The sequence below is a fragment of the Chanos chanos genome, chromosome 1, assembly GCF_902362185.1.
Source record: "Chanos chanos chromosome 1, fChaCha1.1, whole genome shotgun sequence".
Classification (NCBI taxonomy): domain Eukaryota; kingdom Metazoa; phylum Chordata; class Actinopteri; order Gonorynchiformes; family Chanidae; genus Chanos; species Chanos chanos.
In genome coordinates, this window is record NC_044495.1 from 51,819,740 (window position 1) to 51,963,918 (window position 144,179).

Genomic DNA, 144,179 nt, shown 5'->3' on the forward strand with positions numbered 1-144,179 from the left:
GGCTTATGTTTTTGCTTTATTTATTGTTTTAAGTTTACCAAATGCAGCTGTTTGAAAACCATTGTGTTTCTTAAGCCTCGCTGAATGAAAGGATGTAGTCTTGGCTTCTCTTTTATATTTATTTAAAGAAGAATGAATGCAAAAGGAGTGGCATCTGTATGCATTAATTTATTGTATTTGTAGTGTATGGCTCCCGTTGTGTATTGTAAGCGCTATTCCCTCTTGCTTTGGCATGGCTGTCAAGTCACAACAAAGCCTCAAAGCTATATCCTGAACAGAATACTGTAACCAAGCAACATACCGCACTGTTGTTCCATAAAGTTTGAACATCTCACTTGATGTTACGTACCTCTGTAACGAACAGTATCTCTCTCCCTCTCCCTCTCTCTCTCTCTCTCTCTCTCTCTCTCTCTCTCTTAGTCTGTCTCTCTCACTCCAGAAATCTGCCAACTAGAACTGCACTACTGCCTTTGTGTCTTTTTCCTGTGTCTTGTTTTCCTGTCAAACAAGAGCTGTTGAACTGCTCCCAGTTGCAGTCTTTTGTTTTCCCTCACAGTCTCTGCTTCCCGGACTATCTAAGCTTTATGGTGTTTGTTTGACTCTTTGAGACTGTCAAAAAGTCTTATTTTACAATTCCTCTCCTACTGGTAATAACTCTACAAGTCAGGGCTCAGCATCGTTGTCTGTACTTTTACTCTTTGCCAGAGTAACTGGGATTAAAGCTTTTTTTTTTTTGTTAGTCAGAGATATTCTTTTCTTTTCATTATTATTTTAATCAATGGTAGGTGCCATTTTCATCACAGTATGGTTCACAGGCAATTTTTTATAGACAATGAAAGCCGGCCATTCAAGTATGCCAAGTGAGTGAGTGCTTAGGCTGTTATCAGCTCGGTGGACTTTCTGGCTCTGATTCAGTTGTATTCATTGAGCAAAGCATTACTGTGTGAAGCGTTGTGCTCTATATTATGATAAGGGCCTTTTGCTTAAATCAAATCCCTCATATGAAATGAGAATGTTTCCTTTAACAGATATTTTTCCCCACTTTTCATCAGAGATATTGTGCATGAAATCAATGGCCATTGATTTGAATGCCTAACACGTAAAAGCGTTCGTGAATGATAAGAACTTCCATTCCTCCCTGTTGTAATAATTCTTCGACTTGTCATTTTGGAGACTTATGCATTGATGATATTCAAATATGCATACTAATATGCATAACAAAAGCTGGAGTCCCAAAATGATAAAAACATTTTTCTGTCAAGGTGGTGAATCAGGGTTCTTCAAATCGGCAGAATAATAGGGTGTATTTTACCAAGGTATAATGTGACTCCTGTCTTGTCACAGCCAAATCTGTAAAAATTTGAAAAGAACCAGCCAGACAAAGAAAAAGACACACACAAATAGAGAGAGAGAGAGAGAGAGAGAGAGAGACATCAATCTGAGATGGCATTCACTCCACCCCAGCTGGATCAACCATCTGTGGAAGATAGGTCTGACATCATATGCCGCCGCTACCCCATCCAAACCATTAGTGGATTCAGCCTTACATGACACCAGTTCAGTCTTATCCAGCTGAGCTGCTGGTTTGAGATAGCTATAGCCATTAAAGCCTAGAGTGTATAGGTGCCATGCCAATGGAGTATCATTGTCTGCTATCAACATCCCAGCTGTCCCTTTTATGCTAGCTTGCTGGTTGGCCATGTGCCTGTACAAAGAGTGAAGGCGCCAGCATTAAAGACTCTGTTGGTTTCACTTACGTTGTAACAGTCCATTTGCATTGTAGGTATTCACGGTTCTTCTGCAGAAGAATGGTGTCATTGTATTATAGTCACTTATTAAACCACAGAACAACTTTGGTCGTCAGTGCAGTCCTGTGTTGGCTTGTTTCATCCAAAATAATAGACTTCAACCTATGTTTTTTTTGGGTTTTTTTTTTTGCTCTTGTGAGTCTCTTGTTGTGTACCTATGACATGCAGTCATAATCAACAGAATGAAGTCAGTGTGGGTGGTCAGGACAATCCTATGGGTGAGGATAGCTGAGTCAACATAATTTAACCCTACCAGAGCTTTGTTGCTGGCTGAGACAAGACAAACTCTTCCATACTCTCCTCTTATTGTTTTCCAGCTTTGGTGTCGATATGGAACAGATTCGCCCCCCCCCCCCCCCCCCCCCCCCCCCCCCCTCTAACAGTAAAGCAAGACTACATGTGTGCATGTGTAAGGATAGGAAAACATTTTTTTTCTGAAAATGTGTACATTGTTCTGTGGTACTGAGAATAAACTTTCTTTTTTTTAAAAAAAAAAAAAAAAAGGCATATTTGTACTATTCACTTTGGAGGAAAATCAGCTGTAACAAATGGACAGCTTTAACAATCAGCACTGTTTTCGAGACCTAAATCTTAAAAGAGCTGTCAAATCTTTCTTAGCCATTGTGGTATACAGATAAACATTGGCTTACAAAGTTGTTTGGGTGTGTGGAGGGGTTAGAAAATTGTTAAAGAAAGCAAACCTTAAAACTCGAGCACTTTGGGTCAAGCAATGAAATATTTACCTCATTATAAAGGATTTAAAAGCCTTACATCATCTGGAAAGCCTATTTAGGTCAATCTTGATTGTTTGACCAACTATGAAATTACTTGAGAGTGGGGGAAGTGGTCCACCTCTAAAGTCGGATAATCAAAAGGACAACACATCTTGTATTTTTTTGCTCGGTCCATGTGTTTTTTCTTTGTCAGATAACAGAAAAATGTGCTGATGTATTTATGTATGTTGGCCTTCAAATAGATATAACATACTGAGGTTTTTGGAGATACTGGAGACTTCAGGTTGCGGAGGATCTGTTTTCCTTCCTCTTTTCACTTTTCCCTATCAACTTACAAAAAGTCAGATATAGCGCAAAAACTCCGATACCGATACAGCGCTGTTTAATGACGATACTGACATTGTTGCTGAACTATAAAAATGCGTCAAGGACGAAAGTGGTTGCGTGTCATTTTAATGATGCATCTTTGGATGACGGATAGCAAAATTTTATCAGTGTAAAAAGTGGGGAACTCCATTCATCCGGAGAACTTCCTTTTAAAAACCATCTGGTATTCCTCCTGGACTGCCTTGTCACTCAGTCCTATTCATCCACCAGTGGGATAGCCTACTGAGTCCACCGAATTCCGGGTATATTATTAGATGTGTGCAAGTTGGGTATAAAGACTGTTATTAATACACACACATTACTTGAGCGGTATCTATGCGCGGGACACAAAATTATCCTCCTCGAGATATGTGCGTAAAGCACGTTCTTCATTTCACTCTCGCTTGTAAACTGGCACCGGATGCTCGTAGAATACTCCAGTTAAACTAGAGCGGACCGTGTGGGATAGGGTTGGAAGTCATAGACGGGTCATGTTACACACAAAAAATCAGGTTGTTAGAAGGGACCCTCTTCACACCCCTCCCCGCCCCTATTTCCAGTGTTCAGCGAAGTAGTTCTCGGGGGGGAGCACGCACGCCTCAAACCATCCAAACTTCTTTCCAACAATTTGAGCTGGGATGGAACCAGCTACAGGACATTATCCCATCTAGTCATTAACGAACGCACAGAGGTTCATTCATCTCACAACTTTTTTGATCCACCGATTTGGTTTTATTACTTTCTAAAATTCTAATTGGAACGCGTTGTTCATGTTTTGGTTGAAATTTTGTGTGAAACAATGATTGGAGTTTATTTTAATCCCTGAAATTTTTTTTAATTAATTTGTATCTGTAAAAAAAAATCTTTGTTTTTTTTCTTCGCCTGACTGACTTGTTTACCTAAATGTGAAGTCCAATGAACTGATGTAAAGATGACTCCGTTCTGGATGAAGTTTGCAGCCTTAGCGCTTCTCATCAGCGGGCACAGTAGCTTTGCCATTCCTCGGTTGGAAGGAAATTTTGACTCCGATGACAGCGCTTCAACCCTGGCCTTTGTCTTCGATGTTACCGGTTCAATGTACGACGACCTCAAACAGGTGATAGACGGGGCATCAAGGATCTTGGAAAAGACCCTGAGCCGGAGGACACGACCCATCAAAAACTTTGTTTTGGTCCCTTTTCATGACCCAGGTAAACATAACAAATTGAATAAATCAGACACCCTCTCTCTCTGTCAAATGAAGTTAATAAGAGATACATTTCACTCGCTTGTGAACCTGAAACCAGTTCAATTTCATTCTCTGTAGATGGTAAAAAAGTAGTTATTGCTGTTCATTGAATATATCATATTATATATTCAACTAACAAGACTATCTGTGAATGACCTTAAACTGAAGCGCATTATCAATTTCGGAACAATACAGCTCCAGGTGTGTTAAATGATTTTGACCGCTAGAGATCGCTGGTATGCAGAAGTCAGGCTCTTTCAAATGAACGCTTTTCATAATCATAATCTATAGTAAGCGCTGATGGAAAAAAGTCATAGAGTTTGGCTGTACTGCACAAACAGAATTGTTTTGTTTTTGTTTTGATGTGTTAATTTTTCATCTTTTCAAACCTCTCTGAGAGGCATTTGGGACCTTTTGTGCCGTTGTCGGCCGTTTCTCTAACGTAGCATTCTGGTGATGAGTGATGATTTTTGTAATTATTGAAAGCAGCCTTTTCTCATGAAATATTACACTAAATTTAATCACCATCAATGTTCATCATATACACAAATGAGGCCAGCAACCCACTATTTGCACTGTTCAGAAATGACTGCTGGTGGGGAGGGAAAAAAAAGCTCCTTTCAAATAGCTTGACGCTCAAAGCAACCCCAGGTGGTCACAGAGCAACCCAGAAGGGTTATTCTGAATAGTAATTTGAAGAATATAGAAATGTTTCTGAAATATCAGTTGTTAACATCATACTTTAACTGATACCCCAAATCACATGAGAATAATTCTGTAATGCCAAAATGCCAATACAATTGTTGAATAAGTGAATTAGATTCAGTTTGCTGAGATCTAATACTTTATCGGAAACACCATACAGTGGAGACACAGGTAAGATTGGGCCCTCATTGGTTCTGGCCCAGTGTCAGAGAGTTGATTGGGGGGAGGGTGCTCTTGAAGCTGATGAGAAGCATATGCTGTCTGCTGGTGTGTAATTACCCCAGTCACCCCCCCCCCCCCCCACCCACCCCCTCAAACTAAACCTCCGGAAGAGCCAGTCCAGCCCCAGTCACCAGCCCCCCTCGGTGGAAAGACGTCAGGCCCGTAGGGGGATGGTGCCAGTCAGTCATTCCTGCACCTTTTAATGTGGTCTTCCCTTGGGGACCTTGTAAACTGTTGGAATCGCAAAGACAGTCAGTGACAGACAAAGAGGCGTAACTGCACCTAAACTTTATGGATCCCTATTGCTCATCTGAGTAAAAAAAAAAAAAAGAAAAGAAAAAAAAAAAAAGAAGAAAAACAAAAAAAGAAAAAGTCAAAGAGGAGTGAAGGAGAGGCAAATGACTTCTCAAAATTTTCGCTGGTTGTAGTTGTAACTTCCATGTTGATGTCTTTTTAGAAGAGAAGAGAAAGTGTATAGTATAAGATTATACTAAAGTCTCCAAGGAGTGAGATGGCTTGCTGTCGGCAGTGTATTGAGTTAATTGTTATAGACATTTGTCCTCAGTTTGTGGATGCAGAGCTGACACTTACTTTCACATGAGGACACTGGCCAAAAAAACACTCTTGAACAAGATAACTGAAAACAACATGAAGATTCTATTGGATGTTTTTAATTGCAAACCAGGTTCAGAGTAAGATTGTTAAGGTTTGATCAGTTCGCCTCTTCTCAAGGGAATCATAGACTCTTTAAGATCTGGATTCCTCTCAAATAGTCATTTGGTTTTTGCTCCAAGTCTATTTCTCCTCACCGCTGCCACGACATATCTGTTTGCTGAGGTCTGAGAACCCACTGCTCTGTATAAGATTGCATGTGAGAAATTAGGGTTAACATGACCTTGATTTTTTCTGTGAAGTTTTCTATTGGAAGCATCTGACCATAATCTAGACCACAAACAATACATCCTTTATGTGCTGGGTCATCTCTGTGCTGCTTAGTCATCCATTCTCATCGATCAGTCCATAAGTAAATCCAAATAAGTGCCAGAACCAAGGGGAGCTCCATCTTTCATCTCAGGAGAGAGGGAGAAATAGAGGAAGAGAGAGAGAGAGAGAGAGAGAGAGAGAATTACACAGGGAGAGTACAAACTGCTGATGACAGCAGCAAACAGTACTAATTATGTAGTCACATACATTGTACTCACGCAAGGAGTTTTGCAACCCGAGTTCACAAGAACAGATGTACACAAGTTTTTCATTTATCACAACTCATATATTTCTATATGGCCATTAGTATAACGGAGAACTGATAAAATACAGTCCAGGGCAAAAGTTCTTCAAGCGCCCGAGAGATGTGGTTCCCTGGTTCATTTGTCAGACTGACTGAGGTTAGACATACAAACAGTTATTTGGAGCAGTTAATTATCTGAAGTGGGATTTGTGTAAACAGGCACTGGTTATGAAATGTTTAAATTCATCCACAGGCCAGGAAAGGTTATACTCTCAAAGTATCCATATGCTCCTTAGGGGTTAATCATTCTATTACAGTGTCAAGGATGTTGTAATAACAAAGACCAAGTTTAATTATCTTGTAATTCTCATAAGTATATTGGTCTAATATACTGGCTAAATTATTGTTCATATTTGAACTCCTCTAAACTCATTTTTTTTCTGAGCCATAGGTCAGAAGCTGTTGGTGGAGAATTTTTAATTATGTTTATCTTTTACAGGTCTCGCTTAGCTTTCCACGGTGATATCTACCATACCACCAACTAACATTCTGCACTCTTCCTCTTTTGAATTGTCGAGGGCCCAAAACCTACAGATTTCAGTTGATGATATTCAGGTTACAGCACTGCTGTGGACAAATGTTCTGAAAGGATTTGTCTTTAACTCTCCTGAAACCTTGTTATCTGATGCTGTTGGAGTCACGCCATTCACTGGTTAACTCTCTGTATATGGCACATGGATGGTTCTTGTTCTTGGTGTTTGTTTAATTATTTTATAAAATTTGCATTCTCAATGTTTACTGTCTGTAAAATATTACAACCATGTTCCTTATTGGTTAACTGATATATAATTCTAACCCATTTATATGATGGGTTAATTGGTACCCAAAAATAAATAAATAAATCATTTAAATCAAAACCGTGCAAAAAATAATAACAGTGGAAGTGATGTAACTGTAACTCTCTCATTATGGAAACACTGCGCTGTTAGAACGTGATTTTTCTCCCTGCGACGAGACAGAAATTACTGGAAAAAAAAGCGTCACAACACATCTTAAGCTGTCTTTAATTAAAGTTACATGAAAGATCTGATATTTCAGATTTAAATGCAGTGCCATACCTCTACAAGTTTTTCCAATAAAATGAAAGCAAGTCACATCTCTGACCCTATGTTTTAATCCGACAGAAGGTATTCTAAATACACACTTATATGAATATAAGTGTTCCAGTTTCTGTTATAAAATAGAAAGCACTGAATCAGCGGTGAACATTATATATCTTTTGCTAATGTTCTGTTTCATGCTACTGATGTTGTGATAAAATGGAGGATGCAGGCAGATAGGCTGTGTAATTGTCTTTTTCAGACATTGGGCCTGTGTCTATAACAACTGACCCAAAGAAGTTCCAGCAGGACCTTCAGGAGCTGTTTGTCCAGGTGGGTACCAGCGGGAGTGTGATTTATTTCTGACCAACTCGGGCTCCAGTGACAGAAAAGATTCATGATAGTCTGTTGGATCCCTTTTTTGATGCATCATTTTGCATAACTTAAACCAGGTCAGTGAATGTATGTTCAGATTTGCAGACATTTGATAATTTTGCAGATTCAGCAGTAAGGTAATTTGATGCGACAGCATTTACGCAACGATGCGTTTTCGTCATTTGTTCCAAAAAAGACTCTGAGAATAGAACTTTGAGATCAGGATCTTTTTGTGAACATGTAGAAACTGTATTCATCATAATTATAAAAGCCTCTTGGCTTGTATCTTATGTAGGAGCTGGGCTAAGACATGTATTAAATCACCATACGAAGAGAGAATCTCCTTCTAAAATGCTATTTTTAGCCCAGGAATCATCTTAATCTGTTTTAACTGATCAATGAACCAGGCTAGTATGTTGTTTTTGCCATGAATTTGAATTAAAAGAGAGGTGTATTCATGCTCTCTCTCTCTCTTTCTCTCTCTCTCTCTCTCTCTTTCTCTCTCAGGGTGGAGGAGACTGTCCGGAGATGAGTATAGGAGCCATAAAGAAAGCTCTAGAGGTTTCTCTGCCTGGATCATTCATCTATGTGTTCACAGATGCCCGGGCCAAAGATTACCGTCTGAAACGAGATGTCCTTCAACTTGTGCAGCTCAAACAATCTCAGGTATGCCACAGATAGGTGATGATTAGTGTTTGATATTTATTACCTAGTTGCTTCTTATGGTAATTGCTACCCTGACAAAATGAGATGAAATTGGATCACTGTGGGTTTTTTTTTATTTCAACATCACCATTGATTGTGCTTTGTAGATTTCGGGCAACGTCCTAATTGTTGCACTCCTAATATGAAATCAGACTCAATTTGGATTACTGACATAAACAGAGCTGCTGATTAAAATCTGCTGCAGCCATAAATAATCCTCAACTATTTCATTTAGCGTGCTCCAAATATTTCAAAGCTCATAATGGAAATGCCATCACACTTCCATCATGAGACTCACATGCACACACATACACCACACACACACACACACACACACACATTCTGTGTGCCGTCTCTCGTGATTGAACTTCAACTACAACACCCCCAAAACTCTCACCTTAGCACTTACATTACCATTACCACTCCAATCTCACACCCAACCCCCTCGCTCAAACACAAACACACTAATTCACACCCTTCCCCCACACTGATCTCTGTGCCCAGGTGGTTTTCGTATTGACCGGAGACTGTGGTGACCGCACTCAACCAGGATACAGGGCATATGAAGAGATTGCTGCCACAAGCTCTGGGCAGATCTTCCACTTGGACAAACAGCAAGTCAATGAGGTCTGGCTAGGATATATACTACACACATAGATGCCTACACAGTTGGTAGAAACTGTATAATTATGTATATTGTGTCTCTCTGAGTGATGTGAGCATGTTATTTATTTATTTTTTTGGCCGCAGTTTTGAATGTGAAATAGAACTAAGTAATGAACGTACAGTAGTTAGGAATGATCCAAGCAGTACGGAATATTTAAAAATAGATTTTATTCACTGACATCAGTTTAACAGGAGTGAGACTGCTCTTTATCACGCATTCTGTATCTCAGCTGTAACTGTATTCTGAGGCACAGAAGCCAAAGTCAGCCAAACTTGGTCAGACATGAAAGGGAGCAGGGCTTCCTCTGAGGGAGACACTGCTATCCTGCATGTCAACACAGGACATGGCTGAGTCTGTGGAGAGCAGAGGAGAGGAGAGGAGAGGAGAGGAGAAGAGAAGTCAGCTTAGAGCAGAGTCAGGCAGGAGGCCTATGGTATCCCAAAAGGGGTTGCATATTGAACCCCACTGCCCCCCCCCCCCCCCCCGCCTTGTGTGTGTGTGGTTTTTGGGGGAGGGGTGTGATGTTACTTAATTTCCAGGCTTATCTTTGCTTATTTGACATTAAGGATATCACATGTCCCATTAATATATTTTTGAGCTTGTCCTTATGTACCTGTTGGTCTGAGAGTGTGATGTCTTTGTGAGTTTGCCCATATGTACTTTCTAGTCTCTTTCTCCCTCTGTCTCTCTCTCTCTCTGCATGTGTTGTGTGTGTGTGTGTGTTTGTGTATGTGTGTATGTGCACGTGTGTGATAGGAACAAGCATCTGTTAACGCTCTCCAACACCTCTCAGCTGTGTGAGAATTGCCTCAGTGTTACAGTCACATAGTTACCGCTCACACCGTAGTAACGATCTGATGGGCTGCCCTGTGTCTCTCTCACCTTCAGTGGGAAATACTGTTTCCTCCATCAATCCTGGCTCTCGGAGTTAGACCCCAACCTTAACCCCATTGAACAAGATTTCAATGGTCTTCCCCTGAGTCAACATCATGTTCAATAGCCCCAGCATCTTAAAAGATGATCAATACTCTGTGTAAAATGCTTCTCAAAGTCTGACGCTTCTAGACCACCACAGACGTGGGTGGCTTATTTAAAATGAATTGACATAAATCCTGAATATCTGGAAAAACCTTATTATTGCTCATGTACCAAACCAGAACTTCTCTTCACTGATAGAATTCTAATAGACTGCAGCCAAATAAAACAGACATGGTGCTGTGTGTTCTCCATCGGGAAGAAGTGGAGAGAAAGTACGGGGCTTATTTTACTAAGTAATCCCGGATATGATCTATCATGGTCTCTTCTCTCACAGCTGCCCATCGTGAGTTTGGCTTTGATTCCACTGACTACAACAGACTGTTCATTGTAAGGGTTAAGGGAGAGACTCTTTAAACAAAGGCACGGACACATCTTTAATCAATTACGTGATTTGCTGATAATCCACGAGGTTTAATGGAAGCTTGTCAAAGTACTTTATAGAGAATAATTCTTTTGTCTCACCTTGTCTTGGCTGAAGTCAATACACAGCAGGAATCATGCGAGATTTTAGAAGTTGTGGCCAAGAGCATGTTAGTGATGTTGAAACTGAGTAAACTTCTTGGAATACCATTGCTATTTACACTTAGGTAAAGCACATAAAATTTTGAAAGTAAATGGAATACTCATAGGAGTTTGACTGTAAAGAATTAATGAAAGTTGGGACATCAGTCGTCACACTATGATTTCAGTGGATTTTGACCTCTAAAACCACTCATTTTATAGACAGATATTTGCACATTGTCTTTCCTTTTGACTGTTTTCTATTTTCCAAACATTTACAAAACCTTTACACAGTACAACAAGTACCTATTTAAGCGTTCATTAACATAGGTATTCCCTCTCACTTAACACACGTACAGAAGGGGGTCAGAGTCATATAACTAAACAAGCAGATGTAGCTTAGCCAGAAGGGATTTTTCATCAGGTAGACTTAGTGTTAAGCTTTAGTGTCTGAGTTGTGTTTAAAGAAAGTGGAACCTGATACACACAGTCTGGTCTGGTACTCCGGACCCACAATAGGTGGACAAAGCTGGTCTGTGTTATGGAGCTATAGGTCTCTGTGAGACACAGATAGATGGTGAAACCTCTTGTCTGGAGTTGAGCAGGTGTTTTGACGTTCCCACAGCAAGGGTGAGGAAGAGAACACATCTGCTTCTGGTTAGTACCTAATGGCTTGGTTCCTGGCACTCTGTGTCTCCTCATGTGGTTGTGCCAGTGTCGGGTTAACCCCTGGTGGCAAGAGGGACATGGTGTGAGGGAACTTTCCATATTTGTCTCCTTGGGAATCCCAGGTATCCCGTACTGGCCGAGTGGTGCGAGAGTTGTGGGTAGCAGGATCATCACTCACTGTCTCCTGTGGACCACAGAGCTGAGAAGAACCTTAAACGTCCTCTCATCCTCAGCTAACCTCTGTCATCATCCTCGACTTCCTTTCACCCGTCATCAAGCACACCCATGACCCCTTCTCTTATTGCACTCAAAGCCTCTCTGAGAAATCCTCTCACACTCCTTTTAAGATCCTGACAGGGTGGGTGAAGTCACAAAACTCAGGAGATCTTTTAAGCATTTCTTCTTTGAGGTTCATTTTGCCTCAAAAGAATATCATGATTGCTTAATTCAGTCAGTTCAAATGACCAATAACGTGTACTTGATTGAATTTAGTGATCTCAGGGAAGTTTATGAACTTTTTCCTTTACTTTTCTTGTCTTTTTTTTTCTTTTTTCTTTTTCTTTTCTCTCTTTCCTTTTTTTTGCTGTCAAAACCATCTATATCTGTGTTATACCTTTTTGTTAGCCAGATCTTGGGAGACTGATCTTCTTGGCTTCCCTGAAGGGAATGCTGAAACAGACTCTGGTTTGAGGCAGATATAGGTCATTCTTCAGCGCTTTCCTTCTCTATGGGGGACGGCTGCACATGTGGCACACATTACAGCTGTTTCCAGTTGTAAACTCCAAGAGGAACCAGCTGCTGTCGGCAGCTAGAGAGAGAGTGAGAGACAGAGAGAGAGAGGGAGAGAGAAAAGAGAGATGGAGAAAGTGGGGGAGAATATGGGTAATGAAATTATCAAAGACTTTGCCCGTTCCAATTTTCTCTGTAATTCCTAAATGTATAAAGATGTGTTAAATTACCCTCATTTCTCCAGAATTTGGCTAAAACAATGTTTTCATTCAGTGTTACTGACATAGTGCAGCAGTAATGTCTGTTCTTAATATGAGAGGGTCAGAAATAATACACACAGCTACTTTATAAGAAGCTAACTGCTTCACTTTTATATTAAGTGCAGAATCTCAGCAGATCTGAATTGATGTTAGTTACTAATTTCTGTTTCTTCTGAAGGGTACATGGACACCCTCTTTGTCTTGAAAAGCTTTTACCTACCTTGTGAACCTTTTACTTTTGCAGGGTTTTTTTATTTTATTTACTTTCATCATCCAAATTTAACTTAGTGATTAAAGGCCTTTAAAATCTAACATCTGTCTTAAAATGCCCACATCAGTGTATAAGCTATTACAGAGTGTAATTAAACTGACTTAGATCATTTAAGTTTTCACAGCCAGACGTTTGGTCATCTTTTGTTCTGTTAGATAATGACGTTCGTTTTAGAGTGGAGCTGCACCAGTCAAACAGCCTGGAGCCTGGTTCTCAAAGCGCATCAGCTATTTTAAGCTCAGGAGTTCTGACAGTTAACACAGTGTGATAGGTTATGCCATCCATGTCCTTAATCGAACCCATGTATTCAATCAGTCTATCATCTGGAATGTTTTATACGATGACTAATGCACCACCTTAACCCCTTCACACTACTGGACAGACAGGAGAGCGGATCTGTTTGATAAAATCCAGTGTGCTGCACGGCTATGCTGACAAGTTGTCGCTTCCACTGGCAGGGTTGCTCCACAGGGAATATGTTGCTTGTGAACATAGCAAAACTGTGCATTCTCTCTTTGACAGTTAATACATTTTTTTCTTTTCCTTTGTTTAACAAAAGAGCCTTTTGTGATATAGCTCTGTCTTGAAAGAGGGGGTTGCATGACATAGAACAGCTTGCAGAGATGGGGAAAATGTCAGTGCGATCCTTCCTGGTCTATCCTTCTTCTTTTGGCCATGTTCTTGTCTGGAGTGATTTTGAGGGCTACCAGATCCCATCCCATCTCTCTTTTTCTTTTGTCCCAAGATTCTTTTGACTCAGATTTTACCTCAGAATACAATAGAATAGAATAGAGCAGAACTTTGAGTTTTGTGTGAATTGCATGAACTCATAGTGATTTCTCTTGAACTGCTCTCACTGTTCTCTTAACAGAATCGGTTGATTTGTAATACGAAATTCATCTCTTGAATGCTAACAACTTTTGGGGGGTTACTTTAAGGAAGAATATTATAGAGGAGAAGATGTTATGTTCAACACTCCACTCTGATCTAGGTTTTGAAATGGGTGGAGGAGACTGTCCAGGCCATGAAGGTCCACCTGCTCTCATCTGACCACGAGAATGCTCAGGAGAGCCAGTGGGAGGTGCCCATTGACCCCAGCCTGAAAGAGGTCACGGTGTCGCTCAGCGGTCCAGCACCTCAGATTGAACTCACAGACCCTTTTGGTAGGATTGTACCCTTGGATTTTTCTCAATGATACCCAAACGCAGTTTAGCTGTGTTGGTTTTTCAGAATAATGGACATAACTATGCGTGTCATTTGGACGTTTAGGTCGCACCGTTGGGGAAAGGCATGGGCTCACAGAACTACTCAATATCCCAAACTCAGCGCGAGTTGTCAATCTTAAGAATCTCCTTCCTGGACCATGGACACTGAAGGTATCAGCTGTGGATCTTTGCTTGATTATGTCATGCTCATTAAAGGTGTATACAGAGAATATGTTCACTGAATGAAATATGTGTGAGTACATGAGATGAACAAACTATCCACATACCCAAACCACTTCGATCTTCATTTCAGGTGAGCTGCAGTGGCCGACACACCCTCAGGATGACTGGGGTTAGCAACTTGGATTTCAGGGCTGGCTTCTCTAGTGTCCCAGTGACTGAGTTCAACCACACCAGAGAGAGGCCTATCAAAGGTACATTATATCATTAACTGCAGTTTGTATATTTGTGTTCTTTCTGCAGTATGTATATGACGTTAAATTTCAGCAAAACAAACAAAAAAGGACTAAAATAATGTGTTTTTTGACAAAAATAAAATTTGAACTAATTTGATGATAAAAGCCTTTAGTTCCTGAAAAATGTGCTGTAATTTATTTAATTGTTTTAAATTTAAACTTTTTTTTTTTTTTTTGCACCTGCTGGACCAGGGCAGCAACATTATTTTACCTGACTAACGTCTTTCTGTTTGTGTGTCTCCATGTGCCTGTCTTCTCTCTCCCCTTAAACAATAAAAGAGTCTGAGAGGAAGTGAAGCATCCAATTATCTCTTAAATCAGTTCAGTAAACTGTCCAAACAACAAAATGATCAATCAAACGCTAATATGCAAAACTGATGAGCAGTGCTACAATGCCCCAGCTGTGAAGAGAGCGTGAGACAGAATCAGAATAGAAGACACAAAATCTTTCAAAGCTGTTTTCCCACTATTTACTGTTTATCAATTTAGAAGTCATAACTTGGATTCTAACACAGCTATCTGAAAAATTCAACATGGAAAGTTTTCTGAATAGTTTTCAAAATCTAAAAAAAAAACTCTGCCAAAACTGAACTATTTCCATATGCCTCTAGGTTAGCATATGTATGTTGTCTGCAAAAATTTGTGGGCAGTGGTGTTTCCCTTCATTGTTCACAACTGACAGTTATTTTGATTGTGACTGATTGTGTAACATTAAGTGATCTTTGTGGTCTCCAGGTGTCCCAGCTCATGTGATGCTGAAGTGCTCGGGTCTGAAACCACCTGGACTGATCAGTCGCATGGAGTTAGTCTCTGCAGGTGGCCGATCTCTGCGCACAATCCCTGTGCCCTTACCTTCAGACAAGGGCTCAAGCGGTATCTGGACCATCCCTGAATTTCGCACCCCATCCCAAAGCTTCTTCCTCAAAGTGTCTGGGAAGGATGGAGATGGGTACAATTTCCAGAGACTTTCTAGTGTCTCCTATACTAACATTGTCCCAGGTGAGAATTCTGTTCTCTTCTCTTCTCTTCTCTTCTCTTCTCTTCTCTTCTCTTCTCTTCTCTTCTCTTCTCTTCTCTTCTCTTCTCTTCTCTTCTCTTCTGCAGCTCATCCCTGTTCTCTTCTCCCTTCACTGGGAAATATGACTTTTATAAACATTATGTTTAGGGTGTGTTGACAGAATGTTTTGATCTCCTCCATTTTGTTGAGATAAACTGACATTGTTAATGTTTTACATTCCCCTACATACCAGTTATTTGATCTATAACTGATGATATTCATATTGTCTCCTGTACAGAACCTCCAGTTGTCAGCATGCCCACTGAGGTGAGGGGCTTTTATATGCTACCTACTGTGATTAGCTGTTCGGTGGAGAGTGACATCCCGTACAGGTTGAGATTCACAAGGGGTGGAACCATGCTTGGAGAGGAGAAATTCTACCAGTAAGTTCCTAACTTCTTTTTTTCTTTCTTCCTCTTTTATGCCTCTGTGTTTCATGCATTTTGTTTTCTTCCTCTCTCTCTCTCTCTCTTTCTCTCTCTCTCTCTCTCTCTCTCTCTATCTCTGAATGCAAACATGTCCAAACAATTTAGCAGGCATTCTCTCCAGTGATACGGTATAAACATTCCAGAACAGCTGTAAAAGTTGACATCTGCAATACCATTTTTCATTCAGTTTGATACAGCGTGCTGACACAGGGCATCATTTTACAGATGGAGCTGTTTTATAGTTGGCCTCAATTACCTCATGTACTACTTCTGTAAAGTATAAGCACTGATAAAAATCTGTGAGCTTTTAAATGACAAAATCAACCTTTGAATGACCATAATTAAGAAGAGTTTGTATACATTACATATTAGCCTGAGTCACTGTATAAAAATAACAGAGCCCTGTTGTTCTTTGTTCACTCGCTCTGGTTTGAATTACATAAATTAGATAATGCTGACTTATTCATTATCCACGGTGCCAAATGGGCTAATCGTTGGTGATGTCAAGTTGCTGTGTTACTTTCTCCCATTTCACCTGCTGTGATTTTTCTGTTTGTGTGTGTGCGTGCTTGTGTGATCAAAGGCTGTCATATATAACTTCTCTCTTACCGACTTGTTTCTATAATTGAAGGTCTAGTGCCAAAGCATCATGGGAAATTCCCCATGCTTCAGGAAAAGATGAGGGACTATATGAGTGTGTGGCTCAGAGCACTGCAGGCATGGGACAAGCCCTCACACAGCTTACTGTCAGGGGTATGTCATTAACACACACTCTCTTCCTCTCTCTCTCTTTCTCTCCAACACACGCACACACACACACACACACACGCTCAGTGACAAATTATAATCTCCTGTCTCAAAGCTGAATATGAGGCTTCTTCATAGCCAAGAGGCTTGTGCTTGATTCACTTATAATCACCTCACTGATAGTTTTACAGTTTTACATTTAATGCGATCCTCTTTGGAGGGTAATTTCATTGAAGCTGCTGAATATGAATGGGTTTTTCTCTCTCCCAGAACCCCCTCCTGTTCTGCGGCCCCCCATGAATGTGACATCATCTACAGGGGCGGTGGCTGTGCTGTCTTGCCACGTACAGGGTTCCATGCGGCACAACATTACATGGCGCCGGATGGGCACTGCTCTGTCATCCCGGTCAGGAAGAGTGAAGGTCCTGGCCAACTCCTCTCTGGAGATTAATGGGATAAAAGCCCAAGATGCTGGACCATACCAGTGTGTGGCCACCAACGCACACGGGGAGAGCCGCAACACCGTGTGGCTCCTGGTTCCAGGTAGAAGACCACTGTACAGCCATCTGTTCAAACGCTTAGCGCTAGGGCCCCATACTTCGTCCCTCGGCTCCCCTGTCATCTGTTTTCCATTTCACCCCGGCGAGATCACAGCCAGTCAGTTAGAGCTAGACATGTTTTGAATCAGGGAAACCCAACATGAGCTGAAATTCATGAAAGTCAATGTTGAAAACTACCAAACAAATTTGAAACATGTCTCTCACCCTGATGGCCTGTCTACCCATAATGTGTCATCAGAGCAGCTTATATGTCTCTCTCTTTTCCAGAGCAGTATAGTTTTCCTCCACGCCGCAGTGCCATAATGGGTTGTCTAATAAATTATTCATGAGAAAAGTGAGACTAACTCCTGAGTCAAATTGGGTTTCTCATGGATGTTACATGCCTCTCTTCAGTGCCTCCATCAGTGGTGGTAACAGCCCACACTCAGAGCTTCTCTCCGGGCATGGAAATTCGACTTTCCTGCTCTGCCTCGGGGTCCCCACCTCCCAAGATCTTCTGGAGTCATGGGAACATCTTTCTCACCAACCACCACCGGTTAGTTATGCATCCTCCCTTCTTTAGGCCCCAGCATGCAGATGTAACCCTAATAGACAAGTTTGCTGGTGTCCCCCAGGGCATCACAATTACTGCTACAACTTTATATATATATATATATATATATATATAAGATTTTTTTAAGGCCAAATTTAAGAGTTTCATACAAACTAAATCAGCCTGTTGGATGAACCATTCTGGAGATTTTATCAGAAATTTCTGCATAGCTCACTTTGACCTGGCCGTGACTTAGTAACACTGAAGGCTTATCTATGATAATTAATAAGCTCAACTAAAACATCCAAGTTATCAGTTTCATTTGCTTAGGTGTGCTAATATTTCAGCTGCTGCAAAAGAGCGCAAGCTAATTGGGAAGATCAGTTCAGCATTTTTATGGAAGCGCAACAAGAATTCAGTCTTGACCTCTGCATATACAACTGTTAAATTATATTATATATCATTAATTAAAGGTACACCAAGTCATTCATTTTCTCCTTGCATTTTACAGAATGACCATATCTGAGTCTGGCACACTGACCATTAGAAATGCTGTTCTTGAAGATGCTGGAAACTACACATGCTTGGCAATGAATGAGGCTGGCACTGCTACTCAGTCAGTGTTTCTCAGTTACACAGGTGGGCAGATGAAATAGAGCCTTGTTTTATTAGGTTGACAGAAGCTGCATGATGTGGAAAGGTGTACATGGTAATAGTAAGAGACATTATGCCCACTGAAATTGATGACCACTCATTTGTTAGTCTGAGTCATATCACGGAGGTTTTATAATATCCGTTGGCACTGTTTTCTTAGACTGTGTGATGATAATTAAAATCGAAGAAAATTGTTTTTTTTTTGTACTATTTGCGGATGTTGTGTTATATCGTAAGGTCATGTCGGGTAATAATTGCTGACAGACCAGGCTATGTTTTCAGGGAGAGCTCAGATTGACTCATGGAGACTTACAGAGAGGTTTTTTTTTTTTACGCTGCGTGGGCAGGACTGCCAATCACCCAAGTCGAATTTGTGCAACCTTACTGCAAGCAAGTTGGGTGATGACCACATTGCAGATTGACCCTGGCAGCTTTGGGACAGGGCAAGCTTGTCCTGGGGTGTCTGAATTTTTCGTGATATCTACCTGACAGGGACAAACCTTCAGTAACGTGTTTTGCTGTCCCAATACCTTGCAGGGTTTAGCTGAACAGTTGCATCAGTAACACAAACAGCAACTTCAGTGAAGGACCTCTACATTGTCATTCGGGGCCTGAAATGTCAGCATAACTTCTATTTTTACTGGACGTGGGGACTGGCAGCCAGTCAATTTACAGAATTAAGCTCACATTACTTAGCTATTCTTATCTGTCTTTGATTAGCAGCATTTCTGTAACTCAGTCCACAATAAGACATAAATAGCAATGATGTGGTGGATTTAAGTGCTTTACCCAGTAATAACTCTATGTCTAAGGTTGTGTTTCTATTTATGATATATTCAGAGCTAGAGCATGGATATCATATACTTTACCATGGCTCCAACTGTGACTATGAGAGGATTACTCTCCTTTCACCATTCCTCCTTTTTTTAAAGAGTAATACCTTCTTACTGAAACTGAGAGTAATTGCTTTATTTATTTTTGCCCTACTGGCTCTCCTCACAGAACCTCCTAGTATATCAGTGGTGCAACAGGTGGTGTTGGTGATGACTGGAGAGGATGCTACACTGCAGTGTAGAGCCACAGGTGTCCCACCCCCACTGGTTGAGTGGCACAAGGGTAAGTCCATGCTCATCATGCATATGCTTCACACATCTGTGTGTTTGTGTGTGTGTGTATTTGTGTGTGTGTGTGTGTGTGTGTGTGTGTAGTGCTTGTATGATCTGTATGAATGTTTTCTGAACTGTATGTTTTTCAGATTACCTACAAATTTCGCTTCTGTTTTTGTTTTGTTTTGTTTTTTTCCCTCTGTTTTTGTATGTGTGGTTATATCCTATATATTTATCTTAATGGGTTTTCTGTTTGTTTGTATGTTTGGTTGTTAGTTTCTGTGTGACTACTTTGTGTGAGAGTTTTTCTTATTTTGACTTTGCATTTCCCGCTCTATCCCAGGGGATCTGGAGATGGGGACAACACCGTTTGCTGAGCAGGATGTTGAACACGGGACCCTGCTGATCCGTGGGGTACAGGAGATAGATGCAGGAGAGTACAGCTGTGTGGCCAGCAGCCCTGCAGGAACTACCTCTGCTATTGTTCTGCTGCAGGTGGGAGGTAAGCAAAGCATGAGGCATTTAGATCCCTGACCTCCGTAGTTGAAGAAACCCTTTTCAATGCAGCACGACTATACCAGATTTCAGTGTGAATTGCTGACTGTTACATAACACATTCAGCAAAAGAATGATGATGAATCATGATTCTTTTGCTTAACCAGTGCCGAGGTTAAGTTATTATAAATGAAATATGTTTTTTAAGGTCAAAAAGTTTGCATACTTTAAAGTCCCTCACCAACATGCAGAAATTGAATAAGTATGTTCCCATGGTTGTTCTGTGTCCATGAAATGTGATTCAGAGGGTTTCATCAAGCATCAGTTTGAAAATACCGTTGCACACCATAAATGCAGCTATTTGAAACATAGCAGTCGTTTTGAGAAACATACCCCTGGCACCGTTCACTGTCTCTTGGTAGCTTTTCTGGCTACTTTTAAAGACCTGGCCTGAGACTCCAAAAGTAATTCATCATGCCTTTCCACTATTTAAATCATAATTATTTCCAAAAGTGAATGTGCTGTTTTTAAATAAAAGAAAGCAGACATGAATATGTCTTGTTCGGATTGGAATCATTTTAGTATTTACTTAAGCAATAATGCCAGCATTAATGTCATTACTAAAATAATAAGAAAACAGGAAATTTTCAGTGGCAGCATGTTTTTCATCAGGCTTTTAACAATATTACGTATGATATGCTGATTAAAAAAAAAATACAATGACCTGTTAAAAAACAATGACCTATTTAATCAACATTTAAGTCTGACTAAGCTATAAAATAAATTCCAGTCTCTCAGAAAATGTGTTAATGCAGTGTCTTGTTTGTTTCATTTATGTGGCTGTTGGACTTTAAAACACTCTTTAAAAAAACTGAAGTAATGCAGATGTAAGGACATATTCATATTTGTAAAAATCTCTCTCTATATATGTAATTATGTCATTCATTAGCATCCCTGCTGTACTCACGGGCCCAGTTACATGGATACAAGGCAGGAACATTCTGTGGTCAACTGTCCCTGTTCCTCATCCTAAACAATCTGCTGCCACCTCCCAATGCTCTGTCATGCTCATTCCGTCATAACTCAATAAATTTATTCTTGTAATAAATTTGTCCTTCTCTTTGTAATATGATGAATGTTGGAAGCCTAATATTGTATGAAAAGCCTTTTGGTAACATTCCAAAATTAGTCACTGTTTGACCTCTTGCCCTTCCCTTTTCAACCCAGCTGCCCCAGTATTCTCAGAATCTCCACGGGACGTCACGGCCGATGTGGGCGAGAACGTTACACTGCCTTGCGCTGCTCGCGGTTTCCCCGTCCCTTCCCTGGCGTGGCGGCGCCAGGACGGACGGCCCATCTTCGCCAAGTCGACTAGTCACGGGGGCGCCCAGCAACTGCCATCCGGCGCTCTACTGATCCAGAGTGAGTCACGTCATTCAACCCTAACTGTTTATATCGGCACACTGAGATCTGCCCCTACAGAGTAAAAAAAAAAAAAAAAATCCCCTAAAATACAGAGGCCCTTTTGACAGACCACCGTATTTGCTTGTGATAACCCTGGATACGCCCTAAACCTTTTTTTTTTTTTTTTTTGTAAAGTGATGACATGTAGAGTAGGCTGCTTTACTCCCAAATGCTCTGATAGAAGAAGGAAAGGACTCAGCTGGAAAAAGAACGCCTCCCCTCTCTCTCTCTCTCTCTCTCTCTCTCTCTCTCTCTCACTCTCTCAGCTACAGAAAGGAATGAGATGATAATGCTTATGAGATCTTCAGGAGAATACTATAGAAAATGAAAGTGTCATTTTGATTACTATTCAGCATCTGTAAATATCTGGTGTCTAGAATTAAGCATATGACTTTTTAATTATGTTTTTTTTTTTAATTGTGAGGGATATCATACCTCAACCTCAGTGCACGACTCAGAAATAGTATCTCTTTAAGCTTTCAATCAAACCCTTCATGTTTTAAATGGTATTGATGCAGGACTCTGTGGGCAGTATCAGTGCTGACATTACTTCTGAACTTTCTTTCAGCATTTGCTTTTCCAACAAATACCTTTTTCAGTTATCTCAGGTAATTCAATTATAGGCCATATGTCAACTTTGTTTTGATCAGGCGAGGTCAGGCGAGTGAAAAGTCAAACAGCAGGCTTTAGATGGATTTTTGGCTTAGACAAGAGCATTTGGCAGGTCAGAGTACAGCTTATAGATAGATCAGTCTTTAATGTTTATAGGCTGTTGTATTTTTACCGGAGAACTCTCTCGCTCTCTCTCTCTGTATGTGAGTGAGTGTGTGTGTGTGTGTGTGTGTGTGTATGCGCGCATGTGATGAGCAATGAGTGTTTAGCGGAGGTCCATCTGCTGTCCACTGACCTGATTTAGCACATACTGAAGCAGATGGGTTTGTCCTTACCTGTAAGGGCAAATAAGAGTCACAATCATGCTCACAAATTTGTGCAGAGGCAATTCTTACATACGTAAGTGCTCATGCATACTTCTGTGCCAAGTAGTACACAGATTAGCGCACATCTCCGAAAGACACAAATCTGTTTGCATGATGTCGAGAGAGACTTCGGCCAAGAAAGTTGCGCACTTCGCGATGACTTGAGAATGAACCGGTCAGAACAGAGACTTGTTTGACCAGAGTTTATTACAAGCTCTATTCATGTGACAAAGAGACTTTGTCAGTCCTCAGTAAAGTTTGCACAAGCAAACAGACCAAACAACATATCTTTCATACCCTGTGTAATGCTTACAGAAGACAGTGAAACATTCCAGATTAACCACGTCATTACCTCCTTGAAGATGGTATACTTTCCAAGCAGGAACCTTATTGACATACTGCCTCTTTAGTTGTGTTGGGAATGGATTATCCATGTAGACATAAATGCAAACGTATGCTTTTCGCATAAATACCCGAACACCTGGTCTATCAATCACAACAAAAAACAGTTACTCTTCTTCCTAGCTGTCTATGTTCATATCAGTATGGTAACACAGAAAGAGTAGTTCAAAATAACCTCTGATTAAAATTGGATGTATTTTCATTATATCACTCACACACATGCATGCCTGTGTACTAAAACACATACACACCTACACCCATACCCGCACACATATATACTCACACTCTGAAGTAGCTATGAGGATCATACTCTGAGGGCTGAGCTCAAAGGAAGTCATATAATGTGGAGAACTTTCCACAAATGTGATCCTCATTCACAGCCAAGCAGTTTATGCTCACTTGATATATGATCTCTTCACTTACGGATGTCAAGCTAGATACATAATATCCAGTCCTCCCACAAACCTTCTATGATTAATCTCTAATGTTCCACCATAGTTTACACACTCACATGTGTTGCATATTTCAGCACCTCTGTTTAATTTAACGTCATACTGTGTGTCAGCAGATCGTCTACACAAAATAAACTTTGTTTGCCCTCATTGACGTCTCTGCTAGATATTCAGAACAGTTAGCTTCGTTATAAATCAGAGTGACAATGTCATGTTCTACGTAATGTATCGCAAAGCGCCCAAACAAAGACATTAAAAAAGAAAAGAAAAAAAAAACAACACTTGAGAGTTCATTTTGTTCTTTCAGCCCATTACAGTCATACTCGCAATGTAACTAACATCTCCTTGCCACATCTTTTCCTGATGGAGCTCGCTTTAGTAAACCCCCACAAACAAGTACAGAACTTTTTAATGCATTTTCAAGTGGTCACTCTACTGTGAATTTGTAGTTTTAGGTACGTCGAGTCCAAGATAATAGCGAGCCTTTATTGGTTAGAAAAGTGCAATTGCTTTTTTGATTAAACTTCACACATGCAGTTCCAGTAATGAAATAATATCAAGGTTAGTTAAGCTTTCTTAAGCATGACTTTGACTGAAAGTCAGAACTGTTATGAATGCGACTACGAATATGCTCAACTGTAAAATAATTTGTGCATTCCTGCAATCTTTGTGCATATTGATTTGGTCTTTGCGAACGAAATAACTCATGGCATACAATGGCAGAGCTAGGATAGATCCCTTTGTTTTCAGCACGCTCTTCCTTCCCCACAGGTGTTTGGCTGGAAGATGAAGGTCTGTATGTGTGTGAAGCCAAGAATCAGTTTGGATCTGTCTCTACAGAAGCCAGGGTCAGAGTAACAGGCCTGCGTAAGTCTGCCCACTGCATATCTACTAGCCATCACCTATTCACTGCACTAAATGCTTACAGTGCTAAAGTATGCCACCTCCTTTCCTGGTACCATCTGAAGTGGCTTCTTCAGATGGCCAGATCTGATATCAGCTGCAGCTTTGTATGTTTAGTCTCAGCCAAAGCATTATATCTCCATGTATCTCTGTTTGCACAGAGCCCCCACTACTGGCTCAAGGTACACCAGTCATCACATCTGTGGTTGGTCAGTCTGTGACCATTCCTTGCATGCTATTGGATGGAATTCCATTACCTGAAAGAGTCTGGGCACACAACGGAAAACAAGTGAGTTCGAATCTTGCTAAGTTTGCTCCTTGTTTCCATTATTTGAATATTTCATGTGTAAATGAACTCTTGACCTTTCCACAGGTGAAACTGGGTGGCAGAGTGTTCATCAGGAGTGATGGAAGTCTGCATATAGACAGAACCAGTCCTGAGGACGGTGGGACGTATGTTTGCACAGCCATCAACGTGGCAGGTTCAGTCAATATAACGACCAGCCTGGAGATTCATGGTGAGAGAAGCTGGTTTGGAACTCTTTGAGTCAAGACACCTGTAGTAGAACTGTGATTAATCCTAATCCTAATCCTTAAAAAACAAACAAACAAACAAACAAAAAAAAACCCCCAAAGAATTTCATTTTATTAAACAGTGATTGCCTCTTGAAGCCTAAATGAGGTAATTGTATATGGGAGATTTAACGCTGTGTTTGTAGTTGGACTGGTTGAGGTAATTAGGGAAAGATTTTCCAGTGATCGCAAGCGTTTGACCTTTTTCCTTACCCGTCTTGGTTTGTTAGTGTACTGAAGCCAGCAACATACAGATAATATCCATTATAGTCACACTTTCTCCACTGTAACATTATAATAGACAAAGACTTTTTGATGGGGCATTTAGCTGTTTAAGCAGCTTTCATCCTTTTGGATATTTTTGTAAACACAGTTCTGACTGTGGATACCGACAGGTTGTTGATGTCAAGTAAACAGCTGTAGTCAGTCATGAGCTGGATGTAAATGAGAATTAGACAGCTGAAGTGTTGACCTACTTTCTCAGTGCCTCCTGAGATCAGTGCCGGACCTTTGCACTACATAGCCAATGAGGGTGTGCCCATCACCCTAACGTGTGAGGCCCGTGGGATTCCGAAACCGACAGTCGTCTGGGCCAAGGTAGGCCATTCCGTCACACTCCGGAGCTAAGAAACATTTTTTGGTGTAAAATCGTTTTTGTCATTACCTCACGCAACACCCTGCCAGGTGATAAATATTTCTTTAATAAATAGAGAGTGAGTGTAATTTAGTGTAATGGGTAATATTAAGGGATGAAACAATGTTGTATATACAAATCCTGCCCGTCCAGAGGAGTTTATTGTTCCACAGAGTTGTTTTAGAGGATGATGTATGCTAGATACTGTCAGCATAGTCCAGCTGTTAATGTCATGTTAATGTCTATTCTGGTCACATGAAAAGTGAGTCTGCTAAAGCTATTGTTTTTTTGAAAGAGGAAGTGTGGGTGGGGAATGCCTGGCAATTCTAGAAGGCATCAGAGGTTTAGCTCAACTAAGCCTTTGGCCTAGATTCATGTTGACTCCCCCAGCCCCCGATTCCAGACTTCAACGAAGCATTTCTGTGACCCCTTAAGTCTTCTACTCTGTACCCTTTCCCAGGGGAGAGCACCTCTTTCCCTGGACAGACTGGCTCCTCCGTCAGACAATGATGGACAGCTTCACATCCTGAACCCCACAGCAGACGATGCAGGGGTCTATGTCTGTACGGCCACCAGCCCTGTGGGGTATGCCAGTCGAGAGATACAACTTAGCGTTAACAGTAAGGACTGTTCATTTATCACCACACCAGACTTAAGCCGTTCATTGTGAGCTCTGATGAGATGGTTCTAGAATATCTCACACAGAAATGTGATCATTAACATGGACTCTCATTATTTCCAAAAAACTTGAGGAAATCTGCTGAATTTTATAGAGAGCCTCTGATTAATTATGTGGAAAACTTCTAGTGAGCACATAAATCAAACATTACAAATAAACTTTCACTGAGTCAGGTTTTTTTTTTTTTCTTCTCTCACCAGCTAAGCCCAGGATTGTTAATGCAGACGATAAGCAGAAGATGGTTAAGATGGCTGCTGAGGTGGGATCAGAGGTCATTTTACCCTGTGAGGTTCAGGGCAGTCCTACACCTCTGGTGACCTGGAACAGAAATGGACAACCCATTCCACCTGTTACAGCCTGGTAAGTGAGAGTTAGGCTGTCATTTTACCTTGCTTTTTTCTGGTTCTTCTTTCATGACTGGTTACCTGAAAGTGCATATGCCAAGGCTACGCCTCATATGGATTAACTGATCTTACTTCTCTGATTCTGTAAGAAGCTAACCATTCTTTATTAGCCTTACCTTCAGCCTTATCTCCTGTGCTTCTTAACCTCACAATTAGAGGTGTACAAAGACATCATTATGTATATCTGTTCAACCAACAAAATTATCTGTCTCTCCATCTGGGTTCAAATAGTAGACTGGAAGTGGGTGTGGTTTATACTGGAGGTCGTGTTAAATTGGACAAATGTATCTTCTAACCTAATGTTCATTGGCAATGCAATTTTTGTGCCTTCAAAGCATCAAATTGATATAATGTTGGCATATAATTAATTATGAAATACCTTTCCACATCCTCATACTGTACTTTTCATCTCTTTCCCTCTCTTTGTTTTTTTATTTTATTTTTAACTAAGTTATATGAACTGTCTGGACCTCACCCCGCCCCCTCCCCCCTCCCCCCCTCCCCCCCTCCCCCTCTAATTGGAGGACATTGAACAATCAGAAACTGAAAATTTTTTATAAATTGTCAGATTCTGTTTTGCATTGGAATACAAACTATTTGCAGTAAAAATATATAGAAAAATATCCTTCAGTTGAATGGAATAATCTTAAATTCCTGCATTCACGATTCTTGATGTGTTAACGTTACTGCAGTTCGCTAGGGAAATGTGATACTATATTACAACAGTAATTTGCGCTGACTCAGTGAGGGCGACTACAGAATGTCGCGATTGCTTTTCAATAACGTGTAGTAAATGAAACGACTTTCGACTGTTTTTCTACTGCTTTGTCTCGCTAGCTCCTGCACCTGACTCGGTGGGGGCAACTACAGAATGTAGTGATCACTTTTCAATAATGTGTAGTAAATGGAACAACTAGTTAATGAAACCAAAGTCCTATGTTGCAAACAGAATGGGGATTTTTATCTTGTGACCATCCACAATGATATGAATTGAAGAAATGTAATGAGTGATGCACAGACATGCCAATCATGTTTTTTTCCCCCTGAATAATAACAAGCAACTTCGGGTAGAAAAAAATGCCTGTTTCCATTGCATTATTTGTGTTTTCCTGAATAATGCATTCGGATTTGGGTACATCCCTGCTAGCAATGATGACATTCTTGATTGTTTTACAGTTTTACTTACTGTACACTTTAGTGGAGAGTCACACATTATAGATTTGCTCCTGTTTCTCATAGATATGGCCGTGTTAGGAGACTATTCTGTTTTCAGTGTCATGTACAGATCTTTTTCTGTGGGTACAGATTAGGGATTTGATTGAAGTATCATAGTCATCATCAGAGTGATTTCATAATTACGTCAAATGTTAGCAGGCATCCATAGTACATTCACCTCTCTTTGCCCCCATCGGATTAGCAGAGTAGGACCACACTGGGTAGGACTCTGATGGCTTTTATTTTGACATGAAATTTTCTTATGCAAGAATGAAGAATGGAGCTCAGAAACCTGTAAGTGAATAGCAGAGATTGTACAATTTAATCTGGAACTGGTACAAGCTCCTGGTAAGGCAGCCTGTCTAGCGTGAGTGTGCCTGTCTTCAAAAGCCTTGTCTTCATCCATCTTCTTTATGTCTGTGTGTGGGTTGGCATGCATGTGTAATGATTATAGTGCTGACTAGAGCTGACTCATCCTCTAGGCTGTCTATTGCTGAAACGCCTCTGCCTTCCACTATTGGACAGGTCAGTTTAGTGCAGGTGGAGCATGACTGGTGGACTGTAGGGAATCGGAAAATGAAAGAGAAAGAGATCTGGAGAGGAAGTTAAAAATGAAGAGATGGAGAATGTAAAGCGTAAGGAGAGATTTCAATAGGACAATGGGGGTTAGTTACAAGATTGAAAAATGTTTGGATGGAGGAGTGTGTCCTTGGGAGGAGATACTGATTAGTTTAAAACAATGATTTGAAGATGGAGATTGTTGATTAGGTAAAGAATCTGGAACACTTGGAGCCGTGTGCTATGGAAGTGGGGGAGGGGGGCACGGGGAGACATAGATTGATAAAAGAGAAAAGGGTCGTGTGTGTGTGTGTCTGTACACATATGTGCGTGTATACGTGTGTGAGTGCCTGTTTGTTCACTGGAGTGGTGCATTACTCACGGAGGAAGAAGTTCAGCCTTCGTGATGATTTGATCTCCTGAGGTTTCCACAACCATAAAGCAGCTTGTCGACGTCTTAGACTTCCATCCTGATGAGGATAACACACCCTTGCAGAAACATCTGCCGCACAGGAAGAGTGTGTGATGAACTAAGACATGGAAGGAGTGGGGAGGAGTGGGGGGCACCAGTACCCTTCTTAAGCGTCGTGCTGTGTGTTATTTTAGTCACGAGTAACTCTCTGCTTAGACAGTTTTAAGAATCGTAGCTTGTTCCTGTCAGGATGGTAGCTTGTTCAGAGCGTCCCTCAACCCCATGTTAAAGAGTTGGGCTGACGAGTGAGCTGCTTGATTCCTGAGGTTGTTCATTTAGTGAACGTCCTCTGAAGTCTGAGCTGAAAGGCTGAAATACAAATGATTTCCACAGAGGCCTTGCTAACACCATTGTGTCTTTGATTAGTCTAATTTTTCACAGTTGGACTGTTAGACAGTGTCTGTCTGCAACCATTTGACTGGGGTTTATTTGTGTGTGTGTGTGTGCGCGAGTGTGTGTGTGTGTGTGTGTGATTGGCCAATTTGTCTAATGAGTCCCAGTGACTGAGGTTGGATGCAGGGAACATGTTGACTCATTTCCCATTCTGGTGTTCAGTCTTGTCTGTGGTGGTCTGGGGTGACCATCCGCTTAGACATGGACCACCGCCCTATCAGCCATTGAGTTCAAATTGTGTGTACCACCACTTCTACAAAGTCTGTTGTGAAATGACAGTGGGGGCTGTGTATTTTAACCACATGTGGATCACTGTGTAAGCAAGAGATAGTCTTTGTGGCCAGACCACAGTTTCTATTTGAATGAGCGTGTTTTTGAGATCATAACAGAGTTGCTAAGCAGATGCTGAACATGTTTTAGAAAAGTTACAGAATAAGTCCAAGTGTACAGCTGGATAGCACATCTGAAAATCAATTACAACAACTCTCTTGTTGCAGTGTCAGCTGATTTTGTTTCCAAAACAAAACATTTTATTCCCATGTTTTTGTTTGTTTTTAATATTTCTGTTAGTCCTACTTGCTTGTAACACACCCAGATCACACAAACAACTCATGCTCACAGGCTATGTCACCTTCACCTAATCTCTGGCCTTTTTCCACTCCAGGTTTACTGTCATGCCATCTGGATCTCTGAAAATTAGTGATGTGAGACTGATTGACAGTAAACTGTACACCTGCTCGGCAGCTAACCCAGCTGGCAATGTGTCCCTCACCTACAATTTACATGTACAAGGTACAGCTCATCACAAACAAGATTTATCTCGTAGGAAGAATTATGTTTTGTTCAGCGTGCTTGGCTGAAATGCTTTGATAGTTGTCCAAGCAGATTTGTTTTGAGAGAAAATTTGGGGAAAAAAGAAAACAGAAAACTGGATCACTGTCAACCAAATGAAATATAAATTGTTTTCACTTGTTAGTGACTTGAACTTCTTCAAGTTCCTGTTTCTTCTTTGTCCAATGCAGACATTCGATTACAAATTATATGACAAATCAACACAAATATTGACATACAACTTCCTTCTTCCAGCTAAGCCGAAAATCATGGCAGCACCCAACTCTCTGAAGGCTCTGATTGGTCAGACAGTGGTTTTGCCATGTGTGGTTCAGGGAGAGCCCACCCCTGAGCTCAGCTGGTTTCACAATGGTCGTCCTGTGGGCCACAACAAAACGTTTAAAATCCAGGCTGTCAATCACTCAGACAGCGGGACTTACAGCTGTGTGGCCAAGAACAGTGCGGGGCAAGATACCATAGAAACAACTCTGCAAGTTTTAGGTGTGACCCTCTTTCAAAAGCTGCTTTTTCATAACAAAAGTGGGCACAGCACTGTGTTTATGTTCAGCTCCAGATTCTGCATACTCCTACACAAAAATATATTTTAAAGTGTAATTAGTCTATGTTGGGTCAAATTTCCCTGTACTACTTGGACAGCCATTTGTAAGATTCATACCACCTCAAAACAACTTGACAACAGTTTTTTCCCCCCATACTTTGATGTATAGTCATTTATTTTCCAAATGAGCCCAGATAACTACATTTTATTCAGCAACTGGTTCACTCTTCTCAATCAATGGAATTAATCAATTTCAAAAGGAAGATAGCACACCCCATCACTTCAGATTTAGCCTGTAAACCTTTCACAGTCTGATCTCTCTGAGTCTTTTAAATGTTGTCAAGAGACCAACTGTCCTTGCGCTCATTCCCTGAACTGAACACCGACCCTAACCTAGTGACCCTTGCCCTAATACTAACCCCAATCTGTTTGAGTCGTTGACCTCTTCTTATCGTTGCAGAGACCCCCTACTTTGAGGAGACCACCGAGGCCATCATGGACAAGGTGGCTAATAGCAGGGTCATCATCCCCTGTTCGGCTAAGGGTAGGTCCAAAGTTAACACATATTGTAGGAGGAGATACATGTGACTAACGAGAGGAAAAGACAGGGATGAAATGAAATACACCTGTTATACAAGGGGATATTTACTCTTAGGTTGGTTATTAGACATGACTTGGGGAAAAATACTATACAAAGTCAAACTTAAAGCCTATAGTTTCTACAGTTTTTGTTCTTTCTAAGAATGAGTAATTTCTTTATTTTCACATCCTGACGTTGCTTTCTACTGGCTGCAGTTTTGGTTTTGAGTTCAAGTAATGGCACATTAGTGCAAATAAGTTTCAAAATGTGTAGCAAAAATGAAAAAAATGTCCTTTGATGTGCCCCCTTTTTTGAGACATCATTCATCAACTTCTTGTTTCCCTTAAAAGGCATATGTGTTGCCTCTCCTCTCATGAAAGCACAGCTTTGTTTCTCCTAGCCTCTTAGGATAAAGGGAGTACTGAAAGCTTTCTGAAACTAACTGCAGTTGTCTACTCTTTAAAACCAATGCCAATGAGACCTAGCTCTATAATTGACTCTTTATCTCTGGGTTAAGCAACTCCTCACATATCTACAAAGGTTAGACCAAAAGGTTGGCGTAGCATTGAAAGATTGGCAGGGTAAAATAAGATGTTAGACACTGTATCCACTCAGATTGGCTGAAGGGAACCTTTGTGTATGTGTGTGTGTGTGCGTGTGTGTGTGTGTTTAAGGCATTTCTTTTTGACTGATTGAGACATTCTATTATTCTGCTCTTCTTTTTTGCGCGTTAACATACACATATGCGCACATGTGGTCACACGCAGGTGTTTATATGTGCGTGAATATTTGTGCGTACGCATTCCATCACCACTAATTTAGCCGTTTCTGCTTCACGTGTTCTCGTACACGGCACGTTAACAGAAACGCGCCATGGCAACCACGCTTGTTTAGCGGAGTTGAGGTGAAAGGGTGCGGGATAGGTATAGAGCAACAGCTAGAACATCACTTGGCCCAGTTTCTCTCTCTCTCTCTCTCTCTCTCTTTCACTCTCTCTGGGGGTCACATCTGCTTTCCTGCATGAGAGGACCCGCTGAGACAGGAATCCTAATTACGGGGCTGCTGCTGCTGCTGGGTAATGGACAGACATATCTAGCAAACAGAGCATGGTAGAAGAAACAGCATATCAAATCTTCTTTGCTGCCCGGAGAAGACCAGGCTTTATTAAAGTAGAGAATGGCGACGTTGTCTTTTTTTTTTTTTTTAGGAATGAGATGTTAGGGCTTTATTTTGTTTCGTCGAGACAGGTGGCTAGTTCCTCTTCTAGCAGGGTGACTGAATCTTTACTGATTGGCTGGCAATAGAAGCATCAATTGCATGATGTAATCCTTAGTATGATGTGGTGTGGTGTCGCTTTGTGACTCATTTTGTCACTTGATCTTTGAATTAATTTGGTAATTTAATGATCAAAAAGTTTATAATTAATTAAAAAAGAGAACCCTCTTCATCATAATGTATACTGTGGTGCCGTAGATGTCTTAAGGAGAGAGTGATTTGATCCTTAATTTATTTAAAATGAAAAAAATATATAGTTTGCACCATATTAATAACACTGTCATACATATATTTACAGTCTGAGATGGAATATTAGGATTATGGAAGTGAGCTAAAATGTCTTCCTCATAAATATTGGGTTTATAAGTATAAATAAAAGAATAAAGCCAAGTTTCTAGGGTTTTCTCAAAGTGCTGAGTTAGCACACAATAGTCTTCACATGAAGTTGCTACTATTAGGTACAGATATGTGGTGGCAAATTAACTGATTTGTTCTGTTGAAAAATTTTTGCCATTAAGGTGGAAACAGTTTCCTGAAGCAATATACTCTTGCACTCACATTTGATCGTAAACCCTAACTTTTCTTGGGGGCAAATGTTGTGAGGCACTTCAGGTTAAACTATGTTTGACATGGCCAAGCCCAACATCTCCATGAAAGACACTCGACACTGCAAAAGTTTGTCACAAACACAATGGTCTATACAAATGAGGACATGAAATGAAGAACTATCACCATTAGCCCCACACGGAAACTGAACAGCTTACAAATAGTGCATGCCCAAATGTCCATTCAACTTCACGTGAAATAAAACATCACATGAGGTAATACGAGAAGTCTTGGTGGAACTAGACAAATAAACTAACTGTTCCCAATTAAAGCTGTTCATTTCTATACGAACCAGCTGTGGAAACTGAACACTGAAACAATAAATCAGATGAAAATTATAACTGTAAACATAAACATCTGCTCGGTGATGGCTCTATCTTTAATTCCCATGTGTCCTCTACAAGGCTTTGATTTTTTTTTCTTCTTTTGTGTAGATCAGTTCTTCTGTTTTCAACCTCCATTTCTCTACCTTTAGTTGTTGGACTAATGTGGAAACACGAGAAGCGTTCAACTACTGCACATCATCTCTTGGTGAAGTAATGAAAATAAACCAGACAGAGAATCTGTAGTCTACAACCCTAATTGTCTGTGGGGAGTTCTCAGGAGTGGGTTGTAAAACTGTAAAAGGTCGCCCTCTGCCCCTTTAACACAAGAGATGTTTACCTCAGTAAAACCTCCTAACACATCTGTTAAAGGATTTTGCAGGCGCCTTGGAAGAACACTTTTAGCTGCTTTTGAACTGCCGGTCTTCCCCGATCCTGGCCTTAACTCCCAAAGCTCTCTCTTCTCTTCTTAGTAGTAAATCTTAGCATCAGGCCCTTACAATAAATCAACCATCTTTGCAGAGACGGTGTCTGACATTTATGCCTTGCAGGTCTTTTTCACCTTGAACTAGCGAGTCACAGTCAACCAACAAAATAACTCCTCTTGGCCCAAAAAAAGAAGTTGGCATCTTCTCCTTATCTTACCCTTTGAGCTGTCTCACTGTCCAAGAGATGTAGGGCCTGCATTTTCATGTCTGGGCTGGCTGCCCGCACGGTCCTCTCGGGGACTGAGATAACTTTTGTGTCTGAGAATTCTGATCGATAGATGTTCATTTAAAGCTTAACTAATTCTCTCTGGGGGTTGATTTCACCAACAGGTTCTCCTCGTCCAAGAGTGCGGTGGTTCAAAAATGGCCTGGAGATCCTCACTGGCCAATCAGAGCATGGAGTTTCAATAGAACAGGATGGCTCTCTTGTGATTGGTTCTGCATCCGCCAGTCACAGCGGGGATTATAAGTGTGTGGCTGCAAATGAGGCTGGTTCTGCTGAGAGAAAGACCAGATTGAAAGTGAATGGTGAGACAAGAACATTGAACTTCTTTTTTTTTTTTTTTCCAAAGCGGTTGTGTTGTTAGGGTCAGTGAACTTTTGTGGCTGTCAGAATCGGAGACCACAGATTACAGACACTACATATCAACAGACACCCTCATCTGTGTGTTGTGTTCAGTTCACTTCAAGGCCCCAAGTCCTCTAACCCGATAAACTTCCTTGTTATTTTTCACAAGTGAAAGAGATAAAGCAATTAATCTGAGTGTAATTTCTAAATGAATTGATTAGTAGTACAGAGTCAACGAGTGCTTGAAAACGCTCCTCAACGGCCAATTAGCAGTCAGGGTGTTACTTCACACTTACATAAACACAGCTGATTCAGCCAAGTAAAGTCTTGTGAAGTATATGACTAGAAGAATCAGCTCTTGTAGATTACGACTGAAACATAATTCATCAAGAATTTGGCTCTCCAACAGGAGAATGAGTTCACACATTTACTTGGGATTCAAATAAAACTAAACAAAAGTCTGCCTTCTCTTTTAATCACCTCTTGGAATAAAAATTACGTCTTAATGGTTTTTTGTATCATGTGTGGCGCTTTGCTAATTATCGAGTCTCTCCCATACCAAATCTATATTAAAATGTACACTAGAATGTAGTGAGTATTATTTAAAGTGATAGCTGGATAAAGTCTGTCCACCCTCTTCACTCCTACAGTTCCTCCAGAGATTCAGGATGATGGGCAGCCTGTAAACCTCACTGTGACCCTGAAGCAGCCTCTCATTTTGGGCTGTGATGCCTTTGGCATCCCCACCCCCACCATCACCTGGACCAAGGACAGCAGACCTGTGGGTTCAATTCCTTCTGAGTCGATAACAGCAAACGTTATGAAATAAAACGTTGATAATACTCTTGTTTGTTTCTCAAAACCAACATGTGATATTTTATGTTGCCAGCTTATCATGTTCAGTCAGCGATGATATATCATACTAAATTATTACCAAATTCTTAGTTTTACAATATTTTCTGCAACAGCACTGTGATTGATGACTGCACACTTTAAGTATGAAATATTTGTGATTATTATTGGTCTATTTGGTAACACTGTCACCTAGTGGCCAGGCAGGGTGTTGCACCCATTCGTGGACACATTGAGAGCAGTGTTTTGTTCATACATGTAGGTACTGGAGACTCCTGGAGTGTACCTACAGAATGGGAAAAGGCTGTTGAGAATCTATCGTGTCCAGAATGAACATGCTGGACAGTTCTCTTGCATTGCCAAGAACTCTGCTGGTGAGGCAAGGAGGGACTATACCATACATGTGCAAGGTGAGCTGTCATATAGTCCTCACATGTAAAAATGTTCAAACATAGCCTAAAGCTGACTTGGAGAATGAACTGAGAACGTGATGTTAATTAGCAGCACAGAGGCCGAGCATGCATCCTAAGGATAGAGGTTGAACTGTTTACAGAAAAACCCTATGAGGGTAGAATAATGACTAGGAAGTCGATGTAAAATCGTTTGCACATGTTTCAGGCAGCTTAAAGCATGGCTCTTATTCCTTTGTTTTTCTATTATTTTCTTTTTCTTCAGTTTTTAACGTAATTTTTACATTGTCCGGTCTGGTTTTCATCTGTTCTTCCATGCCTGCCTGTAACACTCTTTGTCTGTGTCATCTTCTCTGTCTTTTCTATTCTGTCTATCTGTCTGCCCCCCCCCCCCCCGCCTCTCTCGCTCCCCACCCCTTCTCTCTGTCTCTCTCTCTTACTTCCTGTCTCTGTTTGTTTGTGTGTGTGTGTGTGTGTGTGTGTGTGTAGCTCCCCCAGTGATCTCAGGCTCGTCTGGAGTACAGGAGCTGACAGTAGTGACGGGACAGGAAATAGATATGCAGTGTCGAGTGACAGGCCGTCCACTCCCTAAAGTGGAGTGGAGTCGTGACGGAGAGTGAGTCAAGTTAGAAAATCCAAAATCCAATGAAAAAATACATAACGTTCTCTCTCCACAGACAATGTTTTTGCAAAGAGCCTGCTAATGTACTTAATGTGACTATGTGACCTCTCTTTATCTGTCTCTCTCACTCTCTCTCCCTCTATCTGTCACTCTCTCTTTCAGAGTGTTATCTCCAAATGGAGACCCTCATGTTGAGTTTTTGGAGCAAGGCCAGCTGCTGAGGGTGAAGTCAGTGAGACTTAGGGATCAAGGTCTGTACCAGTGTGTGGCCAGTAACAATGCTGGCACTCAAATGCGACAGTTCAGGCTGGTCGTCCAAGGTAACAATCCTTTATCTTTGCCATACATTTCCACCACCATACTTCACTGATATGCTGCTATATTCTTTAACAAATACCCTGCTTGATTCACTTTATTGTTTAAACATAGGTAACAGTAACTATAATGAGTTCAGTCACAGTGTCAAGAGATCAAAAAACTGAAGGGAAGTTTACCCTTGTTGTTTTATTTGCTCATTGTATTTAAATTGTCAACACAATTTTGCTTACTACTGTTTCCCACTGTTAACATTTTTATATTCTGTTTGTAAATTGATGTGTGCGTGGGGGAGTAAGAATAGCTTTACCTCCTGTCTTATAATCCAATGTGATGCAGAAAAAGATTCGGCTCTGTCCCATCTCTTGTGAGAACACATGAGGAAATTTTCACCGCAACTCAGAAACCACACTCAACACTCAGAAAACCTTCAGAGACAAGAAACAAGACAAGAATTTTCTTACCCATCTAATTATGTCTACAACCATCAAAACCACAGTAAATCGGTGTGGTTTTGAGTCAGCGTTAGCGTGTTATGCCAAATGAGCATTGTTGTTGAAAAATTCAAAGCTCTAGATATCAAAACCATCTGAGATGCTGTCAGATACTGGTGTTTGTAACAAGCCTGCCTATCAAAAGTGTTAAAAATAGCTGGTGGAATGATACACTGTTAGAGTAGCAAGCTTACCATAGTCAACACTCTATGATATTCACAATACAATGTGTAGTGATTAATCACTCTGAATTTTCTTTGTCAAAACTGACCAATGACAAGACAAAGCATCCATCACTCCCCTTCCCTTTGCTCTTTTTTCTCTAGTTCCCCCTAACATTAAAGGCCCTGGGGAGAGCGCCAAGTTGGATGTGGTGCTGGGATTCCCTGCTGTGCTCCCATGTGAGGTGGAAGGTGTTCCTCTGCCCAGTATTACATGGCTTAAGGATAACCAGCCCATTGTGTCCAGCCCCCGGCATACATACACACGTGGAGGCCAGGCGTTGCGCATCGGGGCAGTGAGCGGAGATGATGCAGGTGTCTATACCTGCCGTGCCTCAAACCCAGCAGGCACTGTACACAGACACGGCACACTCAGAATTCTGGGTAAGCGAATGTGACGTCATACATCGGTGTAACCGCTGGCTCTTAACTGAATTGATTTTGACAGAAATTAAGAGAGAATGTGGTTGTGATAGATTGTCAGTGCAAGTTGAGCATCCCTAATCTGAAATTCGAAATGCTCCAAAATCCGAAACCTTTTGAGCGCCGACATGACGCCACATGTGGAAAATCCTACTCCTGATCTCACTTGCCCATGTGGCGCTCTGAAGCTCTGTTGGTGCAAGTTTGTAACCAACCATCATCACCGTCAGACCTAAGTGCATTACTCACTGTGTTCTTTGCCTATTCTTTGCTCTGTGGTACAAAGATATTGTTGAAAATGTCAAAGGGCTCTATGAGTGACAGTGGTAAGAAAAAGAGGAAACATTTATGCTTATCTATAGCACAGAAAGTGAAGCATCTATGATGGTAGTCCCATAAGGTTCTAACAGAGCTGAAAAATTCCCATCAGCTAGTGACGTCGTAGCCATCGTAACATCATAGCGCAGTGCATTACTCACGTGTTTGTGGTGATGCTGGTCTAAACAAACCTACTGCACTGCCAGTCGTATAAAGTATGGCACATACAATTATGTTCAGTACGTAATACTTGATAATGATAAAAAACAACTATGTTACTGGTTTATATATTTACTATACTGTACTTTTCATTGTTACTTTAGAGTGTGCTCTTTCTACTTATAAAAAAAAAGTCTACTGTAAAACAATATGCAGTGTTACGGTGGCAGTGGCATCGTACATCTCCTGTTTGCCGCATCTGTACAGGTTTGTGGCCTAGGAGCATTAGGATATACCATATAGCCTAGGTGTATAGTAGGCTATACTATCTAGGTTTGTGTAAGTACACTCTATGATGTTCGTACAATGACGCACGACTATATTCCAAAATCCGAAAAAAAAAAAAAAATCCAAAATCCGGAAAACTTCTGCTCCCCAGGCATTTTGGATAAGGGATACTCAGCCTGTGGTTGGTGTCCTGTCACTATGATTGAGAGGTAGTAGTTCTGATACTCTTAATTTAACAGCTTTCACCATGGGCGTATTTCAAAGTTCGACCTCTGTTCAGTTCCCCCACAGATTGAAGGAGGGGACTCTCCATCCATAAGCTTTGGGAGCAGGGAGGAGAAAGTGAGGATCAATGGGACTTTAACCCTTTCCTGCCAAGCTAAAGGTTTCCCTGAACCTGTCACACAGTGGTTTAAAGATGGACAGGTTGGTTTTATGACTGTGCTGATGATAGTGTGTGTGTGTGTGTGTGTGTTATAGAGAGAGAGAGAGAAAGAGAGACACACAGAGAGAGAGGGAGAGAGTGCGTCTCAATAGCATCACAATCGAATTAACAGAAAGCCAATTTACTCTCTCCCTTCACCTAAGGGGTAACAGTTTAATGGCCTGCAAAATCTCTTTGTTGCAAAAAAAGCTAATTTAATTAGAATGACCACACTTGCATTAAAATGAACTTACCCTGAAGCAAGGTACACAGTCCTTAGCTCAGAGAGCTAATAGGTCTCTTATTTGTGAATTATATCTCGCCTGCAGATTAGCGCTCACATTAGACTAAGCTGATTGTTTCCAAATGGAGAAAATGTTTGTGAGGTATTTTCAGAGAATGCGTCATCTATCTTCTCGGTGGGATAAAATAATCTTGTGTGGTTGTTTCAAGCGTTTCTTTCTCATTTTTACAGTTGTTAAAAGGAAACTTTCATACAGGATTACGTGTGTCTGGTCACTTGCTTCACGTCGAGAACGCCATGTTGTCACATGAAGGCCATTACACCTGTGTGGTGACCAACACAGCCGGGGAGGACAAGAGAGACTTTCACGTCACTGTACAGGGTCAGTGCAGTGATTTTTGCTATAGAGTTTTAACTGCCTTAATTTTAAATGTACTCTAAGACATATGTTCTTAGAGAGACTTTGGAGAGTGCCTTTTGCCACGTTTCGTTTTATGTATCCAGATGTCCTAATGCAGTAACATATGCAACACTTGGTAATTACCAAACATGTACAAGAATCTAGAACAATTACTAGAGCTGTGCTGGTCATATATTTTGATAGACAGACTTTAAGAGAAACTGCATAGGCTGTCAAATTTATATTCTGTTTTGAGAAATGTTATCACTGTGATTTTGTGTTCAACCTTTTCTTTCCTAGTTCCTCCCATTTTTCACCGGGTGCATAACGGCGCGGCAGGCTGGACGCTGAGCGAGAGAGAGGAGGATGATTCAAATGGAGAGAGGGATGATGGAATGACTGAGAAGAGAGAAGTTGTATTGGGTCACCCCATCAGCCTGTCCTGTGAGAGTAATGCCATACCTCCTCCACATCTCAGCTGGTATCATCAAGGTCGTAAGCTCACCAGTACAGATGGAGTCGTGCTTTTGCCAGGCAAGTGGTCAGAGCCTCCCTTTACAGATCTTTTTCGTATTACGTAGAGTGAAAATATTTTTTTTTTGACCTTATTAGGTCTGTGTTTATGGGCCCAAGATAAATGAATGAGGTAAAATGCACAAAATTTGTTTTACATCTGACTGGTTATAAGTAGCAACTTTCCTGCCAGCATCTCGAAGGTCAGGTCTCTATGGGCCATTTCTGCAAGAATAAAACAACAGCAAGGAAAGTATTTCAGTCACAAGACCTGTAAAACCTGAAGTCTGGACTTTTGATGTGGTTTGTTTCCAGGTGGACAGATCCTTCAAATTCCTCGGGTCCAGCTGGAGGATGCTGGGAAATATACGTGCCAAGCGGTGAATGAAGCTGGAGAGGATAAGATGCATTTTGAAGTGGAAGTTTTGGGTAAGGGCACATTATAATGTACCATTAAACATTTAAATTAAATATTAAAATGATGCATTTCTGAAGTAAATTAGCATAGGGAAATTTGAATAGCTGGTAAACAGATCATTTAACAGTAAATTCCACACGTTTACAAAGGAATCAGTAAAAATGCAGTTTTAATATTTTCTTTAGAGGGTACCGACATGCTGTACCTAAAAACAAAATATGATTGACTCCCTCATGTTTATGAAAGGTAGTCTGTAGATGAAAAATGGGGATTTTAAGCCTAATTTGTCCTGCATCTGTCATAGTGCCCCCAGTGATCTCTGGCCAATCAGATGAGTTCATGGAGGAGGTAGGTGCCGTGGTCAATGCCACTGTAGCCCTGAGGTGTGATGTCACTGGAATGCCGACACCAGCTATCTCCTGGCTACGGGACGGCCTTCCTCTGATCAGTGGGCCACGTCATCAGATTCTGGAGGATGGGAGGTTATTGGAGGTTAGACTTTGTCCTTGTATCTCAGTTTTATTGCTGGGCCCTGTTTTTGCAAGCGCTCTTGGGTTTCCTTGTAAAGTTCTTTTGCTTCCAGCATCGTAAAGCGAAACAGCTGAATATCTTCCCACATCTTCAAGGATCTTGCAATAGCATACAAATATAGAGACATCTTTCATCCTTCAGCATGTTAATATTTATTTACTTATCATTGCTAAATAAGCTGATTCTACATATTCTATTCATATTACTCACTACACTAGTTTTTTTAAAGAAGTATCTTCATGATGTCTTTGTATTTGCAATGTATCTGTATAGCTGTTGTATCTCCAACATGAAAATGAGAGGAATTTTTGTGTTTCCTCAGATCCTCAGTGTTCAGGTGTCAGATATGGCTGGTTATCTGTGTGTGGCAGAGAATAAACTGGGAGCTGTAGAGAAACTCTTCAGTCTGACAGTGCAAGGTAAGATCCCATTCATATTCCCACTTAGTGTTTATCTCGTTAGTTCCAGTGTCAAACAATTATTACTGAGATCTGCTAAACGCTAAGTTTTAAAGACTGACTTTATATTTTATAAGGCAAGTGATACGATCTTTTATAATACAGTGATACGATAATACAGAAAATCGTTTCTTATTAAACTCTGATTAATATTTAATTGAACAGGAAATTCATTGACTTTTGTTCTGTATAGTATTTATTATAGATTCTTTGCGAGAAAGGAACAAGCATATTTTTATGTTTATGTTTGACTTGTAATTTTTTTAAATCTTCTCTCAGTGCCACCAAAGATTGTGGGAGAGCATGAGGAAGAGGTGAGTGTAGTGGAAGGGCACATGGTTTCTCTGCTGTGTGACGTGCAGGCATACCCACCCCCAGACATCACGTGGACCAGGGATGGACAGGTGCTGCAGTTTAGCACAGGCATCCACATCCTGCCAGGTAAAGCAGAACAAATCAGCCTGTAACAGCATAAGACACATGACACAATTCAAGCGGATTTGGAATGCACGGCATATGACATCAGTGTAACACGATACTAGATTTCACTTGGTCTCTCACGGATGCATTTCACCTCAGGTCAAACGCCGCGTTTTGTTTTGGATGACAAACATAAGAACTTTTTTTAGCACATTCCTACTTTTTCCTGCTGAACATGAGGAGACTGAACCTATGGTCATTGTTACAAACATTCCTGAATGAGTGTTTGTCTTGTCCACAGGTGGTCAGATGCTGCAGTTGCCTCGGGCACGGCAGCAGGATGCTGGACAATATGTGTGCACGGCCACTAACTCCGCTGGCCAAGACCAAAAGAGTATTCTACTCAATGTCTATGGTTAGTGTGTGTGTGTGTGTGTCTTTGTGTGTATGTGTATGTATATGTATATGGATGCTGGTTGGTCAGTCTGGCCATCAATTATTTGGTCTGGTGATAACTGATGTACTATTGAGCTCCTATCAAATTGTAATTTTTTTTTTTAAAAAAAATCTGTTTGGATACCATATTGAACAACTACTCAGGTTTCAACTTTTTATTAAAACATTGTTTTTAGAAGTATTTTGTATGTTTTTTTGTTCCATAACTTGCTATGCTTGTCTCCTGCTGCCGTCACATTATTGCCTAATTTCTTTTTCAGTCCTGCCCACCCTGCTGCCCCGTTCTGACTCAGAATCTGAGGTCCTGACTCCTCAGGTTGGCTCATCAGTCACGTTACGCTGTGAGGCCCGTGGTGTTCCAGAACCTGAGGTGACGTGGTACCGCAACGGTCTACAGCTGTCCCCTGGCAATGGCGTGAGGATTGAGCACCACCGGTTGGAAATAATGGGCATACAGGTTAGTGGAAACATACTTGATAGAAACACACACAAGTAAACCACAAAACACGACTTCCCCTCAGTTTTCTGGAATTTGGCATCCTTCTGTAGTATTTAAGGGTTACCTCAGCAGTTATTAAACTAGTTAAGTGACTTACTTGTTCACTGATAGCACTGTCATTTTCTGGATGGATCGATGTCATGTAAAGAGTAGACCTTTGAATAATGACAGAATGTCATCTAACAATATATCCTTACCACAGGCCTTCCAGTCAATTTTATCAGAATGCTTGTTGAGAAGTTCATTTAGCTATCTGAGAAACCCAGAAATCACAGTGTACATTTTTCTGAATGATGGAGAGTTTTGTCTTACAGGTAGCTGATGGGGGAATTTACACCTGCAAAGTGTCCAATGTCGCAGGTCAGGTGGACCGCACCTTCAGAATAACAGTCCATGGTAAGAGGTCACCCTCATCTGTTTTCACTATAAGGTAAAAGAATGAAAATTTTTAACTAATGGAGATACTGTGAATGCTACATATGTCAATGGCTATGACCATGACTTTCCATAAACGTCAAGACCATTTAAGAGAGGTAACATGCTTCAGACTAAAGTGTGTAGTTATTAATAATCTGGTTATAATGCCTCATCTTATCATTTATGTATTATTTTATAATACTAAACTACATCAAAATCATATGAAAATATTTACTCGAAATACAAAAACCTGGTGCTAGCTTTTCTGCAGTCAGTAGACTGCGCTATTTCACAACTCTGTCATTTACTGTATCTCTTAGTGCCTCCGTTGCTTGAGGGACCACTTCACGAGACCATTACCCAAAACATGGGCTCTCATGTCACACTCATCTGTGAAACCACCGGAGTCCCTGTTCCCAGCATTTCCTGGCTAAAGGATGGATCACCTATTGGTTAGTGTTGAGACATAGCAATGTTCCATCTTTGGCACTAAAATAAATCAGAAATGTATACTGTGTTTAGAATGGGTGGCAAAGTTTGTGTATGTGTGTGTGTGTGTGTGTGTGTGTGTGTGTGTGTGTGTGTATGCTTATTTTGCAAATGTAATGTGTAATGTAATGTGTAATGTGTTATGTAAATGTAATGTAAAGTAATGCATCAAAGCTTTAACTTGACATATGTGTGATGTGCAGAGAGCAGTCTCCAGTGGCAGTGGTCAGTGCGGGGCGGCCGTCTGGAGTTAGGGCCTCTCCAGCTCTCCCATGCTGGGACTTACACTTGTGTTGCTAAAAACAGTATAGGGCAAGCACAGAAGGACTATTCTCTCATTGTTCAAGGTAATTATAACTCCACAGTGTACAAAAGTATTTGCTAGATTAATAAGGGTGTGACAGAACCTAATTCATTAACCTAATAGCAAATCAACCACTGGCGCATGTGCAAGAGAAAAAGTATGCATGTGAAAGAGAGTGCATGTGAAAAAGAAATAAACTGCATAAACATGTACTGTATGTTTATATAAATCTTTGTTGCTTATTTATTCAGTATCTGTACTGTACTCAAGTGGTCATTTTTTGTTTATATTTGTTTGTCTTGGATTTCATGAATCTTCAAATCTTGTTGTGCATCAGTTTCGCCCACCATCCTGGAATCTGGACACCCCTCTGATGTGAGTGCCCCTATGGGTGAGGAGTTGACCCTGGAGTGTCGAGTGATGGGCACACCCATGCCCCAGCTAAGCTGGCTGAAGAACGGAGAAACTTTAGACAGCTCTACCTCTGAAAATATTGAGTAAGTTTTATTGCCTTTTTCATCTGACAAATAGCAAAACTGCCGTGTTTCGGTTGGCACACAAGAAGTGATAGTGAAATTTTTGACCTAGGCTGTTAAGTAACACATGAAATTATAGTAAGACTTTTTTCTTTATATTTAGAGGAAAATACCATTTATACAAATACTACATTTACAATGTCACAAAAATTATTTGTTTTCGTGAAGGGAAAAAACATATGTCAAATAGCCGGTGTTATTCATAACTGTGAGCGCGGTGGGTATTTGTGCTCCGCCTGTTTGTGCTGACGTGACAGGAAGACAATAGGAGAGTGGAGGGGAGAGAGAGCACAGACTGAAAAGGAGCAGCACAGCCTGATTAAAACATAGGCAAAACGTAGTACTTTTTTTTTTTTTTTTTTTTTTAACCTTAAATGGTTTACTGAGGTAGATTATTATAACATTGCTTGTCTTATTGTCCTGTTGGACCTGTATGACAGAGTATCAGGACCACATTGAGGAAAAAAAATCTGAGATTTCGAAAATAAGGTTCTAATATTACGAGAATAAAGTTGTAACTGAGAAAAAATGTCATAATATTACGGGGATAAAGTCACAATTTAATGAGAATAAAGTCATAATATTTCAAGAAAAAAAGTTGTAATATACGAGAATAAAGTTGTAATTTTATGAGAAAAAATCATGTTACGGGAATAAAATTGTAAAATTTCGAGGAAAAAAACCCATAATTTTCACTATCAGCCGTTTCCTCCTCCACAAATGAGGCAATTCCCTCAAAGTCCGTGTGGTTCTTTCTTCGGAATAGACACAGTTTCTTGTGCAATCTTTTCAAAGTCCTGATACTTATGATAATATAGTGCTGATGTGCCAAAAGATTAAGTATTTCATTATGTGTGAAACTTACTCCAAAGTATAACTTCACAAGATGCTCCACGTTCCTCATTTTAATGCAGGCGGCAGCCTGCTGCTCTGATATTTCCCCTCTAAAATAACACATAGCCTAAAATTATGACTTTATTATCGTAAATTACAGCCTTATTCTCAAAATCTCATAATTTTTTTTTCCCTCAATGTGGCCCTAATACTCCGTCGCAGGACCTGCAATATGTGAAGCGGAGTTTGTTTGACCGGGAGGAGGAGATTAGTCTATGTTAGCTCTGGTAGTGTAGTTGACGGTACTTCAGAGAGAACAGTTTTTATTTGTAATGATTTTTTTAGTTTGTCTATATTATGTCTGTTCAGCGTCCTCCAATTAGGGCGGATGTAGGCAGGTTTCACAATGTCCACACAGGCATTTATTAATTTAGAGTTTAGCTTATTGGTTTAGGTGTGGATGTTAGTTTTAAAATGATTTTCTTTTCAATGATGTATGGTTATACATGTTTAAAGCTGGGTTTATGAAAACCATTAACCAGTAGGCTATTACATTTGTGTTCATAATTATTATAATAGTTTATTGAAGAACACTTATATTAACACTTTAATATCCTAAAATTAGAGGTGTAATAAAAGACAAAAACAGGATTGTTATGCCTATTTCTACTTTTATTCTAATACAAACACAAATACAAATACAAATACAAATACAAATACAAATACAAATAATTTTGCTGCCTCAACAAATACAGGTACAAATACAAATACTGAGCTCTCTTTACATCCGTAATATTTATTAATTTATTATTTATCTATTTTCTTAAGGGATATCAGATACATTACATGAACTGTATTGCTATTCTTGTTGATATACTATATCTTACAATCAAATATTGCACGTTGTGTGTGTTACAGCATTTCTCCTGATGGGAGGACTCTAACACTACTGCACCTTCAGCCAGAGGACTCAGGGACATATACTTGTCTGGCAGTCAGTCCGGCAGGCCAAGAAAGCAAGATCTACACCCTGTTTGTGCTCGGTTAGTTCCTTTTTCTCTCATTACGTCATAGCTACGAAGATACAGTATTTTCTAATATGTATTTTAAAATCCTCGTTCTTCTTTCATGCAGTAAATATCTGAATGCTGCCTGTCTATTCAGTCTCAGTAGCTTATTGTGACTAAACATTTTCCTCTCTTTTCTTTTTTTTTTTTTTTTTTACACAGTTCCACCGTCTATAACAGGGGAGACCAGCACCCCGAGAGAGGTGCAGACCACTCAGGATAGCCTGGTGACCCTGGAGTGTCACGCAACAGGAAACCCCCCTCCACAGATCAGCTGGCTAAGGGATGGCCATCCCCTGCTTCTGTCTCCACGCACGCGTTTATTGTCCTCAGACTCTGTTCTCAGGTCAGTGAAATGTGCACAGTCTGGCAAATCACTGTAGTCACTTTGTGTCTTTTTCCAGAGTTCCAAGGGGCTACGAGTGATTGTCTTTCTCTTAAGCGATTCTGTCCTTCATCATTAATCTTATAGTCCTACTGCTTGGGAGGCACATATGAAGCTGCAGCATATCGTCGCTTGAATAACGCATTGCTGACAGCATGTTGTATTGTGCAGCTCTCATTGGGAAAAAAATAGTGTCACGCTTAATTAAGTTAGAAAAGTTAACAACTTTCTCTGAAAAATGCTTATTGGTTCTCTTTCTGCCTAGAACAGGTGTAGCTGAGTATGTGAGCACACAGTGCCCTGACTTAAACCGATAGTTATTATATGTGTGACAACTCTCAGAGTTGTCTGCGACTGGTCTTAAGGAGTTTTCAGATAATAAGGTTATACGCAGAGATTGTTACCAGCAAGAGCAGTCAGAGGCAGGCATACAGTTCAGACAGGAAGCAGAGACAAAATCCAGGGACAGGCAAAAAATCCAGAAAACAGGTTAAGACAAACAGGCAGGCAGAAGATTCAGAATCCGTAAGGCAAAAACAAGGTCAGAAAAAACAGGCAGAAGTCAAATATGCAAGACAACAACAGAAATCTGGCTAGAACGACTCTCACTGGAACAATGCGGTGGGAACTGACAAACAAGGCTTGAAAGGGTAGGGTTTAAATAGACAGAGTAATACAGACACAATGAGTAAGCAGTAAACCTCCTAATAGAAAAGCCATATGGCTTCATTCTCCTAGCAAAACAAAGCCATAGGGCTCTTCTATTAGGCGGTTTACTACTTAACTAACTCTGACTTTTCACTAAACCCACTTTCTGGAACACCCTCTCCCCCAGTTAAGGGGCGGGGTCAGAGCACACAGAAAACAAAAATAAACAAAAACACATGGCCAAGGAAGAACAGAAAAACAAATAGCAGCCAAAAGCAGATCTGACCAGCAGGGGCATCACAGCAAAAACAAAAGTTGATGCAGGAACCCTGACAAGCCACCTCTCCATACTTTCAGAGGAAGGATGTCTCACCAAAGCTGATATTTTCATTTGCATAAATGAGTGTGAATCTAAAAGACATGAATTGTGAGAGTGAATATGAGTTTTTGCATATCTGTGAGTGCAGGATTTCACCAGTTCAGCTGTCAGACTCTGGAGTCTACACATGCGTGGCACGCAGCAGAGCCGGATTAGCTGAGCTTAGCTTTGACCTCAAAGTTCAAGGTACAGAACATTTCTCACTGAATCAACTCTCTTATAATCCCAGTGTCCCCCTTCAAACACAGCCTGTGTAAATGTATTTGGTAAAATAACTTACTCTAGTTGCTCCAAGTCACTCGGTGGACTTGACAGAATTATTATTAATTTTATGTATCAGTTATAAAAGAATATCTCATCCACCATAGCAGTGATCAGGTTACATTTACTGCAGCGTTGCAGTATTCAAGTTGTGTGTTCTTTCCTGGTTAAAGGAAACACAGCCTGAATCATCCGGTTAATCCTCTACGTTAAGTAAATGTCAAGCTGTTCCTGTCTCTTTCTTGCTCCTCCCTTTTGTTCTTGAATTTCTTGTTCTTCTTGCTGCTCTTGCTGCATCAGCCCCTCCTGCTGTAGACAGAAAAGAACCAACTGAGCAGGTGACAGTGGTCCGTGGTTCTGCTGTGACTCTGACCTGTGAGGCGCGTGGTGTCCCCCCACCCACACTGACGTGGCTTAAGGACGGTCAGCCATTGTCGCTGCACCGGAACCTTCTTTTGGATGGGCAGGAGACACGCTTCCAGTTGCTTGACGTTGGGGCTTCGGACGGTGGCCTATACAGCTGTGTGGCCAGCAACCAGGCAGGCAGCAGCACCAAGACCTTCAACCTCACTGTGCTAGGTGCTGTCACTTGCCACATTCACACACACACACACACACACACGAACATGAACAAACATTGGACAAGCCAAATTCTTCTTATTCGTGTGTTCTGCCAAGGATGACATGGGTCTATTATTAGTCACGCAAGCTTATAGTCTCACATAACTCAAAATGTAATGTCAGTAGCTGACATGCCTCTTAAAATAATTTGATGGTGTGCAGAACGTTGACTCAAAGCATTAAACGTTGACTAACCAGACTGACTGGGTGATCCATTTAAGTAGAGAGTGGAATAACAGGTTTGAACAACAAGACCAATATTGAATTTAATATTTCACCAACACTTTGGCTCTTCGACAATTTGATTAAATTTCATTACTAAAAGTAGTAGCAAGTATTTTAAGATGATGGTAGCTTAGCAGTTTATTATCTCTCTGGGGGGGGCACAATGTGAGTGCACCAAAAACCCAAGGCAACTGGGAAATCTTTTTTCTGAACCACTCTTCCTGTGGGTTTTCCAACTAGTCCAAATGAGATTGGGCTGACGATGGTGTTTCTCTGTCTTAGAGTTCCCTCACTGATCCTAAATGAAGGTGCATTGCCCATGTTTTAATATAACCTTTGCAAATTAAGTTAAAAAATACAAGCAAACAGCAATCTTACTGATAATTTTGCTTCTAGGATTTGACAAAAAGATGCAACATAAGATCAATAATCTCTCAAATGTGTCATTTTCTTTGAAATCAACGATGTCTTCTCGCTGCAGTCTTTTGGCATTGCGTGGATATTTTCTCTTGTCTCTCCCATTCTCTTGTCACTTAAATTCTAATCTGAAGATCAAGCTTTTGAAATCACATTAAATTCACAAATCCATGTATGAGCATTATACCTGCTACTTTCTTGCCCTCTCCACCCCTTGTTTTATGGTTGCTGCCCACAAGAACAGTCATGCCCAATGAAATGCCGCAATATTGAATATTTACATAATATATACAGGTTGCAAAATTAAGATCAGAAAAGTTCTTTTTTTTTTTTTTTTTTTAAGCCCGCCACCACCCCTCCAACATGGGAGTCACATCGCACTTTTCTGTCTTTTTTTTTTTTTTTTTCCTCTTGTTTCTTCTTATAAATTTTATTGTGTACAGAGGAGACAGGTGGACAGGCAAACGAACAAGGATGCAGACAGACAGGTGACATACTGTAGAATGACAGACAGACTGGTGAACAGGTAGACAAGGAGACAGACAGAAGGACAAAATCAATGAAAGGTAATAAGGGAGTGAGGGAAAAAGAAGAAAAGTAAAAAAAAAACAAACAAACAAAAAAAAAAAACAACTATATGTGGGACAAGACAAAGGACTGACTCTGTGATGGGGGAAGCAAAGTAAAGTTCTGTGCAAAGCCTTAGCAACACAGGCCCTGTTATTGTCTGCGTTCACTCACAGCTTTTCATATGCTAAAATTGCCTGGCCTTCAGTAAATCAGGCCCTTAGAGAAGTCTCCTTGAAAGAATATTTTCAGTTTTTATGTGTTGTATGTGATGTGTAGTATTTGATGTGATGCATTTTTATAAGAAAATACTTCTGATATGTTAAAAACAGGCCTCTATTTTCTTTTCAGTGTGCTTTGCTTTCGTTTAGAATTTATTATTATTCTCAAATATAAAAAGCAGACTAACAAAACCAACGGCCCTGTTTCAGTCTACAATATCTATGCTTTTTCTCTTCTTATTTTTTTTGTAAACATTACAGATGTACCTTTTTCTTCCTTTGATTTCCTTTCCACGAACAAGCCATGTTTAGCTTTCTTTACTCTGGCAAAGGAGTAAATGTTAAATCTTAAATCTTAAGCAAACTCATATTAATGAATCAGTCAATCTAATATTTAAGTCTTGTCTGTAACTTTCTTCTCCAGAGCCTCCTAAAATCTCAGGCTCATCATCTCCCGAGGAGCTGATTGTGGCTGTGGACAGTGTGCTGGAACTGCAGTGTGTGGCTGAGGGTTCCCCACCACCGATACTCAGCTGGCTAAAGGATGGACAACCCCTAGAGGAGAGCTCTGCTGTTGTGGAGAGCGATGGACAGCTTCTCAGAATTAATAAAATACAGGTGAGATCAACACCGTAACGTTTGTGTCTTTAGACATGCATAGCGTGCAACCGAGACCTCTTTTCCTTTTGACATTTTCGTATTTTGCATGTTTAATCTTGTTTTTGCGTGGTTGTGTGTGCATTTGCATGTGGCACAGGTAGAGGATGCAGGTCTGTACACCTGTCTGGCTAGTAGCCCAGCCGGTGAGGATGGGAAAAACCATTGGGTGCGCGTTCAAGGTGAGCCTTTTGCAATTTTTTTATTGTGAAGGGTGTATTCCTGTGCAGAGCACTTGTGAATCTTGCAGATAATAGAGGCTACTCATTGGCAAATGTTGGCTTATATTTGAGATGGTATGTCCACATCCTCTGTCTTTATTCTTCAGTTCCACCAAATGTCCTCGGCTCTGATGACGTGCGAACAGTGTCTGTGCCAGCAAAAGGTCACCTAACTTTAGAGTGCCAGACAGACAGTGACCCTCTTCCAGAGATTGAGTGGTATAAGGACAACATCAAACTACAGGTTGGACCTCAGAGTTCTGCCATCACTCTATTATTTCATTAAACTTACTGACTCTGGATCTCTTATTTAGAAATAATGCTCCACTGAGGACTTTGTGCACTGAACCCTAGCTCCCTGCTTACTCAAATGTATGGTCTTAAGATGAGCGCTCTCTCTCTCTCGCTCTCTCTCTCTCTCTCTCCCTCCCTCCCTCTTTGCATATCTCAGTTTGGAGGACGTATTCAGAGTTTGGCTGGTGGCCAGTATCTTGAGATTCAGGATGTGAGGCCCCAGGACAGCGGTCAGTACAGTTGTGTGGTCACAAACATCGCTGGTAGCACTAGCCTCTTCTTCACTGTGGAGATCCTTTGTAAGTTCAGCTCTTTTTTAACTGTGTATGAGTGTGTCTATTTTTAAACGTGTGAATGTCTTCATGTAGTAACTAACCTTGTCACTGTTCCCAGCATGGCTTGTGTTGGTTCTGACAACTATGCTATACTCTGGTCACTAAGCTAAACAGCAAAATTTGATTTTGTCAAAGGTATAATTACCCTGTGATCACTCACAGTAAATGTGTTACTCTGCGATTGCTCACTTGTCATAGTAAAACTTGAAATTCTGCCAGGAACTTCTTAGTAGACAGGAATTAAATATTCTGTGAAAAACAGGACTCTGCTGACACTCACTCCCACATCTTCTCCACCAGTGCCACCAGTCATCAGGAAAAGTAACTCACTGGTCACAGCACATGTCAATCAGGATGCAGTCCTGCCCTGTGAAGTTGAAGGCGAGTCTGTTCCTACGGTCACGTGGAGGAAAGATGGAATCCCACTGCTTGTTCACAACAGCAAGTCAGTTTCCATCGTATAGGACACAGTTATTTTATCAGAACTTGCTGGAAATGTTTCATCGTTTCAACAACATTTAGTTTAATGCAGATCTCACCTTTCTGGTGGCAACATGATGAGTTGATTCAACCAACCTTTCTATGTAGTATTGCAGAAATAATTATATATTGAGTGATTGCTTCTTCTAATCAAGTTGTTATACAATCCAAAGGTAAGACACACTTACTGAAATATAGCTCTTGGTTTCCCAGGTACACATTACTTTCTGAGGGCTCTCTCCGCATTCAGTCAGTGCAGGTGGCAGATGCCGGACGTTACCACTGCACTGTCTCCAATCAGGCGGGCTCTGACCACCACGGCATGGACCTTAGAGTTTACGGTACACATCAGTCACACTGACATCTTTAATACAAACCACAAGTCACTCCATACCTTGTTCTGTGTATCTTTGTTTTACAGTTTCCATCCATTGGTGTAAGCAATCATGCCTTAACTTAAATGAAAGGAAAATCTATATGTATATATAATTATGAAATTATGAAATTACTTCAGGGTGCACTGATGAAGATTTTCTTCCCCAACACTTATTCTCACAGTGGGGCCTTCAATCAGTCTAGGACCATTTAATGTGACTGTGACGAAGGGACTGAGGGCTGTGCTAAGTTGTGAGAGCATAGGTATACCTGCTCCCACTGTGACCTGGAAGCGGAATGGCGCACCGCTCAATCTGAACCTCCAGTCAGGTGCTTACAGGTAGAGAAAAATAAGTTCAAATCAGTATTCATTTGAGCATTTCTGCACATGCTGTGTGAGGCTCTTGTGTGAAAGGACTTACTTTTTGTGCGCTACACACCAAATCTGTTATTCCACCTGAACGTTAATTTCCATTTCACATAACTTGGAATGTTTGTTTGTTTGTTTGGGTTTTTTGTTTGTTTTTGAAGGTTAATGTCATCTGGATCTCTGGTGATCACCTCCCCATCTGATGAGGATGAGGGCTACTTTGAGTGCACAGCAGCCAATGAGGTTGGAGAGGAGCGTCGTGTCATCGAAGTCATTCTTCAAGGTATAGAATTTGTTTTGTTCTCTTTTTTAAATTGTTTCATTGAGCAGCTAAGTTTTGTGGTTAAAAGAGTGTAACCAGGATAAACTGCAGTCTGTCAGAACATTTGTGTATAATATATCAAAAATGACAGGTGTTTGAAAACAGTTTGCACTTAAACAGTTTGATGCGTTATTCCTGCTGGTTATACTTTCAAAGGTCAGCTGTATGTATCATTCTTTTCTCCTATCTGATTCTGGTCATTTAGGCAGTGCTATAAGTGTTTTACCTCACACTTCAGAGGGGGCAGCTTGACTGAGAAAGTACCATTTTACTTGTTGGTCTGCAGATGTTTTGGAATTTGGCAAGCTGTAGACTACTCAGCCCTGTCCTTTTAGTATACAGATTAAGAATGTAATAACACTATTTTTAACATGATCTGATTAATCTGAAGCATTTGACCAGTGGAGAAGTTGCCAGTAGCTGATGTATCAAACTGTGTAAGGATACAAAGAACTGCACAAAGGTAAAAAGAGCTGGAAATGTTTTGACATTATAATATCTAAAATCTCAACATTCTGTTTGTAAAAGTTCCCCCAGCCATTGAAGACGATGTCACTTCTGTCACTGCTGTAAAGATGTCCCCTGTAGTTTTGCCATGTCATGTAACTGGACGTCCTGACCCCACTGTGACCTGGACAAAGAGCGGTGTGCCACTTGGTAACAGGGGAAGCAGTTATCGGATACTTCCCACAGGTATCAGTGAAACCGTTCCTTTCATTAAACTTCACTGAACTCTAATTCATGTATTTACATAGAAATCAGAATCTGATTATGTTCAGACCAGCGAAACTTGGCTCGATTTGCAGTGTTTCAACTCTGGAATTCTTTGGCTAACAACTGTGTAAATACCATTTAAGGAGTGTTGGAGATTTTGAACACCATGCCCAGTCATGCTGGGAGGTACACCTGCTCTGCTCGAAACCCAGTTGGAGTAGCCCACAAACACATCACATTCTCTGTGCATGGTATGTCACTGGCAATGGAGATTTACTTTCCTCACATAACACAATAAAACCATGCTACTGATTTAAGACATATCACACTATTAATAAATATTTTATGTACTCTCCATCATCACTACCACTGTCATTCAGAATTACCCCAAGTCAAGAGCCTCAAATGCAGGACTAAAAAAGAATTGCTAATATCTCAGCATTATATATAACGAGGTGATAAGGATAATTTTTTAAGCTTATTTTAAGCTATTTTAAATCTGTAACCTGTATGTGTAATCTTGAGGTTTCTGTTATTTCTATTTCGCTTTCAGAGCCTCCTGAAATCAGGCCAATGGCAGAGGAAATTCAAGTCGTGTTGCATCATGGGATTCTGCTTCCTTGTGAAGCTCATGGTTTCCCCAAACCCACCGTCACTTGGCAAAGAGAGGGTGTTCCCATAGCAACAGGTTACTTTTCACTTCTTAGATATCTGAGGAATTCTATTACAAAACAAATAGACTCACACATCTGCCCGTGCTCCATAATACAATGTCTCGTTCAAAAACATGCAATTTTCAACAAAACGCTTACAGACTTTCATTGTTTTTTTCTCCAGGTCACAGGCTGGCACTCCTTTCCAATGGGGCTCTGAAGTTCTCACGGGTGACGTTAGGTGATGCAGGAACCTATCAGTGCCTGGCACAGAACGAAGCTGGCACAGCCTTTGGACAGACACGCCTTGCCCTACAAGGTGCCAGTGTGAACTAGTATTTTTATTTTTTATTATCTGTTACAAACATTTGAAAATTTTCATCTTAGGATACCACATGTCTTATATTTAACAAGAGTGATTTATATCAAGTTGGAAATTGGTAGGTCCGAATTGCTCTTTTAATTAGTAATTTCAAGCATAACAACATAATGTTACATTGTAGTGGTCATAAAACAGGTTAGAATATATATATTACGGAGGCTAAGTGTCATCCTAAAGTTAACTCAATGAACTGACTTGTTTTTCTCTCTGAGGTAGTTCCGCCGGTGTTAAGCGTGCCACGGCAGGAGTACACGGCCATACTTGGCAAACCGGTTAGTATGGAATGTGGAGCGGACGGGCAGCCCAAACCCGAGGTGTCGTGGCAAAAGGAACGTCGGCCTGTGGTGGAGGGGCCACTGTTGAAGATATTTGCCAATGGCACGCTATGGATCGCTGCAGTGCAGCGTGGAGATACCGGTCTCTACACATGCTCAGGGAGGAATGCAGCTGGAAGAGCCAGCCAAGATATCAGATTGGTTATACAGAGTAAGTCATGCTCTGGTTGCCATGGGTGCTCAGAGTGCTCTGGAAAAATAAACATTCTTTTTTTTTCTTCATACTTCTTTAAACTGCGCACAAGGTGCTCAAGTCTGTTGAGATAATACTCAAAAGTCTACAGTGTTTCTGCAAAATGTATCCTGTGCAAAACCAAACACTGCCATCAAGACCATTATACATCTCCCAGCATCAGAATATACACAGTTCACACTATGCAAACATCATTAGCAATCATTAGTTGCACAGTGCATTGTTGAATTTTAAAACATTACAAGACATGAAAATTCAGATTTATCTTAAAAGTCATCATAACCTATACTGGTTGATCATTGTACATTTCGATGGATGAATACAAAATTGATTGTTAAAGAATGTTTCATACTTAGTTTCCATTATGTTGTTCAGTAGTATTTGGGTATTACACAACCAAAAAAAAAAAAAAACCCTCTTTCTTCTCAGTCCCACCGATGATTCCTGCGGGACAATCAGAGATGTCAGTCATCCAGGGTTTCCAGGCTCTTTTGCCATGTGCAGCTCAGGGCATGCCAGAGCCCAGAGTGAGCTGGCAGAAGGACGGTGCCAATGTGCCAAACCTGCCGGGCAAATTCACTGTGTTGAGGTCGGGAGAGTTGATCATCGAAAGGGCGGAGGTCCGTGTTCATACTTAAAGACAACCATGTACCAGCTTTTATGTGTGTGTTTGATCTATAGCTGTGAATATAATGGAATTAGGATTTCAAACAATGTCTGACTGTCAACATTGCTCCCATCTCTGCTTTGTACAGTCAGGTGATGCTGGCCAGTTCTCTTGCATAGCTGTGAACCCAGCTGGCACAGCGCGACATAATATCCACCTGTCCGTCAACATGCGGCCTACTTTTAAAGAGTTACCAGGTGATGTGACATTGAACAAGGGTCAAAACCTTACTCTGTCCTGCCACGCTCAAGGAACACCTCCCCCATCGATATCTTGGACTGCCAATAACAGTCCCTATACAGGTAAAAATAACATTTTCTTCAAAATGAAGGTTTGGAAATCAAGCTTAATTGTAGCTGTTTTACAAACCATACATGACCACTTGTCCATAATAGCTCTGACCATAGTGTATTTGGTGTAGTGTATTTACAATTTACAGCTAGGATTTTGCAGATTCTCTGTTTGTATAATTTGCTTAACAGCTGTGTAGATAACAGTACTGTCTCAGACATAGTAAAAGAGTACAGCACAAAGCCCAAAAGTGTCACCCAGCACTTAACCATGTAGTTATGTAGGTTTGGTTGACCTCAGGTCTCCCCACTGGAAGCCCGAGGTAGGGGGAGCGGGGGAATCTATTCAATACTGCACCTCTAACTTTGTGCAGTACTAATGCAAGTGCTAAAATCAGTCACACTATGAGATGCTACCAAATAAACCACTATTCAGTCATAATACTGTGAATATGTGGTTGGATGTTTTTTCTGTGGCTTACGTCTGTCTGTGTGATTTGTTTCAGGGGCCACAGTGGACGTATCTGGAAGGAGCTTGTTGCTTATTGAAAATGTGACAACAAGCGATGCTGGAACATATGTTTGCATAGCAGAAAACAGTGTCGGCACCATACGGGCGCTCTCCTTTGTTCGCATCAGAGGTGAGAGAAAGAGAGGACAAAGGGAAGACAACGTAACTGATTCTATGTCTCTACATTGCCATGTTTTTATGTGCCAGGACTGATTGCATCCCTTGCATCTACAACAACACGCTCTTTAAACGTAAAGGTTTTGTTGAAGGATGTTCATGCTGACATCATTTAGAACAACAAAAAGGGAAGTCTACAGTTTAAGAACTTTTGAATGTTCATTCAAAGTCTAGTTATGTGTAAGGAGTGTGAACAAAGCTCAAACTTCTTTTCATACACAGTAATATTACCTCAAATTTAACACATGCAATTATTCCAGTGCTCATTATTATGACTAGTGGTGAATACATAGTACCAAACACTGTGATAGCTCTGTGATATCTCTATGTAGAACCACCAGTGCTGAGAGGAGAGGCCCACACCACTCAGACAGTAACCCTGGGAGGAGTGGTTCAGCTGGACTGCCCGGTTCACGGAGACCCCCCTCCAGCACTCCGCTGGCTCCGAGATGGAAGATCACTCCTGGGCTCACTACGTCTACACCCCTTGCGTAATGGCTCTCTGGTCATCTATAGTGTCACGGTAAGCTTTCATAATCTTCGTCATAATTCTGTGTACTCTAATAATACGTGTGTCTTATGTATGGGTTACTGCACTGCAATAACCATCTGTAGTGTCACAGAGGAAATATTTCTGCTCAGTCCCATGAGTTTAAAAACAGTCTAAATTTAACCGTGCTATGTTTCCATTTACTCTTATCTTTCTAAATAGCACAAATGCATGGGAACCAGAAACAAACACTTGGTTTTTTTGGTCAAATTTTCTCTCTCTCTCTCTCTCTCTCTCTCTCTCTCTCTCTCTCTGTGTGTGTGTGTGTGTATGTGGATGTGTGCTTCTGTGTGTCTCTGTGTCAGAGCGCAGACTCAGGAGAGTACCGATGCATAGCTGAAAGTGAAGCTGGAACAGCAGAAAGAACCATATCTCTTCAAGTACAGGGTTAGTAAGGTTCCCCGCAGACATTACATCCCTTATTATTTTATTTGACCATGTTAGCAGAAGGCGCAATTTGCGAAAAATTTGGCTACATCATTACAGAAGTGAGAAGGAAAAGGGATGCATACAGCTCTCTCCTTATTTGAAACAGCTTATTAAAGTATAAAAAGAGTACATTCTTGGCATCCCATAGTTTTTTTTTCTTCTTCTCTGAATCAGTCCCTGGAGGCTACTCAGACTGGCAGGAGTGGGGTCCATGCAGTGCCACCTGTGGAGAAGGCATTCAGGAGAGAACCAGGCTCTGCAACAACCCAGCACCAGCCAATGGGGGTCCACCATGTGAGGGCCCAGATGTGGATTACAGGAAATGTCAGTCCTCATTGTGTCCAGGTATGAACTGTGAGATCAGTCACGATTAGAATTAAATTATGGATCTAAGTATATAAAAATCCATGCTATTCCCTTTGTGACGTTTTAATGATGTTTCTTTGTGCTGCCTCTGCAGGAGAATCCCCACGCAGGGCACGAGGTAGTTTAATAGGTATGGTGAATGAGAGGGAGTTTGGTGTGGCCTTCTTGGAGGCTAACATCACAGAGAACTCAGAAGAGGGTACCAGCACTCTCCGAGCCAATTTGGATAACATCCCACCCAGCATTGGTAAGTGCCGCACATACCCAGATGATAGATAATCTGGACTTTGAACACTTAATGGCTTCCTCATTCAGCGCTGTCTGGTATATCTGCATGCCTTTCAGTGAGTCATTTTCTTTTGATACTTCATGGGCCAGGCTGGCATTTTATCATACCAGCAATATAGAATTGTTGAGGTTTTCCAAATATGTGAAATAAACAAATTGGTACATCCCCCAAACATAACCAAGGCTCTCACTCACCATGCAAAGTTAGCAGATAAAACCAACAGATATTTCCCTTAGTTGAATGCAGTACAATTACAGGAAATCCTGCAGTATAAGCTCTCCTTTCCCATAATGCTTAGCTAACAGTCTGAATGCCTCAGCTTCCTGACCAGAAAGTTCTGATGTGTTCTGAAACATAGTAAGGCTGCATTCAAATATCGTACACTGCCCTTGGCTGCATTCAAATATCGTACACTGCCCTTGGCTGCATTCAAATATCTTACACTAAGATTATAAAAAACAGTTCTAATTACCATATATTTGAAAATATTAATTTAAGCATTACAGAAACCTTTTGCCAAAATTCAGTTTGAAAAAAGGTTCCATGTTATTAAATTCCACTTCCATAAACATAATTTTTAAAAATGTATTTATTTATTTTTAATGTGTGTGTTTTTCCTACAAGGTGTGAAGTTTGTTTTAACCTGCTGCAACTCCCCAACATATCCGCTTAGTTTTATATTATAGCAAATAGCATTTCCATTTGCATTTTATGTTTTTGCATGTCCTGGGGGTTTAAAATTTTTAATGTGTTACAGGGCCTTTGCTCCGTGTTCTTGTGTCTGTTTTTGCACCAATCTATTGGAGTACTGTATATCAGACTGGACAGACCCAGAATGGCTACACATTAACCCAGGGTGTGTTCAGGCAGGAGTCCCAGTTGGAGTTTGAGACTGGTGAGAACTTTGCTTTAAGGACTCACGAAAAACTGCAAATACTTAAAATACTTAATTCAGTTTGTCATTTGAATCAATTTAACTGTGAACCATGGTTAAACTTAATTGTATGGGCTTTGTTTTAGAAGTAAACTGAATTCAATGGAATCAAATCAAACTGAATTAACCTGAGCCTGGCTGAAGTAAACTACAGTAATATGAGGTGAACTGAAGAAAAAATCACTTGTATGTGTGTGACTAGGTGAGATCCTAAAACTTACCCATGTCGCCAGAGGTTTGGATGCAGAGGGAGTTCTTCTAGTGGACATCGTAATTAATGGCTACGTTCCCCCAACACTATCAACCTCTCATTTCAACCTGCAGGTTTGTTATATAGTTTGTCACAGTCTGTTGTCTGCCGGCAAGCGCAAGGTGGCATCCAAATCACCGAAGTACAATCTGAAAACTTTTAGGACTCACGTCAGTTGTTGGACTGTAACTATTGTGATTAACAGGAGTCATGTAGGAAAATATATTTTCTATGCCTTCACAACTACAATGACTCATCACCCGGCAGTTGGCTTTAAATTTGCCTTTGTGTCTCTGTCAGGATTTTGATGAGTCTTATGTCCAGACGGGGTCAGGTCAGATGTATGCCTGGTCCTCCCAGAATCACCTGCATGAAGGGACCCCAGTGACACTGCGTTGTAATCACACTTTAGTGTTTGAAGGGCCACAGGTACGACAGGGGCCCTTGCTCCAGCTCCTAAGGCTCTCCAGCATCAGTGGAACCTACAGCCTGCTTACTCTCAGCCTGAACTTTGAGATGACAGCCTCTTTACTTATCCCAGGTCAGTATTACAGTAACAATTTCATTGTTGAACCTCAGGTAACATTTGCACTCTTTTCCAGATCACTTCATACAGAAAACAATGTGAAGAATGTGTAATATTAGTGTTTTCCTTTTTTCTTCTGTTTCTTGTTCTAATATATATGTGACTCAATCAATGTGGTAGAGGTTGTTTTGAATTCAGCAAGCTCCTCTGTGTGTTTAGATGGTAATGGAGAGACATGTCCTAAGGGCTTCATCCTGGATACTGCATCTTACTGTGCTGGTAATGAGGAATAAATGCACTCTAAAAACTTAAACTATGATGTACTCAATTTACACTTAAATATATTGAGTAAATTTTGAAGCTGTGAAATCATTTAAATATACCTTATGAACTGAGTAAATGTGGGCTAGAAATGCTAATTTCTTTACGTGAAATCAACTTAAATAATAGATGTAAATTTAAGACAATATTAACTGTTGGATTTTTAGACATTTATTTTGGTACGTCCAACTCAGTCACTTCAGAGATTTTGATAAGGTAGTATAGCTTATTATTATTGTGATATTTACAAAGCCACTGAATTATTTTTTTTAGGGTGTGCAATGCTTCTCTTATCGGTATATTGCATGTGACCTTTGAGATACCTAAAGGTAGAATCTTTAATCACTTAGAAAACCTCTTACCACACAGTCCTTATCAACAGCAACAAAAAACAGTCTTAAATGTATGATGTCAGGTTAAGTGGTGCTAATAAATATTTCATAATCTGTCCATTTGAACAACTCTCCAGACGAGGACGAATGTGCTGTGGATTCACCCTGCTCCCACGCCTGCAATAACATCATTGGGGGTTTTACTTGTGCCTGTCCTTCTGGTTTCACCATCTCTACAGAATCCAACACTTGTCAAGGTCGCTATGATTCTGAGTTCTGACAATCCAATTTTTTTTTTCCACACCAAGAAGTGAAACCCATGGAGTTGCTAAATAGAATACAGATCTTCTAAATCATTGTGTCCAAATGTAGAGGAGTATCCTTCCACTTGCCATCTTTAATTTAACACAGTTTCACTCTCCTGGTACACTTGCTTTAGCTAATCAAGGGTTTAATTACTACCTGAGTCAAAAAGTCAATTTTGTCTATGAAATAAACAAGCTAATGGTAAGGAGGCTTGTATTGTGGGTATGGTTGGGAAATTTCTCTACATGTCTGACTGCACTTAATCTGCAGATATCGACGAGTGTGCCCAGGGCTCACACATGTGCCACTATAACCAGAAATGCGTGAACACATTGGGCACATACCGCTGCCAGGCCCAGTGTGGCCCAGGTTTCAAACCCAGTGTTGTTGGCACCAGCTGTGAAGGCAAGTCTGTCATCAATAGACAATAAGTCTTGTTTTATCTTACATTAATTATGTTTCAGTTTTTGTGTTCAGCATCTTGCTTTTTGAATGTCATGATCAGATATGATAAAGATTAAAATGTCATGTAATGTTGTGCTTACTAACCTTACTTTACAAGTTATAAAAAAGTCAAAGAATAGTTTGTGCACTGATCCTGATTAATAAAGAATCAGAGTGTTGTGTTTTGTGACCCTCCTTTCAATATTAAACACTGACTAAACAGTAAGTAGAAAACTCTTTGTATAAATAATGTCTAATGATTGTTTTTTAATTTATTACCGATGAAAAGATAGGTGTTAATGTTTTGCACTGATTTGTTTTAAAATTCCACTAGCAGGAAATTTCAGAACACGTCCAAAAACCAGTCTTGTCCCATGAACTTTTCTGTATTTATCGTAGATGTGGATGAGTGTCAGGAATCATCTGTGTCACCATGCCAACAGCAGTGCCTCAACACACTTGGTTCCTATCGCTGCATATGCCACCCTGGATACCATCTGGTTGGTAATCGTTGTCTAGGTCAGTGCTAAAACGTTTAAATGCCTGTTTTCTCAGTTTCATCTCAACAGTGATATATATTTTTGAGTATTTTTAACCACTTAATGAGTTTTACAGTTGCCACAGACTATCTGTAACTTCTGTGTAAAAAGAAGTTGAAAACTTTTGTCTGGTGAATAGATATATGTCCTCAGCTATCACCTGGTTTGACCTGTGTGTGTGTGTGTGTGTGTGTGTGTCTACAAAGATATTAACGAGTGTCTGAGGAACGTTTGCCCAGCCCATCAGCAGTGCAGGAACACAGATGGGGGATACCATTGTTTCGATAGCTGTCCAGCAGGCATGACTGCAGCAGAAAATGGGGTTTGCGTAGGTAAGGGCATCAAATGCAAAACCTTTATTTTAGCACCAATAGAAACTGTCCTTTGCAAAAACTAACAGTGTCCTGGAAAACAGGAATATCAAATACCAGTTTTTCAGTGCTGTATTTATGTGTGCTATGCTCTTTGTACAGATATCGATGAATGCCAAGACGGTAGTCACATGTGTCGTTACAGTCAGATTTGCCAGAACACCGTGGGTGGGTATGTGTGTGTGTGCCCTCGAGGATACCGTTCCCAAGGTGTTGGCCTTCCGTGCCTTGGTGAGTTTATTTCCATGTTAATGTCAAAGAAGCCAGATTTCCTTACACAACAAACAGCATGATCGGTGACTGATGCAATACACACGCTTTGACCTGACAATGTGTGCAAAGCAGTATTTATGATCTATTTGACCAATCACTGTCTGTGATACTGTGTTCAGCTACAAACATTATCGCATTTAGTGAATCAACTGTTTATTGAAGAATGAATTTGGAACCCAGGGAGAGTCTTCACTTAACCATTTTTCCTTTTTCATCTTAGACATTGATGAATGCTCACAGACTCCTGGCCCCTGTGCCCACCAGTGTCGCAATGTGCCAGGCAGTTTCCGTTGTCTGTGCCCGCCGGGTACTGTCCTGCTGGGGGATGGCCGCTCCTGTGCTGGGCTGGAACGTAGGCAGGTCTTTGCCAACGGTACCCGCGTGCGGGCAAGGCTGCAGCCACAGCTGGTGTCTGCACTAGGTAGGCCAGTCATCAACCGCTTTCCCATCCGCTCCGAGTACCAGGGCTCATCCCGTAGCCCACGCCATGGATGCCCGCTGGGGTATACCAGCAAAGACGGATCATGTGTGGGTGAGTACAGTAGGTCAAATGCTTTTTGCCCATGAATGCATTTGAAAGAGTCGCTTGACTTTCTTTTATTGTTCTGAAAACCGGTTTGTTAGCTCTGTTAAGAATTTTGTACTTCTTTGCATAGACGTTGATGAATGCACCTTTAGGAAGCCATGCCAACATGAGTGCAGGAATACTGTCGGAAGCTTCCGGTGCCTTTGTCCCCCTGGATACCAACTCTTACCAAATGGCAGAAGCTGCAAGGGTGAGGGTCCATCCCTAATAAACAACATATAAAATGAGGATGACAAAAAAGTAAATAGAGGACAGTAATAATCAGTATTCAGGCATTTAAAACATTGAACTACACTTTAAATTACAAACACGATAATATTTTATTCTTTCCTTTAGATATTGATGAATGCACAGAGCAGGGGGTTCAATGTGGACCAAACCAAATGTGTTTTAACACACGTGGGGGTTATCAGTGCATGGACACACCCTGTCCAGCCACTTATCAGAGAGGGAGAAGCCCAGGGTAAGTGCCGTTGTTTGTTAATATACAAGCTTAAAGAGACTGATATCTAATTTTGAATATGCAAGTGTTCTCAAACTTTTTATAACACCATGACAGAGGATCCATTTCAAAACAGCGTAACTGAACATGAGCTCAGACGTTTTCCGTCTCATTCAGTGAAGTCCCCTGTAACAGCTGCACGGTCCACTGTAGCAGCTGCAGTTGAGACAGTTGTTAAATGGCAACAGTAATACAAAAGTATAAAGTGGACAATAAGTGAGCCTGTCTTATTAACAAACATTTTATTAATAACTGCTTTATTAAATGCAAAAAAGCTTCATGTGGAACCAGTCTCCAAAAACGAAAGGAGGGAAAGGAGAAGTCAGATTTAACATTTTAAATATACTTCTCTCTCTCTCTCTCTCTCTCTCTCTCTCGCTCTCTTTTTCTCTGTCTCTTTGAGGGTGTAGAGACTTGAAACTCCAACATCACCTGTTATATCTCTGTGTACTCTGCTGTATCACCCCACCTTGTCTTTTCATTGCTTGGTCTGTATGTTACCTCTACCTTGCGTCAAAGTTCTTTTCCTGTCTTTGCACTGCAGAACATGTTACAGACCATGCTCCCTGGATTGTGGTGCTGGGAGGTCTCCTCTCCTCCTGCAGTACAAGCTGCTGACCTTACCTCTGGGCATCCCTGCCAACCACAATGTGGTACGTCTGTCGGCCTTCTCCGAGTCTGGCGTGCTCCAGGAACGCACGGCCTTCACTATCCTGGAGCAGGGAGGTGAAATCCGAGATAAGCCCTTCGGCATCAGGGATGAGGCCGGCAGGGGCATCATCTTCACGGTGCGGCCATTGGACCGACCGGGCCTGGTGCGACTGCGGGTGCAGGCCACCACGCTCTCGGCACAGGGGCAAATCACCTACCAGAGCATCTTCATTATCTACATCTCCATTTCCAGATACCCCTACTGAATTTTCTGGATTGAAAGCGTGGATTGGTCCTTACTGTTAACTGTTGGTGCCCTGTGCCCAGGGGATCTGAAAGCGTACAGAGTGTAGCATTCCTGCAGTGATCAAGGACACTGTCCCATATGAAACTCTATGTTTAAAGCACTAATTATGACATTTGTCCAAAGAGTGCAGTATTACTTGGTGTAATTATGAACACTCGGACACTTACTTTTGTGGCAAATGTGCTAGAATCAGTCACATCTCAAATCTGTGGGGAAAATTTCTTTGTTATAACCTATTCTTTGAAAGAGCACGTCAAACATGAAATGTGAGATGGTAGCTCATCCAACAAAGCTTCAGTAAAGCTGAATTATTCGAATTCAAAGAAACTCACAAACTCACACACTAAAGTAAAGTAGGTGTCTAATTTATACTATATAAAGTAGTTCCACAATCTACATCTTTCTCATTTCAGGAATAGTTAAATGTTGCCCATGGCTTTAAATTTGTCCTTTCTTGCTGAACTATTTTTTCTTCAAACCAAAGTGCATTTAAACTATCTCAGCTCGTTCGTCATTTGGACTGAACACTCTCCAATTCTACAAGAAATAAAATGGACAAGAGTCAATTATTATTTTTATTATTACAGTTGTTATTGTTCTTATTGATGTAGTGGTATATCCTTATCATCAAGTGTATTCTTGAATATGTGTTTTTGTAATGAGAGAATTAAAAGGTGTGCTATGTAGAAGTTTTAGCTTTAGTTGTGCTCTGACTGTAATATAGGTGCTGCACTACCTCTAAGGAATTTAATTCACTTTTTTATTGTCAAATTCTGATTATTACTGATTTTCTCTGTAAAGGAGTACTAAACTTTAAAATGTTTAAGTTTGACAAACAATTCAAACCCATTTTGAAATTTACGGAATTTTATATTGAACATGAATACAGACTATTTGTGTTTTTTTCTGTGAGCAATGACATTTTCGCAAAAAAAAAAAAACCCAAAAAAACCATGGGAGTCAATGTTTAGAGTGTGTTTCAGCTTTTAAAAGTCTTGTAAATTTTTTTCTTCTCCCCAAGCAAATCAGTTCAGCTACAGAATGTGCACTAAAACCGAGGATATCAATGTTCCCTTACAGATTTTAGATACTGTATGTAGATTTTAACATATTAACAACCAAATTTGGATAAAGTTTTTTTGAAGACCCTGCATTACTCAATTCAATTCAATTTTATTGTCATTAACACAATGTTCAGGCACAAGGCACATGTGTAAACGAAAAGAGGGCTGCAGCTTAACCAAAACACTACAGTGGGGGCTCAGGGGGAGGGGGGGTGCTTAGGGACATACATGGCACAAATACAGATAAAAATACTCCCAAGAGTATCACTAAAAGCACAAGAAAATCAATAACACAAGTGAATCACATATGTCCAAATTTACATTGAATGAGGTAGAATATATTTGAGGTATTGTAATAGGTCTGTGCAAGTGGCATTGTATACATATGGCAGAAGTGCTAAAAATGAAACCTCTGGCTCTGAAGTGATAAATTTGCATTTTTAACATGTCACAATCTGACTTGTTTTACTGTTTTGAATCATACCATGTCTAGACAAGTGATGATCTGGTAAAATTTTTGTATTGTTAGTAAGACTTATCTTGCTAAGCAAACACCCTGTTCCTCTTTTAATGTCTCTCTTGATTCTGAAATGAAGAATTCAGTTACGCAACGAGGAGTCTGCAAGCAGCATGTGTGATGTAAATGGGATGTTTCAGTAATGTAGCTTAGGCAAGATTTCAAAATATTCCTGTTTCGTCACGTTCTTCCCCTCCCCATCATCAAACAAAAAAATGCAGAGAGACCCAGCTTGTTTCTTTGCTTTTCTGTGACTGAGTTTCTGTTTGAACCTATACGCTTCTGGAGGGCATAGTGATTAGTGAGTGAAGAGAACCCTATGGAATTACCACAAGTTTTTACAAGTTCTTACCAGATATAACCTGTGACCTTGGGCACTGCTGACTTTCTTTGAATAATTCAATACACAGCCATATTCTCAGATGACTTATTTTAGTAAAAAGTTAAGTTGATTGTTGCCCACATAAGCATATTATTTGAAATATTATGCCTTCTTATACATGACTGATAACTATTGACTCCTGTCCTTCTGTTCCTACTTCTCTTTTCCTTCTTTTACATAAGTGTTGTTCTGCTGGTTTTACATTTAGATTACATTTACATTTATTCATGTAAGAGACACTTTCATCCAAAGCAATTTCCAAGACCAAGACCATTTACCGTTGACACATTACTTATCAAAGTCATTGCCAGACAGTTTTTAGGGCCCAGCCAGGCCTTTCAATTTTCAGTGTAATACAGTAAGATCATTGAGACACGCAAGCCATGTTCTTTCAGGTACCAGGCATCATGCATATTAGACGATGATTCTTCGCGTGTTTGGTTCTTTGATAGTGGAGTGAGTTGCCTGATTGCATCTGGTCTGCTGACTACCTTGCAATTCTAAACACTCACCTTTTCCATGAAACCCTTCCCTCCACAGCCAAAAACGAAACCACCCTTCTATTATCGACCCCTACCTATTGCCTATATGACTCAAATGTTTCAATGTGCTACTCATCATTCTATGATGTATAGTTCATGGCACTTTCATACTATTACTGTAAATCTGTGCTGATGATTATACTGTCCTGTGTGCACTGATTTTTTTATGATGTAGTTTCCCTTCCCTCTGTGACTGGTACCACCCTGCACTGATTGTAATTCTTGTTGATAGTTTATTTTATGAGGGCTTTTGACCCACTTGTAGTCCACTCTTTTATGCTCCCTGAATGTTCCTGCATTTGTATCTGGTCTAATACTGAACTTCGCAGTGGCACTTATGCAGCAAACAGCTCCTTAATGGGTATTTCCTTGAGTTGTATTCTACCTGTCTTGGAAGTCACTTAGTCACTTATGCAAACGTTTTATAGTTTGTGGTCCCACAACCTTATGTCTGCATTTTTACTTTGGCTACAGCTGTTTCTGAAGGCCTTCAGACTTGCACAAGCCTGTACATGTCTTTGGGATGTTGAAGATGTCATTTGGCAGCAGAATGATATACATATTCCAATGTTGTCAGTTTTCAGTATTAGATAAGAGGCTCTTCATGGTTGCCTGAAGATGTGATTTGGAGATAGAATGATATATATCTTCCAGTGTTATCAGTTTTCAGTATTAGTTAAGAGGCTCTTCATGGTTGCTTCAAAAGAGATAACAACTAGAGACTGCAGAAACTATAAAAGACTACCCAAGACAAACTACACAAACTTGTTTTCTCCATACATTCTTAGCTTGCTCAAAGGTTCTTTGAGGGAATGAAACTACACATGTGTGATACTGACAAACAACAGTAAGATTATTACATCAGTACACTTGTAAAAAAAAAAAAAGTGAGAAAAAGCAAAAACTTAAAAGATGATAAGAACATGAACTTGATATTACTGTTACAGTATGCATGTTTTCCGATTATAAATTAAAATTCTACAGGAACAAGGCCATAATTTCAAAAATTGAACGAGTTAGCACACTGTGTACAAGCTGTGCATAAACATGATAGCATCCCAAGTTATGTTATTATACACATTTGTTCACTATGTTTTCCTGTGTCGAATATTAATAAATAAATTATTCTTTTTTGTAAACTCTGATCAGATTTTCAGCAAACTTGACTTTTGCAGTGCATCATCCACGTTTGGAACGAGATCCCCCTCAAACTCCCACAACCTCTTGTCCTCAAAAAGTTGTTCTTTAGTTAGGCTCCCTTGCAGAGGCACGCGAACGTGCACAATCCGACATACATCAAATGGGACCTTGAAAACCTCTCCATAATGTTTGAGTGTAGTGTGAACCGATGTCTGAACCACGTTTCTTGGAATGACAATCATTTTTGTAGGGTTGTAAACATTTTTCCTGTCAGGCTCTCTGTAGATGTGTTCAAGGATATTGATTCCTGGTAGGTTATTCCACTTCAGACGCTTGAATTTACCACTGTCCTCAAATTGAGTTTTGGGGAAGATATGGTTCTCAATGAGAAAGACACCTGCTCCTGGTTGCTCTTTTTGTAGGATCTCCATCAGTTGTGGAAGACTGGTGTATTTGTAAGGCATAATAATCTCATCAATGTCATTCAGGAGAACATACTTGGATTGGTACATGTTTCTGTAAATACATTCATTAAGAGTGACCAACTGACCATAGTAATGGAGGTCCCCCTTGTGCTCCTCGAAGTTCCATCCCGGAGAAGGGTTTAGGAACTGGTTAATGGGCCACTGCACAACCTCAAGAATACCCTCTCGTCTGTAGTGCTGCAGTAGCTTCTCCAAATCTGGACCACAACTAGTGTTGTAGATGACCACTCGCTGCACCCCTAGGAGCTTGTACATCTCCATGGTTTGGGCAAACTGGAGAACATTGTTGTACTTCCCAAAGAGGTTAGAGATGCAGACAGTGAAGTCGTAACGGAACCAGTCTGTCTTCTGCCTATTCCTGACAGGCAGAAAAACTTTACTGTGGTTGCCTGAAATTACTGAAGTGGTTGAGATTGTGATATGTGTGGCATCATGGATGTACTTGCCTCGACACAACACATCTGAAGCAACAAATGGGAAGCCGAAATGATCACTGTGAGTGTCAACGTCTGCCTTACCAACCTGGCAGTATTTTTGTGTGTTACAGTAAACGCAGTAAAGTGGCTTCAGACTGTCCCTCTTAATGATGCTAATTATTCGAATAGTCTCTGTCTCTCTATGATCAAAGAAAGCAGAAACCATGAAATGCGGGGAGCCTTCAATCAGGGTTATAGATGTATTACTCTCATTGATTTTGCTATGTATGTGATATTTGGTTGAAAATTCTTCAGTTGCTCTGTGCATCAGACGAGGAATAATAATAATCATGACAAGACATAGTGCAATTATGACACGTTGCTTTGTTCCCAGTTTTTCCATCTAGAACTACCTGCATTTGGAGCCTGTGGAGAAAAGAAACACAACAATAAATGACACATTGTTTAAGTCCTGATGTTGCAACTTGATTATTATCTGGACTACTGAATTATTATTATTATAATTATTATTATTGTTGTTAGTAGTAGTAGTAGTAGGAATACTAATATTATTAATATTATTTTAGTTGTTGTTGATGATGACGATGATGATGACGATGATGATGACAATAATAATAATAATAATAATAATAATAATAATAAAAATAAAGATGATGATGATGATCATTATTATTGTTGCTGTTGTTGTTGTTGTTATTTCCAGTTAACATCTGACATATATGATATTACTTAGCAGCTTCAGCAAGACAGATCTGTACACAAAATCTGTATCATCCTTCAAAATGACAAAATGTTTATTCAAAATTAAATCAAAATTATTATGCTGTCCATTTCACCAAGTGGCACTAAAGGTACTGATCGTTGTAAGTCATATTATTGCAGGTTGTTCATATCATATGATAGGGTATTTACAGAATTGGCTACTCCTAACAATTCTATCCTTCCGGTTTAAGTTGCGTTACCACCCCATAATCTTATGCGTGAAGTCTTCATTTAGCCTCTAATCGTCTCTACTTAGGTTGCACCACAAACACTTAGGACAGGCCTTAAGGTACAACATGATCACTAAATAACTTCGCTACTAAAGAAAGAACGCGAGGTTTTTAATGACGCTGAATTATCTCTACATTATAAAAGCAGAGTGATAAATTACTGAATAGATTTTTACTATGAATGAGATTGGTTTAACCTTAACTGCTCTAACCAAAATATCCTCGAAGAGATGAAATATTCAACTAAAGTTAGCATATGTTGCATATTGATTTACTGCCCCTTGAATTGACCAAACTGAAGTTAAATTTAAATGATCTGTGGTATTGTAAAGAGTTGCGCTCGGTCCCAGCCAAGCAGACATATATGCGTCACAAGTCAAAAATCCTTGGGCACACAACACTGGAACTGTTTCGGTCACCATAAAACATGTCAGGATACTATTACAGAAAACAAAGTAAAATGTCAATGTATTCGCTAAAATTCAACATCCTCAAATGGATTATCCCTGCGCACAACGCTATTCGTTATGTCATTACACTGAAAACGTGAGCGGTGGATAGGTACTTTGCGTTGCTGTATACCTAGAGGAATGCATGAGTAAATATTTATTTGTTACAAAAGTCTACCTTAGACCAATTGCCCTTAATATTTTATATTATATTATACTTTACATTAATGTTATAAATGTGTGAAACTGGAACTCTAGACTTTTGTAGCTAACCTGCGTTATAACGGGGCTACTTTGAGTGTAAACATGGGTGGTACAGTTGGTCCCAGGTTTTCATGTTCCCTGCAAAAATGCACCTTATTATTTCATAGTCAGTTCAAAATGAATTCAGTTCTTCCGTCGTATTTAACTGAGTGATCATTGCAACGTCTAGTATTAAGAAAACAATAAGCCTCGCACTTCATGGTTCACTGCCTGGCCATGTGCTACCATCTTGAGACAACCTAGAGTAAGCAGGTGACAAAAGTGCTGGCTATACGTGTTTTACTGGTTACGCCGACTAAACCTCATAGCAGCTCTGCGTATTTGTATGTCTGAAATAAGAATTTTTATGTCCATGAAAGTCTTGTGTTTGTCCAATGTGCCATTAAAGCAAATTTTGTTACAGACTGTGCTGAGGAACATGCTGTAAAATGAGTCAGCAAAATGAATCATTGTGAGGTTCGATGAAAAAGTACTCAGTTCTTTTTCTTATTCTCCTTACGCTTACAACTGTTAGGTTTTATTATTATTATTATTATCATTGTTATCGCTGTGCATTACTTTTCGAGTTCGCGACATGCCTCCAGTGGGACAATACATTTTAATCTTTGAGCATGGACAACCGCACATCGCCAAGGAGAGCGCGCGTTAAATCGACATGGCACTAAAAAAGAATTAGACTTGAACAGAAAATACTGAAAGTTTGCAAATTTTTATTTATCACGTGTCAGATAAATAAAAACCTATCACTTACATATTCATATCGACCCACTACAATTTACCAAAACTACAGTATCAATGTAAATTGCATTAGTAACCCACCTACCTCATTGAAAGGGGTAAAGACGTCAAATCCTGGTTAAAAGTTCCTCTGGTAAAGTTTAGACAAGGTTTGGTATGCACCAGATTTGGTGAGCATGAAATAAATCCTGGTGTGCGTCTTTGACGTTCTAGCACAGGAAATGTACGGTCACTGACTCCGGAACGCCTTTTAACTGTCTTCCTCAAATGTAGGCTACATATTAGCCTACGGAACGCCTTTTAACTGTCGTCCTAAAATGTAGGCTACATATTAAAGTGCACTAATTAATTAACGTTGCATTCAACAAAAGTTGCCATGCCAAAGAACAACGCATGCCAACGAGGTCCTGGGCTCTAGACCAGTGCGAATTATTATTCTTATTGTCTTGTTCTTTCATCACGACTCTTCTTTAGGTCCGTTGTTGGTTCTCTGCGTCTACCATTCCTTTAAGAAGATCCAGGCTCTTGCGAAGGATGTATTCACTTCCAAACAGCGTTGCTTTAAGGAGGACCAGGCCGTGTGTGTCAGACAGGCATCTTAGGTGTTTTATGATGATGATGATGTTGTTATTTATTTATTTAATTATTTATGCATTTATGTTGGTGTTGTCACAGTTGGGTGCCTCAACAATAAATATGTCTAGTTCAGACTCAGTGGTCCACACTGTATGTTAACAACCTATTTCGCCACATACTTTGCATTTTTAATGCCTAACACATGCGTATCTAAAATAAAATTCTGCTGGAGTTTCCATTCCAACAAAATTACAGTCTGTCAAGAATACAGAATTCCTAGATTGCAGTGTGGCTAGCACATAAACATTTTTGTTGAAATGTTTTCTGAAAAATAATCTGTTACTTTTTGTACTTTTGTTTTCTTTCCTTTCCGTCAGGTCGCAGATATAGATCCCTGGTCTGGAAACGGGCACGCTATGGAGAGAGTTTTGTTCCCTCTACCATAGCATCATTAAACAAAACACCCTGTTGACTACTGTGTAACAGTACTATGTGACTGTACTGTATATGTAAACAAATATATATGTATATAGGTGGGAAGGATTATGTGCATAAATGTGCCCGTGTCTATTATAAATGTGTATACTTTCATGTGTATGTATTTATGTGAGGCACTGTAATTTTTGGGTAATGTGTTTTTTAAAATTTGATTACTGACATTCAGCAACTACTATTTACATGAATGCATATTACAAATTCTCCTTAGGGTTTCTTGGATGTTCAGTACAAATTTCACCCCAATCCAGTGAAGCGATTGGTGAGGCTTACAAGGAATTGCAAAAATTATTAAATTTAGCTCCGAGGGCCAAACTTCAGAAGTGTTTGGACTAGAGCTACAGGATTTACTAGGTCCCATGAATTCAATAGAAGTTTTCACATGAATTTTTTTCAAGAAACTCCATGACATGAACTGGAGGGCCCAGGTGAGTTGGTATGGAATGACCCATATGGCTTTTATATTGTTGACTCTCTGCAGTAAACTCCTTTCAGGGCATGACCATGAGTGAGCAGGCAGGAAGTAGTGAAACACCACATTTTCTTGCCAAAAGAGTAGATTCGAGAATCAAGATTCACTTTATTGTCCCACATTTTCAGAAATTTTTTTTGGGCTTCCCCCAAGTGAGTACCATGGAAAGAATCTGATAACGGGACTGAAATGTCCCACCCACAAAGAGGTGTCGTTCAAGATTGTGAACAATTTCAGCCACCTTGCTTTACATATGAAATAGAAATGGTATTTGAAACCGACTGTGGATCCTTCATAAAATGTGCTGCTCAACTCAGCTGTGAAGGGATCATCTCAGACATCTTGTTTAGAATCTTTAAATGCATCTACCAGTATGTTGTCTATTCTTTTTTTTTGGGCTTCCCCCAAGTGAGTACCATGGAAAGAATTTGATAACGGAACTGAAATGTCCCACCCGCAAAGAGGTGTCGTTCAAGATTGTGAACAATTTCAGCCACCTTGCTTTACATATGAAATAGAAATGGTATTTGAAACCGACTGTGGATCCTTCATAAAATGTGCTGCTCAACTCAGCTGTGAAGGGATCATCTCAGACATCTTGTTTAGAATCTTTAAATGCATCTACCAGTATGTTGTCTATTCTTTTTTTTGGGCTTCCCCCAAGTGAGTACCATGGAAAGAATTTGATAACGGAACTGAAATGTCCCACCCACAAAGAGGTGTCGTTCAAGATTGTAAACAATTTCAGCCACCTTGCTTTACATATGAAATAGAAATGGTATTTGAAACCGACTGTGGATCCTTCATAAAATGTGCTGCTCAACTCAGCTGTGAAGGGATCATCTCAGACATCTTGTTTAGAATCTTTAAATGCATCTACCAGTATGTTGTCTATTCTTTAAGTACACAAACATCTGTCTCTGTGGAGACACTGAAACAAAAGCTCCTGTACTTCAAAGAGTGGCAGTTAGGAAGTATGAGACTATAAGAATACGTGGAACTGGTTCAGAGAGCATTTCCTGAACATTTTGAACTGAAACCCACTCAGTCTAAAAGATTAGCTGTTCGTATGATAAATATAAAGTACATATGTTTCCGGAGGTAAAGGATAATAATAGAATTATCTATGCATGGCACAGTTCTGTAGTGCTCACTTTTGTTCATGGTATGTGTGTACTGAATCACAGATTTTTTTTATATCACCTTGTGAAAATTTTCAATTTTTTTTTTCAAAAGTGACGCCAGTTCACAAAGATTCACTGTGATGCATCATGCACATTGCACCATGCATATGGTGCAGAAGCAAGGGCATCAGAAATAGAGGGGACAAGGGGGATGCGCCCCCCCCCCCCCCCCCCCCCCCATTATCAACAGATCCCTACCTCCACCTCCCCTCCCAAAAAAATTAAATGAAATTAATCATATCTTATTGTATATTTTTCTTGATTTATGCAAATCATAAAATCCTGCAACAATCACAACGTTACGTCAGAGAATCTCTGGTTAAGTGTCAAACCACCATGTAATGTGCTTCCTTCCTGCAGGGCAGGATCACCGCGCCCATGAGATGAGGGAAGAGAAGATTAAGTCAAAACATAATAATTTCCCCAGTGGTTCTTACACTTTCTCCCCGTTTGATGTTTTCAGTGGTCTAACTTCTGTTTTCCACGTTTTGCAGCTGCACAAGGCCAGAGCTAGTGTTCTTCAAACTGAGGAAGAGGCTGCCATATGGAAGACCGCAACAGTAGGTATGATGTTTGAAGAGGAGGATGCCGCCTTGGGTGGAAGGCCAGTGTGGGTCATCCAGCCACCAGCCCATAGCACAGAGCTGTCTGCACTTTGTGGGATCCTACACAATAGACTGGACGCAGACCAAAAATATGTTGTGAATCACCGTGCACGAGTTGGTACGGATAGATTCACAATAGAGACCACAGAGGCTGGGTAGTTCTTCAGAATGCTCAACAATTAGTGTTTCATTTATATTCCCAAAACACATTTCTATTCTATAATATTCTTTTCTGTTCCAATATATTCCACTTTACTCTAATCTATTCTATTCTATTGCATGTTTTATATGTCTACAGTGGAATAAACAGTACTATGAAACAATGTACCTTAAATTGTTATTCATTTGCATTTAATCTCATGTTCAAACACTATAATTTCACAACTGAATACAAGGCAGGATAATGTAATGTGTAAGCAGTGTATTTAACTTTTAATGAGATAGGGATCTAGCTATACAGTGAATGTCAGGCGAATGTCTAATTTCAAGCTAACTGCACTGCGGTCTCAATAAAGTGGCCAGCAGCCTGTCAGGGACAATGAGTATCATGGCTAAGATAGCAACATGTGGTAAATCATACAGAACTGAAGCGGTCCCGACAAGAGTGTGACTAGTCTGCAGGCTGAGGAAGATATGCCCTACACACATGGAGAGCATCAGAGGCATGGTGAATGAGAGAGACTCTTTACCCAGCAATAAATGACTTTTTTTTTTTCTTGTGGGTGTACGTTTGGGCATTGTCAAAATAAAAGTCTGAGGCAAGTTCTGTAGTGTAGACTGTTTACTTCAAATGAATCATATTGTCTACATAGAGGTAGTAATGATGAGGAAGAATTCACCTTCAAGAGGAGCCACTAACAGTTCACATAAATGGACCACCAACATTTATTGGCCAGCTGCTCAAAAATGAAAAAAATGTCACTCATATATTCATACAGACCTGCTATAATTTACCAAAACTATAATATCAATGTAAATTGCAATAGTAACCTACCTCATTGACAGGGGTAAATACAAATACTGGCTAAAAGCTCCTTTGGTAAAGATTGCACATGAAATAAATCTTGCTGTGCGTCTTTGACGTTCAAGGACAGGAAATGCGCAGTCACTAACTGCAGAACACCTTTTAACTCTCTTCTTCGAATGTACATATTAAAGAACACTAATAAATCAATGTTTATTCAAAGAATCTCAGGGAACCCATATTGTGTAACACCGGTGAAGCAATTGATTCATTAAAAAAAAAAAAAACTATTTCCTTTGGTTCAGTTTCCAAGGTGGTATGTTCACAGTATCTGGTTTACCCACACCTCATGGTTAGATATATGTGTATGATGTTTTGTACAAGTTGTTTGATTTAGGCAGTACTTGGCTAATTATTACTGTGGCTAATTGATTCATTTGTGATTTAATCTAAAATAATTACCGGTAATACTATTAATAATTTGATCTCCCAGTCCCCTTTAGCTGACCAATATCATCAGTAGTAGCATCAATTAAATTTAGTAATAATTAAGAGGGATTCAGGAAGTATTCAAGTTTGTAAAGCTTTGCTGTGAACTGAAGAAACAAGAAGATGGATTAAAAAAGAGTTGTTTTAATAATGATCAAAAGAGGAACATTATGTTTGTCTTTATTGTGGGTATATTTTTACGTTAAAGAGACAAACACAACAGACAGGAGAATACAGGAATGAAATGGACTGCAACAGTTCCAGAAAGTTCGAGATACTCCAACTAACTGGGAATGAGCAAATGAAGGGGGGAAAGGACAAACTGACCTCTCTGGTGTGAAATGAGTCTCTTAGTAACAACTATCCAGTGGATTTATTCTAATTACAGTTATAAAATAGCTACTATAATAACTACTGGAATGGTTACTACACCTGTCAGGACATGCAAAGTCTTAGGCGTTCAAAATCAGTGAGGGCTCAAGCAGAATTGCAGGATGGAGAAAACACTAAGGTTTACCTCAGGTGTAATAGTTCATGCTTTGGTTACAACAATTCCTTCAACATTTAAACTTTACCTTTTGTTGTTTTATTGTTTCACAGAGACAATTGGGAAGGTATATTCAAGGGCGAGGAAAACAGATCTAGCACTGATGACTGGCTGTTATATTTGGGGTAGGTGAAATCTATTGATTTCTTTATATATGTAAGTGCCTCTCGTTGTGTAAACTCACGATTCAGTCAGTCTGTAATTGCTTGTCCTCAGTACTTACAGTTGATCCCTCCTGAAAATGGCTGGCCAGCAACCAGCAATGCTTGCCAGTAACCTCCAAATCTTACAGGTTCACTCTATACAACATCAGAAAAATCAGACCCTGTCTGTCAGAGGATGCAGTCCAACTCCTTGTCCAAGCACTTGTAATCTCAAGACTGGACTACTGCAACCCTCTTCTGGTGGATGTACCAGCATGTGCTACTAAACTGCTGCAGATGATTCAACATGCTGCAGCACGACTGGTTGTCAGCCAGCTAAAGCAAGCACACGTCACATCCCTCCTCATCGCCCTCCACTGGCTCCCTGCATCTGCCTGCATCAGGTTTAAATCCCTGATGCTGCCCTCCAGATCAACCAGTGGAACTGCACCTACATACAGGGTCACTCATTATGACCTGCATTCCATTCTGCACACAACAGTCTGCAAGATAGCAGCGTTTAGTGATTGCAACACCACACAGCAGAGTTGCCCAATTCTATCTGGTCTGCTGGCTTCATCACAATTTTTAAGGAGCGAATAAAGACTCATATTTTCATATTTATCTCATCACTCTACACTTCACCCTTTCTACTGACCGACAGCTGAAATATTCTCTCCGTGGTGTATAGTACTCAACATTCCCTTATACATACTGTCTGCTGAACACATTTTAAACTGTCTAAACTAACTTCATATCAGTGTATTTTAATATAAATGATTACATTTGCATATTTTGTGAGTTATAACACCCCACCGATATCAAAGAACAGAGTGGAAGCTGAGCCATTATAGATTTGTTAAAATATATTAATATTGATTTACAGATTAACAAATTAAAACACAAGGAGAAACTAAGAAAAGTCAATGCCAATGGATGTTAGCAAAAAAAAGTGATTATATCAATCACTAGGCTACCACCAGATAACACACTTGGTAGAGAAATTAAAATAATTTTATTTTCAAATGAAACCAATAGAAAATGTTTAGAAAAACGTATTGAGCACAATGGAAAAAAAAAAAAACTAAGGCCAACCAGTGAAAAATGTAAATCCATTAAAGCCATGTAACAGGACAAAGTGTGTATCTTTTATTAACACCTGCTTTTAACAGGACAGCAACCCAAAGTAACAAAGAACAATCAAAACTTACAATAAAAAGGGAAAGCTGGATTTCATTTCTCTGAAGACCAATTTCTTTTTAGAGAAGCTTGATGTTTTCCTTTGAATTCTTGTGGCAATGAAGAATGACTAACTCACTAACTAACAAAATAAATGGTTAAGAAAATAAATACACATACAATTTTATTTTATTGACCCTTCCATTGTTTATAATTTCACAGCTTGGTTTAAAGAGAGTCATACAAAACGATATTCGGCCATTCATGAACTGATTGGTCTAAGGAAAGCGCTTCTCTTAAAAAAAATTACACAAATTCCCACCAAATGCACATGGTCAGGAAAATTAGGAAAATTGCTACTCTCTCTGTCGCACAGGAAAATGTGGTAAAACCAGACGACTGTTTTTGTTTTTCTCCCTATCGTGTGTAGGTTCAGCCGGGTCACTCAGAACTTAATGACTGCAATCACAGATCTGAATCATGACAGTAAGACTTCAAGTATTCACTATGTTAACCATTTCAGGGAAGGTTTTCCTTTTTTGAGTTAGGAAATAAAAAAGTGTGACCATTAATAAAGATCTAGCCATTATTTTTCAAAAGCTGTGGTATCATGGTGTCAACAACTTTGAGTCCCAAAATGGTGGAGTGCAGGCACTCCCTTACTTCATGTAAAAATAAAAAAAAGCACCTTTTGTTTGAGCTGGTTGGCACTCTCTGCTGCAGTCTACCCCTTTTTTACTTTCACTTTCTTTCCCCAGATACAAGGTGCAACCAAATATGTTTCTTGATGCTGCTAAGATTTAACAGAAAATATGCTTGGCTTCCTACATATCACATTTGTGAGTAAATGTGTATTAATACCAGTCTATTGTGACAATCTGATAAAGACCTGATAATCCATGAATGTAATTAGGGAAAAATTACCAACCATTTTCACTTTTAGTTTATAAATAACAAAAAAAAAAACCAAACAAACAGAAAGGTACTTCATTTCAAAGATTCAATTTATTTTTCTCCCTGCGTTCAAATAAGCTTTCAAGACTTGTCCCATCATTAAGAGGCCCTTAGTACAAATCAAGCTGGATGTATTATATAGTATTAACCGTAAGTCCTTAGTCGTTCGTAGTCCTTTGGTGCCCACATAAGTCGCTCAACAACAATGTCTCTTCGATCACCAATACTCCTGTCCCAGCAGTATTCTGGGGAAAGTAATTTGCTTGGCTTGTTGATCCAGAAATATTTGTCGAGGTGGCTTTCATCTTGCCAAAGGGCTAGAACTCCATTTTCTTTATCTGCCATTATAGCCTCATCACATGCTTCTGTCAGCTTTTAGGTTTGCAATGAGCCACCAAATATAGCAGCATGGTAGTAGAAGTCCCCTTCATTAATGTAAGCCCTTGATTTTGGATCACGGTCATATGGGAATTCTTGTAGGCTCCTCTCAAAAAAAGGGGCATGAAGCAAGGCCACAGAGTCTCCTAGAGCCTCTGAGCCAAACCTTCCTACAAACTCCTGGTCAACATCCATATAGAAAAAAAACTGCTTTGGGTCATGGAGCTCACTCTTTATGAAATCTGCAATAATTCGCATCATGGAAATGTCCGGCCAGTGGTCATGCTTCTGTATCTTTCTGACTTTCAGTTTTCGATCTTGTGCCAGCTGAATATCTGGGACATCAGTGAACACATAATGTCACTGGAAAACCCACTATGAAATGGAGTTCTGCTGATATTAAAAATATTCTGAGGTAAGCATCCAGGTACCTGGTAAATCCACAAACATGAAACTGATGCATGATGATAAATACATGAACGGGTGTGGCACAACGACATATTTGACATTTACATCCCTTATCAGACTACAAATACTCACTTTCCATAAGCAAATACTGTCATTGCTACTTTGGTGCTATGTGTTTTGTGGTACTTGTCATAGAGTTTTGGGTTAAACATCCCTTCCCACATGATTGGAGCATTCCAATTTGTACGTGTGCGAACATCAGTCCTTGAACTGTGGAAATATGTACAGACATAATTATTTGTACCAAGATGTTTGATGTAGTCAGACATAAAGTTGTGAATAATCTAAAATAATTGCCAGTACTATGACTTACAACTTGGATTACCAATCCGCTTTAGTGGACAAATCACATTAGTAGTAACATAAGTTAGATTTGGTAATAATTAAGAGGGATTCAGGAAGTACTCAGGGTATGTAGAGCTTTGTTGTGAATAACAGAAACAAGAAGACAGATAATATGGTAAGGTGAATGAATGATGATCAAAACAGAAACATTATATGCATGATGTTGTTGTTGTGCACATGTTACAATTTAAACACTGACACAACAAAGGAGAATACAGGAATGATACGGACTGTAACAGTTCTAGAGGGTATGAGCTAGTCCAATAAACCTCAAGCACACTAGGAATGACAACATGTGAGAGGGAAAGTAGACACTGAACTCTCTGCTGCAAAATGAGTCTCTTAGTCACAACTACCCTGTTGTTTTATTGTAACTCAACAGAATTGCAGGAGGGAGAAAATGTTTAGATTTAATCCAGGTGTAATTTCTCTGGGACATGTTTGATAACAGCTTTGGTGGTCACAACACCTTCAACATTCAAACTTTTTTTCAAACTCATTTTATTCTTTGTACAGATAATTAGGAAAGTATTTTTAAGGGCAAGAAAAACAGATTTAGTACTTATGACTGGCTGTTATATTTAGGCTAGGTGAGGACATCTTTCCTCACTGCCCAGGTTTTCTTTTTTTCTTTTTCTTTTTTTTTTTTAAACTGTCTTCAGCACCCTTTAGCTTGTGATACTGTGTTTCCTTTTCAAATGTAGCAACACAACACAGACTTTCATTAGTCAGGAGTTGCTCAAGATTTGCTTGGTCAAATGACAGGCATGAAGTTGTGAAATATAGATTTCGAGCCCTCCTGTTGTAGGAGTCAATTTTGATGTGGATGTCCGGGCTCTATATTCGTCAGATGGGACTTCCACTCCTTGGTGTTGGGATTTTCTCAGTAATAAAAGCAATGCCTCTAGTTTACACTTTGCTCTATAAAAGATGGGAACTTATTTCAAAGCTATGAAGAAGTCTGCTAATTTATCCGAGGTTACAAGAGTAATTCAGGTTTTCTGGGTTCTGCTTACTCATTAAACTTACTCAACAGATCATGTGATGTGTTATACACTGAGTTTCTTGGATGCACCCCAGAGTTTTGTGGTTTGGTGAGGGAATGGTTCTTCCTTATGAAAAAATAGAAAATGTGGAATAAATTTGTGTTTAAAAGTATGAGAGTTTGTATTACTCTAACCACTTTGAAATCTATGTGTTGGTAATACCATCAGTCATGGGAAATTCTACCAAGTCAAATAGCCCTAATGTTTAACTTCAGGATGCAGAAAGATTATTCATAGTGTCTTTCAAAACCTATATTTGACAGGAATTATGAAATGGGCCATATGATGATTATGGAAGTAATATCACCTTTGCTTCTTACTGTCTCAGTCATAACTCCAGAATGGTGGCGGTGAGAGTGGAAACACCACTGATACCAATCACATGCTCAACAGCCAATCAACAGTGCCAGACTTGTCACTGTGCATACTTCCACATTTTACATAATATCACAACATAAACACGAAATTGTTCTAAAATAAGTTGTGATTGCCATGTAATTTCTCCAAATATCTTTGAAAATCTTTGAAAGTCACCAGACTTTCTGTCACAATTAATTATTGTTATTTTACCTTGAATGGCATTGCTTCAACTTATTTTTTGTTTTAAAAGTTTGTTTTAACTGAAAACATTGTCTAGGTTAGATTTAAAATACAATAATGGCATTTGACTTTGGATCCTCTGTTTTTAGGAGAGGCATGAAAAAGTATCAAGAACCAAAATTCATATCTTGATGTCAGCACCGAAAAGAAAGTTTTGGTATGGTGACAACACTACTAAACCTTTTCAAAAACACAGTGTATCCCCCAAAACGATTGAAAACACACAGACACATAATGTTAATGATGATGATTATTATTATACGTTTATTTGTTATTTTCGTTCCTTTCCAGCTCCCAGGCATCCAAACAAGATTTGAACAGTATTGTGTTGACAGATTAAAATGTTTAATTAACAGCAGGAAGTTAATCTTTGTAACAACACACCTGTGATACACCTGTGTGCTCTGTGCATTTGTATATCCATACATTTTTACACTTATTTTGTTTATTTACATTTCAAACAGCAAATACCGTTAATAATATTATATTCAGGCCCGACGAATATGCGAACTAACTACCTGTTTAGGGCCTCCGTGGCCACCAGAAGGCTCCCAAGAGCGCTTGAAATGTCCCACAACAGTTCTTGAAATCAAGTATGGCCCGCCCGTGACCCCTTTTTCATTTCCTATTTTCGATTTGAGAAATATTTGCCATTTCGGTCCTTTGATTTTCTCTCTACCCATATCCAAGTTTGAACTATTTATTCTTTAGTTTACACGTGTAATTGTACACTAGGTTAACCGTTTGAATTCTTCTCACACAATAAAATAATAAAATGCTTGTAATAAAAAGCTTCCCTGTGGTTCAGGCCTTGGTCAATATTTCCAAAGGCTACTTCCACCCAGGCAATGGTCTGCTTCGTTCAGAAGGTAGGGTTATGATACTTGCCTTGACTCGAAGACTAAGCCGAATGCAAGGGGGAGCAGAGTCGCAACACAGAAAGCGATTAGGACTGTTTTACGATACATTCTGGGAAAATAATTAGATTAAAACAGTCATTTTAATGGTATTTTAATGAAAGCCTAAATACCATCTGAATAGAGCAAAAAAAAAAAAAAAAACCATCAGGAAGCCTATATTTCAGTACGTGAGCTGTTTAGATGAGTTCTAGTCTACCGCCTTCTTATTTGTAGAAATACATAACTTTTCATTTACAAACTAACCTTCTGCTTAACTCGAGGCAACGTCCTTCAGTTAGCTACGAATCAACTGCATCCTCAACCAAAATATCTGGTTAACGTTTCTTTAGCGAGCTGTTAGTATTATGCCGTCGCTCTACTTTAGGAAGGACGTGAGATGAAAAGTACGTTTTTACTTCACCCAGTCACAAGCGGAACAGTGTTACACTGTATGATGGATGGAAGTAATAAAAAAAATAATAGATAATGACGGAGTTTGTTGAAATACAGGTTTATTAAACGTGGTTAAAATTAGGCTTAATAAAATGCATGTACATTGAAAAATCGAATGGTTGTAATTTCATGTTGTAAATTCAAGGATGATTTGACAAACCGTGAACGACGCAACAATATTGTTATGCAGTTTGCTAGATATGACAAGTTACAGTTTGTAATTTATCACTGTTTTCTGTTATTCATCATTAATCATTCATACCACAAAATTACCATTATCATTTAAGACGGTCTCATACATGGTTGATGTAGCACGTATTCTTTTATAAAAGAAAAGGAGGGTGATGAAAATACAAGTGTAACGAGCTCGTCTCCTCCCCCGCCGACTTCAGCCATTCGGCCATCAGCGTCGCCGGTTTTCTAATCACCGGTCTATTCACTCATCACCTGCACCTGTCGTCACTTACATGCACACAGTCACTCTCCCTTACTTAAACCCCTCTGTTTCCTTTGCGCACCGCGAAGTCTACACTAGTCTATGTGTTTTCTAAGCGTTAGTACTTACCTGATAGCGTTCTTCATTCAGTTCTGTAAATCCTTTGCTAATTCTAGTACTTTGTTTGTTTGTTACTTTCTTGTATCTTTCATTCTCTTATTTGGATATTAACCTGCAACTCTGCACTTGCGTCCTCCCATTGGTGATTCGTTACAGAAGACTTCGCCAGCACATGGACGCAGCGGAGATTCCTCTCCCCATGGACGAGAGTCCAGACCCACGCGGAGCATCCTCGCCAAGGCCACCCCTCAGCCAGGTGGTAGCGGACCAACAGCGCGAGCTCGTACATCTTCACACTACCCTGGGTGAGGTAATGCGCCACCTGGAGCGACTCACTGTCACGCCGCCTCCTCCTCCTCCTGCCCCAGTACGCCCTCCAGCGCCCACGGTTGAACCTCTCCGTCTCCAGGATTCACCTGTGAAACTCCCTCTTCATTACGATGGCACACCTTCAGGTTGTCGTGGCTTCATAACCCAGTGTCAATTATATTTCTCTCAACACCCTTCTTTTCCAGATGAGACGAAAATTTCGACAATCATCAATCTGTTGACGGGAAGAGCCCTGCAGTGGGCTACCGCTGTATGGGAGCGAAGGGGAGAAGAGGTGGCGACCTATGCGCGCTTCGAGGGCCTCTTCTGTGCTGTGTTTGACCACCCTGCAGAGGGCAGGGAGGTTGGAGAGCGGCTGCTCCAACTCACCCAGGGTACCGACTCAGCAGCTGATTACTCCCTGTCCTTCCGCATCGCTGCCGCCGCCAGTGGGTGGAACAAGTCAGCCCTGTGTTCTATCTACCGCCGTGGACTAAGAGAAGACCTACAAATGGAGTTAGCCTGCCGCGATAAAAACCTGGGTCTGGACTCTCTCATGGCTCTCTCCATCCGATTGGATCGCCTGCTGCAGGAGCGCCGTCGCACTTCCGGAGTCACCAGATTGCCCATTCCTTCCCGTCCACACTCCGAGCCCGAACCCATGGAAGTAGGCAGCACCCATCTTACCGTCCGAGAACGTCGTCGCCGGATCGAGCAGGGTCTGTGTCTCTACTGCGGAGAGGGAGGTCATCTGGTTCCCAGCTGCCCAATTAGGCCGGTCCGTCCATGTGAGAGTGGGAGAGGAGCGCTCCCCAGGAGCACAGCCCCACGCCATGAGGTAAGCGCTTCCTCCTTCCTCATGTCTGCCCAGCCTTTCCTACTTCCCGTGACGGTGCGCTGCGGTGATTCTTCCCTCTCTCTTACAGCCCTGCTAGATTCGGGGGCGGCAGGAAATTTCATCAGCCGTTCCCTGGTCCGGACTCTCCACATACCACTGCACTGTCTGTCCACCTCCGTGTCCATCCATGCTCTCGACGGCCTCCCCGTGGGAAGTGGATTGGTCACCCACATCACCACCTCAATTTAACTCACCGTGGGGGTGTTCCATTGAGAGGACATCCAGCTTCTCGTTCTCCCATCATCAACTTACCCCCTCATCCTCGGTCTTCCCTGGCTCCAGCGTCACAACCCCAGCATCTCATGGTCCGATAAAGAGATCACCTCCTGGTCACTGTCCTGTCGTCAACATTGCCTCCGTCTATTCTGTGCCGCCACATCCATTGAAAGCCCTCCCACTTCAATCGCTCCTGAGGTTCCCAGGCAATACCGTGACTTACAGGAAGTCTTCAGTAAGCACCAAGCCACTCGTCTCCCTTCTCATCGTCCCTGGGACTGCGCCATCGACCTCCTGCCCGGTACTTCACCTCCTCGTGGGCATGTATACCCCCCTCTCATTGATCGAAACCCGCGCTATGGAGGACTACATCGAAGAGGCTCTTCAACAAGGCTTCATTCTCCCATCCACTTCCCCAGCCTCGGCAGGTTTCTTCTTCGGCGGAAAGAAAGATGGGGGTTTACGTCCCTGTATCGACTACCGAGGGCTGAACTCCATCACGGTGAAGTACCGGTCCCCACTCCCTCTAGTCCCATTGGCCATAGAACAACTCCGGGGGTCCCGATTCTTCATCAAATTGGATCTCCGGAGTGCCTATAACCTAATCCGTATCCGGGAGGGTGACGAGTGGAAAACGGCCTTCAGCACAACTGCAGGTCATTATGAATATTTGGTCATGCCTTTCAGTTTGGTTAACGCACCCTCTGTCTTCCAGGCCCTGGTGAACGATGTGCTGAGAGACTTTTTGGGAAGATTTGTTATCGCCTATATCGACGACATCCTCATCCACACGCACCACCCAACTCCTAACGGCTAAATATTGGTGGCCCACCTTGGCCTCTGACGTGCAAAGATTTGTCAAATCCGGCTCCATCTGCGCCACTACCAAGTCCCCGAGGGAGGTCCCCGCCGGTAAACTATCGCCCCTACCCATACCGCAGAGACCATGGTCGCACATTGCGGTGGACTTTATTACGGACCTCCCTCGGTCAGACGGTAACACCACGGTCTTGGTAGTGGTAGATCGTTTTTCCAAAGCCTGTTGTCTAATCCCATTCCCGTCTCTTCCCTCTGCTCTCCAGGTTGCGGATGCCCTCTTTCACAATGTTTTCCGCTGTTTTGGCCTTCCGGAGGACATTTTGTCTGACCGTGGCTCTCAGTTTACTTCTCGTGTTTGGAAGGCATTCATGGAGAAACTGGGTGTCACGGTGAGCCTCACATCCGGCTAGCACCTGGAGTCCAATGGCCAGGCAGAGCGGACCATCCAGGACCTGGGGAGGTTTCTTCGTAGCTACTGTCATAATCGTCAACATGACTGGTCCCAGTTTTTGCCTTGGGCTGAATACGCGCAGAACTCCTTGCGCCATTCGTCCACTGGACTAACCCCCTTTCAGTGTGTTCTGGGCTACCAGCCTCCCCTGTGTCCCTGGATCCCGAGTCAGACCGGAGCCCCCGCGGTGGACGATTGGTTTCGGCGGGCGGAGAGGGTCTGGCAAATGGCCCATGTCCACCTCCATAGAGCCGTCCGCCGACAGAAGATCAAGGCCGATCGCCACCGCCGGGATTCTCCAGTGTTCAACCCAGGAGACAGGGTATGGCTCTCGACTCGGGATCTCAAGCTCCGCCTGCCTTGCCGGAAGCTCAGTCCGCGATTTGTGGGGCCATTTAAAGTCCTCCGGAGGGTCAATCCAGTCACATACACTCTCCAACTACCTCCCCATTACAAAATCTCACCCTCTTTTCATGTTTCCCTCTTCAGGCCGGTGATTCCTGGTCCACTGGCTGATGCGGTCCCCCGTGACACTCCACCCCCAGCGCTGGAAATCGAAGGTGCACCTGCCTACGCGATGTGCACTCTTCTCGACTCCAGACACCGTCAAGGCCGCATTCAGTATCTGGTGGACTGGGAGGGGTACGGTCCCGAGGAGCGATGCTGGGTGCCGTCATCGGATATCTTGGACATCAACCTGATCACAGATTTCCATCGGGATCACCCAGATCGTCCCGCTCCTCGCCCTCGTGGACGTCCCCCTGGCCGGCGGCGCTCCACGGCTGGAGCCGTGCGTCAAGGGGGGGGTACTATAACGAGCTCGTCTCCTCCCCCGCCGACTTCAGCCATTCGGCCATCAGCGTCGCCGGTTTTCTAATCACCGGTCTATTCACTCATCACCTGCACCTGTCGTCACTTACATGCACACAGTCACTCTCCCTTACTTAAACCCCTCTGTTTCCTTTGCGCACCGCGAAGTCTACACTAGTCTGTGTTTTCTAAGCGTTAGTACTTACCTGATAGCGTTCTTCATTCAGTTCTGTAAATCCTTTGCTTATTCTAGTACTTTGTTTGTTTGTTACTTTCTTGTATCTTTCATTCTCTTATTTGGACATTAAACCTGCAACTCTGCACTTGCGTCCTCCCATTGGTGATTCGTTACAACAAGACTACCGGCTCAGTTTTTACTGAACCGAGTCAGTCACTCAGATAAAAATAATTACAAACTGTGCCTCTCAACACAACTTTGAAAAATTCTTTATAATCCTATGGCAAGGCGCTGTAAGCATGGCTGTCGTCCCCTGAGCTCTTCCTCAACTTTAACTTTTTTGTTCATTCATTCACACTATTTTAAGCAATAACGCTATTTTTGAACGTCATGATCACCTACAGACAGACTTTGATCGACATCTGATTTACAATGAATGCGCATGTCATAACTGTCAAGTTCTTTGGGGAAATTTGCCTCAGTTTCTGCCCCAACTTGAAAAAGGCCTTTGCCAACCACATGGACTGTATGGCACAACTCAGACAACACCTTTTTTTAGTCTTCCTTCGTGTTTTATTGAAAAGTTTTTTAATTCAGCTCTGAAGTTAGGTAGGTTGTTAGATACATTTTTAGATGGTCGCGACGTTAGGTTGAAAACCTTTACAATACATAGAGGAAACAAACAAAAAACAATACTGCTATTACTGCTTGTCAGGGAAAACTGGGGACTCAACTGCAGACTCACCAATGAATGAATAAGATGTTTTGTGTCAGGCAACAGTCTTTCAAAACGCTAGACAGAAGGCGGAATCCAAAAAACAAGCAGAGGTCGTACCAAAGGGTAGTCAGAGGCAGGCGAGCAATCCAAAACAGAAAACAAAGGCAAAATCCCAGGGACAGGCAAAAGGTTCAAAAACAGGTACAGGGCAAGGCAGGCAGGCAGAGGAGGCAAAATCCAACAGGCAAAAAAGTCAAAGAACAGGCAGAGGTCTAACACAGAAGGCAATCAGGATAACAGAAGGCTGGACCGACACACTGAGGAAAGCAGTACGAACTGATAAGCAAAGGGTAGAACAGGCAGGGTTTAAATAGACAGACTAATTACAACTTCAGCAAGAGACAGGTGAGCACAATGACACAATAAGTGAGGGGTGGGGCCAGAGCACATGGAAAACCAAAAAAAAAAGCACATGACAAAACCAAAAACAAATGACAGCTAACACCAGACATGACCAGCAGGGGTGCAACAGAAAATAGTTCATGCAGGAACCCTGACACTGCTATTACTTCCATTCCACATGTAGACCTACAGAAGATAAAGCTCCTTTTATCACCTAATCATTTTTTAAAAGTATGAACTAAATGATTCACAATTATATTTTACATTTTTTTTTTATCAAATTAAATCGTTATATACCCACACCCATGTACTGAGTTCATGCTAACTGTGAATGGCATATGAGCTAAACTACACAGCAAAATCAAAAAACACTTTCGGGTTATTTTTTCCGCACCGTTAAGTATGTCATTGCGGTTGCACAATTAAAATGTACAAGATCAACGTCAGCTGGTGGACCATCCATAATAAATACCAGCATGCATTTTTGTGCTAAATAGGTATTTTCCCCCCAAATTAATAATCAGTAAATACAAAATACTTCCTTATGGCCTTTTGTGCTGTGATGTGCTGCTAAAATATAACATATTAAAGAATAAATTATGGAACATATTAACCATATCATTTTCGCGCCACAAATCATGATTGTCTCTTGCCTGTCATGAGGACCAACGATCCATCAGAAATTCCTTCTTGATACTATTCTTCTTAAAACTGCTTTTAGAAATTTGCAGAAATGCCAACCATTAGCAATCTTTCTTTCTTTGTTCTCACCATGATTGAAATATTGTTGATTAGGAGAAGAAACAGATGTATAGAATTAAACAGACAGAGAAAACTGACCCTCTCGTGGGCCCACCACTTGCGAGGGGAGAAATAAGGGCCAGGAGCGATGCCACACAGGTGGCAGGTTGGGGCAAGGGCCCCAGTGGACCGGACTTACCGAAACTGGCTTTTGGTACGTGGAATGCAGGGGCGGCTTGCTCCTTTGGGCGATCAGGCGATGCACTGCCAAAGGGGGAAAGAGTGGGCATTTTTCTATTACATTCTACCACAATATTACACTAGCTGTGACTGTTTTAGACAGTCACAACTAGTGGAGAGGAGCAGACATTGTATTTGTTACCTCGGTAAATTGTGGTGTTGTGTTAATTTGGTGATTGTCAGGGATGAAGGTTGATGAACTGTCCAGATACAGAAATATTGGACGTGGTGCAGGGAAATCCCGCTTCAAATTGTGGAGTTTGCTCAGCCAGTCCCTTTCACTATGTATTTAAGCCTATTCATTTACACCTGCATATGCACAAAGGAAATGTTACGGTTAATCTAAAAAAACCTCAACTGTTTGGCAGATTGCTTGCTTCACGCAAGAATGATTCTGTTGAGAATAACACACTGTGTAAAATTTTGTTGAGCCTTTCAGTTGGCCTTGTGTGGACATAGTGAAAGTGAGAGCCTGAAAAGAATTAAAACTTTTCTCAGAAACACCGTGACCCAGGAGAGGCTGAATGCATTGGTCATGATGTCAATGGAAAAGAGACTGGTGACTGAGATAACTGACTTTAACCAGAGTCACTGAGAAATTACAGTGTGTTGTGTTGTTTTTACATTTGCCTTTTTTTTGGCTGAGCTTGGAAGTGCTTCAAGTTTGTTTGCCCCCCCCTCCTCCCCAAAAAAACAACTATGTCTCCCCAAAAATTTTTAGCACCAGCCGCCACTGGTGGAATGTCACCTCTCTGGGCGGGAAGGAGCTGAAACTTGTGCAGGAGGTGGAACGATACCAACTAGTTACAGCTGGGCTCATTCTACGCACAGCCTTGGCTCTGGAACCAAACTCCTGGATGGGGACTGGACTCTGTCCCTCTCCAGAGTTGCCCGGGGTGAGAGGTGACAGGCATGCATGGGGTTACTTGTTAGCTTGTTAGTGAACGAAAGTGTCGCCTCACTGTGGCTTGTGTGTGGTTTACAGGGGGGAAATCTCTGACTGTTCTGACGGTGTACGCGGCGAACGGCACCTCGGAGTACCCAGCCTTCCTAGAGACACTGGAAAGTGTCCTAGTTAAGACACCATCTGAGGACTCTGTAGTTCTACTGGGAGACTTCAATGCCCATGTTGGCAATGATGCAGAAACTTGGAGGGGAATGACTGGGTGCTTTGTTGTTGGAGTTCTGTGCGAGTCATGGATTGTCCATAACGAACACCACATTCAATCATAAGGCGGCTCAAAAGTGTACACAGTACCAGAGCTCCTTAGGCCAGTGGCTGATGATTGACTTTGTAGTTGTCTCATCAGACCTGCGGCCATATGTCCTGGACACTCAGGTGAAGAGAGGGGCAGAACTGTCAGTTGATCACCACCTGGTGATGAGTTGGATCAGATGGTGGGGGAGGCTGCTGTACAGACCTGGTAAGCCTGGTAAGTGCATAGTGAGGGTGAACTGGGAACGTCTGGGTGGGGACCCTGTCTGGAAGGTCTTTAACACACACCTCTGGAGGAGCTTTTCCCTGATCCTGAGGGAGGTTGGGGACATGGAGTCTGATTGGACCCCTGTTCAAAGCCTCCGTTGTTGAAGCAGCAGTTTTGAGCTGTGGCCAGATGGTTGTGGGTGCCTGTCGTGGCAGTAACCTAATGACCCGGTGGTGGACGCAACCAGTGTGGGAAGCCGTCAGGCTGAAGAAGGAGGCCTTCCGGACTTGGCTAGCTCGGGGGACTCCGGAATTTGCTGAGAGGTACTGGCATGCCAAAAGGGCTGCAGTGATGGTGGTCATGGAAGCAAAAATTCGGGTATGGGAGGAGTTTGGGGAGGCCATGGAACAGGACTTTCGGTTAACCTCAAAGAGGTTCTGGGAAACTGTCAGGCGACTCAGGAGGGGCAGGCAGGGCCTCATCCAGACTGTTCTCAGCAGGGATGGAGAGGTTCTAACCCCGGATGTGATCAGACAGTGGAAGGAACACTTTGAAGAGCTCCTAAACCTGACCAACACGCCCTCCGCAGAGGAGACAGGGCAGGAAGATTGTCACCCATTCCCCTGGCAGAGGTCACTGAGGCAATTAGGAAACTCTGCAGTGGCAAGGCGCCAGGGATGAGATCCGCCCTGAAGTGCTGAGGGCTATGGATGTTGTTGGACTGTCATCGCTGACACAGTTCTTCAACGTTGTGTGGAGGTCGGGCATAGTGCCTGCGGAGTGGCAGACGGGGGTGGTGGTTCCCATTTTTAAAAAGGGGGACCGGAGAGTGTGCTCCAATTATAACACTGCTCAGCCTTGCTGGGAAAGCCTACTCCAGGTCACTGGAAAGGAGACGGCGGTCATGGACAGGATTTCAAGGCACAGTCGGGGTGAGGAGGGTGTCCAATAAGGTGGCCTCAGGATTGCGTCTCTACTGTTTGCAGATGATGCGGTTCTGTTGGCTTCATCAAACTGTGACCTCCAGCAAACCTCCAGTTTGCGTCCGAGTGTGAAGCGGTTGGGATGAGGATCAGCACCTCCAAGTCCGGGGCCATGGTCTTATGTCAGAAAAAGGTGGCTTGCCCCCTCCGAGTTGGGACTGAGCTACTGCCTCAAGTGGAGGAGTTCAAGTAAGAACTTGTTCATAAGTGAGGGTAAAATGGAGTGGGACAACGACAGGCAGAGTGGGGCAGCGGCGTCAGTAATGCTGTCGTTGTATGGGACCGTCATGGTGAAGAGGGAGTTGAGCCAGAAGGCAAAGTTCTCCATTTACCAGTCAATCTTTGTTCCAACCCTCACCTATGGTCACAAGCTCTAGGTACTGACCGAAAGAATAAAATCGCAGATACAAGCGGCGGAAATGAGTTTCCTCTGCAGGGTGGCTGGGCGCACCCTTAGGGATAAGGTGAGGAGCTCAGACACCCGGGAGGAGCTCGGAGTAGAGCCGCTGCTCCTCCGCATTGAAAGGAGCCAGTTGAGGTGGTTTGGGCACCTGGTCAGGATGCCTCCTGGGCGCCTCCCTGTGGAGGTGTTCTGGGCACGACCAACTGGGAGGAGACCCCAAGGCAGACCCAGGACATGTTGAGAGAATTATATATCTCGACTGGCCTCGGAACACCTTGGGATCCCCCAGGAGGAGCTGGTGGATGTAGCCGGGGATGTCTGGGCTACCCTCCTCAACCTGCTGCCATAGTTCTTAGAACTGTTGGAAAAAGTAGCCCCGCACCGCAGGAACTTAGAACGATCATAGTTCTTAGAACGCCATTTTGAGGGGCTTTTTTAGCTCCTACTTCAGGGAAGGTACTTTCGCAGCGCAATAGGAACCTTGTGACGTAGATGTACAGCCATTGGTCCAGTCGCAGGCATACGATGATTGCAACCACCATCTTTAAAGATCCATGCAAAATATAAGGTCTTAGAACGTATTACATTTAGTTTTCGATATTGATGTCTAAAAATCCCTTAAAATGTCTGGAATTGTAGGAGGTGAGACATGGTTTTTATGGGTTTTTTTACTGGTATTTTATATCCCCCAACAACGACCATTTCTGCAACGTCCAATGTATATTTCTACATTGAAGAGGTAGTGTACACTCCGCTTCGGTAGGTGCTTGTGTGTCGGCTTGTGTGGCTGTGATCCGCATTTTAACTTAAAATAAGAATGTGTTTATCCAGCTTACGATTTGAGGGCTGCGGCGGGGAAAAGAAAAAAAAAACACGATGCTGCGAGCAAGCGTCAGGCACAAGCGCTATGTTAGCACCCGAAAAGTACTATGCCCATCGAGTCATTCACTGCTACTGCGGTGGTAAATGCATAAATGCAGGGGGACATTTTTTTCCATTGGACTGGGTCTATCGCCATACAGTTTTATTTTCGTTAATGAGAAGGCAGTTGTTATCATATGTTATCTAATGTGCACTCAATATTTCTGTCATTCAAATTCAATAAAACTGGTTCATTGTGTATACTGTAGTCTAGTTTGTCGATTTCTTTTGCTGCAGTAATGGCCTTTTTTTTTCCTTTTGGAGATATTTAAAAGGTCTTAAAAGTCATTAAATTTGTACTTAAAAATGTGCAGCTATCCATGGTTATTCGTAAACAACAGCTCTTAGCTGTACCGTCGGCCAGCTTCGGTCACTTCAGCGTTCCTACTGGCGGTGCGAATGCAAACAGAAAAAAGGCCCTAGAACGTATGTAGTTCTAGGGGAAGCTCCCCAGGGGGTAGTTCCTATCAATTGAGACCCTAGAACTGTTCGGTCTGAAAGCGCCTATTAGAATCAGGTCCCTAAGTGCAGTAGCTATGTGCTATCTGAACAGGAAATTATTTTTTTCTGTTCAGATGCAAGCAGTGTGTGACCACAGTGTCAGTTTCTGGACATATTTCTGGGCTACCCTAGCTCAGTCCATGATGCCAAGATTCTTAAAAATAGCCCTCTGTATGTCCAGGGACTGTACCCACCTGAAGGTTACTGCATTCCAGGGGATGGTGGATATCCCTGTATGTCATCGCACTCATTACACCTAACAGGGAGCTGGTGAGAAATGCAGTTTAGGCAAGGTTTAACAGGCACCATGCAAAGGCCCGTTCTGTGATTGAACGGGCGTTTGGTATTATGAAGACCGAGTGGCAAGCAGCATGTTTCAAAGCTCTGGAAGTACACCCTGTTTTTGCAGTTATGGTCATTGCCTGTTGTGCCATTTTGCACAACTTCTGCCTAAAAGACAGAAACACACTTAAGCCTGTGGAAGAGGAACTTGGGCCAGATGACGGAGGTGGTCAGCTTCAGCAAGACTTGCAGTTTGGGGAACAGCTGTGTGGGAGCATCGCTGCTGCTCTCTCAGTGCCAAACAGCACTCCCCCAGCTCTTCAGGACCATGACTATTAGTGAGGAGACATGTTCAAGTCAAAACTCGTTCACACAAGTTTTTAGTTCAAGTTTAAGTTCGTGTAAATAGTTTTAATAGTTTAATTGTAAATAATTTTAATGGTTATTGCTAATTGTGTTAATAGTCATTAATAATATAGCCTTTGATCTCTACCTTCTCCACTGCTCAGACAATTCATCAGTCAGTGCTCATCCTTCTTTTAAAAACAACTTTATTATTAGTGTTGGAAAAATGTGTTATTCCTTCTGTAAGAAAACTGCTTTATGTCATGCTTACATGTGCCTATTGGATAGAGGCTAAATGAATACGGTTAGACAATTGCTGAGCTAAGGTCTGGTGTATGTCAAATAAGGACAGAGCTAGTGCGACAATAACAGGAAAATGCCTTGTGATTAACAAATAGTCAGCTAAAATGTTATGGGGTGTCATAGACAAGTTCCTATTTCTGTATTTTCATATGAGGAACATGAAATCCAATGAGTCCCTCCCGTATTATACAGCTTGCTTTCTAGTTCATAAAAAGGTCAACCCTAGTATACAAAGATAAGACAACTCACTACTGTGATGCTGGATTGTGTTGTTGTGTGACTTGTCTCCTTGCTGTAAGAATAAACAAGACTGCCTTGACGTCGGAGTATCTGTGTGTGGTTTAATAATTTTTATCTAACAATTAGTGAAAGCAAACAAATTTCATTTGTCTTTTTAAAATGTTTCTACTTTTACTCAACAATCTTTTCCAGTAATTTTAAAAGTGTCTCCTCCCTGGCCTCATCTCGTCTGGATCTCTCCTCTGCCCTCTTCTCTGACCTCTCCAGAAATTCTAGTATTGGGTCATGGTGTTGCCTTTTTAGTGGCCGCTAAAAACAGAAAAGGAACTACCAAAAGAGAACAGTAACTATAATCTTTCATCTATGCTTTCACTAATAGGGCTTCAGTAAAATACAATGAATCCAAACCTTGTCTGTCTTGTATGTTAAATTTTCTCACCTCTTGACTGTTCAGGCAGGACTCGCCAAGCTGGCAAGGCCCATCTCTTTCAGCACAGCTCTGCAAAATGCAATAACAAATAAAAAGTAAATTGAAAAACATCATTAACAATGTTGATAGATGAGAAAAGATCAAAAGATAAAGTGTAATTTTACTTTTGTTATGAATATACATCAAAATAAGATACTGCCTCACAAGAATTTGACATAACTCCCATCCAGTGGCAGAGGAGAAATGTTTCCCTGAGAAGAGGTGGTCCCTCTCTCCTCTGAGGCAAATAAAATTTGCCACATCGTCATGGTCCCTGAAGAGATTAAAATAAATTGACAATTGATATTTCTCTAGTGCTTATATGACACACCAATGAGTGATTATGTGGCACTCCAGTGTAATTTCTCTAGTTACTAATTTAAAAAAATTGTAGCCCAGCCAGTTTTAACTTTGCGGAGCTGCCAATGCCAATTAATGTACTGAAGAGGGCTAGTTAACGTGAGTGAGCTCGGTCACTAGCCGTGATTTGTATCGTAATGAATGGCAGAATGCATACACATTAAATCCATAATTTATTACATGTCTAAGAAACTGTTAAAACAAACTTCAACATATCATTGAAAGTTAAAAAGAAAATTACTTACATTTGTAAGACAGATCACGCTGCTCACTCGCCCTCTTCTCTTGTCCGTTTTTCTTTTGAGCAAAATGCATTATGGTCTAAAGCCCCTTTTGGTCTAAAGTTGAGTGATCGGTTGTACCCTCCTTGTACCCACATCGGTTGTACCCTCCTTTTCACAATGCATTGTGGGATACTTTCAGTGCACTATACAGGGTACGACGGCTCTCACTAGACATTAGGTGCTTTCGCACCAGAGGAACTTTTCCATAGTTATTAGAACTGTTGGAAAAAGTACCCCCTTTTTCTCGTGTTCGCACCGCAAGAACTTAGAACAATTATAGTTCAAAGAACGTCATATTGAGGGGCTTTTTTAGCCCCTACTCCAGGGTACGTACTTTTTTGTTGGGGGACGTAGGTGTACGGCAATTGGTCCAGATGTAGGCGTAGTGCATGCAACCTCCATTTTTAAAAAACCTTGTACAGCGTTTGCCATGCAAACAGAGAGAAGAAAGAAGAAGAAGAAGAAGAAGAAGAAGACAAAGAAAACAATTCCTAGAATTATAAAATTGAAGAAAAACAATGACAAATGGACCGGCAGTGAAGTTCAGGCTTTACTGAGCCTATATTCGATGGAGGAAATACAACGCGATTTTGATGCTTCTAAGCGAAACACAAAAATATTTGCTAGCATTTCCTCTCAACTAGTTTCGTTGGGCATCCACCACACAACAAAACAATGCAGAGAGAAATACAAGAAGCTTAAACAAGACTACAAGAAAAGATCACCACAACAAAAGCAGGTCGGATCGAAAAACGAGAAAATGTTATGACACTCTGGATGGTATCCTTCGCCAAGGACCAGCATATGCTGGAAATGCACACACAAAGGATTCAGCAGTCAGGCTTTTGGAGGCCATCGCCAGCGGCACAGAGAGTTGCAGTCCACTGACGGAAGCCTCTGCAGAAGGTTAATGGCTCCTTGTGTACCTAATGTTAGCAACGTATAAACAGTAGAAAAATCTCGCCTATAAAATCTTAAAAACTACATTTGGTGTCAGAACAACACTCGTAATACGAAACTTACAGTTATGTGGTAGCTCGCCTACTGCCATTGCTGTTATTTTTGTGAAATTTGGGTGAAATGCATGCTGGGAAATTTGACTCCCCAAATCCACACAAGTCAGCTCCTGATGCATCCTTGATAAAATCCATGTATCGAGAACACATCCGGGTATTTGATCTGTTCTTGGCTAGATGTGAACTTTGAAATGGAACAGTACTTCAGCCGTGACTGATGATGTTTCACAAGTCCTCGAGAATACAAGTACAGAGAAGAACGCATATTGAGAAACGGCTGGTCAGTAGGGAGCGATTTGTCTCTCTTATTGTGAGCCCCTCTTCCTCTTCATAATTGGTGCATGAAAACCAGGAATTATTCAACAGACTCAGCAAACAACTTGAACTTCTATTTGTTTAGATTTAAATTGTTTAGCCTACCTACGACACCTTGTGAAAGGTGCCAGAGAAGGAAGTGGAGCAAATGAGCTGGAGTACTGGTCAGACCGAGACAATGAGAAAACCGTCGCCCTCTTCGAAATATCCCTCTAGCGAATAATGTTAACTTTAACGTTAAGACTAGGTATTCAGCTAGTGGAGGAATTTTTCCCATTAGTGTACTTTCAAGCCCACATAGCTCACTTCAGTCAAACAGACAATAATTCGTAGCAACTTAGTTCCAATTCAACTGACTCCCTCCTCCAATATGATCACTGTAAGCACCCTAACCCTGAAGTTAGGTTTTATCAATATTAGATCGCTTTCACATAAGGCGTTGCTGGTCAGCAACCTGATCAGTGATCTTAGCCTTGACATGATGGGTTTGTGTGAAACTTGGTTAAAGCCAGATGTTTTTCACCATTTAAATGAAGCTTCGCCTCCTAACTATTCCTTTTCTTATGCTGCAAGGGCAACAAAGAAAGAAGGGGGTGTAGCTCTAATCTATAACACTAAATTTTCTCCTAATATCATTAGTTTACTTAATTTTCCTCCTTTGAGCTGGTCTCCATGAAGCAATCCTGCCCTAAGCAGGTGTGTAAGAGACTGGAACGAATCTGGAGGATCACTAAACTAGAGGCCTTCGACCCCGCCTGGCATGACAGCCTGATAGATTATAAACGCGCCCTTTCCACAGCCAGATCCGCTTATTACTCAAAAATCATTGATCTTAACAAAATATCCCCAGGTTCCTTTCTGATATAGTATCTTCACTTAACCAGAATCACTCCCCTCAATCTACCCTTTTCACTGCAAACGATTTTGTTGAATTTTTCTTACAAAAAATAAACCTAATTCATGTTGATATTCAAATTAGTTTATCAAATCAGACTGCCTGCATGCTCTCCATCACTGTGCCTGAGATTAATCAGGATGTGCACCCTTTAACTCAATTTAACCCTGTCTCTCTGGACGCGCTGTCCAAATTGGTGCACTTTGCTAAACAAGCCTCTTGCCTGTCTGACCCCCTACTGCTAAACTTTACATAGAGCTTTTCTCAGTCCTCAGCCCAACAATGCTTAACCTTCTAAATATGTCACTTAAATCTGGCATTTTACCCTCCACTTTTAAAACAGCCGTGATCAGGCCTTAAAAAAACAAACCTTGACCTTGAAGCCTTAAATAATTATAGGCCGATCTCTAATCTCCCATTTCTTTCAAAAATACTTGAAAAAATTGTAGCTGCTTGGCTTATAGCCCATATGTCCTCTAACAGTCTGTTTGAAATACTCCAGTCAGGCTTCAGGAGTTTTCACTCCACTGAAACCACACTTACTAGAGTAACTAATGATCTTTTATTAGCCATGGATGCTGGTGTTACCGCTGTTCTTATTCTACTTGATCTGAGTGCATCATTTAACATGGTCGATCATGCTATATTGTTAAAGTGCCTGGAAAATCAAATTGGCATTCATGGCCTGATGCCCTCTTGGTTTAAATCTTATCTCTTGGAGAGAAAGCGGTGTGTCCACTATAATAATGCGACCTCTGAGTACTGTGAGCTTAACTATGGTGTTCACCAGGGGTCAGTCCTGGGCCCTTTCCTATTCTCTATTTACATGCTCCCTTTGGGTGACGTTACTTGTAGTTACTACATTAACTTCCATTGTTATGCTGACGATACTCAGATATCTTACCTATCAAGTACAATGACTACTCTGAATTGGCTAACCTTGAGGCATGTCTTTGTGCTATTAAGGGTTGCATGTCTTCAAATTTCTTGATGCTTAACACAGGCAAGACTGAGAGGCTGGTCACTGGTCCCCCTACACATAAGCATCTTTTTAGTGATCTTACCCTAAATTTTGACAACTGCATCATCTCTCAAATCTCTTTGGCTAAAAACCTTGGTGTGATTTTTGGCTCTAGTCTCTTGCTAGTCACTCATATCAAAACACAAGCAAAACTGCCTTTTATCACCTCCATAATATCACTAAAATTACGCGTTTTCTAAGTATGGCTGATGCAGAAACCATTGTTCACGCATTCGTCATGTCTCACCTCTGCAATATTCTGTACTCTGGCCTGCCTGCCTCTATTACCAGACTTCAGCTGGTGCAGAATGCTGCTGCCAGGATCCTGACCAGAACAAAGAAGTTTACTGGTCAATGGGTTGAAAGTTACCAAAGTTCCTTTGGTAAAGATTATACATGAAATAAATACTGCTGTGCATCTTTGATGTTTGAGTACAGGAAATGTGCAGTCACTAACTACAAAACGCCTTTTAACTGTCTTCCTCGAATGTACATATTAAAAAGCACTAATAAATCAACATTTATTCAACACAGGTGAAGCAACTGATTCATTAAAAAAAAAAAAAGACCTATTTCCTTTGGTGCAGTTTCCAAGGTGGTATGTTCACACTACCTGGTTTACCCACACCTCATGGTTAGATGTATGTGTATGATGTTTTGATGTACAAAACGTTTGATGTACGCAGTAATTGGGTAATTATTACTGTGGCTAATTGGCTCAGTTGTGAATTAATCTAAAATAATTACTGGTAATACTATTAATAATTTGATCTACCAATCCCCTTTTTAGGAGAACAAATTGATATTAATTTTGAGATTAACACATCCCAACATCTCAGGTCGGGTCCTTAGAGCCTGTGCTGACCAGCTAGCTCCGGTGTTCATGGAGATATTCAACCTCTCCCTGGCACAGCTGATAATACGCACATGCTTTAAACAGTTCATTATTGTTCCTGTCCTAAAGAAACCCCAGCCTGCCTGTCTCAATGACTATCACCACTCATTCAGAGGTAAAAACTTCACATGAGGTATAGTGGCTTTACACTGTATTGATAGCAGGCTACTAGTTTTGTTTACTGTTGCTTAGCAACATGTGATAGTTTCAAGAAATTGTGGCGGAGGCAAACTGCAACATTATTTCCTCATTTAATGATGCAATGATTTCCCCAGTAACATTATAGCACAACTGTTCCATAAAATTAATGTCAAACCTGGAGTTGTGGCAATTGCAATGGTCTACTCACTGAACATCTGCAGCACTGAACATGCAATTACATCACATCAGATTTTCTAATAGCAAGGCTAACCAGACAACCAGAGGGGTTTTTTTAGGCTAAGCTTTTAAGCTATTTGCATAATGCCACTACATGGCAAAAACCAAACTGACAGCATGTCACTTACATAAACTTGCCGTGATCTGTTACTGACCACGCCAACTGACTAGCATAAAGCACCAATGCTGCTTCATACTCATTTGAACTTTGAACTTTCATTACAAGTGAATTTCAATAGTGTAAGAAATAATAAAAAGTAAAAAAAATTGCAGCTAATTCATACTTAATGATTTTTAATGATTATGCTGGATGTACCAGCTTTAGATTTAGATGGCACAGGCACATCCGGACACACCTGTTACTAGTGGTCTATACAAAAGATGAAGTAAACAGTTGCAGCAATGTCCAGCAAAAGTCTTATTAATATACACAGATCCAGTGCTTTAGCATGCCTGACTGCAACGCTCAGAAGGACTAGACTGCTGAATCTGCCATCTGCCATGGTGCACCTCAAGAGTTTCATTTCTATTTTAAGGGTCGAAAGGTTCCTAAACAGACCTTGTCTTGATTAATATGGCAAGTCGGCGGAGACTAACTGAAAGGTTTGATAGCCAACAACCTGCACTCTCCCGCTTGATAAACTTTTGGACATTGCAGGCGCAATCCTAATTCATGTCATAGCGAGCAGCAGGTCATCCTACAATGCTTAATGTGAAAAAAGTAACAACCTTGGGAATCCACATGTTCCTCACAGCTCCCCTCTCATAAACATTATGTACTCCAAACGAAAGAAATCGCTATTCAGAGACAAAACAATAATAACTGACAACGAAATTGTGACAGAAAATGTAAAAAGATTGTGTGGGTCTTACGTCTAAAGCCCATTATAGCTGCACTAAAATGAACATTATAGTATAGTAGCATTTGTTCATAACATAGACCTGTGATTGGAAATGCTCCTCAGCAGAAACGACAGTGCTCTCAGGACATGATACTGCTTGGCTAGCTCGTAGGGAATCTGCGATCATTAATGTTGTTTTAGAGCTTACTTATTTTCTTCTTCTTCTTCTTCTAACTTTGTTTTATTTATCTAACTAGTAGATTCTGATTATATACTGGCAACTGCTCACACAAACCTCATACTGAACCATATTGCATTTAAAGTTAGCCAAATAAGGATTACCATATTTCTGTGTGTGAGATAAGGTCTTATCTGCCCTTCTCTTTACCTCTTTATCTGCAGTGCACTTTGTTTCCTATCTGTTGCATGAGAGATGCTACAGATCAAGTTCTACTGTATCATTTGTGAGGAATTCTTTGAACTCCTATCTGTCAGCCTACATTTTAATAGGGGGAAATAAACATTTGCTCACATGAACCTCCTACAGAACCATATTGCATTTAAAGTTTTGCCAAATAAGGAAGAGTGTCCTTTCTTCATCCATCCCCAACTTGCCAACTTGCCACCCTCTTGGTCAGAAAGTCATGGGAAACATGATCATAATGTATCATTGAAATTGGTATGTATCATTAATATATGGTTTCCCTCCACTGAAAAAAAAAAGTTATATCTACTTAATTTAATTGTGGAAGATTGTCCACGAAAATAAATCATGTTCATTCAAAATTAAGAAATTTTGTTGATCTAACAAAATTAAGACAGACTAAAGGAGTGTAATTTACTGTAGTAAGCCCAATTTAATAAGATCAAGTTAGGTGAACTTGATTTATTTGAGTAGGTAGAAGTAATTTCATCCATGTTGTTTCAATTTCTTTTACAAGGCTTTATTTGACCTATTGTTGTAACATTTATGTAACTTAATTTAGTGGTGCTATTTTGTTACTACTTTGTTACTACAGCTGTCAGTGATCCAGTTTGATTATGTGGATTTAACAAATAAATCCAATCTAGCATTAACTCATAAATGCTAAAATAGAAGACTTAACTGAAACCATTTACAACCTACTTGGTCATGAAAGCCAGTGTTTGCAGCATTCATTTATTCATTTTCAAAGCTGCTTGTCCTGTTTAGGGTAGCAGGAGGTGCTGGAGCCTATCCAAGCATTCATAGGGCAAGAAGCAGGGAAACACCCTGTCGCCAGTTCATCACAGGGCAGACACACAGACAAACACGCTGGGTGTAATTTAGTGTCTTCACAGAACACTAACCTGCATGTCTTTGGAGGGTAGGAGTAGACCCACTGCGCCACTGTACGGCCTACAGAAAACTTGCATTTTCAAACGCCACAGAATAAATGGACACACATTTGAAAAGTGCTTCTGTCCACACTGCAGAATGAGGTACATCACACTCATGAGTGGCACAAGTGCACAGTGGCATAAGGCCTAAGTGGTTCATTCAATAAACATGTTAACATAGATCTAATGACAGATTCTTTGTCATTTAAATGGAAAACATTCTCTGCAAACATTTTCCTCATGCCAACATCCTTTCAAACCACCTGAAAAACAACAACAGACCTGGCGTTATAGGCATACCCTAACAATTGAAAACCGAATCTCAGCTGCATTAACTGTAAGCTGCCTCACTGGAACGAACTCTTACTGTTTCTTTCCATCAATTGTTTTTCACGCGGTTGCTGCAACTGCAATCTCCCAATGATGGGAACATTCTTGAGACTTGGATAAACATAGTTCATTCTAGTGCATTTTACATGACTGGTTTTAGTTGGTTGAACAATTGGATTATTTATGCTCTTTTGCCATAACATTTCGAGTAACACATGGAAATTCACAAATTCAAGTTATTTCAACTTGATTTATTTGCTTTAAATATACAAACATCAGTTTTATTTTTTTGTGTGTTTTCTCCTGTACTTTTCATTCTTTAGAGATCATGGGGAAGTTAAAAAGTAGCCAGACTGTTATGTCTTTGTGCTCCTGTTCCTTGTGTGTTTCCACCCCTCACCTGATCCTGTTTATTGTATTTATTAACCTCATTCCCCCCTTGTTAATTTCACCCAATCATGTTAGCCCTGTTTAGTTTTCCTCTTGTATTTAAGCCCTTGTGTTTCACCTGTCCTTTGTCTATTGTTGTTTGTGTTTATATGCACACTGTTAGGTTGCACCTTTTTGTTATCGGTTTTGTTCCAGTTTGCACCTGTATTTTGATCTTCATTTTGCAAGTAAAGTCCTCCTTTTTGTCACCACAACCTTCGTGTCTTGCGCTTGAGTCCTGCACCACTCCACCAGCGTGACACAGGCACATCATTAAATTCTTTGGAGAGTCACATCATCAGCCTGATTTACAGTAAAGAGAGATATTGTTGTTCTCTTTTTATTGTTTCATTGATGTTTATAATGCATGCATGTGTCTGTGTGCAATATAAGGTCTTATCTGCCCTTGTTTTTGTCTCTTTATCTGCAGAGTGCACTGTGTCCTGTCTGTTGTATGAAAGATGACGTAGATCAAGTTGCACTGTACCATTTGTGAGGAGTACTTTGAGTACTTTGGAGTACTTTGACCTCGTTTCAAAGCTCGCTGAACTTGGTCTAGCACCCTCCATCTGCAGCTGGATATTAGACTTCCTGACGGGCAGGCCCCAGGTGGTGAGAATTGGCAGTCACACCTCATCATCACTGATCCTCAACACAGGCGCACCACAGGGCTGTGTGCTCAGCCCCCTACTGTACTCCCTGTTCACCTACGACTGTACTGCCAAGCACAGTTCAAATGTCATCATCAAGTTTGCTGACAACACAACCATTCTGGGCCTCATCACAGACAACGATGAGGCGGCCTACAGAGAGGAAGTGAGGGCACTAACCATCTGGTGCCAAGACAACAACCTCTCTCTCAACGTCAGTAAAACCAAAGAGATGATAGTAGACTTCAGGAGACAGCAGAGGGGTGGGCACCTCCCCATCCACATTGGTGACGCTGAAGTTGAGAGGGCCAGCAGCTTCAAATTCCTCGGTGTACACATCACCGAGGACCTCTCCTGGTCGCTACATACAGACACCATGGTCAAGAAGGCTCGCCAGCGGCTCTATTTCTTGAGAAGACTGAGGAAGTTTGACATGAATGCCAGCATCCTCACCAACTTCTACAGGTGCACCATCGAGAGCTTGCTGACGGGCTGCATCACGGTCTGGTACGGGAACTGCTCCGCCCACAGCCGCAAATCACTACAGAGGGTGGTGGATGCGGCACAGCACGTGACTGGCAGCAGACTCCCTGCCATTCAGGACATCTTCCACCAGCGGTGTCTGCGGAAGGCCCACAGGATCATTAAGGACCGCAGCCACCCAGCACGCAGACTGTTCTCCTTGTTACCGTCTGGCAGACGATACAGGAGCATGGCTGCACGCACCACCAGACTTAAGGACAGTTTTTACCACCAGGCCATCAGGCTTCTTAACTCCCACAACTAAACACCCCCCCCCCCCCCCACCACTGGAGTCTGGACTACCTACTTTGTTGCACTGTTCACTGCTCAAGTGCACTGTTGCACTACTAACTTGCACTGCACTGTCTACCTTCACAGGTTACTATGATTCACAATGTTTACATGATACTGCACTGACACTTACACTGGTACATAAAGCTGTACATCCCCCATGTGCAATACCGCTGTTCACACTCGCCACTTTAAACTTTAAATCTAAGCGTCCTTTACATGTATATAGTGTATATTTCATATTCTGTTCCATATTCTGTTATATTTATTGCACACCCTCAGTGTTCCTTATTGTTCATTACGCATACCTCTCTTTTTATATTTTTCTTTTATATTTTTATAGTTAACTCCTTTTATATATTTATAACTCTCTTTTATATTTTCTCCTCTCTTTTATATTTTCTTTCTCAGTATACTCCTTATTCCCCTACTCTTAATCCCCTGTTTTGCTCTTCTACTCCTTGTGCTCTTATTGCTGAGTTGACCTGTTTCTCTCTTCTCACACATTTCATTGTACCGTTGACCCTGTATCAACCTGCATATGACAAATAAACTCTTAAACTTAAACTCCTTTCTGACAGCCAACTTTTTGGTAAGGGGCAGTAAATTCATGCTCACACGAACCTCCTACAGAACTATATTGCATTTAAAGTTAGCCAAATAAAGAAATGTACTGTTTCTTTATCCATAACTGACTCACCTTGTCACGCTCCAACCCATACTTAAATAAAACATACGTCACACTCTGTTCCTCTCCGTTTCCTTGGTTCATCTCGTTTTTGCCCCTCTACTAGTCACTGTTGGTTTAATTGATTTCCTAGTTTCTTGGTTTAGTCCTGTTTTGATTAAGTTCTGTTACTTTCTGGCTTCTTGATTTAGTCCTATCAGTTCAATCATCATCACACCTGTCTTCAGTTAGTTTTGCCTTGTTTAGTCAGGTATAAATACTCCTTCTTTTCCTGTCGTTCTTTGTCTGGTATTGTTTGGAGCTCACCCCACGTCATGTTGATTTATCTGCCTGCCTTAAGTTCTGAGATCTACACTCTGTAAGTTTGAAACTCTTTTAGTTATGTTTGTTCCTAATAAACAAAGCACTGACCTGCACTTGCATCCTGCCTCTCTCTAGCATGACAGTGTAATATAAACGTAATATAACTGGCAGTGATCTGGATAGCGTATGTGCTAATTGTAATTTTCTGCAGGTAGTGCCAGTGCCCCATGGATGACTAGTACTAGATTTAAAAGGCCTAGTAACTTTTTTCATGCAAGACAAAACAACAGCAATAACAACAAAAATTGGCTAAGTGAGTTATGGATTTATAAATTCCCTTATTGTGGCACCACCAGATGACCAACATCTATTGAATTTAGCATCCTGTTTGTAGTTACCTGCTGAACATGTGCAAAGACCTTTCCTCAAAGAATATTACATCACTTTTGCTGTTACTTGGAGCCTTGTAATTCTAAAAGATATTTTGAATCCTGTCTGAAGTCCTGTTGTGTATCTCTTTTGTACCCTGCCATGTATCTGGTATGTGTCCTGGTATATCCTGTCTGTATCTTGCCCTGTTCTGTGTACCATGCCTTGTATCCTGGTCTGTCCCGTGTCAAATAAAATCCCTGTTTACTGCACATACATCCAGTCTCTCGCCCTATTTATTCATGACATACCATAAAGACTACTGCAATTGACAACTCATTCAAGGAATCAAACAGGCAGAAAACCAGGGCTAACAGGATCAGACTTGGAAATACAAACACACTGCATAAACAAATGCACAAACACAAAACTCCCAGCTCAGCAATGCACTTTGTGAATGCAAAATTTTGTAAGTAGCTGAAAGAAGTCTTAATGAACTAAAACAGGTGAGACACAGGGCTGAACGACTTTCATCATTGAACACTGGTGATGAGAGAACCAATGACTTAACCACAGAGATGAAAGGTGTGACAGACTCTGAGCAGGTGTTTGGACACCTGTCTAGTCAAACAGGAAATTAGACTCAGTGCATAAATAAAATGGTGGAGGTGTCAGTTTGTACACTACTTGGTGAATTTAAAAAAATAAACAAAGACATAAACAAATAAATAAAACATTAATAGGAAAGAAAGGGTGTTTGCAGCTAACACTGAATTGCTGTCAGTGTCCTTACAAGTGTAGTTTGTCACTGTGCAACATAATGTGACACTTCTGTAAAATGTAATAGATTAATGACAATTTATTAAAAACTTTACATTCAAAATTGATGTTTGAAATGAACAGGTTTTATCTGGTTATCGGTTATATCATGCAGTTATCTGTGTGCAATATCAGGTCTTATCTGCACCTCTCTTTATATGCAGTGCACTTTGTGTCCTATCTGTTGTATGAAAGATGCTGTAGATCAAGTTCTACCATATCATTTGTAAGGAATGCTTTGAACTCTTATCCCACATTTTATGAGGCAATAAATTTGTGAATACAAGTTACTATGACCTTGGCTTCTTGAGGGTTCACCAAAACATGCTATTTGCTTAGTCAGATTTTTTTTTTTTTTGCACATTGTGGATATGGTCAAATTACTGGTGGTCTGATGATATATAATAAAATTATTTATTATTTACAATAACTTAATAATGTAATATCTGTATGATACCTTATATTGTGTGTGTGTGTGTGTGTGTGTGTACAGATTTGGACAAATTTGTTGGTACACTTACAGCTCATTGAAACAATGCTTCATTCCTCCTGAAAAGCAACTGTCTCATGTACAGCAAATGTGTGCATGCCTTTGGTATGTCATAGAGTAAAGCAAAGAAAGTGTGAAGAGAGACAAATTATTGCTTATTCCACAAAGATATTCTAAAATGGCCTGGACAAACTTGTTTGGTACCCCTAGAAAAGATTATAAATAATTGGATTATGGTGATATTTCAAAATGTTTTCTTTATTTAGTACCACACATTACAATTTACAATTTAGCATTTGGCAGACGCTTTTAGCCAAAGCAACTTACAATCAGTGCATCTGTCGGATTCCTAATACCTCATAAGCAGACATCGCAATAAGACTGAGCGTCAATATACCCCTTCGTATTGCGCCCCTGGAATACTTTGACAAACATACATACAAGACAACGTTTTTTTTTTTTTTGTAAGGAAGAAAAACAAAAAACTTGTCTTGTATCTATCTCCAATTTTGTAACCAGTCATGCAGCCTATTTAAATGGAGAAAAGTAATCACTCTACTGTTTGGTATTATCGTGTGCACAACACTGAACATGGATCAGAGAAAGCAAAGGAGAGATTTGTCTGAGGAGATCAGAAAGAAAATTACAGACAAGCATGTTAAAAGGTAAAGGCTATAACACCATTTCCAAGCAGCTTGATGTTCTTGTGACTACAGTTGTGAATATTATTAAGAAGTTTAAGGTCCATGGGACTGTAGCCAACCTCCCTGGATGCGGCCACAAGAGGAAAATCGACCCAAAACTGAACAGAAGGATAGTGCAAATGGTAGACTAAGAGCCAAGGAAAACTTCCAAAGATACAAGCTGAACTCCAAGATGAAGGTATATCAGTGTCTGACTGCACTTGCATTTTGAGCAACAGTGAGCTCAATGGAAGAAGACCCAGGAGGACTCCACTGGCACGGGGTGCCTTGAATCTGTGCAGGGCACAATGGAATCTCAAGAAAATCAAGGCATTCTGGAGTGAAACATACTACCCAGTGTCAGAAACCTCTGTCTCGGTCGCAGGTCATGGGTCCTCCAACAGGATAACGACCCAAAACATGCAGCTAAAAGCACCCAAAAATGGCTGAGAACAAAACATATGGATTATTCTGAAATGATTGTCACGTTTCTTGAAAGAGGCTGGATGCATATGCAGATCAGTGTTGTCTTTATTTAAAGTAAACACAAGAGTTTCAAAGACTTACAGAATTCCAGTACAAGAGCAAGAAAATAAACGTGACACAGATGAAAACTCCAAACAATGCCAGAGCAAAGAAACAAGGGGAACCAAGGAGTACTTATCAAACTAAACAAGGCTTAACGAGGTATAACAAACTGAACACAGGTAAGAACAATGATTGAACTAAGACTAAATAGGGCTGAACCAAAAACTGACAGAGGGGGGCAAAACAAGAGAAAATTTGTACTGGGATTCCATGACATTTTTGTTCAAGCACCGCGGAAGGTTCATGATGCAGGGATCCTGAGGAAATCAAAGTTCTTTGAAAACTGGAAGGAAAAAATGGGAAGGATGAATCTTTTCGGGGATAGTGTCTAAATTGGCCAAGCCTACCCTTTTATCACTACTCCAAAGCATGACAATGGTGCTCTCACCATGCAGGACCAACTGTATAATTCAAGACATGAGCGGGTGATGCTACTGCAGGCATCAAGAGACCAAAATGTAAATGGAGGACTGTGAGAGATCTCTTGAACACTAGACTTGATGAGGTTCTCTCATTGTGCTCATTGTGTCTGCATGTATGCTGCATAATATGTGCACAGGACCCACAGACATCTGTGAAGAGCATCCAGATGGTTGTCCACACCAGAAAGAGGAGAACTGCTAATATCACTCACTCATTATCTAAGCTGCTTATCCTAATTAGGGTCATGGGGGGTGCTGGAGCCTATCCCAGCATTCACAGGGGAAACACCCTGGACAGGTTGCCAAACCATCACAGACTGCTAATATCATCTAGCTGGAAATGGAGGACACATAGGATGTGATTGAAACTCTGCAGTGGTTCATACTGTTCCTCCTCTATCTTGTGCCATTGGTAATGCACATAGCTGACTGTACAGTTCAAAACACAAATTTCTACTTCTGGTCACTGTGAACATGGAGCAGATGCACTTACTCTACGCTCTCACTTATTTTTATAATAATTCAATCCATTTAGCCTAACTTTTATCACTCTATCCACATCAATCTAACAGTTAATCTCTAACGACTGACCTCCACCAGAAAACGGCTTCAAAATCTGACAGAAATTTAAGAGAGGATGATGCTCCAAAGAACAACACACCTACTAGTGGTGCCTTCATGGATGCCCTCGCTACCATGCTAGAGGAACACAGTGTGGTTCTTTCAACCAAATTCAGATCTGCATTCCCACCCCTTGACAAAGCTGGACACAATTCACTGTAAAGCAGAAGACCAAGAGCAACGAATTCTATCGTACCTCAAATCAAACACATTAAGACCTTGGAGATGACCTGCTCTGCCCTAGCCAACGACGATGCCAAACTAAAGGCTAAGGCTATAGACCCGGAGGGACGAAGCTGAAGGAATGATGTATGCATCATAGGCTTACCCGAGTCAGTTGAAGGCCCTCTGCCCTCGGAATTCTTTTCCAGGCTTCTAGTCGAGGTCCTAGGTAAGCAGATGCTCTCTTTGCTTCCGTAATTAGACCGTGCCCACTGCACCCTCTCTTCCAAGCTGAAACCTGGGGAGAAACCCAGATCAGTTGTTGTCTGTTTTCATAAATTCCAGATCCAAGACCAGGTGATCCACGAATCCTACAAGATGAGGGGGAAACTTCAATACCGAGGCACTCCAATACACATATTTGAAGAATACAGCCCTGACGTCCTTGAGCAGTGGAGCGAATACCGAATACTGGCCTTAAACCTGCTCTTCACTACCCAGCCAGGTTCTTCGTCACAATTGAGAATGAGGGCAAGAAACGGCTATCCACTCCCCAGCTTGTGGCATCACTCTGTCGTCCCTCAGTAGAACCTACAAGTAATTAGCCATCATGGTAGGGAATCAAAGCACTAACAGGTTAGCCCCTAACCAGACACTCCACACCAGCTACAGGCGTGCTGGCGCCAAGTCAGGTCCTTACCACAGCCGCCCAGAATAGACTGTATCAATATCGACATTTTTTCCAATGACTCCACTGATCGCACATTAACGACTGGATAGTAAATGCTCCAGCAGCCCGAATATTGATGATGTACTCTTAAACAGGGGCTGTTTCGAAGTATTATACTGTGTTGTGAGTTTAACACCTCGAGTAACTGTCCAGTTTTCTACTTAATGTTGTCAGCGTTTTTCAGAAAGTTTTCTACTTAACGTTATGTTTTACAGATAACCGATGGCTTTCGCAAATTCTTATTTTACTATTATATAGTTAATGCCATTCAGATTTACTGTATGTGACCCTTATTATTACTATTATTATTTATTTCAGCACAGTTCTTACTGGACAGATAGCCATTACAATAGATAGCCGCTGTTTATGTTTTTTATATTTCTTTTTCTTTTTGCCCCTGCTAGTATAAATATAATGTACTTTTTCTTTTTCGACAGCGAGCATTTACTTTGCTTAACAAGGCTAGATAATAACACATAGCACATCTGCAACTCAAGTACATGGGAGAGGTTATAAGTATTAGGTCAGGTTTAGGTCATGTTATGAAGAGGATTAGGTCATGTTATGAAGAGAGCCAAAATATTTGCACATCTGAGATCTTTATCAACGTATATAATGTTTTTGCAAGAAACCCACATTAAGCATAACACTAAGAGGAGACTTAAGGTCAGTTGGGTAGACCAATTATATCAAGCAAATTTTAGTACTAAAACGAAAGGGGTGGCAATTTTAATTAGGAAAAATGTTCCTTTCATCCACTCCTCCACAATTAGCGATCCCAAAGGTAGGTTTCTCATAGTAGCTGGCATTTTAAATTCTGGAGATTTAAACATCCTATAGATAGAGATTATTCTCTCTTCTCTTCAGTCCATCATTCACACACTGATTTTTTTTTTTTTTTTTGCTGTAAAATATCTCCCCATTATAATCTGATCACTCAATATTGTCCATGGAACTGAAAATTGGAGCTGGAGACCATCATTGGCGCTTTGATCCTACATTTTTATCTGATGAGTAGTTCACCAATTACTTTCAAGAACAGATTACCCACTATCATCGAGAATGACACCAGCGATGATAGCAACTCCATTTTATGAGAATCTCTAAAGGCTGTCATCAGAGGTCATATCATAGCTTTCGTCTTTAATAAAAGGAAAAGGGAGAGTAGTAAACTGAAAGATATAGAATGTGACCTTGGCACTCAAGAAAATGTATTCAATAACAATCCTAACGATGCCACTCTTGAGTCAATCATCAAGTTAAAATATGAACGCAGCGCTATCCTTTCACGAAGAGTTGTCTCACTGCTTGCTAAAATACAACAAAAATATTCTGAGTTGGGGGACAAGCCCTACAAATTACTTGCAAGACAGCTGCGGCGCTCACAGGCTACCTGTGCCATCCATAAAATAAGAGATAGGAAAGGTAAATCGACAACCGATCCAGTTGAGATAAATAAATGTTTTGCACAATTTTATGAGGAGTTATACCAGTCCAAAAGTAAAACCACTGACCAGCAGATCATGAGCCCGCTCCCTACACTAGGCGAAGAAGGAGCAAAGGCTATGGATGCTGATATAATGTTGGATGAGATTAAAACTGCTATATCTCAATTTCCAAATAACAAAGCACCCGGCCCTGATGGATTCATCATTGAATTCTACAAAACATCCTTACCAAATCTTGCCCCATTGCTTTTATGCATGTTTAATAAAGAAACCTCGGAGGTACCCCACTCACTTTATTAGGCAACCATAGAAATGCCATTGTACCTCCAAATGGAAATGAAAATACTGCTTAAAGTGTTGGCACACAGACTTTGCAAGTACATAGCTAATTTATTACATCCCGACCAAATGGGTTTTGTTCCGGGCCAACGCATATACTTCAATTCACGCTGCCTCTTTAACATTACGTATCATTACCACAAAGAAGATTTTGTGGTTGCCTTGGATGCCGAATTGCCTTGGATGCCGAAAAGGCTTTCAATTACATCGAATAGAAGTGTATGTTGACCACTTTAAAATACTTTGGCTTTGGTAAAGAGTTTATTAACTGGATTTGTATCATTTATGCCCACCCTCAAGCATCAATTATTAATAACGGTGAGATTTCACAGTCTTTCCATCTCCAGAGAGGCGTTCGCCAGGGCTGTTTCTGTTCACCATATCTCTTCAATCTAGCCACTGAGGTTCTGGCCAGTCAAAGAGCTTTGAGGAGTTTGTTACCCAGTTTCTCATCACTTTTGACGCCCCAGTTCATGGCGTTGGGGCCAAAGATTGAAGAAACTGGGGATACTCTGCTGCCAGGGTGGCTCAGTGGAGGAGTTGGCAGCCAGGAGTCGAATGAGTTTGATTCTGGCCTGGGTGTCTCCTTTTGGTTTAGCCCCGTTAAGTTCGGTTCGGTTTTCACCTGTCTTTAGTTCATTAAGCCTCGTCTAGTTTTGTATAAATACTCCTTGGTTTTCCTGTTTCTTTGTCTTGCATTGTTTGCTGTCCCATGGTGGGTTTCTATTCCTGTCTTCCATTTCTTCAGTTTGTTTTTGTAACCCTGTTTGACTTGTAGTAACTTGCACATGCATCCAGCCCCTTCCATCAACCCTGACCAATGTTGAGGATTCTTCTATTTCTATTTCACTTTCAGAGCCTCCTGAAATCAGGCCAGTGGCAGAAGAAATTCAAGTAGTGCTGCATCATGAGATTCTGCTTCCTTGTGAAGCTCATGGTTTCCCCAAACCCACTGTCACTTGGCAAAGAGAGGGTGTTCCCATAGCAAAAGGTTACTTTTCACTTCTTAGATATCTGAGGAATGTGTAACAGAATCCTATTACAAAACTAATAGACTTACACATCTTCCTGTGCTCCCTAATACAGTGTTTCGTTCAAAAACACGTGATTCAGTAAAACACTTACTTTTTTTTCCCCTCCATCTCTCAGGCTGGCACTGCTTTCCAATGGGGCCCTGAAGTTCTCACAGGTGACGTTAGGTGACGTGGGAACCTATCAGTGCCTGGCACAGAACGAAGCTGGCCCAGCCTTTGGACAGACACGCCTTGTTCTACAAGGTGCCAGTGTGAACCAGTATTTTTATTTGACATCTATTAAACATTTTGTTAGAGTAATTTTACAAAAGACACTCAGATTCTCCAAAGTCAAGGCAGGTTAGTTTATTCTCGCAGCGAGGAGACAAGTCAGACAACGACACAATCCAGCATCACAGTAGTGAGTTGTCTGTCTTCTCTTGTTCGCATGCAGTATTTTTCCTCTAACAGAAGCAGTGCATTTGGACAAGGCAGAACTTCATTATAATAGTTAATATTTGACACTTCTGCACACGGCGTCATGCATGTTTGCGCACGATATATTATATTTGCACACAATATTTTTAATTCGGTTGGTTATACTACATGTCTACCGTCTGAAGAACATCCTGTGGTTAGTTCGCTCATCACCACCTGTGAAGCACGTCTATTCCCAGTTCCTCACGTGTCTCAGTTCAGCGTCCCCAGTTGAACTTTTGCTGAACTCTAGTAAAACATGATCATGGCCTTATTACATACAAAGGAATATCATATTTTTCTGACACATTTTCAAAACATTTGAACTTTTCATCTTATGATACCACATCCTATATTTAAGAGGAGCGATTTATATTGATTTGGAAATTGATGTCTGATTTGCTCATTTTAATTTATAATTTCAAGCATAACAATGTTAGCCTCTGTAATTTATATTCTATCTGTCATCTTATAGTTAACTCAAACTGACTTGTTTTTTTCTCTGCAGCAGTTTCACCGGTGTTAAGCATCCCACGGCAGGAGTACACGGCCATACTTTGCCAATAGCACGCTATAGATTACTGCAGTGCAGCATGGAGATACTGGCCTCTACACATGCTCAGCAAGGAATTTGGCTGGAAGAGCCAGCCAAGATATCAGATCAGGTTATACAGAGTAAGTCATGCACCATCAAAATATTAATTGTTCTACTAATTCAAACAAGGTCAAAGCCAGTAATCCACAAGGTATCAAATCCAAATCGGCATGCAAAAACAGGTTAAGGTAAACACGGTCAAAAAAAATTTCAAATCACAAAAGGCAGGCGCTCACAAAGACAGGCACAGGAAATAATGGTCACAATCTGACAAAGAACAGGTACAAACACAGGACTTAAATGCACAGAACAATTAACAGCAGAGACAGATGACTGGATGAAACAAACCAGGTAATAATAGGGATCAGGTTGGGGGCAGGGACAGGAGTACACTGGACAAAGAGAAGCACATGGCAATACCAAAACAAACAAAAGCACAAGGCATGAAATACACAGAATGGCCAGCAGGGCGGCCAAATTCCCCTGTCCTGGCAGCAACACTGATCAAGAAAAAATAATAGGACCTTTCTGTAAACAATCTCTGACAGTGAAATGGGTAGGTCATTCACTTGGTCACGGTGTTAATAGACACTGTAATGCGTTATGGCGTTCGTTACCTCACCGTGCCTTCGTGAGCCATTTTCATTTAGAGTAACAGTCACAAAGAACTCTGAAATAGTAGTTTGTTTACTAGACTGGGCTAGAGCATCACTAATTTCACTTGACTTTTTTGGCCGTACACTCGTACTTGTAGACTGTGGTGCTTTTTCAAGTGCTGATATAGGTTTGTTCCACAACAGACCTTGCACAATACATTACTTTGTTGCAAATTTGTCCTCTCAAACCCCAAATACTCCCATACTAACAAAGTGCTGCTTTTCTTCGGGACTTAATTGTCCAACGTTGATTCTGGCTTGGCAGAGGCCATTTTTCTGCACCACGAATGTAACGTTTATACACAAGTCACACTATGCAAACATCATTAGCAATCATTAATTGCACAGTGCACTGCTGAATTTTCAAAACAATACAAGACATGAAAATTTTGATTTATTTTAAATGTCATCATAACCTATAATGGATGTTCATTATACATTTCGATGGATGAATACAAAACTGATTGTTAAAGAACAACAGGATATAATTGCAAACAAGCTATTAAAAAAGATCAAACTGTCAACTGAACATATTTCATACTTAGTTTCCATTTTGTTGCTCAACAGTATTTAGGTATTAATTAAACAAACCAAAAAACCCTCTTTCCTCTCAGTCCCACCCATGATTCCTGTTAGACAATAGGATATGTCATCCAGGGTTTCCTGGCTCTTTTGCCATGTGCAGCACAGGGCATGCCAGAGCCCAGAGTGAGCAGCAGAAGGATTTTGCCAGGCAAATTCACTGTGTTGAGGTAGGGAGAGTTAAACATTGAAAGGGCGAAGGTCCGTGTTCAGACTAAAAGACAACTATATACCAGCTTTTATGTGTGTGTTTGATCTATAGCCATGAATAATGAATATAATGTAATTAGGATTCAAAACAAGGCCTGACTGTCAACATTTTTCCCATATCTGCTTTGTACAGTCAGGTAATGCTGGCCTGTTCTCTTGTGTAACTGTGAACCCAGCCTGCAGAGTGCGACACAATATCCACCTGCCCATCAACATGCGGCCTGCTTTTAAAGAGTTACCAGGTGATGTGACATTGAACAAGGATTAAAACCTTACTCTGTCCTGCCACACTCAAGGAACTCCTCCCCCATCGATATCTTGGATTGCCAATAACAGTCCTTATACGTGTAAAACTGACATTTCATTCAAAATAAGTTTGGAAATCAAACTTAACTGTAGCTGTTTTACGACCATACATGACCATTTGTCCATAATAGCTTTGACCACAGTAGTGTATTTACAATTTACAGCTAGGATTTTGCAGATTCTCTGTTTGTACAATTTGCTTTACAGCTCTGTAGATAGCAATACTGTCCCAGACACAGTAAAAGAGTACAGCACAAAGCCAAAAAGTGTCACCCAGCACTTAAACATGTAGGTATGTCGATTTCACAAATTCTGAGTGAATCAGCATTTTCTGACACCAGTATTACCTGATTGATTCTACTGTCCATTGTTTTCACTGACAGAATTTAAGTTCATGAATGCTGGTTTGCAATTATTGTATATTTGGATATGCTATTCTGGTTAGTCTGTTTGTAGAGCCTTACGTCTGTCTGTGTGGTTTGTTTCAGGGGCCACAGTGGACGTATCTGGTAGGAGCTTGTTGTTTATTGAAAATGTGACAACAAGCGATGCTGGAACATATGTTTGCATGGCAGAAAACAGCATCAGCACCATATGGGCGCTCTCCTTTCTTCGCATCAGAGGTGAGAGGAGAAAGAGAGGACAACATAACTAATTATATGATATTGTGGTACATGAATTTAGAAACACCAAGGAAGATTTCTTTATTAATATCATAAATGAAGCCAAATTAAACAGCAAAATGATGTGGAAAAACATTAACCATTTGGCAAAGAAAGATTGTAGGCCCAATAATGGAAAAGGTTTGGAATTGGACATAAATGGACCCTTAATTCATGAACCTGATAAAATCTCTGCTGCATTCAACAACTATTTTGTTGACTAAGTACAGAATCCAGCACATAGCTTTGGCGCCAGAATTAAAGAGATTTCTCCTCCCAACAAAACCTACCCCCTTTTTTGTATCACAGAAGTCCATAAAGAGAAAATTAACAAGATAATAAGTACTCTGAAAATTGCTAAGGCCAAAGACCTATATGGATGGGACTCTACTTTTTTTTTTTAAAGAAAACAATAAAGATGTCTTATGTGCTCCATTTACCCACCTGGTCAATGTCTCCATAATTTTCTCTCCATCAGTTTTCCCGAAATCTGCAGTTGATGCCAATATTCAAGGCTGGTGAACCAACAGATGTGCCAAATTATAGGCCAATAAGTATTCTGCCAGTAACTTCTAAGATTATAGAAAAAGTGGTGACAGAGCAACTTGGGGATTTTCTGAACACAGGACAGGTCTCACTTCACCCAATGCAGTGTGGGTTCAGAAAGCACCACTAAACAGAGACTGCTAATTGCTATCTCACTGAGCAAATTAAAGCCAGGCCGGACCAAGGTGGAGTTGCATGAGCAGTATTTTTAGATTACGGAAGGCATTTGACACTGCAAATCACAGTGTGTTCTGTCAAATCTTTCACGTTTTAAGCTCTCTGAAAATACTATGAAATAGATACGGTCATATTTGACAATGAGAAAGCAATGCACAGCTGGAACAAAGCTCTCTTCATCACCTGACTGTTCTACTGGTATCCCACAGGACTGTTCTACTTGCATCCCACAGGTACCAGCACTCTCCAAGCCCATTTGGATAACATCTCACCCGGCATTGGTAAGTGCCGCACATACCCAGATGACAGATAACCTGGACTTTGAACACTTAATGGCTTCCTCATTCAGTGCTGTCTGGCATATCTCTGCATGCCTTTTAATGAGTCATTTTCTTTTGATATTTGGTGGGCCAGGCTGGCATTTTACCATACCAGCAATATAGAATTATTGAGGTTTTCCAAATATGTGAAATAAACAAATTGGTACATCCCCCAAATATAACCAAGCCTCTCACTCACCATGCAAAGTGGGTAGTGGATAAAACCAACAGATATTTGCCTGAGTTGAATACAGTAAAGTTACAGGAAATCCTGCAGGATAAACTCTCCTTTCCCCTAATGTTTAGCTCACAGTTTGAATGCCTCAGCTTCCTGCTACCAGAAAGTTCTTATGTGTTTAGACTGTTCTGAAACACAGTAAGAGCCCTCTGGCTGCATTAAAATTTCTTACACTATGATTGCAAAAAACAGGTCTAATTACCATATATTTGAAAATATTAATTTAAGCATTACAAAAGAGGCAATTTAGAAACCTTTTGCCAAAATTCAGTTTGAAAAAAGGTTCCATGTTATTAAATTCCATTTATGTTCCACAAACATAATTTTTAAAGTTGTATTTATTTATTTTTATATGTGTGTTTTAACTACAAGGTGTGAAATTTGTTTTAGCTTGCTGCAACTCCCTGACACGTCCGCTTGGTTTTATATGATAACAAATAGCATTTCCATTTGCATTTTATTTTTTTGCATGTCCTGGGGTTTTAAGTTTTACTTGTGCCTGTCCTTCTGGTTTCACCATCTCTACAGAATCCAACATTTGTCAAGGTCACTATGATACTGAGTTCTGACAATGCAAAATACAGAGGTGAAACCCATGGAGTTGCTAAATAGAATACAGATCCTCTAAATCATTGTGTCCAAATGCAGAGGAGTATCCTTCCACTTTAATTTAACACAGTTTCACTCTCCTGGTACACTTGCTTTAGCTAATAAAGGCTTTAGTAATTAACTGAGATGAATTGATTTTGTCTGTGCTAGACTGAAATAAACAAGCTAAAGGTAAGAAGGCTCGTATTGTGGGGATGGTTGGGAAACTTTTCCAAAATGTCTGACTGCACTTAATATGCAAATATCGACGAGTGCGCCCAGGGCTCACACATGTGCCACTATAACCAGAAATTTGTGAACACAGCGGGCACATGGCACTGCCAGGCCCAGTGTGGCCCAGGTTTCAAAGCCAGTGTTGTTGTCACCAGCTGTGAAGGCGAGTCCATCATCAATAGACAATAAGTCTTGTTTTATCTTACATTAATTATGTTGCAGTTTTTGTGCTCAGCATCTTGCTTTTTCAATGTCATGATCAAATATGATAAAGATTAAAATTTCATATGTTGTCCTCACTAACCTGACTTAATAAGTTATAAAAAAAAATCAAAGAATGGATTGTGGATTGATGCTAGTTAATGAGTTATTAAGAGTAAAGAATCAAAGAATGTTGTGTTTTGTGACCCTCCTTTCAGTATTAAACAATGATAAAGAGTTCCCCCTACCCTTAACATTTCCTGTGAAAGGTCTTATAGAGCAGCACTGTAAATCTGTAAGTAGAAAAATCTTTAATTAAATAATGTCCAATGATTATTCTTAATTTCTTAACTATGAAAAGATAGGTGTTAATGCTCTGCACCAATTTGTTTAAAAATTCCACCAGCAGGAAATTTCAAAACACATGTCCAAAAACCAGTCTTGTCCCATGAACTTGGCTGTATTTATCGTAGATGTGGATGAATGTCAGGAATCATCTGTGTTGCCATGCCAACAGTAGTGCCACAACACACTTGGCTCCTATCGCTGCATATGCCACCCTGGATACCATCTGGTTGGGAACTGTCGTCTAGGTCAGTACCAAAAAATGTAAATATCTGTTTTCTAAGTGTCATCTCAACAGTGATATATTTTTGAGTATTTTTACCCATTCAATGAGTTTTACAGTTGCCACAGACTATCTATAGTTTCTGTGTAAAAAGAAGTTGAAAACTTTTATCTGGTGAATAGATATATTTCAACTATCACCTGGTTTGACCTGTGTGTGTGTGTGTGTGTGTGTGTGTGTGTGTGTGTTTACAAACAGACATTAATGAGTGTCTGAGGAACGTTTGCCTGAGGAACATTTGAGGAACAAGTGTCTGAGGAACATCTGCATAGAAAATAAAAATTAGAATAATAAAAGTGACTTTTTACTCTTAAGACCTTTTTTTTTTAATGCGAACCATCCTTTCTCAAACTTTAACGCTATACAATTGGCTTCAACGCACCAAACACAATAGTAGGTGAGTGATGTAACTACTCTTATGAAGTGATTTTGAAGGTAGTTTAATACAAAAGTTGACTCACCATGACACCATTCTACTCCTATGATACTGTTCTATCAGTCCAGGCTAAAATCAATGATCTAACATGTCATGATATTAATAATGCCTGTTGCTTGCCCTAAAATAAGGGGCTCATCTATGACTGAAGAAGAAGGGTGGTGTCTAGGAGGGATCCGGGAGATTACAGAAGGCTATATCTCTGTACTCCAGGTTAAAACAGAGCATTAAACTAAGGAAGCTTCATTATCACATTAGGGAATTAACATGAGTGACAAAATATGTAATTTAACATTATGGGGGGGGGCCGTACTGATGTAAGCCGTACTGATGTAATTTTAGAAATCTAATGAGTTATCCCTCTGCGTAGAGGCCGTTATGTTACACATCCTTGATTTATATTTAACGGACTAAGTTGATACCCAGATACCCTAACCCAATAAACATCATTATTCAAGGTTCCATTTTAATTTGTCTTCAGTAAACTGACTGACAATATTTGCATTGGTAAAACAGACTCCTTAAAAATGTAGACTTTAAAATAATACAGAGAAGTGGTCACAGCAATTTTATGACAAATGCAAGAAGATGTTGCTAAGGTGATAAACTAGCAGTGGAACCACAGTTGTTTGCTAAGATGTTTACTTAGAGCAACATAATGTTATATCATATCACATTTTTCAGTTGAGAAGCAACACAGTTTTAGTGCACATTTCATTCTTCACTGCTTAATAAGCAGGGCACGCAATGTCAGGTAAAGGTAGAGGCATTTATTAATCTTCAGTGGTGGACCTCTGCTCAATCAGCCAGATGAACATTTATTTACAGTAAAAAAAAAAACTTATCGTTTTCCTGACATTTTCTCATATTTGTTTACTATATTTTCCCATGTCAAACATTAATAAATAAATTATTCTTTTATTTGTAAACTCTGATCAGATGTACAACAAACCTGACTTTTGCAGTGCATCATCCACGTTTGGAACAAGATCCTTCTCAAAATCCCACAATCTTGTGTCCACAGAAAGTTGCTGTTTAGTTAGGCTCCCCTGTAGAGGCACGCGAACGTGCACAATCCGACAGACATCAAATGGGACCTTGAAAACCTCTCCAAAATGTTTGAGTGTGCTGTGAACCGATGTCTGAACCACATTTCTTGGAATGACAATCATTTTTGTAGGGTTGTAAACATTTTTCCTGTCAGGTTCTCTGTAGATGTGTTCAAGGATATTGATTCCTGGTATGTTATTCCACTTCAGACGCTTGAATTTACCACTGTCCTCAAATTGAGTTTTGGGGAAGATATGGTTCTCAATGAGAAAGACACCTGCTCCTGGTCGCTGTTTTTGCAAGTTCTCCATCAGCAATGGAAGACTGGTGTATTTGTAAGGCATAATAATCTCATCAATGTCATTCAGGAGAACATACTTGGATTGGTACATGTTTCTGTAAATACATTCATTAAGAGTGACCAACTGACCATAGTAATGAAGGTCCCCCTTGTGCTCCTTGAAGTTCCATCCCGGAGAAGGGTTTAGGAACTGGTTAATGGGCCACTGCACAACCTCAAGAATACCCTCTCTTCTGTAATGCTGCAGTAGCTTCTCCAAATGTGGACCACAACTAGTGTTGTAGATGACCACTCACTGCACCCCTAGGAGCTTGTACATCTCCATGGTTTGGGCAAACTGGAGAACATTGTTGTACTTCCCAAAGAGGTTAGAGATGCAGACAGTGAAGTCGTAGGGGAATGACTCTCTTTTCTGCCTGTTCTTGACAGGAAGAAGTTTTTTACTGTGGGTATCTGAAATGTTTGAGGTGACTGAGATTGTGACATGTGTAGCATTGTGGACATGCTTGTCTCGACACAACACATCTGAAGCAACAAATGGGAAGCCAAAATTATCACTGTGAGTGTCAACGTCTGCCTTACCAGCCTGGCAGTACTTTTGTGTGTTACAGTAAACGCAGTAAAGTGGCTTCAGACTGTCCCTCTTAATGATGCTAATTATTCGAATAGTCTCTGTCTCTCTGTGATCAAAGAAAGCAGAAACCATGAAATGCGGGGAGCCTTCAATCGGGGTTATAGATGTATTACTCTCATTGATTTTGCTATGTATGTCATATTTGGTTGAAAATTCTTCAGTTGCTCTGTGGATCAGACGAAGAATAATAATAACCATGACAAGACATAGTGCAATTATGACACGTTGCTTTGCTCCCAGTTTGTCCATCTAGAACTACCAGCATTTGGAGCCTGTGGAGAAAAGAAACACAACAATAAATGACACATTGTCTAAGTCTTGCTCTTGCAACTCTATTATTATCTGGACCACTGAAATATTATTATTATAACTATTGTCATTGGTAGTAGTGGCATTAGTAGTAGTAATGTTATTAATATTGTTGTTGTTGATGACGTTGATGTTGATGATGATGATGATGATGACAAAAAGAAGAAGAAGAATTTCCAGTTAACATCTGATACGTATGATATTACCTTGCAGTTCAGCAAGACAGATTACACAATCTCTGCATCACCTTTCAAAGTATCAGACAAAATATTTATTTAAAATTAAATCAAAATTATGATGCTGTCCTTTTCACAAAGTTACACTAGAGGTATTGATTGTTGTAAGTCATGTTACTGCAGGTGGGTATTTCAGAAAGCGGGTTTAGTAAAAACTCAGAGTCAGTTAATTTAGAGAAAGTAGTAAACCTCCCAAAAGAGTCCTGTGGCTTCATTCTCCTAGCAAAACAAAGCCATAGGGCTCTTCTATTAGGAGGTTTACTACTTTCTCTGAGTTAACTAACTCAGTTATTACTAAACTTGCTTTCTGAAATACCCCCCAGGTTGTCCGCATCATAGGACAGGGTGTTTAACAGGACTGGCTACTTCAAACAATGCTATCCTTCCAGTTTCAGTTGCATTACCACCCCATAATTTTGTACGTGACATCTTCATTTAGCATCTAATCATCTCTAATTAGGTTGCACCACAAACACTTAGGGCAGGCCTTAAGGCACAATGTGAATACTTAATAACTTGACTACTAAATAACTACAAAAGGAAGAAAGCGTGGCCTTTAATGATGCCAAATTATCTCCACATTATAAAAGCAGTGTGATAAATTATTGAATAGATTTTTACTTTGAATGAGATTGATTTAATCTTAAGTGCTCTATGTGCAGTTGCATATTGATTAATTGCCCTTTCAACTGACCAAACTGAAGTTAAATTTAAATTATCTATGGATGGATTATAAACAGTTGCACTCACTCCCAGCTGATCAGACATATGCATCACAAATCAACAATCCTTTGGCACGCAACACTAGAACTGATTCGGTCACTATAAAACATATCAGGATACTATTATAGACAACAAAGTAAAATATCAATTTATTAGCTAAGAACATTCAACATCCTCAAATGGATTGTCTCTGTAGACAATGCTGTTCACTGTGTCAACACCAGTAGGCAATTTGTTCTGTTTTATCAGGAGGGGCAGCCCAATGGTCACTGACACTATTCTATAGAGTATATAGGGGGTGCCAGGTCAAAAAGGGGGATGCATTTTGGTCATTTTGCTTACAAGGGGGATGGCATCACCCCTCATCCCCCTACAAATCACATACTGGTCATCACGCTGCAAATGTGGGCGGTAGGTAGGTACTTTCCGTAGCTGTATACCCAGTAGGCAATTTGTAGGGGGGTTAGAAGAAAAAAGCAACAATTTTTAAAAGTGTATCATGTTTATGGATTATACAGGATAGACTGATGGATTATTTATTTAGATGTTTTAAATTGTGCATTGTCATCATGTGCATCATATTTATGAATTATACAATAAATAACTATCTTAACCTTCAGCCCATCCAAGAGAATGGATGGAATATCAGGATAACATTTGCACTGATTTTCGCCTAGCTATTTGTATTGGTTATTGTGTAATATAGGCTAACATAAGCTATAATATATGGCTACAGTTGGCAATATACAATTAATTAGACAATACAACATGTCCGGGGGAAGTCTGAGGTATAAGGAATCGAGTGATTCCACTCTGTGTAGTCTGCTCTGCTCGGACATGGGTAGCACGTGCAGCGTGCTGTTTAAGGTCAGACACCCCTCCATGGGCGACCAGAAAAGCTCGATGGCAAACTGTACAGTTTGCCTTGTATTTGTCACCAGGGAGTGGGCTGACCCACTGATCATTCAGCCAAATATCTTGACAGCCTCTTACGTTTCACCGGGGGACTTGAGACATCATTGAAATAATACGGAAAAGAAAAATACAGCAACTGAGGGTGCTATTTTTAATTGTAAGCTACAAGGCAGCCACTGAGTTACACCTAATGGAAACAATGACGCTATCATGCAGTCTAACACAGCACGCAGAGCTTGTTGGTCTATAGCTCACCACTGAAATTACACTTCCCCTCTCCGCTCGTATGACTGGTTTGATTTTACTTGATGTTATGTTATTCTCAGCACTTTGAAGACCAAGTGCATATATGAAACGACATGTGCGAAAATACAGGACAAATAGTGTCCCTTATTGATTCAGTACGGACACGAGACTGGATACGAGACTACCTCTTCATAACATGGCAGTCACTATGAACATCGGATGATTGACTTTAAAAAAGTAGGCCTATACAGTTAGCTAACGTTAGTTAGCTCAAGAACAAGATGAAAAAAAAAAATACGTTGATAAGTGAGATAGGTAGGCTACTCCTTGTGACAGTTCTTGACAAGCCCTCAAACATAGTTAGGTGTTGGATAAGATAGGTTTTTTGCATCACGTTGCAGAGCCACAACGATAAAATGTTACCGAGACACATTCTTTTCAACCTCTTCTCTTCAAATGTCTTGTGGCTAGATGATAGCCTGCATCCGAAAAAGCATGCTTAGACAGGAAGTGCTTTTCAATTAAAAACTAACTGATCATATTAAGTTAGATTCATTTTATATTCTCTCTATTTGAAATTACATAAACAGAATGCTTTATGTGTGAAACTTAAAATTAGTAGACCCTGCAAATCAATTCTTACGTCGTATTTAACTGAGTGATTGAACATTGCGAGGTCTTGTATTAAGAAAACAATAAGCGTCGCACTTCATGGTGCATCTGACCATGTGCTACCATCTTGTGACAACCTAGAGTAAGCAGGTGACAAAAGAGCTGGCTATACGTCTTCTACTTTTTATGGCTATACCGACTAAACCTCATAGCAGCTCTGCGCATTTACATGTCTGAAAGTGTCATGTTTGTCCTATGTGCGATTGTCCTAACTGCAGATGGACATGCAGTTAAATAACTCATCAAAATGTATCATTGTGAGGTTGGATTGAAAAGTAATCAATTTTTCCTCTTCTTCTTTTTCCGCATATAACTGTTAGTCTCTTTTTATTATCGCTGGGCAGGAGTTTTCGCGTTTGCGACACAATACATCGCCTAAGAAGAGCGCGCATTTACATGGCTCAAAAAAAGAGTTAGACTTAAGCGGAAAATATCGAAAGTTTGCCGATTTTTATTTATCGCAAGTCAGATAAGTAAAAACCTATCACTCATATATTAATAACGACCCACTATAATTTACCAAAACTGCAATATCAATGAGAATTGCACTAGTAACCTACCTCATTTACGGGGAGTGTGCAGTCAAGTACAGGAAATGCGCAGTCACTGACTACAGAACGCTTTTTAACGGTCTTCCTCAAGTGTACATATTACGCTAATCAGTCAGGATTGTACTCAACAAAAGAGCATTTGGTACAGTTGGAATGAAGGGAATTTTTGAACTCTAGTTTCCTTTAAGGAATAAATAGATAAAGAAAATAAAAAGTTGCCATGCCAAAGAGGTCCTGGGCTCTAAATGGGTAGGAATTATTATTCTTATGGTCTTGTTCTTTCATCACTACTCTGCTTTGGGTCGGTTGTTATTTATTTATGTTGGTGTTGTTAAAGTTGGGTGTCTCAACAATAAGTAGGTGTAATTCAAACTCAACGGTCCACACTGTATGTTAATATCTTATTTCGGCACATACTTTGCATGTTTAACACCTAACTCATATGTATCTAAAATAAAATTCCATTGGTGTCTTTGTTCACACAAAATTACAGTCTATCAAGAATACAGAATTCCTAGATTACAATGTAGCTAACACAAAAACATTCTTATTGAAAATGTTTTTCTGAACAATAATCTGTTACTTTTTGTACTTTTGTTTCCTTTCATTTTGTTCAGTCATCCCACAACCCCACCTGCACCCCTAGTCTGCATGTTTATTCAGACTGATTACACAAATTACATAGTCATCTACCATTGTTGTTGCCCCCTGCATTGCCTTTATATACCAATAGTTTTCAAAATATTCTGATATTCTTATGAGATAAGCGTCAGTTAACTCATTGCATATCACACATATGGCTTTTATATTGTTCACTCTCTGCAGCGAACTCCTTTCACCTCGAGTGAGCAGGCAGGAAGTGGTGAAACACCACACTTCCTTGCCAAAAGAGTAGATTCTCTGTATTGTCCCACATTGCAGGAAATTTGGTTAAGTTGTTTTTTTTTTTATTTATGCAAATCATAAAATCCTCCAAAAAACATAATGTTATGTCAGAGAATTCCTGGTTAAGATTAGATTAAGTGTCAAACCAACATGTGGCATGCTTCCTTCCTGTGCAATCTCATCCCTCGTGTCTCCCGTCATTCCACACGCATCTAAAGGTTATGTGCAGTCTTCCCATTAAGAAGAGAGACATACGATCATTCTTTGTGGTCAAGAATGTAAGTGCTGTATTTAGGGTTGCCACCTTTTATGTGGAGAAATAAGGGATACTTATAAATTATAAAATAAATAACTATTTTAACCTTTACCCCAAAAGAGAATGGATGGAATATCAGGATAATATTTGCACTGTTTTTTGCCTAGCTATTTGTATTGGTTACTGTGTAATATAAGCTAACGTAGGCTATAAAATAGGCTACAGTTGGCAATATACACTTAATTAGACAATACACCATGTCCACCGTCGGGGAAGTCTGAGGTATAATAAATCGAGCGATTCTACTCTGTTTCCTCTGCTCTGCTCTGCTCAGACTTTGGTAGCACCTGCAGTGTGCTGTTTAAGGTCAGACACCCCTCCATGGGCGGCCAGAAAAGCTAGATGGCAAACTGTACAGTTTGACTTGTATTTGTCAACAGGGAAAGGGCTGACCCACTGATCATACAGCCCAGTATCTCCACAGCTTCTTACGTTTCACCGGGGGACTTGAGACATCATTGAAATAATAAGGAAAAGAAAAATACAGCCACTTAGGGTACGATTTTCGATTGTAAGCTACAGGGCAACCACTGAATTACACCTAATGGAAACAATGACGCTGACGTGCAATCTAACAGCACGCAGAGCTTGTTGGTCTGTAGCTCACCACTGAAATTAACCTTCCCCTCTCTGCTTGTATCACCCTAGTTATGCTACAGGGTAACACCTGGTAGGCTTTAAGATAATGATCCAAATAATCTTAAAATACTAGATAGCTAGATAAGATTGATAGGCCTATGCTAAATTAGCATGCTTGCTCCTGGCATAAGTGCGTACCTAATGTTCACTAGTGTGTGTGAGGGGAGAGCGCTAGCTGTCTGGTTTATGGGATAGCAAGTATAAAACACTTCACATTGCCATAATGTACTCAATAATTCATTCAAGTCAAAGTTGCATTCATAAATGGGGAAGGAAAAGTTGTGTCGGTGTCTTGTAGGTGTGCTTAAGGCATTGCTTAGTGTGTTAACTGCATTTCAGAATCAGCAATGTGGCCAGCAGCCCGCCAGGGACAATGAGGAGGATGGATAGGAAATTCAGGAGTGAAAAGTGTGTGAAAAGTGCGTGAAAAGTGGTGTATCTGGAAATATCCAGACAAAGTAAACTTCTGCCAAACCTGCTGTTTGCCAGTGGTATTTGGATGCCTGTGTAACAGAGGTAAATTAGAATGAATAGTCACCAAAATCATGGTAAATATATGTTACGGAATGTTACACTTGGTTCGGAAATCCACTACCTTCTGAAGTTTTAATTTGTTTTACGTGCATAGATGCACAGGCACTTTTATTTTGATGTGCGCACATGGCTCTTCAAGTCAGCGTACTTCCTCTCGTTCTCTTCCCTTCTGGTGAACAAGAGAGCTGAGTAGCAGTTGAGGATGCTCTAGAACAAATAAGTTGAAATATTGTTAAAACGTGAGCTATTTCAACATCCAATCGTGAATTTGTGCATAAGTGTTGTTTTGTAGTGTAAAGTCATGGCTGTGGCTGGTATAGATGTAGTAACTGGTGCATTTTACCGAGAAAAAAATTCGCAGCTTGACTAGTGAGTTTGGCAAGCTAGTTTTAGTAGACAACCATGTGGTTCAATTATGCACTACAGTAAGTTTGTATGTATGTTGCCTGCTTTGCCAGGGGCATACGGAGCCAAAAACTTGCGACGCTGACTGTTTTGTTTTTATTTTATCTTCAAACAGGTATATGGATTTCCTACGTGAGTGAATTTATTTTGCATATAGTTTGCGTGAGTCTTGTTATAAAAGGGTGGGTGCTGCTTATGTGGTGCATATATATTAGTTAAGCAGAGCATGTTATTAGTCATTACTGAGTGTATATAATATAACCAACTACGTTATGTAATTTTATATATATTATATAAACTGATGTTATGGATTATAACAGTAACTATGGAAATTCTCATATGTATATGTTATATTATGAATACCTGTGTTATAAATGTGTGAAATGGCAATTAAGAATGTGTAATGGTTATATGGAATATATATTTGGGCTCTACAGGGGTATTTTCTGGAATCTAATATACTGTAACAGTACATTCTTGTATTTTATTTTCTACATGATGTAACTGCGTAGATCCAGGTTTGTGATCTCACTCTGTTCCCTTCTGGTGAGCGAGAGAGGGGCATACAGAGCCGAAAACTTGTGTCGCTGACTGTTTTGTTTTTATTTTTTCTTCAAACAGAGTTGCAACTTGTCACTGGATTGTGCCAATAAATGTGGACTCACCACAGAACCTGATTCTTTTGTAATTAACAACTCAACACAACGCAGAGGGTAACAGTGAAGGGACAGACAGAGTGTCACACGTTTCACCTGCAGAACTTTGTTATGCAGACCTGCAAACTCCTGCAAATGTCCAAATACAGCTGTTAGACGGAGGTTTTCAGGAATCCGCCTGACCACAGTCGTTAGCTGATGGCTTGGCCTTTCAAATGCTAATAGCAGTAAACGGTCTGGATGGGGCTCCGTACTGAAGCCTGTTCCCCTGTCTCGCCAGAATTTTCTATCGGATAGCCAATATGTAATATAAAGCCTATTGATAACCACACAGACTTGTTAGGTGTTGCATGGTGCATAATACAACAGTGGTAGACCCATAGCCTTTAATGTCATTGCACTAGCATACAACTAAATTAAGATTAAGGCTATTTGAATAAAGCATGCAAAACACATAGGCTTGAAAACATAATAATAAACACAATAAAAAAAGTCTAAATGAAAGGCTCAAGAATCACATATTTGATGGTTATGCAACTGTCCTTTACTTGGGGTCAAAGTATAGGGTGACCAGATGCAAACAGACAAAATGTGGGACAAGCGTAAGTTTGTGTGGGACATGTTACCAACGCTGAGAGGTAACCTAAAACTTTGATATAATGTCTATCTAACAGAATAAGAAACAATTGTATTCTACCTTTCAGCTCATAAACAACTGAAGTGGTAATGATAAGGAGGAAGAATTCACCTTCAAGAGGATCCACTAACAGTTCATATAAATGGACCACCAACATGTCAAAAATGAAAAAAATGTCACTCATATATTCATACTGACCTGCCATAATTGACCAAAACGACAATATCAATGTAAATTGCAATAGTAACCTACCTCATTGACAGGGGTAAAGACAAATACTGGCTAAAAGTTCCTTTGGTAAAGATTGCACATGAAATAAATCTAGCTGTGCGTATTTGACGTTCGAGTACAGGAAATGCGCAGCCACTACCTGCAGAACACCTTTTAACTCTCTTCCTCGAATGTAAATATCAAAGAACACTAATAAATCAACATTTATTCAAAGAATCTCAGGGAACCCATATTGTGTAACACCGGTGAAGCAATTGATTCATTAAAAAAAAAAAAAAAAACCTATTTCCTTTGGTGCAGTTTCCAAGGTGGTATGTTTGCACTAGCTGGTTTACCCACACCTCATGGTTACATACGTGTATGATGATTTGTACTAGTTGTTTGATTTAAGCTGCAATTGGCTAATTATTACTGTGGCTAATTGATTCATTTGTGAATTAATCTAAAATAATTACTGGTAATACTATTAATAATTTGATTTACCAATCCCCTTTAGCTGACCAATATCATCAGTAGTAGCATCAATTAAATTTAGTAATAATTAAGAGGGATTCAGAAAGTATTCAAGTTTGTAAAGCTTTGCTGTGAACTGAAGAAACAAGAAGATGGATTAAAAAAGAGTTGTTTTAATAATGATCAAAAGAGGAGCATTATGTTTGTCTTTATTGTGGACATATTTTTACGTTAAAGAGACAAACACAAGAGACAGGAGAATACAGGAATGAAATGGACTGCAACAGTTCCAGAAAGTTCAAGATAGTCCAACTAACTAAAGGCACACTGGGAATGACCAAATGAAAGGGGGAAAGGACAAACCGACCTCTCTGGTGTGAAACAAGTCTCTTAGTAACAACTATCCCGTGGCCTATCAGGACATGCAAAGTCTTAGGTGTTCAAAATCAGTGAGGGCTCAAGCAGAAAACACCAAGGGTTACTTCAGGTGTAATTGTTCATGTTTTGGTTACCACAAGTCCTTCAACATTTAAACTTTAGCCTCTGTTGTTTTATTGTTTCACACAGACAATTGGGAAGGTATTTTCAAGGGCGAGAAAAACAGATCTAGCACTGATGACTGGCTGTTATATTTGGGGTAGGTGAAATCTATTGATTTCTTTACATATGTAAGTGCCTCTCGTTGTGTAAACTCACGATTCAATCAGTTGGAAGAACTCTGTAATTGCTTGTCCTCAGTACTTACAGTTGATCCCTCCTGAAAATGGCTGGCCAGCAACCAGCAATGCTTGCCAGTAACCTCCAAATCTTACAGATTCACTCTATGCAACATCAGGAAAATCAGACCATGTCTGTCAGAGGATGCGGTCCAACTCCTTGTCCAGGCACTTGTCAAGACTGGACTACTGCAACGCTCTTCTGGTGGATGTACCAGCATGTGCTACTAAACTGCTGCAGATGATTCAACATGCTGCGGCACGTCTGATTGTCAGCCAGCTGAAGCAAGTACACGTCACATCCCTCCTCATCGCCCTCCACTGGCTCCCTGTATCTGCCTGCATCAGGTTTAAATCCCTGATGCTGCCCTCCAGATCAACCAGTGGAACTGCACCTACATACTTTGGGTCACTCATTATGACCTGCATTCCATCCTGCACACTACAGTTGTCAACAGTTGTCAATTTATGACTCTCTTTCAGCTCTTAATTATAATATTTCGGCAATGCTGTTAAGAATAGTTACTTTTATTGCTATAAACAGTAAGTAAATAAATAAATAAATAATGCTACACAAAAAACAGAACACTTTAAATGGAAGACTGCACCTTGATCGCTCATACAGAGGAAGCACTACAATGCATAGTCAACTGCTTTGCAAAGGCAGCAAAGGCCTTCAGCCTCACAATCAGCCTGAAGAACACAGAGGTAAGGAACCAGCCTCCACCTGGTGAACCCTATAATCTGCCGCACGTCACCATCAACGACACCAACATACAACTGGGCAGTGTCATGTCCAATGATGCCACAATCAGCAAAGACCTAAACAACCTAAAGGTATACAGAGCGGATGTAGTTCCCACCCTCCTATATGGAGCAGAGACATGGGTCTTGTACAAGAAGCAGGTGCACCTGCTAGAATGCTCCCACCAACGCTGCCTACATATGATCCTCAACATCAAGTGGTAGCAGTACAAATCCAATGAGCAGGTGCTAGAGAAAGCACATCTGCTGAGCATTGAAGCCATGATACTGAAACACCAGCTGCAATGGGCGGGACGTGTCGCAAGGATGGAGAGCTCGTAACTGCCAAAGGCCGTCGTCTTTGGCGAACTTTGTGAAGAAAAGCGCAATCGAAGGGCCCCCAGGAAGCTCTTCGAAGACCAGCTCAAGAAACAGCCATCACCACTCATGGCATCAAGAAGCAAGCGACAGGATAGGCTAGCATCGCTGCGTCAACGCAGCCAGCCAGAGGTTTGAAGCTGACAGACACACAGCTGCTGAGGATAAAAAGAAAAGATGTAAGGAGCGTGCTGCCACTCAGACATCACCAGCCCAGGGCTTCCCTTGTCCCAAGTGCAGAAAGGTCTGCAGCGCACGTATTGGGCTCCGAGTCTGCAAAAGATAAACAGACCATCCTCCCCTGATCCTCGCAAGTGAGGAACAAGCTAACCAATAATAGGATTAATGTTAGTATAACTATTGACATTTATAGAATGGGAGTTTCCCGTGTTTAAATAGTCAGATATGTAGTTTCATTGCCACCAGGTGTGTGTCGTTGCTGGTAGTGGGTGCGGTATCCCGAGATTATTGTTATTATTATTATACTGTATCATTTGTAAGGAATGCTTTGAATGCCTATCTGACAGCCAACATTTTGGTAAGGGGCAGTAAATTCATGCTCACACGAATATCCTACAGAACTATATTGCATTTACAATTTACAATTTAGCATTTAGCAGACGCTTTTAGCCAAAGCGACTTACAATCAGTGCATCAGTCGGATTCCTAATACCTCATGAGCATACATCGCTAAAAAGACTGAGCGTCAATTTACTCCTTCGTATTGCGCCCTGGAATTCTTAGACAAACATAGATACAATTCAAGGTTTTATTTTTTTTATTTTTTTTTTTAAGGAAGGGGTGTTAGGCTTAGGGGGATAGGTGGGTTCTGAAGACGTGGGTTTTCAGTTTCTTGCGGAAGATGGTGAGGGATTCCGCAGTCCTAACTGTATGAGGGAGGTCGTTCCACCACCGAGGGGCAATGGCGGAGAAGAGGCGTGGTCGGGAGGAGTGGCTGCCGGGTTCCTGAAGTGAGGGGACCGTCAGTTGACCAGAGGTCGTAGAGCGGAGGGTTCTAGTAGTGGTATATGGAGTTATTAGGGACTGAAGGTATGATGGGGCGGAGCCTCTTGTTGCCTGGTAGGCCAGTACCAGTGTCTTGAATTGGATGCGGGCAGCTACCGGAAGCCAGTGGAGCGCAGTAAGCAGTGGAGTGACATGAGAGTGCTTAGGGAGGTTGAAGACCAAGCGTGCAGCGGCGTTCTGCACGAGCTGGAGCGGCCTGATGGCGCAGGTCGGTAAGCCAGCCAGTAGGACGTTGCAGTAGTCCAGGCGGGAGATGACAAGCGCTTGGACCAGGAGCTGGGTCACCTGTTGTGTGAGGAATGGGCAGATTCTCCTGATATTGTATAGGGAGAATCTGCAGGATCAAGTGACTGCTGCGATGTGACCGGAGTAGGTTAGCTGGTTGTCGAGGGTCACGCCTAGGTTTTTGGCTGCTGTGGTGGGGAACACCACAGATCCCTCGATGGTGATTGCAGTGTCAATCGTTGGGGAGTTCTTTGCAGGAAAGAACAGAAGCTCAGTTTTCTCCAGGTTGAGCTTGAGGTGGTTAGCAGACATCCAGGAGGCAATGTCAGCTAAGCACGCTGCGATTTGAGGCTGAACCTGAGAGTCAGACGGGGGGAAGGAGAAGAACAGTTGTGTATCATCAGCGTAGCAGTGGTAAGAGAGACCATGAGCGGAGATAACTTGACCAAGTGATCTGGTGTAGAGAGAGAAGAGGAGTGGACCAAGTACCGAACCTTGTGGGACCCCCGTGTGGAAAGGGCGGGGGGAGGAAACCGATTCCCTCCAGGAGACCTGGTAGGAACGGTCAGACACATAGGACTTTAACCATGCGAGTGCAGAACCCGCGATGCCCAGCCCAGCAAGGGATGAGAGTAGTATCTGGTGGTTGACCGTGTCAAATGCAGCGGAGAGGTCTAGGAGTATGAGGACAGAGCTGAGAGACTTTGCTCTGGCCAAGCAGAGCTCCTCTGAGACAGCAAGGAGGGACGTCTCGGTGGAGTGGCCGGCTTTGAATCCAGATTGGTTCTGATCCATGAGATTGTTCTGGAGAAGATATGGAGAGAGTTGGTTATATGCTGCACGTTCCAGGGTTTTGGAGGGAAACGGTAGGAGAGAGACTGGACGGTAGCTACTGACATCGGCAGGGTCTAGAGTGGGCTTCTTAAGCAATGGCTTGACCCGTGCCCTCTTCAGAGCAGAAGTAACTGTGCCGGTAGACAGAGAGCTGTTGATCAAGGATGAGATGAAGGTCAGAATGTCATCCGAGATGGCCTGAAAGAGAAGGGAAGGGATGGGGTCTAAAGGACAGGTAGTAGGACGATGGGATTTGATAAGTAGGAGAGCTTCAGAGTCAGATAGAGGGGAGAAGGAGGAAAAGAGAGTGGGGGAGGCGGAGGGTGCAGGATGCGGGGTGGGTGGGGATGGGGGAAAGGAGTCACAGATGCCTTTGACCTTCTTCTGGAAGAAGGAGACAAAGTCATCAGCAGATAGGGATGAGGGAGGAGGAGGAGGAGAGAGGAGGGAGGAGAAGGTGGAGAAGAGTTTGCGGGTGTTGGAAGAGGCGGTGTTGATCCTGGAGTGGAAGAAGGCAGATTTAGAAGAGGACAGGGTAGAGGAGAAAGAAGAAAGAAGAGAGTGGTAGTGGGATAGATCGTTGAGGGATCTCGATTTCCGCCATCTCCGTTCAGCCGCGCGAAGTTTCGCTCTGTCAGCACGAATGCTATCAGTCAGCCAGGGACCGGGAGCAGAGAGGCGAGCCGGCTTGGTGACGGGGGGGGGGGGCAGAGGGTGTCCAGGGAGGAGGCCAGTGCGGAGAGGACTGTAGAGGATTTCTCCTCCACGGGAAGAAGAGAGAAGGCTTCCACAGATGGGAGAGAGGATCAGACCATAGAAGAGAAGGCGCCAGAGGAGAGGGTGCAAAGGTTGCGCCTAGCAGAGACTGGCAGCGTGGGAGCAGAGGATTTCAGGGAGGGAGAGATCAAGAGAGAGAAAGACATGAAGAAGTGGTCTGAGGCGTGAAGCGGTGTGACTGTGAGATCAGGAACTTGGCAGCCTCTTGTTGATTGCCACCCTTGTGTGTTGCAGGGGATTCCGTGAGGGTAAAGTCAAAGGACTGAAGGAGGGAGAGTAGGCCATCAGACTGAGTAGAATTCAGCGGAATGTTGAAGTCTCCAAGCAGTAGGATGGGGGTGCCGTCCTCAGGGAAGGAGCTGAGGAGGGTGTCCAATTCATCCAGGAATGCCTGCAGAGGACCTGGAGGGCGGTAGAGAACAGTCATGTGTAGTTTATAAGGGGAAGAAACAGAAACAGCATGAAATTCAAAGGAAGAGGGAGAGATGGAAGGGAGAGATGTTTCTCAGAAGCTCCACGAGGAGGAGATCAGGAAGCCAGTTCCCCCACCCCTCCCTGAGGATCTGGGGGTGTGGGAGAAGGAAAAAGCAGTGGAGAGAGCAGCGGGAGTGGCCGTGTTCTCCGGCCTGATCCACGTCTCGGTGAGGGCCAGAAAGTGCAGGAACAGCATTGAGGCTTGGGCAGAGATGAAGTCGGCCACATGATTAGTGTGAGAGAACAGAAGGAGGACAAAGGTATTTAGAGCGGTAGGGTAGAAGCACGATTATACAGATAAGCAAATGAGAATTAAATCACTGAGGGTCCGGCAGACAGGTAGCAGTTGTCTCAGTTTCCTTGTTGTCCTTCCTCGGTGGACTCCAGCAGGTAAACTCCCTTGTCTTAGTCTAACCGAGTCTTCGTCCGACGAGACAAGGGAGACGAGACTGCTACAGCTGCCGCTACAGCTGCCACTTGGCGGTAGCGCTATTACTAAAGAGTCTCGTGACTTCACCGTTCGCGGCTTAAGGGCTGACTATAGCCCCACCCCCTCAGAACAATGCGTAAATTGGCTGTGGCCAAGAGTAACAAACAAATGCAAATCAGCAACTCAACAGCTGATGCGACAGAAATTAAAAACAAACTCCCGAGTGAAATAAGCTAGTGCACACAGTTCTAAACTGACAGAGAAACCTAAGGTAAAGCAAACCCTGAAAGAATCTAGTACGAAGTAACGAAGTAAGTTATGCGGTGGAACGACAACAGAGTACACAGAGCAAACAGAAATCGCGGCTACTAAGGCAAATAAGCAAAGTCTTACTAGGATCCTGCTCTGAAGGAGAAGCAATCTGACTGAAAAACGATGCACACACTAATTTAAAGTTAGCCAAATAAAGAAATGTATTGTTTCTTTATCCATCCCTGACTCACCTTGTCACGCTCCAACCCATACTTAAATAAAACATACGTCACACTCTGTTCCTCTCCGTTTCCTTGGTTCATCTCGTTTTTGCCCCTCTACTAGTCACTGTTGGTTTAATTGACTTCCTAGTTTCTTCGTTTAGTCCTGTTTTGATTAAGTTCTGTTACTTTCTGGCTTCTTGATTTAGTCCTATCAGTTCAATCATCATCACACCTGTCTTCAGTTAGTTTTGCCTTGTTTAGTCAGGTATAAATACTCCTTTTCCTGTTGTTCTTTGTCTGGTATTGTTTGGAGTTCACCCCACATCATGTTGATTTATCTGCCTGCCTTAAGTTCTGAGATCTACACTCTAAGTTTGAAACTCTTTTAGTTATGTTTGTTCCTAATAAACAAACCACTGACGTGCATTTGCATCCTGCCTCTCTCTAGCATGACAGTGTAATATACACGTAATATAACTGGCAGTGATCTGGTAGCGTATGTGCTAATTGTAATTTTCTGCAGGTAGTGCCAGTGCCCCATGGATGACTAGTACTAGATTTAAAAGGCCTAGTAACTTTTTTCATGCAAGACAAAACAACAACAGCAACAACAAAAATTGGCATATGGATTAATAAATTCTCTTATTGTGGCACCACCAGATGACCAACATCTATTGAATTTAGCATCCTGTTTGTAGATACCTGATGGACATGTGCAAGGCTGGATAAGTCTTGACCTTTCCTCAAAGAATGTTACATCACTATTGCTGTTACTTGGAGCCTTGTAATTCTAAAAGATATTTTGAATCCTGTCTGAAGTCCTGTCGTGTATCTATTTTGTACCCTGCATTGTATCTGGTTTGTATCCTGGTATATCCTGTCTGTATCTTGCCCTGTTCTGTGTACCGTGCCTTGTATCCTGGTCTGTCCCATTTCAAATAAAATCCCTGTGTCAGGGAAAACAGGGGACTCAGTTGCAAACTCACTGAAATTAATGAGATGTTTATTTTGCCAGGCAAAAGTCTTTCAATACACTTGACCGAAATCGGAATCCAAAAAACAAGCAGGGGTCATACCATAGAGCAGTCAGAGGCAAGTGAACAATCCAAAAACGGAAGGCAAAGGCAAATTCCAGAGACAGGCAAAAGATTCAAAACCAGGTGCAGGGCAAGGCAGGCAGGCAGAAGAGGCAAAATCCAACAGGCAAACAAAGTCAAAAAACAGGCAGAGGTCAAGAACAGAAGACAATCAGGATAACAAAAGGCTAGCACGACACACTGTGGAAAGCGGTACAAACAAGCAAACAAAGGGTAGAACAGGCAGGGTTTAAATAGACAGACTAATTACAACTTCAACGAGACACAGGTGAGCACAATGACAATAAGTGAGGGGCGGGGCCAGGGCACATGGAAAACCAAAATAAACAAAAGCACATGACAAAACCAAAAACAAATGACAGCTAACTCCAACATGGCCAGCAGGGGCACAACAGGGGAAATAGTTCATGCAGGAACCCTGACACCCTGTTTACTGCACACACATCCAGTCTCTCGCCCTATTTATTCATGACATAATGTAAGGACTAGCCAAACAGGAAATTAGACTCAGTGCATAAATAAAATGGTGGAGGTATCTGTTTGTACACTAGTTGGGTGTGAATTTAAAAAAATAAACAAATAAATAAACAAATAAATAAATAAAACATTAATAGCAACATAATGTGACACTTCTACAAAATGTTTTAAAAATGTAATAGATTAATGACAATTCATTTAAAACTATACATTCAAAATTGATGTTTGAAATGAACAGGTTTTATCTGGTTATCTGTTATATCATGCAGATATCTGTGTGCGATATGAGGTTTTATCTCCACCTCTCTTCATCTCTTTATCTGCAGTGCACTTTGTGTCCTATCTGTTGTATGAAAGATGCTATAGATCAAGTTGTACCATATCATTTGTAAGGAGTGCTTTGACCTTCTATCTGACAGCCCACATTTTGTTAAGGGGCAATACATTTGTGAATACAGGTTACTGTGACCTTGGCTTCTTGAGGGTTCACTAAAACATGCTATTTGCTTTGTCTGATTTTTTTTTATTACTTTTTTGCACATTGTGGATATGGTCAAATTACTGGTGGTCTGATGATAAATAATAAATAATTGTATTATTTATAATAATTTAATAATATAATATCTGCACGATACCTTATCTTGTGTGGGTGTGGGTGTGTGAGTGTGTGTACAGATGTGGACAAATTTGTTGGTACACTTACAGCTCATTGAAACAGTACTTCATTCCTCCTGAAAAGCAATTGTCTCATGAATAGCAATTGTCTGCATGCCTTTGGTATGTCATAGAGTAAAGCAAAGAAAGTGTGAAAAGAGACAAATTATTGCTTATTCTACAAACATATTCTAAAATGGCCTGGACAAACTTGTTTGGTACCCCTAGAAAAGATTATAAATAATTGGATTATGGTGATATTTCAAACTAACATGTCTTCAATTTTGTAATCAGTCATTCAGCCTATTTAAATGGAGAAAAGTAGTCACTCTACTGTTTGGTATCATTGTGTGCACAACACTGAACATGGATCAGAGAAAGCAAAGGAGAGATTTGTCTGAGGAGTTCAGAAAGAAAATTACAGATAAGCATGTTAAAAGGTAAAGGCTATAACACCATTTCCAAGCAGCTTGATGTTCTTGTGACTACAGTTGCAAATATTATTAAGAAGTTTAAGGTCCGTGGGACTGTAGCCAGCCTCCCTGGAAGCGGCCGCAAGAGGAAAATCGAGCCTGGATTGAACAGAAGGATAGTGCAAATGGTATACAAAGAACGAAGGAAAACTTCCAAAGATACAAGCTGAACTCCAAGGTGAAGGTATATCAGTGTCTGACTGCACTATCCGTCACTTTTTGAGCAACAGTGAGCTCAATGGAAGAAGACCCAGGAGGACTCCACTGGCACGGGGTGCCTTGAATCTGTGCAGGGCACAATGGAATCTCAAGACAATCTCAAGGCATTCTGGAGTGAAACATACTACCCAGTGTCAGAAACCTCTGTCTCGGTCGCAGGTCATGAGTCCTCCAACAGGATAAAGACCCAAAACATGCATCTAAAAGCACCCAAAAATGGCTGAGAACAAAACACTGGATTATTCCAGGGGTCGGCAACCTTAAATACTCAAAGAGCCATTTAGACCGTCTCCCACAGAAAAGAAAACACCGGGAGCCATTTTTTGTTTTTACCTGTGTGTATAAAAAACTATAGTGTGCTGTATTTATGAAATCAATGAACTGGTACAGAGAACACGAAATTTTATTTTTGCATGAAACAAAAACATTTTGAACTCCGACAAAAAAGACGCTTGGCTGAAGCTTACTTTCAAATAAAATAGTCAATGTCTATTTGAGTCCTCCTCGTATTTATGAAATAAAAAGCCAAACTTAAATTATCCACCTGCAGCGAACCAAAAATGCAAACCAAAAATGCCGTCTGCTTCTGTGTTGCGTCATCATTTTCTCGCGTGTACAGGAGCGTGCAGTCAGCTGTCAACCTGAATAAAAAAGGACTATTTCACTTAACAATGTAAAATATATATTTGCAAAATAGAAGCCAATTAAAATATTTATTTTACCTCGTTAATGTGATTTTTGCTCCTGAACCTCAGCGCACAGCGTCTGCACATCAGGGCTGTAAAACGTCACTTTCATCTTCACACAGGATTGTAAACTGTCGTCTGTGAGGCGTGAGCGATGTTTGTTTTTAATATAGTTCATGTTGGAGAAGACCTGCTCCATCTGTGAATGGCTTGCCGTGCCTGACTACTTCCTGAGCAGCCACAAAACTAGCATATGTAGTTGAATTTGCAGACTTAATCCACTTCTTGAAATAATTTTCGTTCAGATCAGCCTTCCGTATCAGTTCCGAAACGGCTTTTTTTTCTCTCCTCTCCATCCGGATATTTTCCAGCAAAGGCTGTGTGTTTATTCTCGAAATGTCTTGCAACATTTGACTTTTTTGTTGTTTGTCAATTGCTCGCCACATATTAAGCATAGTGGTAAACCAGTCTCGTCAGCAGTGAAGGCAAATGAACCTGCCCACGTAGCATTAAACGTTCTGTTTTCTTCAGAAACTTTTCTTTTTTTGGATTTATCCATGGTCTACCTACTGGGGTCGAAAAGCTCAATAAATCTTGCCGCCGGGTGTCGCACATCGGCGGTTGTGACGCATATTTCGAACGACAAAAAAGTTAAAAACGTTTTATTTAAATCAAATACTCATTATTTATTTTCCAATGTCACAGAGAGCCACAGCAGAGGGATGTAAGAGCCACATGGGTGGTTGCCGACCCCTGCTCTGGAGTGTCAAGTCATGGGTACATCCATGCCCCAACCGAGCTGGCTGAAGACAGCTCTGCCTCTGACAATATCAAGTAAATTGTATTGCCTTTTTCATCAGCCAAATGGTAAAAATAGCAAGTGATGGAGAAATTTTTGTCCTAGGTTGTTAGTGAACACATGAGCTTATACACAGTAAGACTTTTTTTATGTAGAGCAAAAAGACATTTATGTTATGCTTTTGAGGTATGTATCAATTTTCTTAAGAGGATATTAGATGCATTACGTGTATTGTGTTGTTATTGTTGTTGATATATTATATCTTACAATCAAATGTTGCACATGTTTAAAAGCTCATAGAAGTCCATCTTAACATCCTTCCCACACTAATTAAATGTGTTTTAGATGTGTCACTTTGATGTTGTGTGCGTTAAAGCATTTCTCCTGATGGGAGCACTCTAACACTACTGCACCTTCAGCCAGAGGACTCAGGGACATATACTTGTCTGGCAGTCAGTCCGGCAGGCCAAGAAAGCAAGATCTACACCCTGATTGTGCTTGGTTAGTTCAGCTGTTTGTTTGTCTCTCATTATGATATGAAGACATACTTTTCTAATATAGATTTTTAAAACCTCTCTCTTCTTCCATGCAGTAAGTATCTGAATGTTTACTGACTACTCAGTTTCAGTAGCTTATTTTCGACTGATTTTTTTTTTTTTTTTTTGCAGTACTACCATCTAAAACAGGGGACTGCAGCACCCCAAGAGAGGTGCAGATCACTCAGGATAGCCTGGTGACCCTGGAGTGTCACACGACAGGAAACCTCCCTCCACAGACCAGCTGGCTAAGAGATGGCCATCTCCTGCTGCTGTCCCCATGCACATGTCTGATGTCCTCACTCTGTTCTCAGATCAGTGAAATGTGCACAATCTGGCAGAACACTGCAGTCAACTCATGTTTTTGTTTCTTTTTCCAGAGCTCCAAGGTGCTACAAATGATTGTCTTTCTCTTAAGTGCTTGTGTCAGTCAGCGTTAATCTTATAGTCCTACCGCTTGGCAGGCCTATGTGAAGCTGCAACATATCATCATTTGAATAACGCATTGCTGAAAGCATGTTGTGTTGTACAGCTCTCAGTGGGAAAAAATAGGCTTGATGCCTGTCAGAGGAAGGATGTTCTTGATAGCTGATATTTTGATTTGCATAAATAAGTGTGAATCTAAAAGACATAAATTGTGAGGGTGAATATGAGTTTTTGCATATCTGTGAGTGCAGGATTTCACCAGCTCAGCTGTCAGATTCTGGAGTCTACACATGCGTGGCACGCAGCAGAGCTGGACTAGCTGAGCTTAGCTTTGACCTCAAAATTCAAGGTACAGAACATACCTCACTGAATAAAATGTCTGCCTTCAAACATATCCTGTGTGGATATATTTGGTAAAATAATTTTCTCCAGTTGCACCAAGTCACTCAGAAGAGTGAACAAAATTATTACCAATTAATTGTATGTATTATTTGTAATGGACTTAGATTTGCTTCATGAATCGATTGTCTATCATTTGCAGTATTCACATTGTATCTGCTTGGTGTTGCAGTATTCATGCTGTGTCTCCCTTTCTGGTTAAAGGAAAACCAACCTTGAATCATTCAGTTAATCATTGAGCCTATATTTAATCTTCTATACTGCTCCTCCTTTTCCCTCTTGAATTTCTTGGGGGGTTTTTGCTGCTCTTGCTGCATCAGCCCCTCCTGCTGTAGACAGAAAAGAACCAACTGAGCAGGTGACAGTGGTCCGTGGTTCTGCTTTGACTCTGACCTGTGAGGCATGTGGTGTCCCCCCCACCCACACTGACGTGGCTTAAGGACGGTCAGCCATTGTCGCTGCGCCGGAACCTTCTTTTGGATGGGCAGGTATTAATAGTAGTATTAATATATGCATACATTTATACATATATATATATATACACACACACACACACACATATATATATACACACATACACACGCATATACACACACACACACACATATATATATGTGTGTGTGTGTGTGTATATGTATGTATGTATGTATGTATGTGTGTGTGTGTGTGTGTATATATATATATATATATATATACACAAATATATCCACATACAACTCGAATCGCTCCACACCTGCATCTTTTGTCATGCTCCTCTACTCCTGTACTCTATCCAAGGTATTATGTTTAGGTTTCT

The 144,179-nt window shown here is 40.9% G+C and overlaps 3 protein-coding genes and 1 pseudogene across 3 annotated transcripts; 1 reads left to right on the forward strand and 3 right to left on the reverse strand.

Moving 5' to 3' along the window:
* Nucleotides 1-3,839: 3,839 nt before the first annotated feature.
* Nucleotides 3,840-64,969, forward strand: hmcn2 (hemicentin 2). Its single transcript, XM_030765160.1, has 81 exons — nt 3,840-4,098; nt 7,654-7,724; nt 8,274-8,432; nt 8,976-9,098; nt 13,598-13,769; nt 13,876-13,982; nt 14,125-14,245; nt 15,023-15,286; nt 15,583-15,727; nt 16,404-16,525; nt 16,790-17,062; nt 17,473-17,614; nt 18,123-18,250; nt 19,268-19,381; nt 19,715-19,873; nt 21,094-21,288; nt 23,933-24,028; nt 24,226-24,353; nt 24,438-24,582; nt 25,122-25,234; nt 25,732-25,891; nt 26,151-26,310; nt 29,657-29,784; nt 30,079-30,324; nt 30,843-30,926; nt 33,985-34,182; nt 34,873-35,003; nt 35,337-35,484; nt 35,974-36,100; nt 36,269-36,426; nt 37,242-37,520; nt 38,605-38,750; nt 39,224-39,374; nt 39,693-39,926; nt 40,221-40,334; nt 40,628-40,815; nt 41,177-41,273; nt 41,592-41,753; nt 42,034-42,147; nt 42,449-42,645; nt 43,002-43,083; nt 43,425-43,556; nt 43,797-43,940; nt 44,235-44,394; nt 46,186-46,310; nt 46,497-46,680; nt 47,835-47,932; nt 48,308-48,586; nt 50,483-50,676; nt 50,816-50,897; nt 51,044-51,180; nt 51,388-51,529; nt 51,866-52,010; nt 52,259-52,386; nt 52,604-52,760; nt 52,952-53,073; nt 53,641-53,805; nt 53,970-54,077; nt 54,380-54,514; nt 54,664-54,798; nt 55,078-55,347; nt 55,819-56,009; nt 56,145-56,358; nt 56,853-56,987; nt 57,367-57,557; nt 57,890-57,971; nt 58,188-58,358; nt 58,474-58,626; nt 59,426-59,563; nt 59,805-59,926; nt 60,153-60,393; nt 60,598-60,657; nt 61,169-61,288; nt 61,608-61,742; nt 62,181-62,300; nt 62,527-62,652; nt 62,794-62,922; nt 63,185-63,496; nt 63,621-63,740; nt 63,887-64,013; nt 64,597-64,969. Exons 1-81 carry the CDS (start codon nt 3,840-3,842, stop codon nt 64,967-64,969), a joined length of 12,642 nt encoding a protein of 4,213 aa, XP_030621020.1.
* A 3,691-nt stretch (nt 64,970-68,660) lies between these two features.
* Nucleotides 68,661-69,959, reverse strand: LOC115804659 (uncharacterized). The gene has a single exon (XM_030765171.1). It carries the CDS (start codon nt 69,957-69,959, stop codon nt 68,661-68,663), a length of 1,299 nt encoding a protein of 432 aa, XP_030621031.1.
* Nucleotides 69,960-79,772: 9,813 nt separating this feature from the next.
* LOC115804671 (alpha-1,3-galactosyltransferase 2-like) lies at nt 79,773-80,677 on the reverse strand. The gene is given in 3 exon segments (XM_030765182.1): nt 79,773-80,364; nt 80,366-80,437; nt 80,547-80,677. Coding segments are annotated over 3 exon segments (756 nt in total). The 5' UTR covers nt 80,639-80,677.
* A 41,402-nt stretch (nt 80,678-122,079) lies between these two features.
* LOC115804682 (uncharacterized) lies at nt 122,080-123,327 on the reverse strand (annotated as a pseudogene).
* Nucleotides 123,328-144,179: the final 20,852 nt, after the last annotated feature.

Coding starts and splice junctions, on each gene's coding strand:
- LOC115804659 (XM_030765171.1), bottom strand. CDS start 69,959: ATGGAAAAACTGGGAACAAAGCAACGTGTCATAATTGCACTATGTCTT.
- hmcn2 (XM_030765160.1), top strand. CDS start 3,840: ATGACTCCGTTCTGGATGAAGTTTGCAGCCTTAGCGCTTCTCATCAGC. Junction 37,521..38,604: donor CGGCACACTCAGAATTCTGG/GTAAGCGAATGT, acceptor ACCTCTGTTCAG/TTCCCCCACAGATTGAAGGA. Junction 53,074..53,640: donor CATCGAAGTCATTCTTCAAG/GTATAGAATTTG, acceptor TGTTTGTAAAAG/TTCCCCCAGCCATTGAAGAC.